The sequence below is a fragment of the Cydia fagiglandana genome, chromosome 21, assembly GCF_963556715.1.
Source record: "Cydia fagiglandana chromosome 21, ilCydFagi1.1, whole genome shotgun sequence".
Lineage (NCBI taxonomy): Eukaryota > Metazoa > Arthropoda > Insecta > Lepidoptera > Tortricidae > Cydia > Cydia fagiglandana.
Window position 1 is genome coordinate 8,815,239 of NC_085952.1, and position 117,824 is coordinate 8,933,062.

Here is a 117,824-nt window from a genome sequence, read left to right on the forward strand (position 1 = left end):
TCCGTACCCAAAGGGTAAAACGGGACCCTATTACTAAGACTTCGCTGTCCGTCCGTCCGTCCGTCCGTCCGTCCGTCCGTCCGTCCGTCCGTCCATCCGTCCGTCTGTCACCAGGCTGTATTTCACGAACCGTGATAGCTAGACAGTTGAAATTTTCGCAGATGATGTATTTCTGTAGCCGATAGCGGCTACAACAACAACAACAAATACTAAAAACAGAATAAAATAAAGATTTAAATGGGGCTCCCATACAACAAACGTGATTTTTGACCAAAGTTAAGCAACGTCGGGCGTGGTCAGTATTTGGATGGGTGACCGTTTTTTTTGCATTTTTTATCGTTTTTTTTATTATGGTACGGAACCCTTCGTGCGCGAGTTCGACTCGCACTTGCCCGGTTTTTTAAGAATCGGGAAAAGCTCGATCTCGGACTCGTTCCACAGCCGGAACCCGCGGGAGGAAATATCTCTTGAACTGCACAGTGCGCGACCATTTAGCTACTAGTCTAGGGTGTGAGGATGAACACCCTGCCGACGGCGAGCGGTGCGGTGATAGAAGCTGGCCGTTGGCATCATGTCAAACTATTATTCAGAGCATAGATCATCGTACAAGCGGTAGAACACATACAAGGAGGTAAAGTCTCTTCTTAGACTTAATACCGAGGCTCAATACCGCTTCTGAGTTTGGGACTGTTAATTTTGTATTGGGAAGGGGGCGCTTTGGCACTGAAAGTGTTAAACACAACTTCTGGTATGCTGTCTGGCCCGCTCGACTTATAAACGTTGAAAGATAGCAGCTCCCGCCGAATATCTCTCTGCGTGATAGAGATTTCTAGCATAGAGTCTGAACAGGGAGTCGTGACACAAGCTATTTTTTTTTAATTCTTTATATGGCAACTTTTTTTCCTATCACATAAGCTGTCAGTTTCAAACTGTCATTTATTTTCATAGTAATTTTATTGCCAGGTGCAGTTCTTATTGAAATTCCCACGTTTTTTTTGTACACGACTCGCTGGTCAGACTCTATGAGTACCGCGGGATGGTGGGCGGTACGGAGCTACCGTTGTCATTCGAGGCAGAATTCGAGGCAAAAAGAGTACCAAAGATCGGTTTTCTCTTTTACACTGTGAGCCAGAGCACCGTCAGCTTTTCGCAGTGGTGGTAAAGAAGACTGACAAAAATTCCTTCGGCAGCTTTGGCAAGTGCTTAGAACGCGCGACTCCCCACTGGGTAGCCCGCTAGATTTTCAGTAATCCTGCCAAAGAAATCGTATTTGGCTCTGATAATGGCTTTTTTATTGGACCTCGAGGCAGCATTTAATTTGCGTTTCACATCGGAGACGTTCGGATCCTTATTAGCTACGGCCTTTGTTCAAGCCCTGTAAGCGGCTTGCTTGCAAACTGTAGCTTCTTTACAGGGCTGGTTAAACCAAGGACGTCTCTTTGCTCCCGCTCCTATTACCGAATTGGGAATGAAACAATCCATTTTTGTATTGCTGTTGATGCCCCAAAAAACCACCAGTATCGTCTCGGGGATATTGGCTGCGCAGGATATTCTGATGTGAATCAGAGCTGCCTACACGGGTACGACGCGTAGAATTCACGCAGTCCGTTCCAAACTGCTGATTTATACTGCCGTACGCGTCGTGAGCTAGTTGGCCGTGGTGGATCGCATGGTGCAAGTGTCCGGACTAGACAGTGATTGGATGAACATTTTATAAAAAAAAAACCAGAGGCAGTAATCGGATGAACCGAGAAGCGCATTCACTGAGACGGAATATCCGTCTGGACGTGTGGTCTGCAGAAGGTCTAGTAGAGAGCTTGTATGGTATTGGTTTTCTCGTGGGGGAAATTACCAGTGGCGAGAGTTCATAGGCCAGAGACAATTCGTAAGCAGACCTTCCTGCGTGGTCGGCGGACCAGGACCCAAGCCAATAAATGTAGTAGGCGTTGAAATCCCCCAAAATCACCGTAAGACCTGTACAGGCACGCGTAGACGTGAGTGTGGCCACTGTAGTCTACGCACACGCACACCCACAGAACTGACAGGTCAATAGCTGTCTACATAGGCATCAAGGTGGTGACAGCAGACATCCTGCCGGACATACACTACATATCCCGGCGTATCTCATGAACTTGTGTTCAAGTGTATAGCCGGGATATATTTAATAAGTATGCAATGTCTGCCGGGCAGGATATCTGCGTCTCCATAAGAATCACGATGGTCAGCTGCACAGATTCTAGGTGGTGATGGACTAGGATGGACATAATTATTATAAGGCCTTGTCAAGTAAGTAGGTAATGGTTATAAAGTCTGACAAAAAGAGTAAAAAATAAAAAGTGGCAACACTGTAGTAAGGTCAGGTTTTTCTTAGATTGATTTGAAAAGGACGACACTGCAGGCCGCGTAGCCAAGATGCCGATCGCTTACGCTCCGTAGCGATCGAAACGCAACTATCACTGTCGCACTAATATGGAAGTGTGATAGAGAGACACAATGGTTTTCGCTGTCGAAGCGATAGCGATTGTAACCTTGGCTAGGCCGGCAGTATTGCCACTTTTTAATTTCTACTCTTTTTTGCTTATAAGTGTTTGATTATGCAAAATATTCTTGTTGAAATCAAAAATAAATACAGATTCGCAACTCAATTTCTATATAAATGAGTAGGAAGCATTCACATACACCAGAGTAAACACACGAAACTGTCATTTTCGTAACTTTACCTCGGTCCAAATGTTTTAAATGGATTTATAATTTGCGAAAGTGGTACTTTCGTGAGTTCACTATGGTGAAAAATCTTATCTACTTTTTGCTATCTATGGAGATGCAAAATTGCGAATGTGCTGTAATTCCCAATTCCAATAAAATAATGCATATCTGACAAATTGATCATGTAATACATGCATTTTGAAAACACTGTGTGTATACTATATCAATACAACTGCAACGACTACTTCAAAAAAAAACAAAATTGAATTTTTAGGAGCTTCAAATCGCTCTCCTCAAAAATGTGTTTTTTACAGTTATGTTAGTTTAGCATGGGGGCGACGATATAAACAGAAACTGAAATGAATACCTTTGAGTTACTCGCGTGGTTCTTTCTCTATTGTGGTATATTTGCATCATTACGCCTTTTGCACTATCATATCACCTTATCATATCACCTCCGTGACATACGGACATTATGGTTACCTAACCAGTGGCGTAGCTAGCATGGGTGGAACCCGGTGCGGAAATTATGGGTGTCACCCCAAAATTCAATCAAAATTGTAAAATATATTTAAAAAGAGGAATTGTAATTTATGTTAAATAGCTCAGGATTTACTGCATCGCTTTAATTTTACATGATTTTACGAATTTTTATAGGTGGCACTACTGATGTTCACGGTCGGGTGTCACCCCTAAATGGGCTAAGCTACGCCACTGTACCTAACTATAGGGTATCTTAAGCTCTTTTTTATCAAGTGTCCAAATAAAGAATAGAGTCATCATTGTCATCAACAACGTCCTAGAGCCGGACCAAAAAATTCTGCAGCGGATTTGATAGCCCACGTAGTGCAAGTGTTATTTATACGTCATAATTTCATAGAAGTTTGGTAATAAAATTCTCTCTGAAGGTAATGCCAATTAACCGCCTCAGAACGGGGCATGGGCGCTGTAATTATTTCTTAAACAAGTGGGGATGGAAAGATTCCGCCTTGTGTGAATGCGGCGAGGATATCCAAACAATTGAACACATCATCGAACGCTGCCCTCTGCACTCATACACTGGAGCTAGAGAAGACCTGCTGCAACTCACACCCGATGCAACAGCGTGGCTCAACTGTTTAAATGTTGACTTATAAACTTTTAGAATTGTGTTCCTCTGGACCCGTTTTATTATTTCGCGATAAAACTGTAAAATTGTATATTGCCTATTTTGTAAAAACATATAAGTATGCCGTACGATTAAATAAAATTAACCACATCAATATTAGTTCAAGAGTTGCAGAGTTTGCTCCAACTACGCAAAATGAGCAAATCTTGTTAAGTTCTGTGTTCTTTCAGCTCGTAATGTTATTATTCGAAAAATCCCCAACAACCTTGTTAGTGGCAATAGTAGCGATTCAACTAAGAATATAACACCCGCTGAACGTGTGGGTGGCGCGTTATTTAATATAGAAACAAATAACGCAAATAGGTATGTAAAGAGGTACACACGTATAGTGATTCTCTTTGAGGTACACGTTCAAATCATGTTTTTTGGTATAAATGGGTACGTAGGTATCTACAGCAAATTGGACTCAATCAGCAGCGCACAAATGTGACGTCCCACGGGTAAAGGTACCTTATGGCGGTTGGCGCTTATGCTATTATTAACGCCGCTCCAATATTATTGCAGCGCTATGCGACGTAAGCGTCAGCCGTCATAAGGTACCTTTTTCTGTGGAACGTCACAAATGCCCTTAAGCTCGAAAGCTTTGCGAATGACCTTAAGCTCGAAATTTAAAATCTTCCGTCTATTTAATTGTAGGATTTAAGGTAATTTCCCTCCAGGGCCCGACTTATCTTTCCACCCTGTATATTGGGCCAACGCAGACCAGTCCAAGGGACGCAGCCATGCGATAGAATGAGTTAGCAATATCACTCCCCAGACTGGCCCACGCTCGCCCGATGTGTACAGTATGTGTACAGTTAACGTAAACTTTACCAATGTTTGACACATATATTTTTTTATTTATATAGAGAACCGCAATCAAATCTGTCTAACTGTTTTGGAAAGAAATGGAAACATTCGTTGGTATGCTCGAACACAAACAGACAATAAACTTTTCACCCTAAGGCTACTTAATATCGGCCCCGTTCCTTCGAGAGCACAAATACTCAAAAGCCCCTTCCACACTCGTGCGCGAATCGCGGCGCGAAGCCGCGAACGCAAGTGTGGCGTCGATGTTCGCAGACAGCGAAATCGACTCCACACTTGCGTTCGCGGCTTCGCCCGCGATTCACGCGCATAGTCTGGAGCGGGCTAAACACTTTTGTTCTAAAATTAGTTCTCATTCTCATTAATTGAATTATTTTACGGTAAATTGAATATTGACAATTTCTCAGCATCATATTGAATTTTTATACCTTATCTTGCCGGGCCGCGGTTACCATTATCACGCAAACGTACCTATTGTATTTTCCCGCTTTTTTCGAGGCTCAAGCATAAAGCCAGTTTTACACATGTGATAATTTACTTTTATTTTGAACGCGTCCATATCGATTCTGTTTGAGACACTGTTAAAAATGCCACAGAGTGAGTTTGTGTTGCTAGCTCTAAAATAAACTGCATTGTGAATGAATGAAACAAAAATGTCTTCTCATTTTATTTCATTGACTCATTCACTCAGTTTAGTCTGCATGAGTGAGCGTGAACGCGAATCGTGGAAACATGTCCGCCGTTTATGTTGTTTGACGTAAATATTGGCGAAAATTAATAGTTTTGCATCCGTGTAGTGATTTTTGGTGCTAATAATGTGTGTGTTCGTGTTGTGATTTGTGCTTATGCGGCTGTTGTACAAAACTGGTCCAATGGAGTCTCTCAGAAAATGGTTCTACAAACCAAAGGTATGTCAAAACAATTTTCTATCCTAATTCCTGCAGTGTTTCTCAACGGCCTTAAAGACAATGCTGCTCGATTCGTTTTGCTTAACTAAACGTACTTTTATCTTTGTTTCTGCTAGCATTACAAACGCTGATAAATAAATCGCATATAAATGTTTATTCTTTGTTGTCACAGATGGGTATGATTCAGTCGTTGTTTCTCTTTAATTCCATCCGTATGGACCATTGTTATGATTGTTAGTAAATTTGAGGGTTGTTTCACTTCCTTTTGGGTCACATAGATAGTATTTAAATGTTCGTAAGGCGTTGTAAAACTGCATTTTGCAAACCTTACGTCATGGCACTTGACTGGCACAATTTTCCGTCTGCACCGCCTATTTCTCGATCTTAGGCAGGTATTACGCGTTCAACTAGCATAAATTAACAATCTTGTTTACTCTCGCACCTCTGATAAGTCCGTATTTGTTGTTGTTTTATATGCAAAACTTTCCTATTTCGTACTTTAGGTAGTAGCTATTTGGTCAGGCTGTTAAAATATTCAAGTTGGGGGCATGGTATATACAATTAAGATAAGATTGTTTATTTTAATGTTTCTGTCAATTAGAAAGGGCATGTTTGTATTCTTTGTTTACAATTAAATGTTAGATAGTGACTATGAATAGTATCAATAAACTATTGAAATATTAGTCTAACTCGAAATTACTCTTGAAAATTTAATCTTATTTTGAGTTATTACGTGTTTTGTCGTCTTTTTAACTGACAAAAATTAATGTGTATTCATTATTTTTAAATGTAAATAGGTGATTGAGTGGTGAGCGGTGATGGCCGAGTGGATATGACATCCTACTTTCAATCCAGAGGTTGCAGGTTCAAATCCGGGCTTGTACCAATTAGTTTATCGGAACTTATCTACGAAATATCATTTGATAGTTACAAGTAGCTTTTCGGTGAAGGAAAAGATCTTGAGGAAACCTGCATACATCTGCAAAGAAAGCCAAAGGTGTATGTGAAGTCTGCATTGCGCTAGCGTGGGGACTATAGCCCAAGCCCTCTCACGCATGAGCCCTCTGTGCCTAGCAGTGGGACGTATATAGGCTGAATTATTATTATATTAGGTCTTAAATAAAAATATTAAGTCCCACAACCAAGCCTTGTTTCTCGTATGATCAACCATCTATTTCAGTTTTAAGAAACATGAATTATTGATGAAAGGAATGGTTTTTTCATGATTAATATGTTTACTTGCTTAAGATGGATTTCTGAAGTGCTCCTTTTAGAATCTTAAGCAGGTTTTATTATACTAGGTTGGACTTCCCTTTAGTGTGTGTTATGTGACTTATTTTTTTTACCATTACTGATAAAGTGCAGAACCCAATAGTTATTGGCATGAAAAAATTTCATAACTTAGCTTTAAATTCAACAGTATATAAAACAGATTTCTGCAGGTTATTAAGGTAGTTGCCATATGCTTCATATTTTCAAAAAAGTAGACCTTTTTGTAGGATGTTGCATTAAGTAGGTAACAAGTGTCACACATACAAGTGAATAACCACAAACTGTGCTCTAGTTTGCTTAACCACATTGTGGCAATGTCAATATGAAATTTAGACAGGCTGTTATGACCTACTTAGGGGTAAAAACAATGATCATGTGACTTGTTCAGTTTTCTGTGAATTTGTTTTTCATTGTTCCTTGACCATATGTTTGACGATTATAATTGAGACCAAGCTGTTATAAAAATTTAATGTTGTATGGAGAAATCAAATTTACCAGACTTTTGAATACCGTTTTTTAACATTTTACTATCTGTCACACGAGCATAGGCAGAGAGAATCATACTGTTTCTATCTTTTGTTGGCAATATTAGAACAAAAGTATATTACTTCTGTACATGTGCTAAAGTAAATGTAAGCAGCAGTTTGGTGATGGGTAGTTTATTATTATCTGATGTGACTAACATTGGCATTCTACTCATGTGCACCTAGGGTTGCCATATGGAAGAATTAAATGTCCTGATAAAAATCCGGACATCACCCTGAAAACCCGGACATTTCTTGTAGCAGAGATTTGGCGTAGCTTGAACGACGCCCCGGCGGCGCGCTGCTCTCTGCGGTGTACTGTATCCCGTAGCTCACTCCTCAGGCGCGCATTTTATTTTTATGAGGTCATTCCTAAAAATGCGGACACATGCCAAGTCTGGCTGCAATCCGGATTAAGGGTCAATAATCCGGACATGTCTGGACAAATCCGGACGTATGGCAACCCTATGTGCACCACAAAAATGTTTTTAGATTAGGGTGATAACATAATGTATGTTAAATATAACATTATACCTTCCTATTTTAATTAATAAAAGCTGAGATGACATACCTATGTGCGAAATTGACCTAATGGTATTGTGTTAGTAGAATGTGGAGAAGTTTATTTCTATCAAAGTTACTAAAAAACGGTAAATGCCAAGTATATCGTTTTTTAAATAGACCCGGCAACCTTCAAATCAAGAGTGAACAGGCACCTTCTGGGCGAGCTCGCTCCATCGTAGGCCACGTCTACGCCTCGGCTAGTCTGTGGCCATGAGTAAGCCCATTCATAATTAAAAAAAAAAATTGTTACAAATTTCAAAGAGTACTATTATGTATTGATTATGTAAATAGTTTTAATTGACATCAATTTCTTCGCAATCTACAAAAGATGCTACTATTGGGTCAGTATGTTATATTTTGCTCGTTTTGATGAATCTGTCCTATTAGTAAAGTCCATTCCAATAGAACTTGCTAACTTTGTAAACAAAGGACGAAACTTTGTTTTGTCACTGTTTCTCCTTGAATTTTCACATCATCTCATCAAACACCATTGAAACACATACACTGTACACTATTAAAGCGGTCGTTACCGTAAAATACAACAATATATAACTGTATCTTGGATATTTCATTAAAAGTTTAAAATGGTTTCATAAGTTAGGTTATTAGGCCCTGATGTAATGACGTTTTTGTTTCTTTTACATTCTACAATTGTCTATGATGGGTAGTGTTGTGACTTAAGTTGGTGATATACTCGTAAAGCCGCTACACACTACGCGACTCACGGTCTGTACCTGCCAACGCGGTTATATACACTACGCGGTAGTTTGACAATTTTAAATTTCAATAAATATGTAAACTCAGATTAATCGTTTTAATTCCTTTTTTTTAAATAACCTTTTCCATTCTTTCGCACCATTTTTAAACATTATTTTTAAACTACGGAAAATTATAACTGGTCGTTTTGGACTGTTCATAAATTAAAATCTACCCTACATTTGACAAAATAATGACTGTTGAATGATTGACGGTTTCAATATTGTTTTACTCGTTCACTGTTTTTCTTGGCATCTACGCGTATCTTACTTCTTTGTTATTGAATTTAAGAGATATCTGTTTCTCGTTCTCACTTATGGATGCGACGCACCAAGTTCGTGATGCAGTGCGATAGTGTGTTACGGCCTTAAGTAAAGGACTAAGTAAGACTCTTGCCCATCACTAGCAAATTCATCATTCAGAGACAATTTCAATATGGCGGTTTGTTTACACAGTTTGTAAGTTCTATTGGAATGGACTTTAGAGCAAAATGTGTTCAAAGTGGAAGCCTGTTTATGCTCAAATTAAAATCAGCTGATGTACATCAACTGAGTTCAATCACTGTTTATATCAAATCTGTGTCACAGTAATAAATAATAATATTATATCAAATTGAATGAATAATGAGAGGCTTAATACGTAACAACGGTATAGCAAAGCCAAATAATAAGCTTATTCATAAACGCGCTACAACCCTCAATTAGCTAACAATCGTTTGTCTTTATCTGTCATTTTGACTTATGTATTTGTAAGAAAGGGATAAAACATAATTTAACTAAATCATTAAAGTTTTATGAATAAGGGGGTTACAAGGTTTCACGGCAATCCCGCAATCGTTAAAGATTCTGAGGGCCTACCGCGAACCACGTTCGACGTGTTGCCTCTCTGTCGCACTTGTTAACTCGTACGTTAAGGTGGGTCCACACGGTGCAGACTTTAGTCTGCGCAGCGTGTCTGTACAGACTTAAGTCGGTGCAAATGGGACGTGTGGACGTGAAGTCTCAAGTCTGTAACGACATCTGTGCATTTTTGTATCTGGCATCAAAATGTCGGCGCAGACATGCGTGTTTGCGCCGACTACTGCACTGTGTGGACGCATGTTCAGACTTGTTTGGGTCAACTTACGACAACTTTGGTTAATTAATTCACAGTTTGCTTTGTTTTTATAATAACAATGAACGATTTAATAAAAAAGAAAATATTCGAGAGAAGTTTTAGTTGATTTTATAGATCTATATAAGTACCTTCCAGCTGTATGGAAAATTAAGTCCAAAGAGTACAGTAATAGGGATATGCAAACGTCCACAACAACTAACATGTCTGTATCGTGTGGACGATGTGAGTCGCACATACTTTTGTCCGTGCAACAGTCTGCGTAAGTAGCACAAGTCTGCACCGTGTGGACCCACCTTTAGTGTGATAGAGTGGCAACACGTCGAACGTGGTTCGTGGTAGGCCCTCTGTAATCAATGAATCACACATTGCGCGAAGTAGGTACATTTCCATTACCGTCCATTCAACACTAATGTATCTAAATATTTGATGCAAGTTATAAGCGAAAGCGGAGTTTAAAAGCTTTACGTTTAGTTCCATAATCCCGCTTCACGTTGCACTTAAGTCTTAGGCTCTCTCCGTCACACAGGCGCGTTTTCCAGGCGGGGCTTGAGCGTTTTATATGTAAAAGCGGCGCGCTCCGCTCACGCGCCCCCGCAACACGCGCCTGATGTGTGACAGAGCCTTAAGACAAATGAGAATAGGGAAAGGCACAGTCGCCTCTAATTATGTATATGTTACCTATCGAAGGCTACAAAAATATCTGACACGTTTTTGTTTGTAACCCAATAAGAGCGTGTCACACACTCGTACTACAACCATGTTAAATGCAACTTGTATTAACTTAGCATCTATTGGTGTACAGAACCTTGAATGCGCCTTAAATGACACTTGACACTTTTTCCGCACTTATCGCTGCCGCTTATCGCTACCGCTTCCGCGTCTCCCCTTATCTTGTACCAGCAATTGTTTACATACCAACTAATCACTTTGTTGGACTCGTTATAATTAGTTTTGTATAATATTTCGACTAGTCCCGATTTCTGTTGTTTATGTTATGTATTGTTTGTGGTTATGTAATTTACAATTATTATGAGATTGTATTATGTTATGATAATGATTATTTAACAGGATATAAGTAGGTAATACTTGACTTGAGTGTTGGTATAAGCATATTTTATAATGTCAATGTTAGTTTTGTTGAATTGGATGATATAAATATCTTGACAACTTAAGAAGGTCTGAGCTAACACCTTCCTGACATTGAGCGACTTGCGACGGTGGCAGCGATAAACATAGGTTGGAGCGAGACAGCGTTCGGACCTTTCGTTTCCACCTATGGTTGTCGCTGCCGCCGTCGCCAGTCCCGTAATGTCGTGTCGTGTACTGTCGTGCCGTAACGCTAGTTTTGTTGATGAGTGTACCCTTGTTACCAGATTATTGAAGATGAGTAGGCATGACATGTAAATTTTGTAATTTTATGAATAAAGGAATATAACATCGTGAGGAAACCGGACTAATCCCAATAAGGCCTAGTTTACCCTCTGGGTTGGAAGGTCCGATGGCAGTAGCTTTCGTAAAAACTAGTGCCTACGTCAAATCATGGGATTAGTTGTCAAGCGGACCCCAGGTTCTGAGAATGAGCCGTGGCGAAATGCCGGGATAACGCGAGGAAGAAGATGAATAAAGGAATACGAGTAGGAAAGGAATATTATTGAGTGTATGCCTTTTTAGGGTTCCGTAAATCCGTACCTCAAAAGGAAAAGGAAATTTCCCCTTTCCCAATTAGGGCATACTGAAAATTCCTGGAACTGGCCACTTAGAAAAATAAGTTGTCTCATATATCAGAACCCAGAAACATTTAGTATGGCTCACGTATTAGTTAATTATGATTCATTCGATTTAATATCCTCGACAGCCAAAATTCCATTTTGGACGCAACCATCCCGCTCTGACGCGTCACCGGTAAAGGCTTGGCCACACACAGAGCGCGACGCAGCGCCGCGTCCGCGCCGCGTGATGCCGACGCGAAGCCTGGTCAAACAGGGCGCGCGCCGATCGCGCCGGCCTCACGCTCTCAACACGCCCTCAAGGCGCGCGTGAACGCGGCGCGGCCGCGCGGGAACGCGGCGCACCGCTCGCTGCCTAACGTCCGATCCTACTGATGTGACCTTGCGCGACGCGGCGGGCCGCCGCGTTCGCTCGGCGCAGCGCTGCGCACGCGCCGCGCGGACGCAAGGGGCCGCGCGGCGCGGGGCGCGACAGAAGCGGGGCGTGATACCGGCGGGACGCAGTCTGTTTGACGTCGGTAACCTGTTAGCATGTGCCGCGGTCGCGCGGCGTGGACGCGGCGCGGACGCGGCGCTGCGTCGCGCTCTGTATGTGGCCAAGCCTTAACATCTCGCCATCTCTCTCGCAGCTTTCACTTTTTTTGTCGCTTTCCCAATAGCGAAACTCGGCCGTCATGCCAAATGTTTTGCGAATGTTGCCAGTACGGCTACCATCAGTTTGGCATTGACATAAACGCTATCGTGAACGTAATGTACTTTCTATATATCTCTTTTGCACTAATATGTCAGTACGAGCGAGATGCATAGAAAGTAATAAAGTAAATTACGTTCACAATAGCGTTTATGTAAATGCCAAACTGATGGTAGAAGTCTAGGGCATGCTAATTCCATTGCTTACAAAGTATTTGCCTCAAGCTTGATAGTATAAGGGGGCTATCACACCGTCCCCTTATCCATATGCGTCAGTGTGATGACCGCCTAACGGCTCCTCTATACGATGGGCCAACGCCGGCCACTCTAAGGGACGCATTTATGCGTTAGAGGGAGCAAGTGATATTGCTATCTTATTCTAACGCAAGGCTGCGTCCCTGTCTATTTGTTATCTCTTCGCGTTTAATCCGCTAAACCGATTGAGATGGAATTTGGTACGGAGTTTTATTAATGATAATCATCATCATCATTGCTTCACGCAAACGAAGTTGTAGAGTCTACAACATAGACAAAGGTTAGACTGTTTATGTGTAGACAAGTTCTAACATATATGGTATTTAATTTACTTTATTGGTAATGACATCATGGCTGAAACGTATCAGGTATAAAAATTCTTTATGTTGAGGTATTTAATTTAGGTACCTAACGGTTTATACTGTTAGGTTTCTGTGGACACTTGCAATGTCACTGACATTCGGACCTTATCACCTAATAACCAAAATGTCTTATCAGTTATCGCCTCACGTCCATTTCATTTCTCATTGATAAATGATAACATTGTAATTTTACCTTTACGGCTGTCGCACGTCAAGAGATTAGATAAAAACCTTTGTTAATAGGTACGTATAGATAAATTGCCCTTAGATTTTTGAGATAGCTTTGTACCTACAGCTTGGCAAAAAAGAGTAGAAATTAAAAAGTGGCAACACTGTAGTGTCGTCCCTTTCAAACCAATATATAAGAAAACGGGACGACACTACAGTGTTGCCACTTTTTAATTTGTACTCTTGCCAAGCTCTATGTGCGTTCTTTAGCCCGGAAAGAGCACATCAACGGGAGGCGTGGAGATCAAGGGGAGAGGCCTTTGCACAAGTGCGAGTCGGACTCGCCCACCGAGGGTTCCGTACTCTTTAGTATTCGTTGTTATAGCGGCAACAGAAATACATCTGTGAATCTTTCAGCTAGCTAGCTATCAAGGTTCATGAGATATAGCCTGGTGACAGACAGACAGACGGACGGACATTTTTGTTATCTTACGTGAGAACTATCAAAACCCTCCCTCCCCCTTGTAAGAAAAACCCCCTACTCCCCTAAATCGTCTTATTACGTAATAAATGAATGACGCCTAAGCGCCTAACTTGAGTGTTGGTGTTCTTGCTACGGTAATTTGAAACATCAAATGTCCTACCGCAATAAGGTCAATAAGTGTCATGTTCCGCAGCTATTTTTTTAATAAACGACTTTCACACGACCAGGGGTGCGAAGCTCCTGACTTCGGTCAAACTCGGCTCCGCTCGGCTCAGCATTGCTCCGAGCAATTATTAGGGTTGGCACCACTTGACTTCCTTTTGCGTGCACAACCACAGATAAGATAATCACTTGATTTTTGACAACCCTAGATAGCCGAAAGGGATAGTGCCATATATTAGAAAGGGACAGCATGATTCGACCCTGAACCGCTGTCAAACTTCGGTTTTGTAGGAAGTTTCCTTTCTGTACGGTAGTACTATTAATTATTCTGTGACACGACTAAATCTTCTCAACATTATGTCACAATGGCGTGTGAGAAAATGAATGGCCAAAGTTTTTTCTGTATTTAGTATAGTATACTACAGCTAGACAGGGTTGTTTTCACACAGGGGGTTGTTAAACACGCAAGGTGTTTTCGGCTTTTCTATTTTCGTTAAATAAACTCGCTATTTTGAAGTGCAGATTGAAGATTTATGTTTAACGAAACCTAGAAAAAGTATCTACTCATGTGGTAGGTTTTTTTTTCTTAGTTTCTTTCACTGTAGAAAAATACACGGGAGGTTTCCTTATACCCCCCTCCCCCAACGTGATTTATCGTGATTTTTTCGTGACCGCCTCTCCTCCTGTCGAACCTCGCGTGATTTGTGCACAACGCCTAATCTGTGGGCCCCACAACTCGTTCAATGGCCTCACTCGATGTACACTTGTTTGTACTCAAATTACTGCAATTCGCTCGTCCAAGATTCTCTAAAAACGTGAAATGTGCAACATCATGAAACTTGGCTAGCTACAAAGACAACTAGGTACACTGGCGTTCAAAAGTGCATGATGGAAATGTTTCAACCGTAGTATTAAGGCATTACGGTCGACATCTACCCATGCACTTTTGAACGCCGCTGTACCTATACTTCCCTAGTATAACAAATCGTTTTGACTCTAGAGAAATATCCACTTCCCTTTGAGATTCAATAGCCATTGTCTAGTATTCTATAGGGGAAAACATGTATTATAAACACAACGATGAGTGATTTTTATTGTTATTATATACCTATCTACGAGACTGATACCGTCAATGATTTAACCGATAAATTTCTTGCTGGCGTAATTATGATGTACTCATTTCTATTGTCAGTTTGATTGATCCAATGGGCGTATACGGGTTAAGCGACTGTTAAAATTGTTATCAAACAAAACCACGTGACTCGGCCGTTCGGCCAATGACATTTTTAACCGGCTGATATTTTTTGTGACTATATTAGGCATCATTGCCATCATTCATTAGATTATATAGATTGAATTCAATAAAAAATACCTATTAGAAATAAAACGGGAATGTACCTATTATCACCTGCAATTGACTTTTAATAAATAAGAACCGGATTATCGCTTTTAGGGGAGCCCCTCGAAAACAATAGTACTCACCCATGCACACTGTTAACTTACAATGACTTATGAGTCACACAAACAACCTAGACGTCGTCATACAATCGAAAACCTTAATACTCGCTCTATTTTCTTTGTATAAAAGTTTTATGAATAACCTCCACCTATGTTCAGTGAATCAACTTTTTCTTGTCACTAGTTGCCATGGTTACGGTCTCCTGGGTCACTCTTAAAATACTAGTTTTTTCGTATTTTAATGAATCAAACTTAATTTTTTGATAGTTATGGGACTTTCTATAATCGGACACCTACTAAGCACGTTTGTAGAACATGGTACAGCAGTTCTTCTAACAAATTTTGATACTTTTGTCTCCTGGCTGATGGGACAGACGGAATAACAACTTTGGACAGAATAACAACCGAAATTAGATTTTTTTGCCGAAACGGAAATTTCGGTCTGACACTATAGTTCGTTTTTCTAGCATTAGAAAGAACTTGAAAGAAGGTAAGCGATGTTGGCATGTCTTTTAATTCAAAAATGCTTTTTAAAAATCTTTAACTATTACTTATGAAAGCAGAAGAATATAAATGATCGTATTAGATTCATAATTGTTACACACATATTTGCCGTAACTTAGTTTTAAAATGTGTTTTTCAATTAAAAGACACATAAAGATTGTTTGCCTAATTTCTACTGCTAAAAAAACGAAGTATAATGTTCAGTTATGAGTGATGCTGTAAGTACTATGCCTATGCATTATTATGCATGCCATTAACTGTAAGCTACGTAACTATTACGCAGTACGTTGACTTCCTGGACACGCCTTTATCTGCGTTTAGGATTTTACTAAACATATACTTAAACTCAGGTATAAACATGCATATTGACAGTAACACACTGATCATTGGTGGACCTTACGGCGTTCCAATAAGGTTTACGAATTGTCAGTTAACATTAACATGGTGTTGCTGTTGACTAGACTCAACAAAGTATGTGAGTGTGCGTGGGTGAATCAACTTTTTTTTCTTGTTGCTTTAATGGTCGCCTGGGTCACTTTTTTTTTTTTTATTTATTATGAATGGGCTTACTCATGGCCACAGACTAGCCGAGGCGTAGACGTGGCCTACGATGGAGCGAGCTCGCCCAGAAGGTGCCTGTTCACTCTTGATTTGAAGGTTGCCGGGTTATAAGAACACGGAAATATAGACGCCGGCAAGGAATTCCATTCCTTGGCAGTGCGCATAAGGAAAGTAGAAGCAAAGCGCTTCGTGCGAATTGGTGGAATATTAGTGAGGATGTTAAGTGCAAACACCTTTTTTTTCTTGATTAAAGCATGAAACTTGGCACAGTTGTTCCTTATATCAAATAAAGCCGATTTCGATCGGTAGCCCGAAGGAGCCCCCCCTCTGGGGCCCGAGAGGGGGGGTCAAAGTACCGCTCCGCCCGGCTTCATTCTTAAAATTCTAACAGGCCCCGTTAAGCTAATAGGTCATATTTGGTATCAATTTCGGATAAATCAATAACGTAGAATTCATTTCTGATATAAAAAAATTGCAATTTGTAGAAAAAAATTTAAAAAAAATTTAAAAATCTAATTTTTCAAGTGTAATATTTATTTTTTATTTAGTATCAAAATTAAACTGCCTGGTTTTTCTACATATAAAAAATATGACAATAAAGCCTATTTAATGCAGATTTTAAAAACGTAACTTGTCCTTACCTTTATTAAAAGAAAATTGCATAAAAAAAATCTTATATCGTCTCGCGCGGTGAATATCTTTTTACCGACATCGGCATCGTTATGGACAACATCCGAAGTACACACTCTGGAGACCGATTAAATGTATTGTTTGTTGTTGTAGATCCTTTATAGATCCTATTATAAAGATAGAAAAGTGTACAAATACTATTTTTTATGTGTCGTTCAGTAAAAAAAGGGACCTAGGAATAAATTATCATAGAGCCTCGCGTTTGTATAGAAGCATACTCGTATTTAATTAGTGTAAACCACTCCATGGACTCCATGGTCGCTATTCTCAATGAATAAGAACTGTAAGTATTATTAAATATTTTTATTACACTATACCACACTTTAATTTTGCGACTTGTGTATTAAAAAAACAATTCCTTCCCCCGGCACATGAATGCGTACATTTCATCATTCACGTATATAATATATGTCAGTTTCAACCATATTCTGGCCACAGCAGGGTTGTCAGAACAGTTTGGAAACAGTCATCTGCTCCTTGCTTCCATTCCCAAGAAGACAGACTGAGCAAGTTTAAAGAGGAACTAACGTCTGCCCCCAAGCCCCAAACATATAATTCTATCCTGATAAGGCTGCTTCTGTTTCAATAGTCTATTCAAGTAAAGAATTATTTCAGGCATTTTTTTTATTATTTAGCAACGGCTTTATCAGTAAGGTATTCACTTTACAAGGCTATTTCACATATCATCATATGAAGTTATAATAAACTTTTGGCGAATGTTATTTATTAGATTTACTGATATTGCTCTATCCTGTAGGAGCTTGAATCCTTGTATCGGCCAAGCTAAAAAGGGTCTATGCTTAGATCTCACTTTTATACACCATATATTAAATGGGGAACCCGGTTCAAATCCTAGAAGGCATATATTTGTGTTTATCGTGAAAGCTTGTTCCTGAATTACCTATGGATGTTTTGAGTGTATTTATCAAATACATATTATCATATATATATATATCATCTAGTCTTATTATCACAAGTCTTATTGAGCTTACAGTATTACAAGGTCGATCGAGAGAATGCTTGGAATACGAGTAAGACTCCTGGTGTTTCAGAGCCCGATAGATATAAGAGTTAAATTTACCATGATGATAAGCTTCACTTATAACCACTGATATTTTAGTGAAACTCATTTCTTTAGCACTAGGTAAATCATTTTGAGACACTGTGTTGACAAAACTTCGAAGAGTTATAAGTCCTTATTTATGCCATCGCGAAATTGTGTAGAGAAACATGTTATAAGTAATGTTCCTCGTGAGATTCCGAATACTCCAAGAACCATGAAGAGTCCGATTCATTTCATATGATGGCCCTAGTTGCAGATGCTGTAAAACAGTCATTGCAAGGTATTGATAAGCACAGTAGACATAGACGATGTAGTTATAGCAGCTAGACTAGATTCATGCGTACGAATATTTCCCCAACTACAGGATTTGTGGGCTCACGTTGACACAGTGGAAAACTCAATTATATCACGTCACTCCATTGCATCCACAATAGGCCAGGGAATTCTATTTTTAAGCCAATAAAATTATCTATTCTGTAAGCTACTTAAATAAACTCTTTTATTTACCCTAAAAGAGTTAAAGTCTTACCCCTGTTTCGAGCATTCAGCTGAAAGGGTAGAAAAAGTGAGTTCGAAACATGGAACCTGTTCAGAGTTCAGCCATGCTACTACAAGGATCCAAGCTCTTACAAGATGGAGCAATAGCGGTGGCTAAAAGCATTCCCCTAAAATACTAAAATGAGATATTATATGTTCGGTAATAAGTGCAATATTGAAGAAGACAAGTTACACCGGGATATTGAAATGAAGAGTTGTATAATGTTATACCTGTTCAAAAGGGAGCCGTATAAATGCATTACGCGCAGTGTACCGTGTGGTTGATGTTTGGGATCAGACATTAGTTCGTCGTCAAACTTGCTCAGTCCGTCTTCTTGGGAATGGAAGCAAGGAGCAGATGACTGTTTCCAAACTGTTCTGACAACCCTGCTGTGGCCAGAATATGGTTGAAACTGACATATATACTTGAATTATGAAATGTATCCATTCATGTGTCGGGGGAAGGAATTGCATTAATACACAAGACGCAACATTAAAGTGTGGTATAATGTAATAAGTAAGCAGATTAAATAATACTTATAGTTTACTTCTTATTAATAGGGAATATTACGCAAAACTCTGCGTAGGTAGCGCCACTACCACTATCTGTCAATCACTATAGTGATTGTTATAACAATCTGGGGGTCTGCCGCGAAACAAGAAAATCGAAGTTTCGTTGTCTAATCCCTCTATCACTCTTGCATATTCGATAAAGAGGCAGATAACTTAATTTCGATTTTCGCTTTTACCGATAGGCCCTGGTTAACAAACCGCCTTGATGCATCAATGTCATATTTTATTGTCTGTGAAAACTTGTCAAAAAACAGTTTAAGGTACAGTATGTATAAGTTAGTTTATGAATTTACTAGAGTCGGTAGTGCTGCACTTTGGCGGCAGAACATTGCAGTAATATCCCCTATTGAGAACAGCGACCATGGAGTCCATGGAGTGGTTGGCACTAACTAAATACCTACGAGTATGCTTCTATACAAACGCGAGGCTCTGTGATAATTTTTTCCAAGGTCCCTTTTTTCACTGAACTACACATAAGAAAATATTTGTACGCTTTTCTATCTTTATCTATCTACAACAATAAACAATACTTTTAATCGGTCTCCAGAGTGTGTACTTCGGATGTTGTCTATATCGATTCCGATGTCGGTAAAAAGATATTCACCGGCGCGAGACGATATAAGTTTTTTTTTATGCAATTTCCTCTTAATGAAGATATGTAAAAGTTATGTTTTTAAAATCTGCATTAAATAGGCTTTATCATCATATTTTTTCAATGTAGAAAAACCAGGCAGTTTAATTCTGACAATAAATAAGAAACAAAAATTAAACTTGAAAAATTAGATATTTTGAGTTTTTTTTTATTTTTTTCTACAAATTGCTATTTTTTTATACCAGAAATGAATTCTACGTTATTGATTTATCCGAAATTGATACCAAATATGACCTATTAGCTAAACGGGGCCTGTTAGAATTTTAAGAATGAAGCCGGGCGAGCGGTACTTTGACCCCCCCCCTCTCCGGCCCCAGAGGGGGGGCTCCTTCGGGCTACCGATCGAAATCGGCTTGGTTTGATATAAGGAACAACTGTGCCAAGTTTCATGCTTTAATCAAGAAAAAAAAGGTTCGACCTTTTTTTGTCACTTAGAACCCTAGCTATATCTACCAAGTAAGGATGGAAACCGGCCGTGCGTCTAAAAGTCCGATGGTAGAATGGTGGTCACTCTTTAAATGCTAGTTTTTTGGCCAAACATGTATTGTTGTGGTACCTAAACTGCAAAACGTAATACAAGACCAAAAAAAGTAAGAAATGTTGCCACTTTTTCACTAGCGCGTCTTGTATTTATGTAAAAATAAGTAAATAAAAGTACTTTTTTAAATCGTAGGAGTAATATTACTAATAAATAAATTATCATAGCATGATTATTTATCAATAGGAATTTACTATTTTACAAACAAATTATTGCAGTAGCAACATTGTCTTACTTTTTTTGGTCTTGAATTACGTATTGCAGTATAGTTGTAAGCCCATTCCGTCATTTGCGTTTAGTTAGTGATTAAAATTGAAAAAAGAAAGAAAAGAAAACATTAAAAACATTTAACGGGCACATTCATTTAGGTAAAGGGTCATTCCAATAATGCGATTTTTAACGAATAAAGTATTATAAGCGTTTAAATAAGTGAAAACATTCTCACGCTTGCAGACGGATAGTGTACGTCGCGTTAATACAAGTGAAAGTTATTTAGCAGCGATTAGATAATGCACAATGTTTTAAATGACCCATTCATAGCTGAACCCAGTTATCAAACGGACTGAATCGATCGGACATTGTGACTGTCGACTCCCTTCCTGTTACTACGAAAATAAGCCATTGCCATCCTGTCTGACTCAACAAGTTTTGTTTCTGAAGTATTTGCTAAGCAATGAATCAGTTGGCACAATTATTTCTAAGTTCTAACACGTTCTAAGAACTGAGACCTCTCAGTTCTTCATGAGAGCTGAGAGTTGTTATTAAAATTCTCAGAAGAGATTCGAATATACCTGTGTGCAAAGACTATGACGATGAACCACCGAAAATTGTTGTAATTGTTTTAGTCAACAGTAGAAGTAACTAGGTAAGCAGATGAGCGAGTGAAAATTATCTACACACGCTCTGACTTCCTAATCCTACTAAAGTTGTACCCAGATTATTTTGAACACCTCGCCTGCTTAGATACTTCTGTTGCTGACTGTAGGTATACTTTATTTGGCACGCATTACAGTAAAATGTCATGATGATGGTTATTACAATAAGAATCTGATCGGTAGGGATTCTCTTTCAATTTATTTTAACTCTACCTATTGTATTTAATTTATGTGACAATATCTAGGAGACCGAGCTTTGCTAAGAAAATATAAAAACTAAAAAATGCGCGTTTTTCCAGAGATAAGACCTAGCTAGATCGGTCTCTCGCCCCCGAAAACTCCCATATAGCAAATTTCATCGAAATCGTTAGAGCCATTTCCGAGATCCCCGAAATATTATAAGTAAATTCATGTACATACCTATATACAAGAATTGCTCGTATAAAGTTATAAGATATAACTCAAATCACGTGTTCTACAACATATGTATCCATAAATGCCGCGGAAACGCTAAAATAAACATACAGAAAAGTGAATAAAGGTTGCCTTGTTCACTTTTATAAGGTACTATAAGCCTATAAGGAAAACTCAACGCCCTACGTTACGTTCACAGGGATTCCCGCATTTAGCTCATTTTTGTATGCAAAGTTTACCTTATTCTGCTCTTGAGGCAAAAATCCCACTCAGCTTAAGATGTAGCCAAGAACAAGGCACTTAAGCTACACGCTGATGGTATGCTAAAATGTAGACTTGAACACACAAATACAGCAAATTTTAGCAAATTTTCTATGGTTAGTCATCATCATCATCATCATCTCAGCCTATATACGTCCCACTGCTGGGCACAGGCCTCCTCTCGAGCGCGAGAGGGCTTGGGCTATAGTCCCCACGCTAGCCCAATGCGGATTGGGGACTTCACATACACCTTTGAATTTCTTCGCAGATGTATGCAGGTTTCCTCACGATGTTTTCCTTCACCGAAAAGCGACTGGTAAATATCAAATGATATTTCGTACATAAGTTCCGAAAAACTCATTGGTACGAGCCGGGGTTTGAACCCGCGACCTCCGGATTGCAAGTCGCACGCTCTTACCGCTAGGCCACCAGCGCTTCAATAAATGCTTTATGGTTAGAGTATTAGGTTGATAACCAAAATACTCATAATCGTTATTGCATATCAGCAATAACATTGTATCTAATGATAGCTTACATATTTTTATTTTGGTTATCACACTGCCCCGATATAGACAGCACCAAAACATGTCCAAAGTTACGTGTATATTAGTGAGTCACCGAAGGCGTCTAGTGAATGGCGATCAAGGTCTCCACACTCGACTGGTTTCATGCCTTTACCATTAGAACCTTTAGATCCTTTCCACCTCATATTCGGTAGGAAAATTTGGGAGTTAATTATTACTTTTACAGTAGGACCTTGGGGTTTTTGTAAACGATTTATTTCAATAGCTTTTGTCAAGTCTTGGTAAAAAGGAATTATATTGTGTTATTCCGCTCCTCACCACAGCTTCAACAGACGACTGTGCAAGATAAAAGGATTGAACTTTGGCTGCTTAATAGAGAAAAATCTGTGCATTTACTGCTATCCTCCTAAAATAAAACGGTTCCTTACATTGCTAGGGCTGATTTAGACGGCGCGCGAATTTGCATGTGATTTTAGTTACATTACGGACTGTTGGTTGCGACCAATTCAACTGACCGATCAAAACCCGCAATGGTATGAAACTCGCATGTGAGTTGTCGCATCGTCTAAATCAGCCCTTTAGTCACTAGATTTATAGAGTTCAGTGAGTTATATGCTGTACCTTATATTATATGCTGTACCTATCTTGTAATCCTGCAAGTAGTGTAGACTAAACATACTTATGTATACCCTGAACATACTCGTATATGCTACCTTCTGAGATAGTCGGACGGTCTCTGAAAATAATGATCCCAATTCTTTCATTCTAATATTAACGGCATGAACCGTGATATATTATCTATAACTAGCGACCCGCCCCGGATTCGCACGGGTTGAAAAAATCACTATTAATAGGCGAAATCCGCATATAAATCCGTTCAGTACTTTTTAAGATTATCGCGAACATATAAACAACAGACAGACGCGGCGGGGGTCTTTGTTTTATAAGGTGTAGTGATGTTCTTGATCTAACAAAGCATCGTTTTCCAGAGGGACGACCGGTCGCTGCTCGCACAGTTCTTCTTCGCCGACGATGCCCTCAACATGGTCGCCGCGGAGCTGGACTCGTTCGACGGCCGGAAGGATCCGGAGAGGTGCTCCACACTCGTCAACCAACTGAGGCATGCTCAGGTAAGATTGACTCCTTACCCTTAAAGTACAGGGTCCGATGTCCACGAAAAGGAAGCGAGAGAGCTAAAGGTACTACAATCCATGCAAAAAGTAAGCAGTAGAGCCAAAGGTTTGACCGTGGCCCTCTAGTAGAAAATGTTGGGGACTTGTTCCTGCGCCTCTTCATCTAGTGAAGATTGTCAACTTCGCAAGTTTCTGCCGGTTTTTGGCGAGGTTTGAAAGCTCAGCGTCTCTTGAGAGTTCAGACCAATTTCATGTGCCGTCTGTCTTGGGTCGACGTTCTTTTAATCATTCTACATGCATCTTCACACCCAATTTTGTTCGCTTTACGTACTTTGCGTTGTACAGCGGGTGCCCTAACATAAGTATCAACTTTTCTTTACGACTAATATGGTGACTTGGGTACTTAAGCTGGAACACTTTCTGTACGTAACATTTATCTAAGCATTCATAAGTATAACCGTAAAATCATTATAACTTTGCTGCTATTTCACTTGGCTGGCACTACAACTGACGCTAGTTTTTATCACGTCCCTTTCCAATGTCGGAAGCCAGATTATCCTAAGTGGAAACGAATGAAGGCTTGAACCTTGCAACAGCGTTGTGCGTATCATGCAAATGCGCAAGAGGAAATGTTTGTTCCTCTTGCACTCGTTTAACCTTGCTTTAACAAAGGTTATGAAGAATATGAAGAATCCTATAAGTCGGCCTGTTTAAGTGTTAACCAGCAGGCGTATTATGTCCACGTGATAAAATAGTCGTCACTGTTTAACACCACGGGTTTGAAAGTGACGGACACCGTTTTATCATGCTGTCACATAGACAAGAACGGCCATCATATCCGTACAGAGATGGATAATAGTTTAACGGTTAGAGCTATCAAAACTAAACAGAAACTAGAGTTTAACGCTTAATCCGATATGCCCATTAGGTCGTTTCGTTATCGACCTATCACTTGTGAAATCTTGCTCCTACTCATTAAAGAGGTTAGACCAAAAACTAATTAAATAAGGGATAAAATAACCTTAATAACCTGCCAAAAACGTGCATATTTTAACGTCCTGACACCAAATGCGTTTTTCACCGTGGTCTTGGATATAACTTTGTGTGTATAAGATTCCTTGAAGCATAAAGACTATAAAGAGTGCAAAATGCTATGATTACAGCTATTATGCTATTGAATGAGTAATTTACGTTTTATGAGTCATAATACCGAGTTGCGTTATAAAGGATGCCTATATTAATTGTTTTGCTGCTGACTAAGTATTATGGGTAATTTCTGTTGATCAATATGCGAAATAAAACATAGTAAACTCTTCGTTTTGATACCATAAGTTCGCTTTTGTACTAATGATGTGTGTTCTTTCATGTTTTATGTTTCTTTTTGTACATTAAAGTGTTTTACTACTACTACTACCATCACCGTGCTTGATTTTATTTCATTTACATCCCGTGTGAATGAAAGCTAGTACCTATGCCTACTACCTACATTAATGATTGATCTTGATGTCTACCGTTTAACTGAGACGGTTGATAAGAAGTTGTAATAGTCAGCTCTGGACTGGTTGAATTCTTGACTGCATGAAACTGCATCGGGCAGACACTCCTAACTTCGGGCAAACCCGGCTTCGTTCGGCTCAGCATTGCTCCTAGCAATTATTAGGGCTGGCACGATTTGACGTCCCTTTGCGTGCACGATCACAGGATGATTACTTGAATTTTGACAACCCTAAATAATCGAAAGGGATACTGCCATAAGTTACAAAGGGATATCATGATTCGACCCTGAATCGCTGTCAAACTTCGCTTTTGTAGGAAGTGTCCTTTCTGTAGAGTAGTACAATTAGTTATTCTGTGGCTGCATGGCAACTTGTAGATTATTGTTTAAAAAAAATTGGATGTCAAACAAAGAATAATGTAAATAACTTCAACAGAACTACGTAAATACAATGTTTACAATAGAGATTACCTTGCATGATGGCTTATCAGGCTATGACGTGAGCGGAAAAGTATTATTTTGCTACCAAGATTTGTAATGAAGGAATATCTGTTTGGAACTGTTTCAAGTGCAGTCTAGATTTATTAGATACATATGATTTTACAAGCTTTTATTTTAACTTGCAATGTTTGTATGTTTGCAATCTTGCATGCTAAATTAGACTCACGTCCTAATATTTGATTGAGCTGAAACTTCACATATGTAAGTTGGGTGACAATGCTATATTGTGGTACCATCGAGCTGATCTGTCGATGGACACAGGAGGTGGCCATAGGAACTCTGTGATAAAACGCTACCAAGGGCCCATTTCTCGAATGATATTAGACTAATATTATTAGTCCACGAACTGTCAAATCGTATGGGTTGCCATGACAACACACTAATAATATTAGACTAATATCATTTGAGAAATGGGTGTTGTGAAGGTTTGTTAGAATTGTATCGATGAGTATTAGTTGCCTTTTGAAAGAAAAGTACAGTCAACGATATAATGATAAAAGTTTGTATCAAGAATTATTTTTAGGGTTCCGTACCCAAAGGGTAAAACGGGACCCTATTAGCCTATTACTAAGACTTCGCTGTCCGTCCGTCCGTCCGTCTGTCCGTCTGTCCGTCTGTCTGTCACCAGGCTGTATCTCACGAACCGTGATAGCTAGACAGTTGAAATTTTCACAGATGATGTATTTCTGTTGCCGCTATAACATCAAATACTAAAAACAGAATAAAATGAAGATTTAAGTGGGGCTCCCGTACAGAAAACGTGATTTTTGACCAAAGTTAAGCAACGTCGGGCGTGGTCAGTACTTGGATGGGTGACCGTTTTCTTTTTGCATTTTATCCGTTTTTTTTTGCTTTATGGTACGGAACCCTTCGTGCGCGAGTCCGACTCGCACTTGCCCGGTTTTTTTTGGCAAAAAATTACTGGTCGGTAGGGAATTTGTATTGCATCTCTGTACAGTTGCAATGTCATGTTTACATGATTACCAACAGGAATGTCATCTATTTTTATGAGCATTTATTTTATTATCTTCAGCTACAGAAAAAAAAACTCTAGCTATTTCTCGTTGTCAAAGTCAAAAATATCGACCCAGGCAAAGGGACAACAATATGAGAGACGAAATTTTTTGTCAAGAGCGTTCTTCGTTGTATGTTTGTTCCTTTGTCAATGTACATATATTTATAACTGTGACTGTTTATACAAATGTACACATATGGTAAGTCATTTAAAAACAGTTTATTGAAATTTGTTGAAAAACAGCTCATTCTTGTTTTTCATACCCATGTTTTTTCCTTAATTAATCTATGAATGAACCAGCATATGACTGTTCACAATACAATGTGTTTATGTGTCATTAAATAAATGCTTTTTCATCACTGGGTCACGTATTACTTACACAAAGGAAAGTAATTGTAAAGTAATTGTATTCTTGAAACTCCATCAACTGAGAACTTACATTTCTGTCAATCAATAGAATGTTAACTAATTAACGGATACATAATATTGGTTTAAATAGTAATTTTAATTTATTTGACGTAACGATTTTATTGTAATTTTAATCCTAATCATATTTTTTAAAGTATTTCCAATGATGAACGATATAAATGTATTGATGATGACATGTTATATTTTAAGAATATTATCAATAAATGAGTATGATTATGATGCATACAGAGTTACCTACTGCGTTTTAACTTTGAGGAGCTGTGTGAGATACGAGTTTTTTCAAAGTAGTACTAGCATCTACCCGTGATTTCGTCAAATCATTGGATCTTGCATAAATTAATAATTTTCAGCAATGAAACCTATCCAATATCCTTGCCCGGGACTGAAATGAATCTATCTCCCGAATTGCATCTTAGGCCCAGTTGCACCAACCACATTCAACAGACTGATTAATGTCAAACACAAATGAAGTATTTAATTTCCCATACAATAAAATGTACCGAACGCTTGTAACGGTGACAGACGGTTTGGTGCAACCGACCCTTAATTGCGGTTCAGCAGTTTTAAGAGGTAACATACAGATAAAATACGTATAAATATATATAATATACAGGGTGGGAAGATAAGTTGGGCCCTGGAGGGAAACTACCTTAAATCCTTAAGCTGGCTCATTTTACTTAAAGGAAATATTCCTTTATTTTTAAAAAGAAACAAAACTGCATTTAAAGATTTTCTAAAACTCGCTTGCCTCGCCCGGGACTCGAACCGACTAAAAATTCCGAAAAATAAAAACTCGCAATTTTATTTTATTAGTCGATCCAGTTGATGTTAATGATAACATTTCTCCAAGAAACATTAGGTCTTACACTCGTCTGTCGTACAAAATATCCATCAAATCTAATATTTAGTACTTAAGATTTTTTTAGACAAGCCAAATTGAAGAAAAAAAGAAAAATACTTAGAATGCAGATTTGTTCCTTTTTAAAAATAAAGGAATGTCTCCTTTAAGTAAAATGAGCTAGCTTAAGGATTTAAGGTGGTTTCCCTCCAGGGCCGACTTATCTTTCCACCCTGTATATAACTTTATATGGAAGTGTCTAAGCCAAGTGACCTGTTTTTAATACATAATACATAATACATTTTTGTATAGGTATTAGGATTAGTTTTACTTTTTCAGACAGAGCCCTAAAAAGTTTCATACGTTGATTAGGCAGAAGGACGGGCAAGGTTGAATTAAAGTAACTACATATCGATTTTGGAATACGCGTGAAGTAAATAGGCTCTTGGTCAGGTCGTATGAAATTATAAAATTGTTGACTTATTGATTGAACAAAATGGTTTCAAAGGTTACTTGGTGTGGTTCTATTTCTGTTAAGTCATTACATTTGTTAAGTCGTCAAAAATACTAAAATAGCTATAATAGTTATTGGACAAACACAAATAATATCATAAAGTTTGTGTGGGTTTAAAAAAAGCCTTTTTAAATATAGCTACTTGAACTTTAACTAACTATAAACCTCTAGTCTAGTCCATATTTTACGAGATTTTTTCATCATCATCATCAGTCCGTTGCAGTCCACTGCTGGACATAGGCCTCTCCCTAGGTACGCCACAGAGCCCAGTCTGCCGCTTTATGCATCCAGTCGCTGCCGGCCCTCCTGTGCACATTTGCACAAGTCATCCCGCCATCTGGCCAGAGGGCGTCCCACGCTACGTTTGCCCAGACGAGAATTTTTTTTTGGGCCTAATTACTTACTTACTCCTCTGGCGCAGCGACCCAAAGTGTGTCTTGGCCTCCAACACCACTGCTCGCCACTGATCCCGGTCCTGTGCCGTGTCTCTCCAGTTCTCAACCCGGAGCTCGCGCAGTTCAGCGTCCACCACATCCGCCCATCGATACCTAGGTCGACCGACCGGGCGGCGTCCTATCGGTTTTCCCTCAAACGCTCTTTTCACCGCCCGATCACCTTCCATTCGCTCAAGATGGCCGAGCCACCGAAGCCTTTGCCTTTGCTTTGGGCCTAATTGGTATTTCCAATTCCCACGTGGAAACCTGGTAAAACCTAACGTTCGTGCTTGCAAAATGTAAATTGTGTAACAGGGTTAATTAATTGCTATGCCCGGACGTGACCTTGTTTGCTCCCAGTTTTTAAGTAATTACTGGTTTGTCCCAAGTAAAAAAATGTTTCTTTATGGTAAGTAAATTACAACTTACTTCACTACTCAACTTACCTTACTGGATCTTATCCTTACGATAGTTAAGAGCCAACAGGAGTGGTCATTTCCCCATACAAACGTAGTCGACTTTTTCCTCCGTGGGTTTTGATGCTAAAGTAATGATTTTTTCAACACAGATTAATATTGTGAATATCTGTGTCGGGACTGTTTTGCTTTTTTTGATATATTTGTTTTTTAAGGCGCTAGAGCCCTTCAAAAATGGCCAAAATGGCCTCATTGACTATGCCGTAATGAAAGGCGTAGTATTCAAAACTGATATCAATTAGCCAAAAAAGCAAAACGGTCCGACACAGATAATTTCATAATCATTTAGATTTCCAAATTTGGTTACGAAGTTTTAGAGGAGGAAACAGTCGAGTACGAAACCTCGATTTTTGAGATTTTTACGCAGGATTTTTCACCTCGTCCTTATCGCACTAGTTTTAGGAGCCTCTTCCGTTAGCGAGACGGGTATATTTACCTAAAATATTTAAAACTCAGCTCCTGTTTCGTCTTAACCAATAAAGCATGTTAACTGATTCTATTCATTCTCCTTATTCGTAGGACCCAGTAATCTTTGAATATTGTGTACGTGCGCAAAATATTCACACTTGTACTATGATTTATATTTTTGGAGTACAGAAGTTCTTCAAACTAGTCTCAATGTGAACCTTGTGAGTTAAGGACTGACACATTCGTAACCTATAATGTCTTTTTTGTTATATATTTTGCTGCATAAACGGTGCGCTAATGCCGTTCCTTTATTTATACCATTTAAACCTTAATCAATCGTCTCTCGCACAAGTAGCCCTAGTCATCATCATTGGCCACAGCATCTTTGCAGGTGATAGTTGCAGCGACTAAAGAGGTATTTTGAGGAGGTAGTCTACAGCCTACGTCGACTGCGATAACTGTATAGACCAATGGTCGATCGGCATATCTTGCCGCATCGATTACAGATGTCTTGAATCCTGGGGTGGTCCTTTGGTCCAGCCAGAGCTCGTCGTGTTTTGCCATGCCTTCCCGCAGGTTACGACGCTATTCCGATCTCACTGTGCCAAAATAGTGTAACGCCATCGACGTTTCAATAACCTCTTGGGTATTGCGTGTTCGAAATACTAAAGATATAATAGGAGTGGCGACATTAATGTCCGAATGATAAACAACGTCTGTCTGGCACATAATTAAACATTTAACTTACTTTGCATTTTTAAATCGTCAAATACAATATGTTCCGTTCCACATTATTTATAAAAGGAAGAGAATTATGGTCATACATCGGAGACTTGTGGCAATTAAGTGGCACTAGTGATGAGATTTAAGGTGATACGGAGTCGTTCCGCTACCAAAAAGTTAAAATGCGGGCCTTTGGGCAACTGAGCAGTAGAAGAAGAATTAAACAAGATGAACATATTCATAACATAACTTAGTTCCATACCACGTTTCATTCGAATGGTGTTAACGTGTCATCACCAAGCGTTCGACCTCCGATGTAAATAAACAATTGATGCAAGCGATATCTCGTAATCCTTGAGCATAAGCGGTTCGCGTATTTTCGTTTTAAACGTTTATGGAGGTCGGTGTGACGTCATGATACAGATATTGTATTTTTTATGCGACTGTGGACTGTGTTGGTGTTTTTCAAGTGTGTCGAAGTAAATTACCCTACCAAATTAAATTTACTTAGGTACCTCTCGTACGTAGCCTGAATGTCGTCTCAGGGACAATTTTCTTCCCACTTATTCCTTTGAACAAATTTTCGATGAAGTGTTTCAACGTTTTGAATGATACCTAAGTACCCTGAATGTCATTTCATGGTCAATATTTTCTTCCCACTAATTTCTTTGAAATCATTTTTGTCGGAGTGTTAATATTTTTGGTTGCCTGATGGTAGAACTCTTTGACTAGGTACTTAACTAGAAATTGTGAGGGGGCAGGTAGAGGAGCCTCACGGGGATGATGGGAATGAAAGTCAGGATCCAGAGCGATGAGGGGTATTTAATATTTAAATAAAAAGGCACCTGTAACAATACAGGTTACGTGTTAACAGATAGGTATGTATAAAAACACTTTCGTAATTCAGAAGGTTAGAAATCAAATAACTTACAATATGTGCCTTGGTGATGATGTAGATATATATCTGGAAGGTGTGCAGGGCCACAAAACGAGCACTATACTGAACTGCACGCACTTATGAATTATTACGTTTACTAATAAAAATCACACTTAAACGGTCGTGTTTAGAAACTTGGGAAGTACAGTCCGTTAGATAAAATGATGTTTATCGATCAAAGTATGTGATCGAACTGAAAATAAAAATCATTGAATGGAATTTGGAATAGGATTTGAATTTCAAAAGGGAATTTAGAATTTGTATGGTGCCAGAAATAGTATGAAGGTCGATAGTGTAACGCTTCGTTACACGCACCGTTACACTACCGGGGTCGCCCTGGAAGGGAAAATCCTGGGGCTTATGGCCAAAGGATTTTTCCGTAATGTAAATATAATGTAATGAATATGGGTATGAGTGATAAATTTAGAAGGTGGGGATGTTATATACAATGTTTATCATACAAGAGAGGCGATTTAAACATGCATACCAAAGGTCATTCATACATCATCTTATAAAATTTTGGTTAATTGTTTAACCAAAATAAGTTTCAATAGAGTACTCCTTTAAGTAGAGGACGTACTCATTAAATCGCTCTCCATTAGTATTAAGGCTTATTAATCAGTAACCACCCGCTGAATATTAATGAATCTAAATATAATATCTACAATAATGTGTACCTACAAAGAGTACGATTGTTGAAATTTATTCAACAAAATAATGCCGTATGGAATGTAGGATTACTACAAAATATCATAAGATAATTCCTTAATGGAATTAATAAATGTACTGTACGGTACGTATGTACCTAAGTACGTAAATATGAACGTTATGGAAAGGGAAGGAATATATAAATAAGTATTGTTCTAACTCTGGTAGAGTTAGCTTTGAATAACGTTATATGAACGTAATATAACGTTATATAAATTAAATAGTATAAATGAACGTATAAATTCGTACTAAGTAGGTATGTACGAAATGTAATGAGTCCGAAATGTATAATGGGGATGAGATATAATTATAAATGTATAACATTATATACAATATTTTACAAGTTAGGAGCTTAGGAGAAAAGTAGCTAAGTTTGAGCCAAATAAGAATCTAATTAAGGAAAAACAGTATATTATTTATTTTAGAATTTTGGGGAGAGGTTTAAGGTCTCTAATGTGCCATCGTCCGAGCATTTTGCCGGACATGTCTTGTAGGACATATACTAAGGGTGATATTTTTTTTAGGATAGAACATTTAATAAACTTGGGTGCAAGTTTAGCAGAATAGTGTTTAGGAGAATTACTAATTGCGTAATTTCGTTTCCAGACGATGTCATTTTCGTTGAATTCGAAATGTTGGTGATGTTTATTATACGATGAAGAATTGGTTTGGTGCGCTCTCCAAAGACGGGCTTGTACTTCGGAGAAGACAGGCTGGAGAAGACCAAGATTATCAGCGTATTCGTCTCTGGGCGCGAATATAATATCATCTGTGAGATCAGATTTATCGTATGCTGATCCACATGTGACTAATTCGCGACCAAATACAAGGAAAGAAGGAGTATAATTTGTTGTTTCATTTACGGAAGTATTAATAGCAAATTGTATCTTATGTAGGTTGATATCCCAATTCCTGTGGTCATCCTGTATGAATGAGGATATTGCTGTGGTAACAACTTTATTATATCTCTCCACGGGATTTGGTTGGGCGCATTTAATTGCGCAATAGTGTATTTTTGGGATCTGATAGGAGTGGAATAAATCCGTTGTCTCTTGACTAACGAATTGAGGACCATGGTCAAGAATTATGGTCTGTGGGATTCCGTACACTACACTGAAAAAATGCCTTGGTTGATTTTACGAAATTTTTATTGGTTGATTTCAGTTTTGTAAAATTTAGTAGAATTATAGTTAATATCACAAAACCTGCAAGATTGAAGTTACGAAACATACTTGGGTTGCCGTCTTAAACAAGTACTTTTGTAAATTTCAGCTACACGATATCTAAAACTTACCAAACTATAGGAGTACACTTTACAAAACTTCTAGTTTAGTAAATAATACAAAATCTGTTTGTACATTTTGCACACAAAATACGTAATACTTACCGAACTAATTACGTAATATTTACAAAACTGTAAGTTTAGTAAATAATACTAAATTTCTTTGTAGATATTAGCAAACACAAATGTTAAACTTACCAAACTGTATAAGTAAAACTTACAAACTATTACTTTAGTAAATAATACTAAATCTCTTTGAGAATTTTAGCTAACCAGTTTGGTAAAACTTACCAAACTGTATAAGTAAAACTTACAAAACTATTATTTTAGTAAAAAATACCAAATCTCCTTGAGAATTTTAGCAAACCAGTTTGGTAAACTTACCAAACTGTATAAGTGAAACTTACAAAACTATTACTTTAGTAAAAAATACCAAATCTCCTTGAGAATTTTAGCAAACCAGTTTGGTAAACTTACCAAACTGTATAAGTGAAAATTACAAAACTATTACCTTAGTAAAAAATACCAAATCTCTTTGAGAATTTTAGGAAAACAGTTTGGTAAACTTACCAAACTGTATAAGTAAACCTTACAAAACTATTACTTTAGTAAATAATACTAAATCTCCTTGAGAATTTTAGCAAACCAGTTTGGTAAACTTACCAAACTGTATAAGTAAAACTTACAAAACTATTACTTTAGTAAAAAATACCAAATCTCTTTGAGAATTTTAGCAAAACAGTTTGGTAAACTTACCAAACTGTATAAGTAAACCTTACAAAACTATTACTTTAGTAAATAATACTAAATCTCCTTGAGAATTTTAGCAAATCAGTTAGGTAAACTTACCAAACTGTATAAGTAAAACTTACAAAACTATTACTTTAGTAAATAATACTAAATCCCCTTGGCAATTTTAGCAAACCAGTTTGGTAAACTTACCAAACTGTATAAGTAAAACTTACAAAACTATTACTTTAGTAAATAATACTAAATCCCCTTGACAATTTTAGCAAACCAGTTTGGTAAACTTACCAAACTGTATAAGTAAAACTTACTAAACTATTACTTTAGTAAATAACCAGATTTATAATTAACTTTCCCGCGTTAATATCTCTTTAAATATTGTTCCTAGCGAAAAATTTAACGGAATCTTTCTTGTAGGCAATTTTATGCAGATTACTTATCTAATAGAACATTTTTGGCTATGAGCCACCGTTTACGAAAAACTAAAAACAGGGACCTTTAAAGTCAAATATCTCACTTCCGGTCAAGAATTCGATCAAACAACTGGCAAATTCGGATTCAGCGGGGTCTAATTAGGTTAAAAAAAACAACGGGTTGCACTCCGGGAGTGCCGACAGAAGTGAAAACTCAATAACTAGTCCAAAATGTTTGCAGCACTACCTATGTATAATTGACCCATCCTCCTTTCTATTGAAAAACTTTAGTTCCGAAATTGCTGGCCAGTGAACTTAAATTTGTAGCGTTAATTGTTTAAAATTCGAATAGAAATTGTAAAGTTACCTTGCAGACCTCGCATCTAAATATATTTGGTCATGATATTTTGAGTTTTATTCACCAGTACTAGAGTTCCCTTTTATTAGCGATTTCATCAAGATGAGACTTTATTGAATTATTGAATTATATTGGAGTGATATAAAGTTGAATGTAACTGTGAGATTTTCGTATTTCAGCCCGTACAAGATTAGAAAATTGAGCTTTATTGCTTAATATAAAAGTCCAGTTTTAAATAATTGACCTGATTATGATACGTTATGACTAAAGTTCTTTGGTGAATAACATTGTCCGTCACACATGACATAAGTCACGCAAGCGCCCTGCGCCGCCTAGATGAAACAGCAGGCTCAGGCATACATTTTCGCCGTGCGGTAGAAAGAGACTAGACGCCTTACGCGTTACGCGTTACGCTGTCCCGAGTTTATCATTTTTTCCCCACCTCAAAAAGTGCTTAGCGCCGCTAAAGAAGTTTTCACTTCAAAAACCCGGTTGCCAAAAAGTAACCACTCCACCGTCCGGCCCGCGAGACTGTTTTCCTGTCAACCGTCCGGGTTTTTTTAGCGACGCACGCCCCGCGCAGCGCATTCACAACTTTCTACAAAAATTATGACTACACTGCCATCTACATTTTTTTAGAGCTAACTACTTTATTAGGCTACGTTGTCCCATCAAGAGAATTAGGAAATAATGCCGAAATATTCCGTTAGATGGCTCTGAAATCAATTCTTTCTTCCACAGTAAGGTTCCCGCGGACGGTTAAGAGCATATTTTTAGGGTTCCGTACCCAAAGGGTAAAACGGGACCCTATTACTAAGACTTCGCTGTCCGTCCGTCTGTCACCAGGCTGTATCTCACAAACCGTGATAGCTAGACAGTTGAAATTTTCACAGATGATGTATTTCTGTTGCCGCTATAACAACAAATACTAAAAACAGAATAAAATAAAGATTTAAATGGGGCTCCCATACAACAAACGTGATTTTTGACCAAAGTTAAGCAACGTCGGGAGTGGTCAGTACTTGGATGGGTGACCGTTTTTTATTGCTTTTTTTTTTGTTTTTTTTTTATATGGTACGGAACCCTTCGTGCGCGAGTCCGACTCGCACTTGCCCGATTTTTTTTCGGATACTATGCTATCGTCGGACGGTCAAGTTGATTAGCCAGTCGAAGTCGAATTTTACAAAAATAAGACCAGTCTATATGGGAGCCCCACTGAAATCTTTATTTTATTCTGTTTTTAGTATTTGTTGTTATAGCGGCAACAGAAATACATCATCTGTGAAAATTTCAACTGTCTAGCTATCACGGTTCGTGAGATACAGCCTGGTGACAGACGGACGGACGGACGGACAGCGGAGTCTTAGTAATAGGGTCCCGTTTTACCCTTTGGGAACGGAACCCTAAAAACGATGACAAAGAGGGGGCGACATACGATAACATAGTCGCGCATAACGGACGCAACTATCGCAAAGCAAAACGCAGCTCTAAAACTGTTTTATTCGTTTTCCAATGAGCAGGGACAGATATAGGTTATCGGCTAACGAAAGAGCGAGATAGAGATAAAAACGAAACGAAACGGATTGAGCTTTGTTCAGGTAAACGCTAGCGCGCGCTTTTTACCAGGCATATTCAAAAACTTCAATGTTCGTTAGACAAATAAGTGCTTTATTTTATAAGCATTAGAGTTTAAATTAAGGAATCTTTTAATGCGTAAAATTAAAGGAAGTAGCGTCAGTTGAATAACGTTAAAAATGATTCACGACGCTTAACGAACACTCGCTAGCATCACGAATTGAGGGCCATTTTATGTGTGACCTATCGATTTATCTTTATAAAGTACTGAAGTTAGGGGTCAAGTTATATTAGACATTTGTGAGACGATGCAGATTAGGTTTTTATGAAATGTGAATTGCGTGTTGTACGTTTTATTTGTTAGTTCAATGCGATTTCGTTTCGTTTCGTTCGACACACACAGGGAATCCAGTTATTTTAGAAACTGTTTTTGAAAACCCATCAGTTTGTCACTGACATAAACGCCGTCGAGAACGTAATTTACTTTCTAATCTTTCTATACATCTCACTCGCACTCGCATATTTGTGCAAACGGGATGTATAGAAAGTAAATTACGTTCTCGACGGCGTTTATGTCAGTGACAAACTGATGGTAACCCTACAGTTACGTGATTAAAAAAACGGTTACGTTTCGTTTCACGGAAAAACTCGAAACGACCCAGCTCTAAAGCATACATAGGGACAGACAGACAGAGGGAAGCGACTTCGTTTTATACTATGTAGTGATAAACCATAGACTTGTAAATTTGTCTATACCTTAACCCTTTTCTTGGCAACGTAACACCCGTGATACGTGAGGTAAAAAAATCTAACAACTTCATTTTACTACTTAATAAGTTATTCCATATGTTAATCTACCCTCCTATATTTAAACAAAAAATAATGCACACTAATGTCAGTGTCAATTATGTAATTAGGAATCGTCAACATGGCGCCACCGAAACAATACATGTCGTTACGTCCCGTATGTGTACCACTTATTTCTTAGATTTCATTTCAATATATTTTCGCATATTTTGCGTTTAATGTCATTTATTATCTATCATTGTGTAAAGATTTAAAAGTTAATTTTAAAACTTTGAACACATAAAAATGTCACGTCCAACGTTGTCGTCAAAATAGATTTACATAAATAAGTTTTTGGCAAAAATTTCATTTTTGGTACAAGCTTTTATCGCTGACTATACTTTTTTTACGACAGACAACTAATACTCATCGAGACAATTCTAAAAACCCCTAACACAATTAGGTTGCGTTGTTTCATCACAGAGTTCCTATGGCCACCTCCTGTCTCCATCATCAGATCAGCTCGATGGTACCATAATATTGCATTGTCATCCGATTTATACATGCATGCAAAATTTCAGCTCAATCGGAAACCGGAAAGTGGATCAAATTTAACTTGCAAGATTTGATTACAGACCGACAGACAGACAGACAACGGTCAGGTGAAACTAAATAAAAGCTTTTAATTATTTTTATTTTTGATTGTTTTTACATTTTAAAGGTTTGGCGAAAACGTGTAGTAATAAAATATTTAACCTTTATATTTTTATTAGTTATTTCGATCTTTGAAGCTATTTAAGTATTGTTTTATCATTATATGCCTATCAGGCCTACGCTGCTAATACGCCGCAGACCGTTCCGCGGAAAAAAATGTTTATGGCGAAATATGCCCTTCTACAATCGTTTTGTCTTTCAAAATATTTATTAGTTTAGCTTTACATTTGCACGTAAGGACTTTTTGTTATGTTTGTTGGAGTTTCACGATGTGAAAATTTTAATGCCTGGTGATTAGGCAATAGACGATTTTCGTGTATTTTGAAGATTTAATGGCCACCTAGTACCTTAAATTGCCTTATACTCGTAGTAGTGATAAACGATGATTTCTGTTAACTAAGATGTAGTATTATTTATATCGAAAACCACATTTGTTTTCTACAAAATACATAACTACTTCATCGAGGACATTGCATTGTATCAAATATGATACATACGTTTTTAAGAAACTGAAAAGCTATGGATTTTTTTCCGTATTTTTTAGTTGCTGAGTAAGCCTAAAAGGTGACAAAAAACTAAGAAAAAAACAGCATTGAAGATATTTTGTCCTTGCCAAGAAAAGGGTTAAGTAATATAGTTGAAAATGGCCAAAACCGACACAGTGGCCACAACCGGGGCATCCTGCCCTACCCTCTTTCCTTGGTAGCTCTAATATTAAGCGCTTAAATTTGTAACGGGCCCTCTTATTAAATTTCCATTAGTTGTACGAAATTTTGGCATGAAGGTGAAGATAAATTGTTACCGAATTACGGCCGAGTCTTTATTATTAATATTAGAAAGCTTGAATGATGGTCTAGACTAGACAAAAAGCTTAAAATAGAATAAGCATACCTACCCAGCTGGCCGTGTAAATTGCTTTTCGGTGAAGAAAAACATCGTAAGGAAACCGGACCTAATACCGATAAGGCCTAGTTTCCCCTGTGAGTTGGAAGGTCAGATAGCAGTCGCTTTCGTAATAAGTATTTATTTATTTATACCTAATATATACCTAATAGACAAACTCGAAGAACCTATTAAAAGAGCATTTGGAATATTTGGATTCTATATATGTGTAGGTATTTACTGGAAATTGTAACTGTATAATGTGTATTGCGCAATTAGGTACCTACTTACCAAAGTAGACTATTAAAATTAACCCAAAATGTTTTGTAAATTATACAAATTTGACTTTGGTAATGCGTTGGCCGCGAGTGAATGAGTGAGATGGCGAGATATGTTAACAAGCGTGCGCACACGGGACAATACTCACGCTCATTCCCGATTCCCGCCCCGCCCAGCAGTGTTGCCAGTGCTAGGTATCTACACCGCTTATTATTATCCCGCAATACTGCAGATAAAGTAGTGTAAAGTGAAAATATTAACTACTACTAGAGTCAGGCCACAGAAAGTCGGTAGCGCTAGATGAAAAGTAGTTTTTAGAAATCAGTATGTGACAAACTGGTGACAAACCACAACCACAGAAAATGGATTAAATAGTCTTGATATTTGTGAAATTTATTTACCGTCTATGAAAAATGTAAGCTGTGCATTATGGTTAAATAAATTTAATTCCAACAATAAATGTCACTAATAATATGTATACTTACATCTACTAATGTTGATAAATAATATTGGGAGAATGTGACATTTGGCATGTGACATGTGACTCGCCAAATGTGTACAATCGCTTGCTCGATAGTATTAGAAAAGCAGCTACCACCGCGGGCTTTAAGAATAAATTAAAAATGTTATATATTATAGTATATTATAGTTAGGAAGAGTTCTTTAACCTACCTATTCTAAGTCAAAGTGATGCGAACATGTATTTAATAAATTTATGTATAAATTATGTATAATACCAAAAATGGTAAATAGGTACAGAGGGCCTACCGCAAACGCCGAAGTTGGCAAATTGCGGGCATCTTTCTCTTTTAATCCCATTAAGGCGTAATTATATTGATAGAGAAATTGCCCGCAATTTGCGAACTTCGATTTTCGGAAAAACGAAATAAACCATTAAAACAATAAACATACATTCAAAATAAATTTAAGCTTTAACTAGTAGGTACCCATGCCGTAAGCATACGCATGGAGATTATGGGTTCGAGCTCGAAACACAGCTCGTACCAATGAGTTTCTCGAAATGTTAGAGGAAGTTCATAAGATAAGTATGCCTACACCTATTAGGTGTGTTCAATTTGCTGTGAAACCTTAATCTAACTAAACCAATATTATATTATCTACATATGGTGCAAGTATTAAGATGTTTCATTCCACTTACCCGTCATCAACTACAAATTTTGTAAACATTGTCGTTTTTGAGCTTGAATCGCTGCGTGCTGATTTTTTACTAGTGTAAAATTATTCGTCATGCGGGAAAATAACTCCTGCACGCCGGTTTTGTAAGGTTTCACCATGTTTTTCCCGTGCATCACAAAACACAACGAATATTTAAACGATTTTGCAAAGCTCATTTGGTCTGACCCTAAAGTGATTTTTTTCGGGTGAAGTCGTGCAATTTGGGGCTACCCTGGCAACATTGGCGGCGCTGGCGCAGACGCGCAGACGCCAGTCAGCGACAAGTCGACAACGGCCATTTTGCATGCGCGTTGCGTACGATCGAGTTCTGTCGTATTACTGTCCGTATTTTGTCTGTAATAATCTTTTAAAGTAAAAGAGGAGTGTTTTACTGTGCGTGAAAATGGCATCTGAAGAAGATGAAGACAGCCTAAGTTTAGGACTCCAGTATTTGGAAGAATGGGGTTTATCGAAAAGCACCATCAATAATTTTGCTGGTAAGTCTTGCCTATATTGCATCATTATACCGTATTTACCTAATTATTTATTAAGAGTGATCAATGTATTGTAGGTACCTATTTCAATTTTTTTTTTATAATGCAGGGTCCTTTTTTGAGTTTAATTTTACTTGATTTTACTTAGTCTCAAATGTACAAATTCTGGATTAAACTTGTCATGCCCGAGATGTCATGACTTCATGACGATCATGTTTCTTCACTGCATAAAGCTTATTTTCCTATAGTATTATAATTTTGTATAGCGGAATCATAAGAGTTTTGTTCACAAGAATTTGCCATGCAAAAAGTGATTTGTCACACCAACCGCCAACCGCTAGTCTATTTGGCCGCCATTTTGTGCGTCTTTTGGGGTTTACAAAACAGGAAATTTAATTCTACGAAACTCAACTTAAGAAAGTCCTACACTATTTATCTAAGTAAGTACCTAACTAAAATGGCTTCGCTTGTTTTATCTTTCAGATAATGGCATAAGTTTTAAACTTATGGAAAAAATTCAGGATCCCGAGCTGAAAGAGTTGATTCCAAATGTAAAGGAGAGAATATTATTCAAGACTGGGCTCGAGAAACTACATCAAATAATCCATGTAAGTAAAGTAAACCTACTCGAGTGTTATTTTGCAGTGTTGAAATGATTTGCATAGAGGCATTCTATAAAGAGGCCTGTGTGTTATAAAAAAACCTGCTAAGAACGAGTCCGACTCGCGCATTGGGGGTTCCCTGTTGCCAAGTCAATGAAATATACTTGTATTATCAGGTTCATATGTATAAGTACGATCCCAAAGGTTCAAAAACCTCTGAGCAACCTTATGCAACTACTTTATTAAGGCGTGTTGACATATTTTTGGGCACTTTGTCCGTGCATGTATTTCTAACGACTGTACTGTATGTATGTCAGGCCGCATAGTTACAGATAAGGCACCATGTGAGAAGCTGTGTTTGCATATATCTGACACTGACACCTGGCACACTGTGTCACTTTGTATGGATGGAAACACAGGTTCGCATATCTCTGGTGGATGCTCACCCTTACTCGGATTTTTGATCTTATAAGTTTAACAGTCATGTATTTTTGTGTATCTCGCTGTGGCATCATAGCACCCAAGCGAGTGAACAGATTTGTCTGATTTTTTAAATTGAATGTACCTACCGGAGACGGTTGTCAGCTATGTTTAGTGGAAGTAAGAGCAGTCATCTCCATGATATTCAGCGTTCATTGAAACTAGTGACAGGATTTTAGTCAGTATTGAAGCTAAGAATTTCAAATTTTGGTTTCTATTCGTTTTAGTATCATCAAAGAGAATAGATAGTATAGAGGGGTCCTGTCATAGTAAATTTTGTAGTCACAGTAAATTTACTGCCATCTATCAACACCCGACTAAAACTCAAAATGAAAATGTATAAAATTATCAAAAAGATTTATATTTATGTATATGGAGAAATGATTTTATTATTTTTATATCATTTTGACCCATGTTCATTCACTGATATCTATGTGTTAAAATTGTTAAATATGGAACGGTGTCGTCACGCCATCTAGCCGAGCATAGGCTAAAGGTGTGTGCGCCATCTATCCGAGAAGGACTTTTTCTTGATTTCCGAGGCACGTTTTTTTCTTAGACTTTATTCATCTTATACGAAGTTACATATGTCGTTGGTATCATTTTCTCACCACAGAATAAATAATAGTACTAAGTACAGAAGAATCACTCTCTAACATAACGCGTCTGTTATGATCAGCACAGATATGGCCGCTAGGTAGCGACAGCGCCACGCGCGGCTTATGGCAAACCCCAAAATTGGGGCCGAACGGATGTACTTTTAGCTACCTGTAGCAAAGCGACGAAATCGCGGAGTGAGACACGCCTGACACCACTCACTACTTAAATGAGGGTCTCATGATGACCAGCTACTTGTGTTGAGGATGGGAATGGTCATAGAGAAGCTGAAAACGTACACTCGTCTATTCTTAGGGTTCCGTACCAAAAAGGTACAAAAAGAACTCTTATGCCTCAGAGTGTAGTACCTGGCGCAGTATATTATTAGGTCTAACTCGTACTTGCCCATTTGTTTTTGCAGGACACTGCATCTGAAGATACAGATTCAATTAATGGTGATTTGATGGTGCCAAGCTTGTCATCAAGTTCAAGTACCTCTGAAGTAAGCGACCGTTGCGTAGAGAAATCTCCTGTAAGTTTTTATGCTTTTTAATTTAAGTCTACTATATGTTTATCTCTTCTTCCTTTTTAATCTTTTTTTTTATTTCAATATTAGGTACAAATTGATTTGAAACAAATCCTAACAACAACTAATTGTGGTGAACTGTGTCTTGCATCTGCATCTGCAAACAAGCCCCTAGATAATGCATTAAGGAACCAACTAGTTCGAACCGTAGTAGAATATTACATCAAACGTTACAATAAAATGACCAGTCAAGACTTTGATGTATTGTCCGATCAAATAGTAATGCTGTTTCCCTCGGAATGCAAGGTTTTTACTTTTTTTTGTTGGTAGAAGTACAGTAGATTATTATTATTAGTAGTACGTAGCAAAGTAAAAGTAAAATTTTGTGACACACTCTGGGAATGGAGAGGGCGCTTAACCACGTCCGGTCGACCACAATCAACCGGCTATGGAGGATTTGATGCTATAGGTATACTGTAGACTTTGAAACTCTTTGCTATAATGTTTATATTTAGGGCAAATTCTTTAGGTGAAAGGCCAATTATTATTAGGGTGTCCCTTATATTGCGATTTTGAGAAATTAATAACGCATACCCCCAAAATGTATTTTTATTTATTTAATCGTATGGCATGCTTTTACATAATAGACATTGATTTTATTTTATGGTACAAAGTAGGTAAGTCAAGTCAAATATTAACATTTAGACAGTTAGACAGTAGACTAAGCATATATTTTTTTACCCAAAATTCTCAACAAAAATATCAGGCCATTCGTGTAACTCTAACAGTTAGAGTTAGTTTTTAGGTTTGCAACGAGATTTTTTTTTCATAATAGTGGGTAGTGACCCTGCCTATGAAGCCGATGCATGGCCCCAGGTTCAAATCCTGGTAAGGGCATTTATTCGTGTGATGAGCACAGATATTTGTTCCTGAGTCATGGGTGTTTTCTGTGTATTAAAGTATTTATAAATATTTATACAGGGTGACCTTAGCCATTGGACAAACCCTGAAATCCCACGTAGGGTTACTTCTCAGAAATGCTCTAACGGTAATATTTTTTTAATTAGAACAAAAGATAAAAAAATAAATTATCAAACAAAAGTTATTAAAAGTTGTTATAAGCCAGAATCTTATTGATGTCATAAATAAAAAAGATAATCAAAACGGTCGAAGAAGGTTTCATACTATTTATTACAACCAGGGTTGGGCAGTATTTCAATTACATGTATTTGAAATACGTATTTGAAATACATTTTAGTATTTTGTATTTGTATTTCAAATACTACCTGGAAAAGTATTTTGTATTTGGTATTTCAAATACTGCACTCACATGTATTTTGTATTTTGTATTTCAAATACTTCAAGCTTCAAAATACATTTCTATAAAATACATTTTATTAAATTCTATGATCCTAAAATGGGACTTTTTTTTTAAATATAATGTACGACTTGTACGAGGGCAAATAGGTACAATGGGGGGAGGGGGGTCAAAAATGTCCAAAAATTGCGTTACGTAATACTTGAACGCTCGCATTTGCAAATAATATATTTCATTTTTAATTTACTATTTGCAGCAATGTAGGTTTATATTCAAATTTCGTCAAGTGGATGAAAACTAGAGCTTTTTTTTTTTTTTTATTATGAATGGGCTTACTCATGGCCACAGACTAGCCGAGGCGTAGACGTGGCCTACGATGGAGCGAGCTCGCCCAGAAGGTGCCTGTTCACTCTTGATTTGAAGGTTGCCGGGTTATAAGAACACGGAAATATAGACGCCGGCAAGGAATTCCATTCCTTGGCAGTGCGCATAAGGAAAGTAGAAGCAAAGCGCTTCGTGCGAATTGGTGGAATATCTACCAAGTAAGGATGGAAACCGGCCGTGCGTCTAAAAGTCCGATGGTAGAATGGGGACGGTGGAATAAGCTCGTGTAGCTCTTGGGCACACTCCCCGAAGTGCAACCTGTAGAATACCGACAGGCTGGCGACTTTCCGCCGATGGGCCAAAGACTGAAGCTTAGCCGTTAGCTTCTTGTCGCCAATCATCCTCCTGGCTCTGCGCTCCACTGAGTCCAAAGCGGCGAGTTGGTATTTAGCTGAGCCATCCCACAGGTGGCTGCAATACTCCATACACGACCGGACTTGAGCTTTGTAAAGTGTTAGAAGCTGTCCAGGTGTGAAGTATCGCTTCACCTTATTTAGGACGCCCAGCTTTCTGGCCGCAGTTTGTGCTTTAGACTCAATGAAGCTGCCGAAGCTGAGGACTGAACTCAGCTCCATGCCGAGGAGTTCCAGGCTGTCGGCAATAGGTACAGATGCACCCCGGAAAGAAGGAGTCAGGTCGAATGGACTCCGTTTTGCGGAAAATAGACACGTCTGCGTTTTGGAGGCATTGAACGTGACCAGATTGTCATCACCCCACTGGGAAACGAGACTAAGGGTCAAGTTCATTCGCTCAACCATGGCCTCTCTCTGTGAACGTATATCCTCCCTGCTGTCCCCTGCACTAGCCAAATATCTCTCAACAACCGTACTGTCATCTGCATAACCTACAATGCTGGGTTGCAGCATGTCGTTAATGTGGAGCAGGAAAAGGGTTGCGGAGAGAACAGACCCCTGAGGAACACCGGCGTCAATGGCCATGAGGTCTGAAGAGCAGCCATCAATAACTACTCTGATCGACCGTTCACTCAAGAAATCAGATAGCCAGCTACAAAAGTCAGCAGGGATGCCGTATGCAGGAAGCTTGCTAAGGAGACTTGCGTGCCAAACCCTGTCAAAGGCCTTCGAGATGTCCAGTGAAACAGCAAGCGCTTCACCGTTCCTCTCGATGGCCTCGCCGCAGCAGTGCGTGACATACGCTAAAAGATCCCCAGTAGACCGACCTCGGCGAAAGCCATATTGACGGTCACTGAGCAGATCATTTGCTTCGAGGTATGCCAGCAGCTTGCCGTTAAGTACCCTTTCCATGACTTTACAGAGCATGGAGGTAATGGCGATTGGTCGGTAATTGCAGGGATCAGCACGACTACCCTTCTTGGGTACTGGCTGCACGTTTGCAAGCTTCCAGGATTTCGGCACCGTTCTTGTTTGGAGAGAGAGGCGGTACAGGCGTGTCAGTACAGAAGACAACTCAGGCGCACACTGCTTTAGTACACGTGCAGGTATACCGTCTGGTCCACTGGCCTTATTCACGTCAAGATTCTGCAGAGCTCGGCGTACCTCTTTTTGATGAATAGCAATTCTCTGCATAGAGGAACTGCATTGAGGTAGCGTAGGTGGAAGTTTTGAGCCTGCGTCTAGACGTGAATTGCTCGCAAACAGAGAAGCAAACAAGTTTGCTTTCTCTGTCGCGGAGTGGGCCAGTGTCCCATCAGGTTTCTGCAGAGGTGGCAATGTGGGTCGGCAGAAGTTGGATTCGACCGCTTTCGACAGGGACCAGAACCGCTTGCTACCAGGAGGGTAGGAGGCGAGTTTGGCCCCTATTCGACTGACGTGGTCGAATCGAGCCTTTCGAAGCACCCGTTTGCAGGACTTGGCAGCTGAGTTAAAGGCTTTTTTCCTCGCGCGAACCCTCTGTGCTCCAGCTTTGGTATCGCGGGCTAGTACCCAAGCCTGGTATGCAGACTGCTTAAGGGCCTCGGCTCGAGCACAGTCCGAATTGTACCATGCTCGGGTCTTGTGATCGAGCGATAGGTCGGAGAACGGAATGAAATATTCCATTCCCTGCCGAATCACATCCGCAACAGCCTCAGCAGAACACGAGGGGTCACCCGAAGAAAAACAGACCTGCCGCCAGGGGAAAGACGCAAAGAAATGCCGCATCTCATCCCAGTCCGCTGACTCGTATCGCCATACTCTCCTCGTGCCCCTAGGGCAGAGATCAGGAGGAGAGTGGATCGACACGGATTTCACTAGACAGTGATCGGACGATCCTAGCGGAGCTGAGACCGAAACCGAGTGCCTGTCTGGATCAGTTGTCAGCAGAAGGTCAAGGCAATTGGGTGTATGGTCAGTAACATCCGGTATCCGCGTCGCAACATTTACCAGCTGGGTAAGGTTTAGGGATACAGCAAATTTGCGCGCTTCCCTCCCAGCGTGGCAAGTATTCTTGAACGGGAACAGCCACTCCTCGTGGTGGGCGTTAAAGTCCCCAAGGAATACGAGTTGAGCCGCAGGGTACCGCTGAGGGTAGAGCTGGACGAAAACAAGCGCTTTATTAAGCGATATTTGTTAAAGAAACTAAATGATTAAACAAAAAAAATGAAAAGTATTTTGTATTTTGTATTTGAAATACATTATTTTAAACACTGTAATTTGTATTTTGTATTTCAAATACCAGTCACCAAAGTAGTTTGTATTTGGTATTTCAAATACTTTTAAAAATGTATTTTGTAATTTGTATTTGAAATACGTGGAAGCCAGTATTTTGCCCAACCCTGATTACAACACATACAGGTTGCTCCAAAGTAACAAAATCGTAATTTGTTAATTTTTTCGTTACCGCTACACCGATTGTTATGATACTTTGTATACTGGTTCTAAATACCCTAATGCAGTGGTTCCTAACCTGGGGGTATTTACCCCCCTGGGGGTAAACCTGGTATTTTGCGGGGGTAATAAGCTAACCTAATATAACAATACAACGAACGTACACGATTTATTTTATATTACCATTGGGAGGAGGGGTAAAATCAGGTTCCCTAGTTAGTCATAGGGGTGACCGGACTGAAAAGGTTAGGAACCACTGCCCTAATGCATATGTACATTTCGGCTTTGTCCAATGGCTAGGGACACCCTGTATATTATATACAGTGTGGAAAGATAAGTCGGGCCCTGGAGGGAAACTACCTTAAATTCTTAAGCTGGCTCATTTTACTTAAAGGAGACATTCCTTTATTATTATAAAGAAACAAAACTGCATTCAAAGATTTTTCTTGTTTTCTTCAATTTTGCTTGTCTAAAAAAATCTTGAGTACTAAATATTAGATTTTATGGATATTTTGTATGACAGACGAGTGTAAGACCTAATATATCTTAGAGAAATGTTATCATTAACATTAACTGTATCGATTAGTAGAATAAAATTGCGAGTATTTATTTTTTGGATATTTTAGTCGGTTCGAGTCCCGGGCGAGGCAAGCGAGTTTTAGAAAATCTTTGAATGAAGTAGTAGTAGTAGAAGTCGTCGTTGTCGTATTAGGAGTAGTAGTAGTTGTAGTCGTAATAGTAGTAATCATTTTTTTTAGTACTACGGTGGCAAATAGGGTTGCCAACTTTTTTTTGGTGGAATATAGTATTTTCCAGAATAAGGCATCAAAAATATAGTACATTTAAAAAAATATAGTACTTTTAGATAAAATACTAAACATGAGTGTAATATACGTTTAATCGGAAATATAGTATTTTAGCGTATTATATATTTTTCCAAAAGTATATAGTACAGAGAGCCAAAATATAGTACAATACTATATAATATAGTACGGTTGGCAACCCTAGTGGCAAAGAAAAGCATACGGCCTGCCTTATGGTTAGCAGAAACCGTAGCCTTTGGACTCTTGCGACTCCAGAAGAATCACGAGCGCTCTGCCTGCTTTTATTGATTTGAGGATTCTGTGTTGAGAGCTAGAGACAAATACAGGTCCCTCACTCTTAACACAACGCATTCTCTGGACCTCTGGCGACCGTACTCACCACCAGGAACACAGCACCACATACCTGCAGAGCAAGCTTTATTTGTTGCACCAAAAACTACCTAGGTAACAACAGGCGGTCTTATCTCTAAAAAGTGAATCTCTTATCAGTGTTGCTAACCCGCGACTTTTCAAATTTGCCGCCGTTTGCTACTGACAAGATTTGCTTGGCCCAGTATATATACTTATTTAATTTAGACATTGTAACAATCGACGTAACGTAAACTGTTAAAATTACAGGAGACATATTACATCCCCAGTCGGAAAGTTGGAGAAAAAACTTATATTCCCGCACAAGCGAAACTACCTACTCGCTACCGTAATCAGCTAAGAGTATTAAGGAAAAGTGGAGTAGTAACACGAGTACCCACCAGTGGCACCAGTTCGGATAATAACGAAGATACCATTCCAGGTAGGCGTGACGTGTGTATTCATAGAGGTTCGATGTCATGGGCATACGAGTCGACGTTAAAGATATGTTTACACTTTTGCACCTTATTACAAAGGATTAAGGAGGAGGTAAACTGTATCTTTGACGTCTACTGTACATAACTAAAATTACATTCTTCTATCACCTTATTTGTTGTGTATTGTATTATTTGTTGATCATGTGGGTAATGTGTATATTTGTTTATAATCAGGATCCAGTACTGATATTTCATCAGAAGAGGCCGAAGAACACAAGTTATGGTTGAAATTTAACAAAGAACCATGGGTAGACATTTTGGATAAATGGAACCAGACCAGAAAATACAGAGCGGCATTTATCGCTGAAGAAAAAAATACAATACAGGATATTCTTACAGAATGGCCTAGCCTTAAGGCGAGTCTAGGATATAAATTGGTATGCTTTTTGTATTATATTTGGATTCATCGGTATTCAGAATATGACCATTTCAGTTTTTTTTTAAGTATATACCAGGTGTGGCCTGTAACATGAGTAAAAAATTAAACTGTAGGCTGTACTCCTCATACTGACCAACATTTGTTTAGCAACTTTTAAAAATAACTTGTAGTTTGATTTTTAATACACTTTAAGGTTTATTCTAAGACGCAATGTGATGCGAATTTTGTTATGTTTAAGGTGTGACAAGCAACGTCAATCACAATGATATGGCGTGGCGATGGCGTCCATTGAAGATAATATTTATTTTGTATGAAAAATTGGGAGTCTAAATACTTCATAATTTTTAAAAGTTGTTGAACAAAATGTCACCGTTTGAGGAGTACAATCTAGGTTTTAATTATTTGCTCGTGTTACAGGCCACACCCGGTACCTATTACCTCCTATTTATAAACAAACCCTAAGTTACTATAATAATATCTATAAAACAGATGATCACCGACTCTATTTGGCTTTACATGCGTATAATGTGACTTTCAGATTGAAGCAGATTTTGACGCTATGCATCCGCATTGCGAACTTAATTTGTTTAAAAAATGGCCATCATTTATGGAAAAAGCAAGACCAATACTGAAAAATCTTAAATCACCGGACATAAATTTACTGGATGAAAACCTTCAGGAAGGTAGGTTATGTATGTTGTGTCTCTAAGTTGGGCTATTTCTTGACTTGGCGGGCGGAATCGGTATGCAATATTTTGTACTTCGACGTGACCTTACTGATGTGCCCAGATATCAGTATTACATTTGCGCAGTAGTAATATTATGCATAGAAGCGTGGCGGTACGGAATGCAGTACGTACCGCCACGCTCCTGCAGATCCCGCGCCAGTCAGGCAGTACTCGTTTAAAGGCTCCGTCAGACTGCCGCATTTTGTTAGCTGGGCGGAAGCGGAGCGCGATCCGCTCGTAGACGCAGCGCCGCGCCCGGGCAGAAAGAGACAACCATAATATATAACTGCCCCTTGAGAGAGCGATGCCGCGAGCCTGAGCGGCTACCGCGAAAACCGAAATTCGCAAATTGCGGGGATCTTTCTCTTTTATTTACTCCAATGAAGGCGTAATAAGAGTGACAGAGAAAAATGCCCGCAATTTGCGAACTTCGATTTTCGCGGTTATAGCCCTGACGCGGGCGCGACGCGCGCTGCGCTCATCGCGCTCCGCTTGCGCCCCGCTAACAAAACGCGGTAGTCTGACGAAGCCTTTAATGTGATCATCATCATTATCATCATTATGACGGTTTGGTTAATCGTTGATCCCATCCAAAACATAAATGTAAATGAATGCCAATGATTATACTTTGCTTCTTTTAGATGCCACGAACTACATTTTCTTCAAATTAATGTCGTGCAAGATGTCGCCTACCGTTAAAGTGCCAATCAAAGAAAATGGAAAAAAAAGATTTTACAAACCCAGCATTGTGGAGTCGCAGAATTCATTTATTTTACACGTTACGGTGAGTACATGTATTAAGTCAAGTTATCCAGTATACTAGGATATATTAGTCCAGGACCTGAGTATAATTCTGTGGGCATGGCAAAATGCGAAAGTAGCTTTGTCCGTTTGTATCTGTTACTTTTTCACGTTTGAACTACTGAACTGTTTTTGATGAAATCTGGTATGTACGAAGCGTAAGCTTTTGAGATAGACAGAGTATCTACTTTATTATACGAGATTTGAGTTTTGTTTGAATTTTTTAAAGTTTGTAGTCCATAAAGTAAAAATTAACGAGATATGTGCTTTTAAAAAAAGTATATAGGTACCGAAGTAAGGAACTTCATATTGTGTTTTCCAATACCAGTCGCCTGCCGCCCGCCACCCGTTACCCGCCGCGCTACACACGTCGCACGCGCTTTATGTCCATTGATTTTAAATTTGTACTCCCTTGCGGGTTATGTTTCGGCGCGAATTTTAAACTACCGGCGGCGTCTAGTCTTTATTATTTATTTTTAGTCTTTATTATTGCTTAATTAGTCGAATAACCCGCACCGTGTCACTCCTGGTGCAAAGGTGTCCCTAACGCTTGCTACATTACCGTCGGTGCTACCATTTACAGTTTTTTTTAATTCATTATTAAAAGAAACTTTAAAAAAAAAACTTGGCCCAAGAACTTTCATGCGGGAGGTAGCAAATGTCGACCACACCTATCCGCTATTATAGCAAACGGTGCACCAAACACCCCGTATAATACGAGTATTTGTGTTTGTTACAGAACCAGAGTGAAATCAAAAATAAACTGGAGCAATACCAGAAAATGCATCTATCCAGAGGAACCACCTTCCAACCGCTGGTGATTGCCGTCGGACCAACGAGCAAGGACTTGAAGGATTTTTACGTAGCGGTTGAGTCAGTTCTCTACAAGGTAGATCAACTGCTAAAAGCTGTCGACGTGTGTTTCAAAGTAATTCACGTAACCAACGTTCAATACCCGCTAGAATGTTTAAGTATATGGTCATTTATCCAAAAATATTTTTATAACTTGCACAACAAAAATGACAAGAAAATTTCTTCCGTCTATTGCTTTATATCAGATCTGACTGACTAATTGAGCATCTTTCAAGGACTTAAGAATTTTTGTGACTATAGGGATAATAGTCTAGTAACAATGTTTATTTGCTTCATGTGTTCGATCGAAAAAGCAAACCATCAAGATCTTATTCATCATTACAAAACTAGTCACAATCTCGGTCATAACTCGATATATCGATGTGCACAATCGAATTGTTTCAGAGCATTTCAAAGTTTGCGTTCCTTTCGTCGTCATATAGTTAGTCATAATGTCTCGGACCGGAATATATATTCAGAATTAGCCCCGTCGCTTAATTTTAACACTGATAACATGATCGAAAATTACAATAATTTAGACATAACAGATAATACTCAGGATCCATGTAATGTTAATGCATGCTGCAGTAATCTGCAACCCACATCTGAAAGTTTCAGTAAGAAAAATGAAAATGTACGGAAGTCTACTGCAGCATTTGCATTATCGTTGTATAGCAATCCTTATTTAAATCGTAAATGCGCTATGAAAATAATTGACGATGTTTCAGAACTAGTAACTGGTGTTATTGGAACTATGTTGTCTGAACTCTCACCTAATGACGATACACCGAATAAAAACATAGTTGAAGCAATTTCCAATTCTTTCGACGGTTTGGATACTGAAAGTAAAGTAATTAAATATTTTTCTGACCGTAATATTTACACACCCCCAAAAAAATTTACAATTAATGAAAATGTGACTGTAAATACAGGAAATTCTACGGTAATGCTAAGACCTATGTTGGAAACTGGAGCGATAGTACCTTTGAGAGCAGTTTTAAAACAAATATTTGAACTACCCAACTTTTTAAAATGTAGCACTAGTATTCCTGATGTTCAATCTATATCAAATTTTACCCAAGGTAATATCTGGAAGCAAAAATTGGTCGGAAAAATGGATGAAAATAGCTTATACATTCCATATTTTCTGTATTTTGATGATTTCGAATGCAATAACCCCCTGGGTAGTCATGCTGGAATCCATTCTATCGCTGCTACCTATTACACATTTCCAACGTTGTCAGCGGATCATGCTTCACTATTAGAAAATATATTTGTTGCAATGTTGCATAAATCATCTAGCAAAAGTCATGGCAATGCTTCAATTTATTACGAACTCATAAAGGAGTTGAAGAGTTTAGAACAAAATGGCATAGATTTAGAAATTAGTGAAGGTGTTTCTAAAGTATATTTTATACTAGGGATGATCATTGGTGACAATTTGGGACTAAACACCGTTCTTGGATTTGCTAAATCGTTTTCTAGTAACTATTATTGTAGAATATGTAAGGCTCATAAAAATATAATGGGGAAACAGTGCAAGCAAGATGACGGTTTAATGCGCAATCGACACAATTATAACACTGATGTCGAAATTAACAATGTAACAACGACAGGAATAAGTGAACGATGTGTATTTAATGATATTAGCACTTTTCATGTTGTTGATAATTTTTGTGTTGACATTATGCATGATATATTTGAAGGTGTTTGCCATTATGATCTGACTCATATTATTGTGTATTTTACAGAAAGCATCACATTGTTCACTTTAAATAACTTGAATAATAGGTTACAATTATTTGACTACGGATCTGGTGAGCTAAATGATAGATGTGGAATAATAAAACATGAACATTTAATGAAAAGCAAATTTAACATGTCTGCATCTGAAATGATGTTATTTGTACACATATTTCCTTTATTGGTGGGAGACTTAATACCTGAAGATGACGAAGTATGGCAGTTTTTTCTTACACTGCTAGAAATTATTGATATTTTACTTTGTAGGGATATCGATAATAGCACACTGTTGTATTTAGAAGCCTTAATAAGCGAACATCACGAAAGTTATGTCAAACTGTTTCACGACACCTTAAAACCGAAGCACCATTTTATGGTGCATTATCCGCATGTCATAAAGCAAGTAGGACCTTTGAGACTAATATGGTGTATGCGATTCGAAGCCAAACACAAACAATTGAAAAGAACGGCATCTCTTATAACGTCTAGGAAAAACTTGCCATTGACTTTATTAATAAAAGAACAATTGACTCTTGCTCACAGACTTTACACTGGAAAAGGATGTGAAACAAGAATAGAGTTAGGTACTAGGATATCTGAACCACTGAATATTCATGATTATCTTAAAGATGTTATTATTTCTGACGATGTAAATTTAGCAAATAGTCTTAATTGGGTTTATTATAACGGTATAAAATACGTACCAGGAATGATTCTAGTAATTTCTAATCGGACATGTTACAATTTTTTTAAGATAAAATTTATTTGTGTTTCGTCATCAAGTAATAACATCTATTTTCTAACAGAACAAATTGATTGTATAGGATTCAATTACCACTTGCAAGCACACCAGCTGCATCAAAGAGAAACTGGTTTATATAGACTAATTATGCCACAAGATCTTATTTACGCACCAACTTTTTGTCATATTATCTCTAATGGAGACTCTTACTGCAGAATCAAATATATTTAGATACATGATGTCACAGTCTGAACATTGTTTAATAATTGGAGATTTTTAAGCTTAGAATAAATTTAAAAGTGGAAAAATTACTGTCTTGGGTGAGACTTGAACTCACGGCCTCTGGATCGATACTCCAGCGCTCTGCCACCTGAGCCACCAAGACCTCATCCATAGCCAGCAAATCTTTTCACCATATTACGGGTCAAGGGGACCCTTGCGACATCTCTACCTTAAGAGTGTTACACTTCTTAGGGCTACTTGCACCATTCACTAACCCGGGGCTAACCGGTTAAACCTGGAGTTACGATGGTTACCAGTGCAATTTGCCAGTGGGTTAACAGTTTAACCAATTAACCCCGGGCTAGTGGAATGGTGCAAGTGGGCGTTAAACGGCTACCGGAGTTCCAAGTTACGTATCTGCTTGTTAAAAATGAAAATTAGTATGGGTAGCTCATCGTAACTGGTGAATTTCCAATGTAACTTGGAGCTCGTAGCCGTTTAAGAAGTGTAACACTCTTAAGGTAGATGTCGCTAGGGTCCCCTTGACCCGTAATATGGTGGAAAGATTTGCTGGCTATGGATGAGGTCTTGGTGGCTCAGATGGCAGATCGCTGGAGTATCGATCCAGAGGCCGTGAGTTCAAGTCTCACACAAGACAGTAATTTTAAATCCATCCTGTATATTCATCTTTCATAATATACGCAAAGAATACTTACCAAAGACATGCCTTGTGTCTTAAGCCCCCAATAAAAGGTCGTGTTTAGCGTCTTGTGTTCGAAGCGGTATTAACATTATACCAGGTTCATTTTGTTTTAATTTAGAAGGTTGTAAATTGTAAACTTATTGTAAACTCACTTTTAAACTTAGATTTTTGTAATGTAAATTCACCCACAACCTTTTTAGATACTTCTGCGTCAAGGGCACTTGCACCCACAGTAGGTTAAGTTTTTAAATGCATGAGAAGATATAACATATACTTTTAATCTATTTTTTTTATCTATTACTTGTACTAGAAGATAGGTTATAGGTTCGCTTACGAGTAGACTACAGCGTGTGAATTTTCGTTAGTGTAACTTGTTATTTATGGAAAAAGCTCGCTAGGGTCCCCTTGACCCGTAATATGGTGGAAAGATTTGCTGGCTATGGATGAGGCCTTGGTGGCTCAGATGGCAGCGCGCTGGAGTATCGATCCAGAGGCCGTGAGTTCAAGTCTCACACAAGAGAATAATTTTTCCACTTATCAAAAAAAAGTTTGTCAAACTGACCTTTTTATTTATTAAGAGTGATCAATGTATTGTGGGTACCTATTTGATTTCTGGTTTTTATAATGCAGGGTCCTTTTTTGAGTTTTAATTTTACTCGATTTTTCTTAGTTTGAGAATCATGTACAAATTCTGGATTAAACTTGTCATGCTTAACTTGTGCGTGAAAATGGTATCTGAAGAAGATGAAGAAGACTTTAATATAAACACTCACTACGCTCAGGATTCATATTTATTTACACTTCACTATATTAATTTTGTACTAAGCAGAAACATCTGCAAGCGAAATTTCAATTTTATAATTGAAAGAAAAAATGGAAATGTTCACCGCGTTGAGATTATTTGATGTAATTTCTCGAGCCCAGTCTTGAATAATATTCTCTCCTTGATATTTGGGATCAGCTCTTTCAGCTCGGGATCCTGAATTTTTTCCATAAGTTTTAAAGTTATGTCATTATCTGAAAGTTAGTTACTTACTTAGATAAATATGGTAGGACTTCCTTAAGTTGAGTTTCGTAGAATTACATTTCTTGTTTTGTAAACCCCAAAAGACACACATAATTTTATTTATATGAGCCTAGAGTGTCCCACTGCTGGGCAAAGGCCTCCCTCCTCCCTTTCCACGTATCCCGGGTACCGTCCTCGATATGACGTTAAACTGTCGTGCACTTTTAAGTGTATTCTACCAAATCAGGGCGCATTTAATATTAGTGCGGCCTAGTTTGGTCTACTGGTGCTAAGACAGGGTATCAGTTTAGGGTGGCAGCGGATGAACATCTAGTATGTCAACGGTGGCGCCCACGAGCCGAGTTAGCAGGCTTACGGTCTACTCACCAACACGCACTGGACGAGCGTGGTGAGTTAAACGTCCAAACCCCTCCAACATGAAACGAATGTAACACATAATCATTTTTACTATTCTCTATCTCGGGCATGACAAGTTTAATCCAAAATTTGTACATTCTCAAACTAAGTAAAATCAAGTAAAATTAAAATTCAACATACATAACCTACCTTCCTGAAGGTTTTCATCCAGTAAATTTATGTCCGGTGATTTAAGATTTTTCAGTATTGGTCTTGCTTTTTCCATAAATGATGGCCATTTTTTAAACAAATTAAGTTCGCAATGCGGATGCATAGCGTCAAAATCTGTTTCAATCTGAAAGTCACATTATACGCATGTAAAGCCAAATAGAGTCGGTGATCATCTGTTTTATAGATATTATTATAGTAACTTAGGGTTTGTTTATAAATAGGAGGTAATAGGTACCGGGTGTGGCCTGTAACACGAGCAAATAATTAAAACCTAGATTGTACTCCTCAAACGGTGACATTTTGTTCAACAACTTTTAAAAATTATGAAGTATTTAGACTCCCTATATTTCATACAAAATAAATATTATCTTCAATGGACGCCATCGCCACGCCATATCATTGTGATTGACGTTGCTTGTCACACCTTAAACATAACAAAATTCGCATTACATTGCGTCTTAGAATAAACTTTAAAGTGTATTAAAAATCAAACTACAAGTTATTTTTAAAAGTTGCTGAACAAATGTTGGTCAGTATGAGGAGTACAGCCTACAGTTTAATTTTTTACTCATGTTACAGGCCACACCTGGTATATACTTAAAAAAAAACGGAAATGGTCATATTCTGAATACCGATGAATCCAAATATAATACAAAAAGCATACCAATTTATATCCTAGACTCGCCTTAAGGCTAGGCCATTCTGTAAGAATATCCTGTATTGTATTTTTTTCTTCAGCGATAAATGCCGCTCTGTATTTTCTGGTCTGGTTCCATTTATCCAAAATGTCTACCCATGGTTCTTTGTTAAATTTCAACCATAACTTGTGTTCTTCGGCCTCTTCTGATGAAATATCAGTACTGGATCCTGATTATAAACAAATATACACATTACCCACATGATCAACAAATAATACAATACACAACAAATAAGGTGATAGAAGAATGTAATTTTAGTTATGTACAGTCGACGTCAAAGATACAGTTTACCTCCTCCTTAATCCTTTGTAATAAGGTGCAAAAGTGTAAACATATCTTTAACGTCGACTCGTATGCCCATGACATCGAACCTCTATGAATACACACGTCACGCCTACCTGGAATGGTATCTTCGTTATTATCGGAACTGGTGCCACTGGTGGGTACTCGTGTTACTACTCCACTTTTCCTTAATACTGAAGCTGATTACGGTAGCGAGTAGGTAGTTTCGCTTGTGCGGGAATATAAGTTTTTTCTCCAACTTTCCGACTGGGGATGTAATATGTCTCCTGTAATTTTAACAGTTTACGTTACGTCGATTGTCACGTCGAATGAAACACATAATCATTTTTACTATTCTCTATCTCGGGCATGACAAGTTTAATCCAAAATTTGTACATTCTCAAACTAAGTAAAATCAAAAATTAAAACTCAAAAAAAAGACCCTGCATTATAAAAGAGAATTCAAATAGGTACCTACAATACATTGATCACTCTTAATAAATAATTAGGTAAATACGGGATAATGATGCAATATTATAGGCAAGACTTACCAGCAAAATTATTGATGGTGCTTTTGGATGGAGCGATCCGTGTTGGTACTGTTGCTACGAGTACTGTCGTATTACTGTCCGTATTTTGTCTGTAATAATCTTTTAAAGTAAAAGAGGAGTGTTTTACTGTGCGTGAAAATGGCATCTGAAGAAGATGAAGACAGCCTAAGTTTAGGACTCTAGTATTTAGAAGAATGGGGTTTATCGAAAAGCACCATTTGCTGGCTATGGATGAGGTCTTGGTGGCTCAGATAGCAGAGCGCTGGAGTATCGATACAGAGGCCGTGAGTTCAAGTCTCAACCAAGACAGTAATTTTACCACTTTTAAAAATCCGAAGCTTAGTAGCATCGTTAGCAGACGTTTCTGCTTGTTAAAAATGAAAATTGGAGAATTTTTAAAAGTTATGTCATTATCTGAAAGATAAAACAAGCGAAGCCATTTTAGTTACTTACTTAGATAAATATGGTATGACTTCCTTAAGTTGAGTTTCGTAGAATTACATTTCTTGTTTCGTAAACCCCAAAAGACACACATAATTATTTTGACTATAAATATGATTCTTCGTATACTCACATCTCGGGCATGACAAGTTTAATCCAGAATTTATACATCCTCAAACTAAGTCAAATCAAGTAAAATTAAAACTCAAAACAGGACCCTGCATTATAAAAAATACAATAGGAACCTATATAATATAATCAAATAGGAACCTACAATACATTGATCACTCTAAATAAATAAAAAGGTAATTTTTGACAAACTTTTTTTGATAAGTAGCAAAATTACTGTGTGTGTCTTTTGGGGTTTACAAAACAAGAAATGTGATTCTACGAAACTCAACTTAAGGAAGTCCTACCATATTTATCTAAGTAAGTAACTAACTTTCAGATAATGACATAACTTTCAAACTTATGGAAAAAATTCAGGATCCCGAGCTGAAAGAGCTGATCCCAAATATCAAGGAGAGAATATTATTCAAGACTGGGCTCGAGAAACTACATCAAATAATCTCAACGCGGTGAACATTTCCATTCTTTCTTTCAATTATAAAATTTGTAATTTCGCTTGCAGACGTTTCTGCTTAGTACAAAATTAATGCCATCTGAGCCATCAAGACCTCATCCATAGCCAGCAAATCTTTCCATCATATAACGGGTCAAGGGGACCCTAGCGACATCTACCTTAAGAGTGTTACACTTTTTAGGGCTACTTGTACCATTCACTAACCCGGGGTTAACCGGTTAAACCTGGAGTTACTATGGTTACCAGTGCAATTTGACAGTGGGTTTACAGTTTAACCCACTGTGAAGTACAAAATATTGCATACCGATTCCGCTCCGCCAAGTCAAGAAATAGCCCAACTTAGAGACAACATACATAACCTACCTTCCTGAAGGTTTTCATCCAGTAAATTTATGTCCGCTGATTTAAGATTTTTCAGTATTGGTCTTGCTTTTTCCATAAATAATGGCCATTTTTTAAACAAATTAAGTTCGCAATGCGGATGCATAGCGTCAAAATCTGGTTCAATCTGAAAGTCACATTACGCATGTAAAGCCAAATGATCATCTGTTTTATAGATGTTATTATAGTCACTAGGGTTTGTTTATGAATAGGAGGTAATATATACTTAAAAAAAAACTGAAATGGTCATATTCTGAATACCGATGAATCCAAGTATAATACAAAAAGCATACCAATTTATATCGTAGACTCGCCTTAAGGCTAGGCCATTCTGTAAGAATATCCTGTATTGTATTTTTTTCTTCAGCGATAAATGCCGCTCTGTATTTTCAGGCCCCAATTTCACATCGGTGACAGGTGCGACAGTTGTAAAACATCACTGTTGCTGACGTCACAGGCATCCATGGGCTACGGTTACCGCTTACCATCGGGCGGGCCGTATTCCTGTTTGCCACCATCATTGTATCATGAAAAAAAACTTTATTATATCGGAAAAAAAAACAGATATTTCTCTTGCTAAGTTTATGACAATTGTCACAAGAAACACGACATTGTCACGAAATTCCGACATACTCGTATAACTCATTTCCTGTCAAGAATTACCGACAATTCTAAATCTCTGACGATTGTCAGAAACTTCGCAAGAGAAATATCTGTTTTTTTTTCGATATAATAAAGTTTTTTTAAATAATACAATGATGGTGGCAAACAGGAATACGGCCCGCCCGATGGTAAGCGGTAACCGTAGCCCATGTAATTGTATGCCTGTGACGTCAGCAACAGTGATGTTTTACAATTGTCGCACCTGTCACCGGTGTGAAATTGGGGCCTGGTCTGGTTCCAATTATCCAAAATGTCTACCCATGGTTCTTTGTTAAATTTCAACCACAACTTATGTTCTTCGGCCTCTTGGATCCTGATTATAAACAAATATACACATTACCCACATGATCAACAAATAATACAATACACAACAAATAAGGTGATAGAAGAATGTAATTTTATTCATGTACGTCAAAGATTAGCTCCTCCTTAATCCTTTGTAATAAGGTGCAAAAGTGTAAACATATCTTCAACGTCAACTCGTACACCCATGACATCGAATTTTTTTTGATAAGTGGAAAAATTATTGTCTTGTGTGAGACTTGAATCACGGCGTCTGGATCGATACTCCAGCGCTCTGCCATCTGAGCCACCAAGACCTCATCCATAGCCAGCAAATCTTTCCACTATATTACGGGTCAAGGGGACCCTAGCGACATCTACCTTAAGAGTGTTACACTTCTTAGGGCTACTTGCACCATTCACTAACCGGGGGTTAACCGGTTAAACCTGGAGTTACTATGGTTACGAATGCAATTTGACAGTGGGTTAACAGTTTAACCGATTAACCCCGGGCTAGTGGAATGGTGCAAGTGGGCGTTAAACGGCTACCGGAGTTCCAAGTTAGGTTTCTGCTTGTTAAAAATGAAAATTAGTATGGGTAGCACATCGTAACTGGTGAATTTCCAATGTAACTTGGAGCTCGGGTAGCCGTTTAAGAAGTGTAACACTCTTAAGGTAGATGTCGCTAGGGTCCCCTTGACCCGTAATATGGTGGAAAGATTTGCTGGCTATGGATGAGGTCTTGGTGGCTCAGATGGCAGATCGCTGGAGTATCGATCCAGAGGCCGTGAGTTCAAGTCTCACACAAGACAGTAATTTTAAATCCACCCTGTATATTCATCTTTCATAATATACGCAAAGAATACTTACCAAAGAGATGCCTTGTGGCTTAAGCCCCCAATAAAAGGTCGTGTTTAGCGTCTTGTGTTCGAAGCGGTATTAACATTATACTAGGTTAATTTTGTTTTAATTTAGAAGGTTGTAAATTGTAAACTTATTGTAAACTCACTTTTAAACTTAGATTTTTGTAATGTAAATTCACCCACAACCTTTTTAGATACTTCTGCGTCAAGGGCACTTGCACCCACAGTAGGTTAAGTTTTTAAATGCATGAGAAGATACCTAGCATCTCATTAATATAACATATACTTTTAATCTATTTTTTTTATCTATTACTTGTACTAGACGATAGGTTCTAGGTTCGCTTACGAGTAGACTACAGCATGTGAATTTTCGTTAGTGTAACTTGTTATTTATGGAAAAAACAAGATCAATATATAAAAATCCTCAGTACCAGTCCGCAGTAGGCTCAACTGAACCCGGTTCCCCATACAAACATAGTTTGGTTCTCTTTTTAAACGGTCTAGGTCGGAATATACTTCTAGCTAGAAATTATAAGAGAAAAAATAGAACGAGCATAAAGTTTTTCATAAAAGACCTTAAACTCAAAAAATTGCTCTGTTTTTTTTAATTATAATTTCAAGCAACAGAAGCTAATTTACGACCTAGATGTGGCAGATCCCATTGTGTTTACAAAGTTGCCGTTTTCAAATGAGGACCAAACTACGTTTGTATGGGGAACCTGGTTCAGTCGAGCATACACTCTAGTACCAGTACTAGGCTCACGCGCTGTAGTCTCCCTGTATACAAACCCATTATTGATATGAATAGCCCAATTTTTTGTTCTTGAGTGTTATGTTACGTACATTGTACATATGTTTGTAGTGTTTCGTCTTAATTAGAAGAGATTAATAATTGAGGCCAAATTATTATTATCATGATTATGCGTATATACATACATGTAATACGTTTAAATATCAAACCCAAATTTTTGTAATGCCACGAGAGTAAAATACATATTTTTTTAAATTCTCATTATTTTGTTGTTTATTTTCTCCTTCACCCTGTTATTTCAGATGTGATAGACCTTGTCATATGTCGTTGTGTAGGTATATGCAACTGTGCATAATTTTATGAAACGAGCCGAAGGCCGAATGCCTATTTTAATGTAATATTGTTATTGTGTGCCAATTTACTCTGTATACTTTTATAAATCTAACTGAGTGGCTTTTGTTATTTTTTTGGTATATTGTACATTGTGGTGAATTGGATTAAGTAGCTTTTTTATTCGCTTTATACCATTTTAAGTTTTTACATTTTAATGATAAGTTTTGTTTCTATTTATGCAATTGCTTCATAATTATTGGTTTTAAAACGATTGTGATCATAATTATTTTATGCCAATATTAATTTAGTAAGAAATATTAAATTATATTAGTATTATATACAAATTAAAATGCATTACAGATCCAATAACCGTCCCATTACATGACCCCATGCCATAAAACCACTATATATTATAATTTATATATTATGGCATGGAGTCATGTAACGGTTATTGGATCTGTAATGCATTCTAATTTGTATATTGTACTAATATAATTTAGTATTTCTTACTAAATTAATATTGGCATAATATACGAAATATAGTAGTTTGATGTAACAAAATCATGTTTCGTAATTTGTACGCAAGTAAACTATTAAAATCCACAAAAGCCGTTTAGTAGAATTTATTAGAGATATTTTGTAAATTGCACCTAAGTAAAGTAGTAAAAATTACAAAGTTAGTTTAGTAAATCGTACAAAATCAGTTGCAGTAAACTATGCGAAAGCGCTTTAGTAGAATTTACTCAGATAAACCAGGTAAAATATACAAAGGTAAGTAGTATATTTTACTAAAGTTGTTTAGTAGAATTAACCTAAGTAAGTTTCGTAAACTATGCATTCCTTAATTTAGTGATATATACGAAACTTCAGTGCGTCATACATACGAAAGAAACTTAGTTATTATTACAAAAGTATATTACTTGATTCCACTAAAGAAGTTTAGTGATATCTACGAAACTTCAGTGCGTCATACATACGAAAGAAACTTAGTAATTATTACAAAAGTATATTACTTGATTCCACTAAAGAAGTTTAGTGATATCTACGAAACTTCAGTGCGTCATACATACGAAAGAAACTTAGTAATTATTACAAAAGTATATTACTTGATTCCACGAAAGAAGTTTAGTGATATCTACGAAACTTCAGTGCGTCATACATACGAAAGAAACTTAGTAATTATTACAAAAGTATATTACTTGATTCCACTAAAGAAGTTTAGTGATATCTACGAAACTTCAGTGCGTCATACATACGAAAGAAACTTAGTAATTATTACAAAAGTATATTACTTGATTCCACTAAAGAAGTTTAGTGATATCTACGAAACTTCAGTGCGTCATACATACGAAAGAAACTTAGTAATTATTACAATAGTATATTACTTGATTCCACTAAAGAAGTTTAGTGATATCTACGAAAGTTCAGTGCGTCATACATAATAAAGAAATTTAGTAACTATTACATAAGTGTATTACTTAATTCCACTAAAGCAGTTTAGTGATATCTATCAAAGTTTAGTGGTCATACATACTACAGAAATTAGTAATAATTACGAAAGCAAATTAATTGATTCCACGCAAGAAGTTTAGTGGTATCTATCAAAGTTATGTACGTCATACATATTAAAGAAATGTATTAATTATTACGAAAGTAAATTCGTACACGCTACGAAAGTAATTTAGTGAAGCGTACAAAAACTTTTGGAGAATTACGAAATCAATTTCGTTAAAAGTACAATACTAAGTCCGTAAAATTTACGAAATATATTTTGTCAAACGTACTAAATTACTAAACTAGTTTTGTAAAAAGTTCTTTACTAAAGTAGTTTTGTAAAAAGTTCTTTACTAAAGTAGTTTTGTTAATTCAATTTACTAAAGTAGTTTTGTAAAAAGTCAACCAAAGTATGTTTGGTAAATTCAACAATATTTGTGTGTAGGTCCCAATTCAACCCATAAATTTCGTAAAAATTTCGTAAAATCAACGAAACTATTTTTTCAGTGTAGGAAAACTAGGTTTTCTAGAATATGAACGATTACTGATGACGTAGCACGTTTAATCGCAAAGAGGAGGCAGTATTTTGAAAAACAGCAAGTAACGACAAAGATGAATCTGTTGTGTTTTAGTGTAGTAGGCAAGGGGCCGATCAAATCTATTGAAATGCATTGAAAGGGTCGAGAGCATTGCTTAGGTTTACCCATTAGGCCAAGTTTTAGTTGGGTTTGGTGTTTGCAAGCTAAGCAAGTCTCGCATTTGGCAATAAAATTTGAGATATCTTTGTACATTCCTGGCCAAAAATATTTCAATTTAACTTTATTGTATGTTTTAAATGTTCCGAAATGAGCGCAAGTTGGGGTGGAATGATTTTCTGTGATAATGGGTATTCTGTACTCTAGTGGGATAACTTCTTTCCAATTATACTCAGATTGGAGTAACGAAGGGGTTTTTGAGTATCGGTATAATTTATTATTATGTATTATGTAATCTGGAGTGGTGTTGGGGTTAGTACTGCATTTAGCGTAGATATTATTATACCAGTCGTCATTGGTATTAGAACTATTGTAGTTAATAACGTCTACTGAAGGTAAGCGTGATAAAGCGTCAGGGATTAGATGATCTTTACCACGTTTATGTTTAATTTCGAAGTTAAATGTAGATAGACGAATACTCCAGCGGGCTAGACGTCCGGTTGGATTATCTAGATGGAGAAACCATTGTAATGCGGAATGGTTTGTGTAGATTGTGAACTTTAAGCCGTTGTCAAGATAGCAACGCCAATGTTCTAGGGCTAGTAAGACACTTAAGAGTTCTCTTTCTGTAATTGAGTAATTTCTTTGGGGGCCAGTTAGGGATTTGCTCATATAAGCAATGGGTTTCTCAACGCCATCAAATTCTTGGGTCAGCATGGCACCGATGCCGAAGCTGGATGCATCACAGTGGACTGCGAAGGGTTTTGAGAAGTCTGGGCAAGCAAGAACAGGGGTAGAGACTAGAGCTTCTTTAATGGATTTAAAGGCATTGTCTTCTAGTGATGTCCATCTAAATGGTGGTGCTTTTTTGGAAGTGGAGGTAAGTTTAGTTAGTGGTGCAACCTTTGTGCTGAAATCGGGGATAAAGCGTCTATACCAACTTGCTGTACCTAGGAACTTTTTAACTTCTCGAGGAGTTGTGGGAGGTGGGATGTTAAGTATTGCCTTAACCTTGTCAGGATCTGTTTGAAAGCCGTGTTCATTAACTATGTAACCAAGATATTTAAGTTCTTTTTTGAAAAATGAACACTTGGGGAAGTTTATAGTAATGTTGGCTTGTACTAGCCTTTGGTAAACTTTATTAAGTAAAGTGATGTGTTCATCGAAAGTATTACTTATGATGATAATATCATCTAAGTAGGTAAATACTGAGTTATCAAGGTTGTCAGAAGGGAATAACGCATCCATAAAGCGTTGTTGTGTAGCAGGGGCATTAGTCAATCCAAAAGGCATTACGCGAAACATGTACATGCCTTTTGAGGGTACATGGAAACTAGTTTTAGGTCTATCGGAAGGGCGTAGGGGTATTTCCCAAAATGCTTTTGCTATGTCTATCGATGATAGATATTTAGCATTTTTTAGATTATCTAGAATGTCAGAAATGAGTGGGAGTTTGTAGGCATCTTTGCGCGTAATCGAATTTAGTTTACGGCTGTCGATGCAAAAACGCCACGTTCCATCTTTTTTAGGAGTTATTATGACAGGGTTTAGCCATGGGCTTTCACAGGGTTCGATAACATTAAGCTTTAGCATTTCATCAACTTCTTTGCATAAAGCTTTTTGTTTCTCTGGAGAAAGCCTATAGCATCGCTGTTTGATTGGTGGATGGTCACCGGTATCTATGTGATGTTCAATGAGGTGGGTTCGTCCTAAGGGTTTGGTTTCTGTTGAAATATTTTTAAATTTTTCAATAATAGTATCTGAAATTAACTGTTGAGTTTCAGAAAGGTTGTCATAATTAGTGATGTGTTGGTCGCAGGTGGAAATAACTAGGGTATCTATATGTTTATCAGAATATGACGTTATGTCAGGTAATATGTGGGGAGCTATATTGAATTTTCTCCAAAAATTTGTGCCTAGAATCAAGGGTTGCTTTACAGTAGGGATAACATGAGCGGTAATAATAGCCACAATATTTTTGTACGAAATTGGTAGTTGAATTGTACCAATAGAGTATATAGGGTAGCCGTCGGCTACAGAGCCTACGACTTTATGGTCGTAATTTATGGTAAAATTGTGGGATAAGAGAATTTTATGGGAATTATTTCCGAAAATAGTTAAAGCACTGCCACTGTCTAAGAGGCCACATAAAGTTAAATTATTTGTCTGGATGTTGACATAAGGTCGTTCATCGTATGGATCTTGAGTGAAAAGTGCTGATGTAGTATTGTATGATGACATAAATAATTTAATGGTATCTAACCATTGGTTCCATTCTGTAGCAGTAGTTTTATTTAAGTTACTTTTCTCCTTTATGCGTTTTTTGGAAATTTATGGCAAACTGTACATTTTGCAAAAGTGACATTTTGTTTGCCACAGCGGAAGCATACTATATTTTTACTTGTACAAATATCTAAAGAATGATCGTTTGTTCTGCAACGCGGACAGGAGTAACGTAACGTAGAAGGTGGTGCTGTTACAGTATGGACCGGTTTATTAAATGGGAATGGTGGTATGTACGGTTGGGAAGGGGGGGTATGGTTAGAATCTTGTTGAATGTTGGTATAGTTGCTAGAGCTATAAGTAGAGGTTATAGTATTACAGCTTTCGTACCATTTGCACGATTGGAATAATGTGTCTATAGACGTAACATCTGTAGGAACTAATCTGGAACTGTAATAAGGGCTCATGTTTCTACGGAGGATATCTATTTTTTGTTTTTCAGAAAGGGGTTCATGTAATTTGGAAAAGAGGGCTTCCATGGCTGAAAAATACATTATTATTCGTTCATGTTGTTTTTGTTTACGGGAATGTATATTTTGTAGTAAGTTGTGGTCATGGTCATGCAATTCGAAATCTTTTAAGAAGTGGGTTTTAAATGATTTCCAATCTGTAAGGGTTGTTTTCTTTGACCTATACCAATCTAAAGGAGTGCCTGATAAAAAATCGTATATATATTTGTGTAAGCGTTTGTCGTCAATGTTACGCGCAATTGCAAACTCTTCGATGTTTCGAATAAAATCATAAGGGCAACTATCGCCTTTATAGTTGAATTTTTTAAAATCGCTTGGTTTTGCTTCAGAGAGGTTGGTTAATTTTCGAGCAAGTAGGTCTAAATTTGTGGAATCATCTATCAAAGAGGTCGCTGACGCGTAAGTTGACGTTGTTGTTGACGGTTGTGACATGTTAAATTTTGTTTGACATTTTGACAATAATTCGCATATTTTCGAATAGTTGTCAATAATTTCTGGAGATAATTCAGTGGTAATATGGAGACGTTCTATTCTGTTACATAAATGAAATAAGAAAACCGCTATTCTATCGTGCTTCGCTTGGTTGGTGGTCGCAAGCTGTAGCTGAGAAGAAACTATTGTGAGGCATCTGCTAATTTCGGTGATATCCTGTTCAAGATCATATGGGCTGGAGAGATTCGAACACGGGTCCGCGAATAAATTTGGAGTGAGGAGCTGTCTTAAATCATCAGCCTGCGCGGTGGCTGGGAACTGAATGTTCCTGAGTTTGAGCTCATAGATGAGTTCAGGTTTATTTAATAGTGCTGGATTCATTGTTTATTAAAGTGGATACCTATCACGAAGAGAATAATTGATGTTATCAATATAAATAAAATATGTAGTTATTAAATTTTATTTTTTATTGAATCGAAAGGAGAAGTTTATTGATATTAGGCTTAGTTGTGTATATTTATTTAATCGGGTGAAGGATAAGCTATCGGATTATCTCCAACAGTACTGCCGTAAGTCAGGATTGGTTCGCACTTCAGTGACTCCAAGGAGTTTTAAAAACACTTAGGATTGAAACCAATTTGTGAGATTTCAGTGGAAATCTTGGATTGTGTAATTGTATGTGATAGATGTTTTGTGTAATCACTATGTTAAGAGTTTTGTTACGTGGCGCGACAAAAAACGTAGGACGCTGGCATAATAGGGATTAGAAAATAGATATAGATAAATTGGTATAAGATGATGAATGATGATAGATGTATATGTAATTGGTTATTTAAGGGGGAAATTTTGGTTAAACGGTTGAGGATTAGATAAAAGGTTGGTTGTAAAATAGAAAATTAAATAAAATGATGTTAGGCCGAGAGATATTGCGAAAATTTGGGTTGGGTCGACTATAACCTTTTAGAATTTTGAAAAGATCTTATGCTAACTATTACAAGATATATAAAATTGATAAAAAAAAAAAATGTCGTCAAAAGTAGTAGGCGTCGGCGTGGTGTAGGAGCACGAGCGTAGCGGAGGAGGCACGAAGAGAAGGGCTGCTCTGCGTCGTAGGGTGGGTGGGTAGGTTCGTCGTAGGGGTGTTCAGGATTCGATCACGTTGGTACCGCCAGTGTGAGGGGGCAGGTAGAGGAGCCTCACGGGGATGATGGGAATGAAAGTCAGGATCCAGAGCGATGAGGGGTATTTAATATTTAAATAAAAAGGCACCTGTAACAATACAGGTTACGTGTTAACAGATAGGTATGTATAAAAACACTTTCGTAATTCAGAAGGTTAGAAATCAAATAACTTACAATATGTGCCTTGGTGATGATGTAGATATATATCTGGAAGGTGTGCAGGGCCACAAAACGAGCACTATACTGAACTGCACGCACTTATGAATTATTACGTTTACTAATAAAAATCACACTTAAACGGTCGTGTTTAGAAACTTGGGAAGTACAGTCCGTTAGATAAAATGATGTTTATCGATCAAAGTATGTGATCGAACTGAAAATAAAAATCATTGAATGGAATTTGGAATAGGATTTGAATTTCAAAAGGGAATTTAGAATTTGTATGGTGCCAGAAATAGTATGAAGGTCGATAGTGTAACGCTTCGTTACACGCACCGTTACAGAAATATCATCAAATTGTAAAGACCTTTCCTCAAAAATATGTCCAAAGAATTACGTGTTCTAAACGCCCGTGACCCACCTCAAGCCCTCAGCATTTGGCCCTAACTTCACATACATTTGTGAATCTCTTTGCAGATGTATGCAAGTTTCCTCACGATGTTTTCCTACACTGAAAAGCAACTTATCAAATATTAAGTGATGCTATACAGAATAAGTTCCGGGAAACTGATCGGTACGCGCCGGAAGTATCTGTCAGCCGAAAGGTGACCAAACAATAACCCACTCTTATTGATTGAGAAGCTCTTTAGTATTGTTTCAAATATAAATAATAAATGGCCGCGACTTGAAACAAATATTACTGTAAATATGAATGTTGGTACGTACTTAACATCTGGCGAAATATTTATACGTAAGACGTCAGAATACGTAAATTTCCTCTCTAATTCTAAGTAATTCTTAATTGTAATTATTAAGTGGATCCGGTAGTCCTTGAGCGGCGTGAGCTATAAGCGGTTTTGCGTATTTTCGCTTCATTTATGGAAATTTGTGCGGGCGAGCGCTGGTGACATCACCCTTTTAACGTATGAAATGCAAAAGAGAGTCTGTTTTGTTTTGCTTTTCTATCTAATAATAGTAATAATGTATTATAATAGTTTATGCCTTATGGGATTTTCCATTTGGCAACTTGTTTTGACAAGTTTGTTTATATGCTTTTTAAAATACCCTCGTGTTTTTACCTACTGTCCACATTAGTTATAGAATAAGCAATCAATAGTATATTTTACCGAAGATACGCTCCACCTAGGGTTACCAGATGACAGGAATTTTCCTGACATGTCAGGAATTTTGGCCTTTTGTCAGGAATGGGGACGGAACACGAAAATGTCAGGAATTTTGGATTGATAGATTTTTTTATAAAGTACCTTTTTATTTACTTAAATCAATCCAAAAACATTGTAAAAAAATAATAAATGTGATCCACTCAACTTATCAATAACTTCGTAATTATTAATTAACAAATCTTTACTCAAGCATACATACATACATAGATGTTTTAGAAATCGAAATCATGTCTAATATTCGCATTTGCAAAGATATCAGTATAATAAGACGTTGACGCGACTATCGGCTCAATCAGGTAGCCATCGCTAACGGCTAGACCCCCCGTCGTCGTCAAAAATATATTGAATGTCAGGAAAAATATTCGGAAATCAGGAATTTTGTCAGGAAATTCTAAATTTGTATCTGGTAACCCTAGCTCCACCCCGCCCCGAATGGAATTACCTCACCATACCCCGGCGGCTGATTGTCTACAGATTGACAGAATCTCAGTTCGATTACTTGGATTAGCAACGCGATGACGGAAAGTTCGAAATGACGGTGCAATGTGCATAGTTTTTCATGTACCACGTTGCCATGGTTACTAAAATATATTTTCAACTGCTGTTCTAAGACTTCTATGGAACACAATGATGCATAGATGTGCGATTCTCTAACGATGGCGTGTCCGTCCGGCCTCTGACAAAAGTGTGCAGCGTTCAAATTGCATTCAGCGTTAAGGGGCCCACTGATTAACAGTCCGCCGGACGGTATCGGCCTGTTAATTGTTCGGAACTGTCAAAATTTTGCCGCCGTCCGGCGGACTGTTAATCAGTGTGCCCCTTTAGAGCGCGGTGTTAAGATATTTTGACCAATCTGCTAGTTACATATATTTTAAATAGTTAAATGAAACCTTGCATTCCATGATGTACAGTTGTGGAATGCAAGGTTTCCAAAAAGATTCCCATATTAACATAAAGATGGCACTCGTTGCAGTTGCAACAGTCCCCGTTATCCTTGGTCCGCTGAATGGCTCGTGAATTGATGTTACTAAACGGCTGCTGCGGAGGTCAGTGTCTGTGACGTCATGCTGAAGTTACGACGGGTTTCATTCATTTAATTGAGACTTAGGTATTCTTCGTTGCAAAAGTACGTAATGTAAAGGCTGATTTAGACGGTGCGCGAACTTGCATGCGATTTTTCGTTGGTTACGTCCAATTCAACTACCCCTACCACAACCCTGCACGTGTCCCCTGGGTGGTGCTAAATGAGTAACGCCTTCCAAAGGCAACCCAGCAATCAGAGAGATACAGTATGGCGATCACGAATGTCAACGATTCTACAGATACAAGCTCACTCAAAAAGTGTACTCCTAGGAGTCTTAGAACAAGGGATGTCGGCCCCTCGGTACGCATCCTGCAACTGAACATAGAAGGAATAAGTTTAGCTAAGAGTGACTATCTGACGAAGGTATTAAGGGACTATAGAGTTGATATTGTTAATGTTCAGGAAACTCACACGAGGGATGAAGCGGACTTTGAGAAGAGGGTAAGACTACCGGGCTACACTCTAGTTAAAGCCATCCACCATCCTAAACACGGCATAGCCACTCTTGCCAGGTCAGACATCTCAAACATTCGTGTGGCCACCTTCAGCGCCAAAGATTCTTTATATTACATCGTCGTGCAAGTTGAGGACATCTCTGTGACCAATGTCTACAAGCCCCCAAGTATCCCATGGCCTTCCGAACTGCTCCCTGTCCAGCCGCACCCGAGTGTGTACGTCGGGGATTACAATAGTCACCATACGAACTGGAGATACTCAGAGGTGGACGCAAACGGTGAGCTGCTTGCTCAATGGGTGGATATGAACAACTTACACTTGGTATTCGATGCTAAAGACAAGGGAACCTTCCATTCTGCCAGATGGAGAAAGGACTATAACCCTGACCTGGTATTTGTATCCAAAGACCCCTTGGATCATCCACTTCCTTGTAGCCGTTCGGTACTGTCCAATTTTCCGAACAGTCAACACAGACCCGTATTTTTGGAAATTGGCCTTAAAATTCCCCTTCATAATTCTATGCCCCTACCGCGATGGAACTTTGCCCGAGCGGACTGGGTGAGCTACGAGGAGCAGTTGGATCTAAATGTGTCTTCAGCTAACTTGGACCCTGTAGCCTCCAACTATGGAAACTTTTGTAAGCTGATAATCAAGGCTGCAAAGGCATCTATACCAAGGGGTTACAGAAAGGAGTACATACCTGGATGGAGTCTGAAAAGCGAGGATCTATATAAACAATACCAAGAAACGGGAAACCCTCATACTGGCGCCGAACTCCTCGCTTCCCTCGACGAGAGCCGAAGAGCAAAGTGGGAAACCGCAGTTGGGCAAATGGACTTCAAACGGTCCAGTAGAAAAGCTTGGAGGAGCATCAACAGCCTAACTGGAAAAAACAGCCAAAACAGAGATTGCCCAAGCGTTAACCCAGATGCCATAGCCATTAGACTGGTTGAACTAACTAGAGCCAAAAGTGACAAAACCTTCACAAAGAAAATTAAAAAAGAACTGACAGCTCTCAAGGAAAACTCCCCAAGAAACCACGAGCTTGCCAGACCATTCAGTGTGGAGGAAGTTGTCACCGCTATTAAACAGCTCAAAAACAATAAAGCCGCTGGCCCGGATAACATCTTTAATGAGTTCATCAAGCATATGGGGCCCATCGCAGTCAGCTGGCTAACAACCTTGTTCTCTAACATCCTGTCAAACAATAACTTACCGAAAGAGTTTAAGTTAGCAAAAGTAATAGCTGTGCCCAAACCAGGAAAGCCTGAAAACCTTGTCGAAAGCTTTAGGCCTATTGCTCTCCTCAGCTGTTCTCACAAGCTGCTAGAACGTCTCCTTCTAGGCCGCATTGAACCTTATATAGAAGCGGTCACACCGCCCGAGCAAGCCGGTTTCAGGAAGGGCAGGAACTGTGTCGATCAGGTGTTAGCTCTCACTAACTTTGTAGAAGCCGGATTTCAAAAACGCCTTAAATCGACCGCGGTTTTTATCGACCTCACAGCGGCCTACGACACAGTCTGGAGGCACGGCCTGGTTTATAAGTTAATGTCAGCAATCCCAAGCAGAGAATTAGTAGACCTCATCTCCAACATGCTGTCTGAAAGGACCTTCGAAGTTTTCTTGGGAAACAAGAAGAGCAGGAAACGCAAGTTGAACAATGGCCTTCCTCAAGGTTCGGTGTTAGCGCCAATGTTGTTCAACTTGTATATCTCAGATCTTCCGCATACAGAAGCTACAAAGTTTATATATGCCGATGACATCGCACTTATCTCACAGAGCAAAGATTTTGAATCTGGTGCCCAAACACTGTCATCGGACTTAGAAGCTCTGACAGCATACTTTAGCGCGTGGCGACTTATACCCAGCCAAAGTAAGACTGAAGCCTCCTGTTTTCATCTATACAACCAGATGGCCAGCTATCATCCAACTGTTTACCTGAATAAAGAAGCACTCAAGTACAATCCCTGCCCAACTTATCTCGGTGTTACGCTGGATAGGTCCCTTACCTATAAGCAACATCTAACCAAGCTCTCGCAAAAGGTAGCAACGAGAAATAATCTCCTCCATAAACTCTGTGGCACCAGCTGGGGAGCTTCGGCGGATTGCTTACGCACTTCGGGTATCGCGCTTGTGTACTCTGCGGCCGAGTACTGCGCACCTGTATGGCTAGGTAGTGCACATATCAACAAAGTGGACGTCAAGCTGAACGAGACCATGCGATGCATCTCTGGTACTATTAAATCTACTCCGGCCCACTGGCTGCCAGTACTAAGTCACGTAGCGCCGCCTCATCTCCGTCGCGCTCATGCTTTGAAGAGAGAAGTGGAGAAGATTTTGAAAAACCCAACGCTACCAGTGCATCAAGAGTTCTGCCACCCTCCTCCACAACGGTTGGTCTCTCGAAACCCACCCTGTGCTATGGCGCCAGGCCTAAGCAATTTCAACATCTCGGATAGGTGGAAGGCTGACTGGTCTACTGCTACGGCTGGAAAAGACACACCCTATCTTTCAGACCCGACGATAAAACCAAAAGGGTTTCACCTACCTCGTAAGATCTGGTGCCGTCTAAATAGGTTGAGAACAGGTCACGGCCGCTGTAATTATTTCCAACATAAGTGGGGCTGGAAGGAATCTCCCCTCTGCGAGTGTGGCGAAGAAGAACAAACCACTGAGCACATATTACGGCGCTGCCCTCTTCACTCCTATCCTGGCCCAGCTGAGGATCTGGATGCCCTGACACCCGACGTAGTTGCCTGGCTTAACAACCTCAAAGCTGTTCTCTGATTGCCTAATCATGCATGCCATACGATTAAATAAAATAATTCAACTGACCGATCAAAAACCGCAATGTAATGAAACTCACATGTGACTTCTCGCTTCGTCTAAATGAGCGCTCGTATTGTAGGAGAGATTACGACTAGCCGTCCGCCATTTTCCCGTTTAACCTAAGACCCACCATAGAACATTTTCCAATTTTGAACCTTGTTGTACAAGTAAATAAGAACGAATTTAAAAAGCAGTGAAACAAAAGAAATGCTACTTTATTCTGTTAATGAAAGGTTCAGATTAGTACCTATGCAATGCAGTATAAAGTATGTATGCAGCGAATGAAGGTTTATGAATGAACTATCCCAGCAGCTGATCTTACAAGACCCCGTGTGACGAAAATAGGCAAAAATTAGTTTCTCACAACATAAGCCTTATTGAGCTTACTGTGGGACTAGGTAGATTTGTGTAACATGTCCATTATAGAATTCGTCGGAAATTTCTTCATATTTTAACAAATCGTTTCGTATGCCAAAAAAATTGCACAAGGTTTAAAAATAATGTATTTTTCTAAATACGTCATCTCATATCCCCGCTGCGTTTTATGTTTATGCACTACGAAATTATTGAGACATTTTCCTTATAGACCGAGCCACGAACAGATTTCCATGACCATTCGCCTCCCGGGCGATAACTCGTATAGTGGTTAACGGCTACGTATTATGAGTGCTGGACGTCAGCTGGCGCTCCGTTGGTGGGTTGAGGAATGGAAATAAATTTATATTTTGTCAGATGATAGTTTAGATGCAATTGTGAATACAAAAATCGTCAGCCGGTTGTATCGCGGTGGAATAAACGTCAGCTAGTCACATGAACATGTATTTTTTTTCATCTATTTGCATCTAACCTATTATCTGACGAAGTATCAACCGAGACGCGATGACTGATATATGCTCCTGGCCCGCGGTCTATTAGCAAATCAAGTTTATTGACGCATCGCATATTTCATTCTTCGTTAGAAATACGTCCTTACTTGTAGAAGTATAAATCTGATTTGCTTACGACACCTTTAATGTGTTAGTGTTGTATGAATCTGTTCTCGACAAATATTATGTTAGCACAGTGGCTTTTAAGAAGTAGAGTCAGCCGGAGTAGAAATCACCAGATTTAGAAATGTCAAAGAGCCAAAAACGATGTTGTCCCTGTTATTTTTCTTTTAATTCCAATCACTACACTGCCAACAGTAATATCATTTCTATAAACTGACGTCACGTCATGTCATTTTATGACGTCGAGATCGTGTGTGTCACATAGGCCAGGTCTAGTTTACGAAAGTATTTGGAATATATTGCTTGAATTTTTTTCAGCCTTTGACCTTGACCATCTACCTTTCAAATATTACTGAGACGATCCTAAATAATGTTCCGAGGTCGGGATTAAATTTACACTACTATGAGAAATACTAAAAAGTTAATCAAATACAAACGTTAAATTCTATTGAATAGGTTTCATTTTACTTTGTCTTGGCTTTTGCAACTAGTATGTATGCAAAATGTATTAGCAATATTGGAATCTTTGTGTGAAAGCGGAATAACTTAACTTTCTTATCATATAATAGGAAACTTACAATGTTGTAGACTTATCTTAGTCACGTTTGTCGCTAGACAGAGATAAAATTATACATCCGTCTCTTCCTGTAAAACCGTAGAAAATCTTTAGCTGTAGGGTAAGCAATAACGCCTTATGGTACAGTCATCTGCCCATATTTTTATAGGGAAGTTACCTTTAAATAAGGCTGAACGGGCCAATCTTTGGGCAACAGTAGCATGGTTTACCTTATGCGTTTAAACCATCCGGCCCTTTACGTTACCAAATTTGGATCAACCTTCGCCTGCTTTCGACCATAACGCCATATATTTGGGTTTTCGGTAAAGCGACCAAGACCAACAGCAATCACAAGGCTTTCGATCCTATCTCAACATAGTACGAACATATACTTACTGTCTGATGTCTGAGTCATAGTTTTACTTTAATTCGAAGCACAGACGTTACCATAAACACAGTTTTGTATATCTAAAGTAAACTTGTTCAACATCATGCTATTAAACATTGTTGCTGAAAAAACAGTCTCTAATAAATATCTGTCTTTAAAGAATTTCTAATAATGGTAGAAAGGCGATCATTATTAAGAATTAGATTAAAACATTTCAATCCCACCAAAACATGTAAAATGTTGCCAAGACGAAGCCATAAGGCTCGCACTATCAATAAGTTATCAGATCTCTTGTAGAGCCAACCTTCTTACTCTACAAGCCCTAACTTCACAAACTAAACCTTAGTCAAAATACACGGTGTAACATGAGTAAACCGAATAATTTTAACAGCGTATTCCTGATCATATTTAGATACAAAAATGTCCTATAAACTTTTTTGAAACTCGCCTAGTTTCAGAGATATTATTAATTTAAAAAAAAAACAAGTTTTTATTGGTACATAGTGTAAAAGGCCTTTTTGATGGTGATGTTGGTGCTATGGGACGTAGTCTAAATATCTTTATTGATAGATGTCAAAAAGTGACAAGTAACACTTTGCAAAAAGTAGGTTCTACGAAAAAAAAATTAAAAATCAATTTTAAGTGACAAGTTTACCAATAACATTTATTTTTTATGTACAAATACATTCAAAAAATTGAAAAAATAAAACAAAAAATTTTTTTTGACCTAAACTTATATATTTATTTTAATTTCTTTTGACCTCAGAAATGCGTGGTTAAAATTATTCGGTTTCCTCATGTTACACCGTGTATATGGCTTAGCCGTTTAGTTCTCGGCTCGCTTTGCTCGTCTTGGCGGATGTTTACCAAACAGCTAATAATGGTGACCATTATAAGGACTGTTTGACTAAGAAGTCCAATCAGCTTCTTTTTTCAAACTGTCAAATCGATTAGCCAATCCATACTAGTTAACATGACACACAGACATGTGATGTCACGGTCAAATCAACCTACCCTTTATAGTTTGTTCCGATTTTATATGTTTATTAAATATAAATCGTGTCTAAAAATAACCGTGGCCTACGTCGTTCTAATAATGGTGTGAATGGTGTGATATAATTTATTTCAAATACAGTCAACAACAGCTGTTTGGTGGAGACACTATTTTTTTCAAGCTGCACAATGTTTGGCAATGTTATGCATGTTTACGGTACTCTGTCACAGTGGTCCGACGGCCTTTGACGTGTACCGAGCTACTAACGCTACGTCTTACGTAGGCGAACAACGCGCGAACGCGGCGCGGCGCGGCGCGGCGAAAGCGGCCGCCGCCGCGCCGCGCCGCGCCGCGCCGCCTGACATTCGCGTGCAAATCGCGCCGCACCGCGTTCGCAACGAGATCGCTTACGTAGGACACTTCTATGGGCATCAAAGGATTGATTTCGCCGCGCCGCGCCGCGCCGCGTTCGCGCGTTGTTCGCCTACGTAAGACGTAGCGTAACAATGCGATGACAGCGATGTATGCAACTCGGATGCGCTTGACCCGTCCCCGTCGCCCTCGTAGAACGACTGTATAGACATTCGACCCGAATCGAACTGTAAGATACGTCAGTTAATACATCTATAGTTCGTTTTTTTAGCATTAGAAATTAGGTAAACAATCTTGATGTGTCTTTTAATGATGTGTATTTTTATTTTATTTCTAGTTTTAACTTTAAATAGTTTTAATATTGTATCCAGTATTAGCTGTATTGTTAAAATAAAGTAGACTATTAGCAATACGAAATCAGTTCAGATTGTAAACGTAAAACACGCACTGGTATTTCCACTTACAAAACATTATTGTATTTTAATTGAAAAACACATTTTAAAAATAAGTTATATGTAACAATTATGAATCTAATACGATCATTTATATTCTTCTGCTTTCATAAGTAATAGTTATTGATTTTTAAAAAGCGGTTTTGAATTAAAAGACATGCCAATATCGCATATCTTCTTTCAAGTTCTTTCTAATGCTAAAAAAACAAACTATAGAAACGATATGGATTAGATATGTCAGTGTCAAATATGACGTTTCTTCAAACAAAAACGTCACTTTTGACACTGACACATGTAATCCATATCGTTTCTAGGTCTTTTAATTGACGTATCTTAAAGTTCGAATGGGGCAGTGTGGTAGTACCTATATAGACGCTTGTTTTATACAATGTAGTGCCTATTTGAAGATAAATGGAACATTGAATTAATACAAAACGCACCTGTTCTGCAGCTTTCCAATTACTCGAACGTTGGACACAAACGGTAGAAAGTTTGCACTGACTTATCGATATATAATCTAGACACGCGGCAGCGTGTCAAGCCAAGTTCAAGCAAAGGAACTGGCTAGCCAGCGCCGAGTGTAATATTACACGAACCACTTGGTGCCACTTTTGACCCTTCTATAACTCAAAACATCTTTGACGTAAACACATAAAACTACGTGTGTTTAATTATATCCATAAGGATATCTAGAAGCCCAAATTTCATGAAGCTAGCTCAAACGGTTATAAAGGTATGAAAGTCAAAAAATCGTAAATTTTAAGACTGACTTATGACTTATAGTACCTAAACCTAACCTACTTCCAGATGACCTAGAAGGATGAAATTTGGAATCCAGCTTGGTTATTGTGTGTAACCGTAGGAAAAAATCTAAAAATAAAATAAAGTTAAAAAATAGGGGGGTTCCCCATACAAAAAAAACACTTTTTATTGGGACTGACATATAAGTACCTAAACCTAACCTACTTCCAGATGACCTAGAAGGATGAAATTTGGAATCCAGCTCGGTTATTGTGTGTAACCGTAGGAAAAAATCTAAAAATAAAATAAAGTTTAAAAATAGGGGGGGTCCCCATACAAAAAAACCATTTTTTATTGGGACTGACATATAAGTACCTAAACCTAACCTACTTCCAGATGACCTAGAAGGATGAAATTTGGAATCCAGCTCGGTTATTGTGTGTAAGCGTAGGAAAAAATCTAAAAATAAAAAAAAGTTAAAAAATAGGGGGGGGTCCCCATACAAAAAAATATTTTTTTATTGTAGCGTTGGAACCGTTACAAGCAGATATTTGAAAGTACCCCAATGTATGTATTATTATATTTGCTATGTTAAAATAAAGTTTAGTCAAAAAATAAGTGGTGTCCCCATACAAAAAACTTGTAATACGCTCTAAACAACCGGCCAACGGTGTGTCGTCGGCGGCGCGCGGCACCACATAATTATACAAAGAACAGAAGTAAAAACCATACAGCGGAAACACGAGAAAAAACATTAAATCTCAATACCTGCCTAGTTTTCTTTACAAAAAGTATTGATATCCCACCAAAAACATAAATGTAAAAAAGGAGAGCCAAGTTCAATACAAAAATTATGCTTGGCTGTGGGGCTCGCCGCAAAAAGAATGGAGATCTAAATGAGTGCCACTGCCATGTCTGCCAAGTTCTATGCAAAATCCAAATATGTATTTATAGGAACAAAATAACATTATAAACAAGTATTAAACTCTATTTCTTTGCTTTATTGGATACCTATAACAATTGCTGTTATTTAAAAAAATGTGAGATCTTAAAGTAGGTTAGATTTGGCTTGGCCAGGTTTTATCAGAATTACAATATATATAAAATGATTGATATAATGAAAACTGGCCAAGTCAAATCTAACCTACTTTAAGATCTCACATTTTTTAAATAACAGCAATTGTTATAGGTATCCAATAAAGCAAAGAAATAGAGTTTAATACTTGTTTATAATGTTATTTTGTTCCTATAAATACATATTTGGATTTTGCATAGAACTTGGCAGACATGGCAGTGGCACTCATTTAGATCTCCATTCTTTTTGCGGCGAGCCCCACAGCCAAGCATAATTTTTGTATTGAACTTGGCTCTCCTTTTTTACATTTATGTTTTTGGTGGGATACCTAGTTACTATAAAATTCCAGCTTTAAAAATATGTTTCAATCATCGAATTTAAACTGTTGTGAGACATAATAACATTGAATAATTTTACGGTTTACCAGTGGCGGCGCGTCAAACATATCCATAGGCAAGCCGGGGGCTAATTTGGCTTACGTATTTCCTTTACAACTCTGCTCAAACGTCCAAAAACAGGCAAGCCGGTGGGAATCGGCTTTTATGGACGCGCCGCCACTGCGGTTTACTGTCAGTGCTTGAGAAAGGAGACCTAGTCTCTCCGAAACATGTCGCGCGAGTGACTAAAAACAAGTGAGTCTAACCGTAAAATTATTCAATATATGTTTCAATGTTTTTAGTTTTACATGATATTGGAAAATGACTTTTTCCGTCCGAAATAAAAGTCAGTTTCCGATTTGTTTCAAAACATTGAAAAATACAGTCACTTTGTGATAAACTGCCTCCTTCATGCCACTTTTTCTTCGCATGACCAGTGCCCTATCCCACAAAACTTTACAAGTGTACAATTCGACAAAATTGTTAAATTGTAAACAAAAAAATGTACCACAATAATTACAAATATGTATTCATTACAAGTCTGCAGTATACAAATATGTCATTTTTGCTAAAGCGTATCACAAAGAATAAAGATATGTCACGACAGCTACATAATTGTAGAATTGTTGATTTGTAAATATACAAGCGAAAAATTGTAATGTTACAACTACAAATATGTAACAATTTATTTTGCTTCTTTAATGTTGAAGGTAGTTTCCCTTTATAAGCAATACGCAAGAATTACATCAATTATATTTATATAGTGATCTTGATCTATCTACGAGCATTTACATACCAACTGACATTACAATGGATTTGCAAGCTAAACTGACCATTATATTATAAACCTCATAAATGAAAACAAAAACTTTAGTAAATTTAGTGATAAATTGACGCACACTTTGTAAAACAAATGGAAGGAAAAAGCGCAAAATTTAAATGATTTAGGAATAATGGAGAAAGATTGGAAATACTTAAGGGACACTATGTGGCAAAATTGGAAAAGGCGTACGAAGATAAGCTCAATTTGAGTATATGTATTTTTTTGTCCAGTATAAATATATGAGTATTTCGTAAATTAAATTAAAGCTAAGTAAAATTGGGATTATATATGTAGGTATATATGAAATTCATGACACCTAGGATCACTATCACTGCTACTTGAACTAAATATTTCGTGGTAGGTATATATACAAAGGGTTGGAATCGCTAAATATGATAAAGATACTACTGCAATTACTAGTATTCGTATAGTAGCAATTGTAGCAAGAGGGTGCGACACACGTTTAGAGAATTGTTAACTTGTAGGTACAATTCTACATATATGTATAATTATTACTACAATTTAATGTAGCACAAAACAATTGTCAGCTACAAATTTGTACATTTTCCGGAAAAGATATGTAGCGTATGTAAAGTTTTGTGATACAACAAATTGTAGACTTGTGATACAATTTACATACTTGTAAGAATTTTCCACTACAAATTTGTTACTTGTGGTACGCACACTTGTATTATTACAAACTTGTAACTTGACACTTGTAAAATTGTAATTGTAAGTTTTGTGGGATAGGCCACAGGTGGTCAAGTGATCAGACCACTGTTTCACCGGTGTGACAATTGTCACCAGACGTTGAAAATTAGCCGTACATTGCTGGTCCAATGGAGGTGGCCACAGGACCTCTGTGATAAAACAACGCAACCTGTTCGAGTTTCTTGAGTATTATTTGCTTTATGCTTAAGTACAGTCAGCGATTAAAGCTTTTATCAAAAATCTTATTAGGTTGTGTCTCTTGATAATAAGGTCTACACATCATTTTACATACTTAGTTTGAATATGTTATGGCCACAAGTAGGTATTGTGGGTTTAACACCAACAGTAACTTGCGATAGCAAAAACTTTAGACCACTTAATTAAAATATTTTTAGATGATTAATCCACTTTTAATTAATATTAACTACAGTATTTACAAACAAAAGAAAAACACCTGATTTCAACCAATTAAGTGGCTAAGCATTTGCCATACCTAGGTACTTATGTTTATTTATGATATGATTACCATGATACCAATTAAAAGTAGGTGGCGTGTGTCGTACTTGACATTCAACATTTTATAATTAATTTATGTACCACTTATCTCTTGTATAAGAAACTCTATTTATACACTTAAATATAAACGACTTTATTATAAATACATTACGGTTGACATTGCTTTGAAAGAATGAATTAATTTCATTACAATTGTAATGTTATTGTTTCGAAGCTTATGTTTTATTGTGTCATTCTATCTAAAAAGTGACTTTACAGAAAACAGGCGCCAACGTCGATAAGCGTTGCGTTTGTATTAAATAATTATTAATAATGGCAACAACTACAAGCGCCCTTTTTCTAAGAACGACACATTTGTTTGATATCTATAATAATTATAATAAACAATAGACTAATTTACTAGACCTCGTCACGTTTTAACCATTCGATATTGAACTTTAGCTTCTCGGAACAAAGTTGAAAATGCTACATTTCAAGTAGAAGATACGAGGTTACGATTGCGTCCCATATGATTGATATACACCTCCGCGCAAAAAGGGCTTATGTGACGGGTTTTACTTACTTAAAGATACCTTTTTTGACTGACATACAGACTGACATTGTGATACTACACGTGCTAGTACTGAACGTGGCTGATAATAGCAACTCTTTAACTAACCATAGGCCTTATATCTTTGGAATAAGAATTACGAATTATCAGTATGTCGTTGGTATGGTGACTCATTGTCAATAGAGGCAACTATGTGTTGTATCTTAGTTCAGAGAATTGAGTACAATAAAATATGAATACATTTGTTTCTATGTTGTTTTACAATGTATTTCATTGCTTTCAAGCGTTGTTTTATTATTATTTACTTATTTTACATCCTTCACATTAAAATAATTGTTACTGCAAACATACAACATCCGTACTACCAAATATTACGAGGGTGATATGCGGCTACACCCTTGAAGCGAACGCTTCAGTCCTGGGGTTAGACTTAGGCACAGAATAAATAATAGTACTAGGTACAGAAGACTCACTCTCTAACAAAACGCGTCTGTTACGATCAGCACAGATATGGCCGCTAGGTGGCCGTACGGATGGACTTTTAGCTACCTGTAGCAAAGCGACGAAATCGCGGAGTGAGACACGCCTGACTTAGGCTAATAGATTCTTAGTGTTTAGAAGTTGGTGGAAGTAGGTAAATGATATAACTTAAAAAACCGGCCAAGTGCGAGTTGGACTCAAAAAAATGGGCCAAAAAATACCCCATATGAAATTCCATTGTTATTTTATCAGACATGTCACCTAGGGCGGTTCAAAAAAATTTTTTTTTTATTTTCCGACGGGCCATGCCCTTATTTTGTTACACTTATTATGCTGATAAAATACACCAAGTTTCGTAATTTTATCTCAACTACAAGGGGGTGCTCAACCACTTTGAAAATTTTGTATGTTGTATGAAAACCAAAAAACAGAAGTATTTATTATTCAGATTTTTATTTAAGTATCTGTTTTCACATTATTTGCACATGTGATTTATAAGTTTTTAAGTAGAAAAACAGTTTTATTTCTATTTTTTATAATTTTTCGAAAAGTAAGATTTTTAGAATTTCACCTAAAAAATCATAAAAATAGAAATAAAAATGGTTTTTCATCAAATAACTTTTAAATCACACTTTAAAATAATGTGAAAACTACTACTTACATAAAACTGAAAAAAATAATAACTTGTTTCTTTTGGATTTCATACAACTTTGAAAAATTTCAAAGTGTTTCCCCTTCCCCTCCCATCCCCTTGTAGTTGAGATAAGATTACAAAACTTGGCATATTTAGTCAACAGAACACGTGTAATAAAATGAGAGGGTGCCGCTTTTTCTAGCTGGAGTTTGAATTTTTCCCATACAAACGTGAACCACCCTAATGTCACCCCTAAAGGTTGTGCGTGCCGTGGCATTTGGCCAACCACCCCGCGTCCGTTAACGAGGTCGCGCCTCGAGCCGTTTAGTAACAAATGCACACTTAACCCTGTCACGGCAAAGACAATAAGGAAGGGTTGTGATTTTAATAGTCTACGTATGTGTTTCCAAATCGTAGTGTTCTGACGATACTATGAGACGATGTTGACGAATGTGGTGTCAATCTATTGCCTTTGTAGCTTAAGTTACATACACATACATCCATATAATCACGCCTATTTCCCGGAGGGGTAGGCAGAGACCACGGATTTCCATTTGCTACGATCCTGACATACCACTTTCGCTTCCTTCATTTTCATAACATTCCTCATACAGGCTCGCCGGTTTAGGGTGCTCTTGACCTAGCCTTTCTTCAGGATTACCCCGATCTGATCAGAGAAAGTCCGTCAAGGTCTAGCCCTTCCAACTCCCTTTTACACTCTCTTTGTTAGCCTTCTTTCACTCATTCTTTCCACATGTCCAAACCATCTCAACATAATACCTACAAACTATGCAAACGATGTATTAATTCTTTAACGTCTGTTCCAGGATCGAGTACTGAATATCATCAGCCAGATCATGGACCAGCTCCTCGGCGACGAGCGCGTGGCGAGAGGCTTCCGCGTCAAGTTTCCAGAGGATGTACTCCAGGACAACTTGGCTGGCCAGCTGTGGTTCGGTGCTGAGGTTAGTACATATTTTCTTAGTCATGATCATAGATCATGAATCAGCTTCTCAGCGAGAGAGGCTTCCGCGTCAAGTTTCCAGAAGACGTGCTTTAGGATAACTTGGCTAGACAGTTGTGGTTCGGAGGTTAGTACAGAACAGTTGTTGTATGTACTAACCTATGCAGTTAGTACAGACATTATGGATCATTCATAGCTGTGACTGCATCTCTATAAATCCTCCTATATCCCATTTACTTGAGGTCGACGCAACAGTTTTGCTTTTCTGTTCATCTTTGTTTCAGGTACTTTGTTTGTTTGTTCAGCTACTTCATGCTATCTCGCACATAATACATTTGCTTCTGTCTGAGTTTGACGTTCCTCATACAATCTGTCCGCATTAACACCTAAAACCCTTACCACTACTTCTTCTCTTACCCTTCTTCTTCATACCCTCATCTCTCCAGACCCTCCAGACCTGTCGAAGTGTCACTACAATTTTTAACCGTCAATTTATCTACTTCCAGTGTCTTGCTGCCGGTTCATCCATAATGAATCGAGAGGAGGAATCAGCCGCCATGCGCCCCCTGGCCAAAGCTCTCACCAGGAGCCTGGAGACCGTCCGGTCGTTGCTCAGAGAGCAATGCTTGCGACCCAGAGGCCTGGCTCTGTCGCAGCAAGACGACATGCTTCATGAGAGTCTTAGGATATTTGACAAGTGAGTGTTACTTATAATCGAGAGGGAGAGGAGGTATCAGCCGCCATGCGCCCCCTGGCCAAAGAGCCTGGAGGCCGTCCGGTCGTTGCTTCGAAAGCAATGCCTGCGACCCAGAGGCCTGGCTCTGTCGCAGCAGGACTAGAGTCATGTCATGTTGCATGAGAGTCTTAGGTTATTTGACAAGTAAGTTTGTATGTCAAAACGAAACACCACAAGTGCCTGTTGGCTTGGACGTCTGAAAAGGATGGGAGAGAGTCAGTAGAATAGCATTGGAGCTTAGTAGCCTTCAACGATCGCTGACGATGTCTGAGGGTCGTGACCACCATAAGTTGCTCTTATCTGATCGCTCTTAGTAATCTTAGTATATCAAACTGGCGTAAAGTGTAATGTCATTTCACTCATGAGAGGTGAAAGTTATAAGAAACTTTTCTAATCGTTCTAGCGAAAATCAGATCAGATGTGTGAAGTTATTTGCCTTTTTTCAGGTTGTTCGCAGAATTCGAGCTTTGCTACGTCAGCGCCATGGTTAACGTGAAGACCCCCCACGAGTTCGAAGCGCAGCAGCTCATCTGTGTGCTGTTCTCCGAGAGTCTACGGAGGGCCTTGAAACAATCGCTGCTCACACAGGAACAGGTTAGATCCTACTTTTGAGCAGAGATTGAGCTTTACAGTGAACGTGAAGAACCCCCCCACGAGTTCGAAGCGCAGCAGCTCATCTGTGTGCTGTTCTCCGAGAGTCTACAGAGGGCCTTGAAGCAGTCGCTGCTGACCCAGGAACAGGTTAGTTCTTGCTCTTGAAGCTGGCCGCTCTGTTACGAGCCTAAGTGAGCTATGAGCGTGAAAACCCCTCATGACTTCTAAACGAACAACTCATATGTGTGCTGTTCTCTACGAAGAACTTTGAAGGAGTTACTGCTTAGGCTTACCCAGGAAGTTCATAGCAGGAACAGGGTCGTCTTACTTTTAAAGCGAAGTATTTTTTATATGATTAGGCTTTATTGGTAGAGAAGACTAGCGACCGAACAGCCATGGCGAGTCAATTGTTTGGTTAGAAAGTTCGTCCTAGAATTTTCTTTGGTTTTGTTTTGAAAGCTAGTGAATAACGATTATCCTGCTCTGATGATGAGAGAATAATGAAATAATTCTTGCTATGACGGTTGAAAATAACCCAATATGTGATTTCAGGTGGACTCATACGACCCAGCACTGATGTTCGCCGTGCCGCGGCTCGCCATCGTCAGCGGGCTATTAATATACTCCAGCGGGCCTTTGAGCATAGACAAGTCACCAGGTAAGTTTAAATAGTCAATTATTGATTGCCATGAAGTTGAAATACACTCAGCGTCACGGAAATCGCACACCTTCGGGCGCAAGCGATTCGTTCAAAGGCCGACAGTCTAAACAAAATATAAAACACGTGAACATAAGAGACATCAGATTAGAGGTTGTTAAATGAGCTTTTTAATGAGGTCAAATGGAATAAGGCAAAACTAATTCAATAAGAGCTAGAATCGCTCACAATCGCTACCACCATATAAAAATGTGCGATTTCCGTGACGCAGAGTGTATAATGCCCAAGTTATCCATCACATAATCTGACATGGATAAAGACTACAAAGGTCTCAACATCATCATCTCAGCCATAAGACGTCCACTGCTGAACATAGGCCTCCCCCTTTTTTGGGGGGTGAATGCCATAATCGCCACGCTTGGCAGGCGGGTTGGCGATCGCAGTTGAGTACACCGAATTTGAGGGACGCTGCTGCCCGTTCACCGGTGGTCTTGGACGTGGTTTAAGGACATACCCGGGTCCTGGACGTAGTTAAAGACATACCCGGGTCCCCGGGTCCCGGGTCCCGGGTCCCGGGTACAAAGGTCTAATTTTGAATAAATTCCCAAGTTAAAGTCAGTTAAAGTTAATGAACTTTCTTAAATGTAGTCGAGTTATAATAAACTTAGAATGTCAAGATCTACTTCTGATGTGTAAAGAAAACAATATTTCTATCATGTGCAGATTCGGCGTAAGTAACTTAAGTAAGCGTGATATCATATTTTCGGAACATAATGTTCAAATATTAATTGCTTGGTGTTCATTAGAATCTCTGTGTTCTGGTCTCCGTAGCCGTAATATTTTGATTTAACGAAAATCTTTTCTGTGTATTTCAGAGGAGATGTCAGACATGTTCCGTCCATTCCGCACCCTCCTTCACAAGATCCGCTCTCTCCTGTGGACGCTAGACCGGCGGGAGCTTATAGCCCTCGAGCGGTTGCTCTGTACCAACGAAGACGTCGCCAGTTTAGCTGGCCTGGAGATACCTCATGGTAAGTTAATGCTATTTATTTCCTATTTATCTCACTGTAGAATAAATATACCCTTTCTCCCGTAAAAGGACAAACAGATATAGATGAGACAATAAATCTTCATTGGCTGATCTGCCCTAATGACTCCGATGATCACAAGATGTGATGAAGGCAATTTACAAGATTTACAAGATACCAAAGATGTCTCTAGTTTAGCTGGCATGGAGATATATATACTCATGGTAAGTTGAATTTCCACCTCATCTTAGGGTTTGCCCAGTTAAAAGACCTCACAGTCCGTTTAGGCAGGCAGTAGGCACCCAACCCTTTGGATCCCAAAATTTGGCGCTGGCAAAGGGTTAATAAAGTGGCTTTTAACCTCTGAACGATACGGGAAACTAGGCTTTTACTATTACTATAGCCGGTCAAACAAGTTTACCAGTATACCAGTAGCAAAAGGCGCGAAATTAAAATTTTCTATGGGACGGTTACCCTTCGCGCCTACATTTTTAAATTTGCCGCTCTTTTCTACTGACGGAAATGGCTTGTCATTGATAGACCTTATATGTCTGGTTTATTCGGGGTTTTTCTTATACTTACAGGTGCAGAGCCTTCGGAGGACCCGTCGTGTCAGTACCCTGACATCGGCGAGTTCGTGTCCCGCTTCTACGCTGACCACGCCCCTTGCCGCGACCTCTATACACAGAGGTATGTGCTAGCACCATTCCACCAGTGTCGCTTGGCAACGTCAGGGGTGCGAAGCTCCTGACTTCGGCCAAACTCGGCTCCGCTCGGCTCAGCATTGCTCCGAGCAATTATTAGGGTTGGCACCACTTGACTTCCTTTTGCGTGCACGACCACAGATAAGATAATCACTTGAATTTTGACAACCCTAATTGGCCGAAAGGGATAGTGCCATGTATTAGAAAGGGATAGCATGATTCGACCCTGAACCGCTGTCAAACTTCGGTTTTGTAGGAAGCTTCCTTTCTGTACGGTGGTACTATTATTTATTCTGTGGCAACGTTATGGCTCCTCTACACGATGGACCAACGCCGGCCACTCCAAGGGATGCATTTATGCGTTAGAGGGAGCCAGTGATATTGCTATCTCATTCTACCGCATGGCTACGTTCCTTCGAGTGGCCGGCGTTGGCCCATCGTGTAGAGGAGCCATGACTCTTAATTTACTTAGAGCCTGTAATGTCCCATTGTTGGACAAAGGCCCAATTTCTCCACTGATCTACTAGTCCAGTACCGTACCTGGCCACTTCCAAAGGAGTCCAGTACCTTCTGCCATCGCCGACGGGATTTGCCACATCCCAGATTTGAAGTTTTGGCCCACAACACATTCGACATCTGAGATATACACGGGAGTAACATGAGGAAACCGAATAATTTAAACAGCGTATTCCTGATCATATTTAGAGACAAAAATGTCATATAAACTTTTTTGAAATTCGCCTATTTTCAGAGATAATATTAATTAAAAAAAAAACAAGTTTTTATTGTTACATAGTGTAAAAGGCCTTTTTGTTGGTGATGTTGCTGCTATGGGACGTAGTCTAAATATAATATTGATAGATGTCAAAAAGTGACAAGTAACACTTTGCAAAAAAGTAGGTTTTCCGAAAAAAAATTGTAAAAAACAATTTTAAGTGACAAGTTTACCAATAACATTTACTTTTTATGTACAAATACATTCAAAAAATTGAAAAAACAAAACAAAAAAGAAATATTTTTGGCGGAATTGACCTAAACTTATATTACATTTTTTCCTTCTTTTGACCTCAGAAATGCGTGGTTAAAATTATTCGGTTTCCTCATGTTACTCCGTGTATAGACGATGTAGGTCTTTTTGATATCGTAGAGTTACCAAGTTTTCAAGAGTCACAGCAACCTGAGAACTTTCCATGAGAACTTTATCTTATCAGTTATCACTATTGATATTATACTTCTCGTTTGAATTCACCTACATTTTCACACACTCATCCGATGAATTTATAATCAAAAAGTCTTGGTTGAAATTTGAACCCATTTGTAACTTTTTTTTCCACAGTTCCACCGAACCAACCATCACTGAGAGCGACTACCTGCCGGACTACATAGAAGTGATGACGCCCATTATCGACGGTCTTCGTCGCCTCGACACCGACAGTGACTCCACTCCCCAAGAACACCCCTCCGACCCTCCCCCGTCCGACACCGCCAGCATCGACACATTCCAAAACGACCTCCTAGACGCTAAGACACGCAAAACCAGCAGAACGGAAAGCAGCGACTTATCCTCCTTAAGAAACCTATCCACCAACGGTCTCATGATGTTCGACCCTTTAGTCATCAACGCGGGAAACTCGGGCGAGCCCTCCAACAGACAGTTACCTGACCACGACCTGGTGACCTCCCTTAACGAGCAGGTCACTGAAATAGCCGATAGATTATCCTCAATAGTTAGCGACGTAGACATACTAGATCATAACCAAATACATTCGTTCTCCACGAATGATGTACCTACTCTAATATCCAACGAACCGACTGAGCCTTATTTCAGCGGGCCTAAGAACGAACAACTGAGCTGCATGCCTTCCACTAGTCACGGATATTTAATACCGAACGCGATAAGCCACGAACCCGTAGTATTAGCTTCTCTCTCACACAATAACTCTGCAGTCTTCACTCAAGAAGAAGAAAGTGCAATAGCGACGGATCTCCCTTTAATTATACCGGACAATATTGACGCTGATATTGTAAATACTAACATATGTATAGCTAACGCTAATCTAAGCTCATTATTACTAACTAACGAAGAATTCAGACAGAATTTCATTGATAACAATGAAGTTGCAAATGATAATAATAGTTTCACATCAGCGAAGACGCATATAGAAAACGATGATGATAAAGTGAAGTTCATGCTTGGTTATGAGAGCGAACACGAATCGCCTGTGGATTCGGGCGTCAGTACTGAAAATACTAGCTTAGATAGATCCCCAGACACAGAAAACAAAGAAATCAAAGAGAACCACTTCATGCAACAGAACAGGGTATTAAAAACTGAGGAAGACAAAGCCAGTAACACATTAGAAAGTTCCTTTTCCAGTGTAAATAACGGTGATGTTAGCGTTAACATTAATTATGAAGAGCAAGATACTCAAAAGAACGAAGCGTCATCGTCGATCAATGTAAATACGGATAGGTTAAGTGACGAAGAAGCTGTAAATACGAAATCTGAAGAGTTAAGAATGGCGGAAGAGGTTATAAACGAGTTGGCAAGAAACATAGTGGCAGATTTAAGTACTCAAGACAATAATACCATGACTAACTCCTCGCCTAGTAGTTCGCGGCAGAAGAAAGAAGAGAGGAGACTAAGAAAGTCGAGTAAAAGCAAGAAGAAGAAGAAGATGTGGTCGCCGGGGACGGTGATCTTGGACAACCGGTCAGCGCAGGCACAGAGCCCGCTGAGATTGAATTTGGATCACTTTGTTGACGAGAGGTTAGTTTAAGTTGTAATTATTTAAATCTGTCTGTAGAATAAAAGTAAATCTTGGTAGGAAGGGTTGCTACCGACTAGGCTAGGGATCGTTAAAATGGTTTATTATGACGAAATATAAAACAATCTGGATATGAATGGATTGTTTTTTTTTGTTGGATTGTCAAGTCGAACCTAGTTACCGCATAACGTACGGATTTGTATAACGCCATGTACTAGCTGTAAAAGTTGTGTATCTAATGTAACTCTGTGTGTCTGTCTGTTACCTCTTCGCCCTTACCCGATTTGGATGAAATTTGGTAGGTAGATAGTTTGAGTCATGGGAAAAAACATAGAAGGTTTTACACGTGTAGACGCATTCAGAATTCTACGCAGACGAAGTCACGGGCATACACTAGTTATTTTATTAATTTGATGATGATATAATTCCAGTACGGCGGACGATGAGCAGATCGCGTTGGCGCTACAAGCGCAAGAGCTGGCCGCGAGACAACAGGCGAGGGGCAAGTTCAAGTACGTAGTTAAGATTATCATACGCTTGAAGACACAAATAAATAACGCCATCTATATATGTAAGTTCACACAACCACAGAATAAGTAATAGTACTAGGTACAGAAGATTCACTCTAACAAAACGCGTCTGTTACGATTAGGACAGATATGACCGCTAGATGGCGACAGCGCCACGCGCGGCCTATGGCTAATCATAGCTTGCCCTGTCAATCCCTAGAATTGTGTCAAATTTTTAGCCCGCGTGAAGCTCTGACTTTGTAGATGTGCCTCCCGCGAGGCCCGAGACATCATGCGCGGCAAATTCCTCACGAGGCGAATGGTTCTTTTATAAGTCCGCCTAACACTACGAGTAAGCACAAGACATTATAACGAAATTAAAAGTCACAAAACATTCCTTTTACTTTCCAGATCAAGCGAAGACCTAATCCACCGCCTGTTCGTCTGCATCGCCGGCGTCGCGGACCAACTCCAAACGAACTTCGCGGCGGACCTACGGAACATACTCAAGTCCGTGTTCCTCATGAACCAGACGCCGGACGCGCCGGACCCGGATCCGGAACCCGAAGCGGAGCCGGACAAGTGCGATATAGAATACGCGGCCACGGAGGACCAGGTTATTCAGAACGGTGAGTGGCAACTCTTAAAGTCCGTGTTCCTCATGAACCAGATGCCGGACGCGCCGGACCCGGATCCGCAACCCGAAGCGGAGCCGGACAAGTGCGATATAGAATACGCGGCCACGGAGGACCAGGTTATTCAGAACGGTGAGTGGCAACTATTAAAGTCCGTGTTCCGACGCGCTGGATCCGGATCCGGAATGGATCCGGACAAGTGCGACATCGAGTACGCGGCCACGGAGGACCAGGTTATTCAGAACGGTGAGTGGCAACTTTTAAAGTCCGTGTTCCTCATGAACCAGACGCCGGACGCGCCGGACCCGGATCCGGAACCCGAAGCGGAGCCGGACAAGTGCGATATAGAATACGCGGCTACGGAGGACCAGGTTATTCAGAACGGTGAGTGGCAACTGTTAAAGTCCGTGTTGGTCATGAACCAGACGACGGACGCGCCGGATCCGGATCCGGAACCCGAAGCGGGGCCGGACAAGTGCGATATAGAATACGCGGCCACGGAGGACCAGGTTATTCAGAACGGTGAGTGGCAACTGTTAAAGTCCGTGTTGCTCATGAACCAGACGCCGGACGCGCCGGAACCGGACCCGGAACCCGACGCGGAGCCGGACAAGTGCGACATCGAATACGCGGCCAGGACGCCGGACGTGCCGGAACCTATATATGCTAGTTTGTAAGGGTCGTATTCCACCTGTCAAATTTCTTTGTCCAGTGTGTATTTTCTCACATTTTGCTTAATGAGAGAGTGAGATGCAAAGACATATTAAATATCTTAAGAACGGGTCACTCACGTATTTTAAGTCGAAAAAGGCTCCTAAGATATTTAATATGTCTGTGTCTCACGGAAGTAGAGATGCAAAGACATTGGACAGATAGAATACCACCCATAATTATGTATCTGTGGGCATTAGTTGCCTGAAATCAATTATATTTCGGCACTACTTTGAGAAAAATCTCGTATCTCAAACTACACTCAAAGTTGAAAGGTAGTAACTGTATGCATCCCATACCATCCCATAGATACCACATTGTTCTTTTAATTGACAGAACAAGATATTAACTTTTCTTTTTCAAAGTAGTATTTTATTTGATTTGAAATTTAAGTAGAAATATTTATTTCATTTCAGGAAGCTCATTCGACAGCGTATACTCTGCCGAAGAAGTATACGCGGACAGCACATCGGACACGCCCTCCGAGGGTTCAGACAGACGGACACGCAGCACGGCGGACAGACAGACGGATAAGCCGCCCGAGCGGCCCTCCCTGCACCCCTCCGTGTCCACGGGGGATCTCACCATCAGGTTCGATTATATTTACTGTGAGGACAGCACATCGGACACGCCCTCCGAGGGTAACCCCCCGCGCGTCGATTCTATTTTGCTGCGTTGTGGGATTAGCTATCCAAGTGTGTTCCCACAGTAATCCCCCCCTTTTTAAAAAGTAGAAGTAAGACGGCAGAGCTAATCGGGTACAGTACAGCTTCCCTACTAATATAGAAGAAATATTCAGTAATCGAATGAATTCAATTGGACGTGCAATGGTTTCTCTAACATTTCTAACGCGTAAGGGTGCTACAGTGAATAGTGAATAGCGATTGGGCGACTAATCCACTGTTTGCGTTGAGCCACTTTTCCCGCTTTGACCCTACTGTAGGGGGCAGAATCTGCTTATTGGCATAAAGTGGCTTAACCAAGTTTTCTTTTTTAGGTAGACCCTTCATAGCGTTGAATGGTATATAATGTATTATGTATTTACAGGGAGCGAGCAGAAACGCCGGCTAGCGACCGTGTGGAGCGTGCACCTGAATGGGTTCCCGACATCGCGGCGCCATCTTGCATGCGCTGCGACTCGCACTTCACCGCCTTCCGTCGCCGCCACCATTGTAGAAACTGCGGTATTTCTATTTCACTACTTTATTCTCGTAATTTTATCGACATACCAGATGTGGCCTGTAATACGAGCAAAAAACGAAACTGTAGGCTGTACTCCTCATACTGACCAACATTTGTTCAGCGACTTTTAAAAATAACTTGTGGTTTGATTTTTAATACACTTTAGAGTTTATTCTAAGACGCAATGTATTGCGAATTTTGTTATGTTTAAGGCGTGACAAGCAATGACAATCACAATGATATGGCGTGGCGATGGCGTCCATTGAAGATAATATTTATTTTTTATGAAAAATGGGGAGTCTAAATACTTCATAATTTTTAAAAGTTGTTGAACAATAGTGTCACCGTTTGAGGAGTACAATCTATGTTTTAATTATTTGCTCGTGTTACAGGCCACACCCGGTAGATGCTTAACTGCTGCCCCCACTCACTCATAAGTAAATAGTACTTACTTGAGGGTGGTATTCCATCTGGCCAGTATCTTCTCTCATATGAGAGAGTGAGACGCGATGACATTGGACAAAGAAATTGGTGGAATACCACCCTTACACAGACGACCTACGCTCCACCCCGCCCCGAATGGAGCTACCTGACCCCGCGGCAGCAGATTGCATTCAAAAAGCCGAACGCCGAAAGTTCCTGAACCACGTTGCCATGGTAACGCCAAAATATTTCCATGGCATGTCTACTTATTTTCAATTCCCTCAAACTTGGCCGCTTTGGCAAAAAGGAATCTCCACACTAACGAAATCTGTTTCCATAGGCAAAGTATTCTGCGCATCATGCAGCTCTAATTCCATCCCGCTCCCCCGCTTCGGGCAGCTGAAGCCGGTGCGCGTGTGCGAGGAGTGCTTCCGATCCATCGCCCGAGGCTGCCGGCGCGCGCACTACCGGTGATTGAACCAACGGGCGGAATAAATAGCTCGTCTCGAGGTGAAGTGTACCTTATGTCCATAACGTTAGGTCGAAAACTAAAAATCAAAACAATTCATATGAAACAGTTGTAAAGTACGCTGAATTTTGTACTTTGACCCGTATGTTCCTATCTCTATTGCACGCGCGTAATTATATTGCTGACCCGCCCATGATGCTCGCGGTCAATGGCACTGTGCGAGCGGAACAGCTATTATGCTAGTGCGATAGACATAGGAACAGCCGGCCTAGCCAAGGTTACAATCGCCATCGCTTCGACAACGAAATGCATTATGTCTCTCTATCACTCTTCCATATTAGTGCCACAGTGACAGTTTCGTTTCGATCGCTACGGAGCGTAAGCGATTGGCATCCTGGCTACGCGGCCAGGCGAGTTGGTGCACGAAATTCTTCGTTCTTAGCGTCCATACTTTAGTCCGAGTGCGTCTTACATGGCCAAAGAAATTTAGACCTTATGTTTCAGGCGTTATAGTATACTATACTGTACTGTATAACTCCTTAAACATAGGTCTAACTTCCTTTGACCTTGTAAAACGCGCATCGAATCCAACGGTTTTTTAATAATTTGCCAATTTATTCTGCGCCTAGTGGTATTCCATCTGTCTTTGTCCAATGTGCATTGCATCTCACTCTCTTATTAAGCAAAATGTGAGACGAAAATACAAATTGGACCATGATATTGGATTGGAAAGCATAAGTTTAGTTTTTTTTTTTTTATAAGTTGCTACATGAGTATGTTGTGTTTGGCCAGAAACTATTTCGTCCTAAAACAAGATTGATTGAAATGGCATTGGTATAATAAAGAACTGCCATTTCAAAAGATAAACAAGCTAACATGGATCATTACTATGTTATAACTGAATGGTGTTTAGCAAAAATGTGTCAACCCACATTCATTTTGCAATATGGCGTCATTTTTTTGAGTTGACATCTCATTGCGTAATTAATCTGGGTTGACACATTATCGCTAAACACCATAATATACCGGGTGTGGCCTGTAACACGAGCAAATAATTAAAACATAGATTGTACTCCTCAAACGGTGACACTTTTGTTCTACAACTTTTAAAAATTATGAAGTATTTGATTTGACTCTCTATTTTTCATACAAAATAAATATTATCTTCAATGGACGCCATCGCCACGCCATATCATTGTGATTGACGTTGCTCGTCACGCCTAAACATAACAAAATTCGCAGTACATTGCGTCTTAGAATAAACTTTATTATTGTGAGTGTATTAAAAATCATACCACAAGTTATTTTTAAAAGTCGCTGAACAAATGTTAAAAAAATTACAAACAAATTAAACTGTAGGCTGTACTCCTCATACTCCTGTACAGCCTACAGTAAAATTTTTTGCTCATATTACATGCCACACCCGGTATAATACAGAACAGTTTATCCTTTAATGAGCCTTAGACTGAGTTTCCACCAGAGATGTGCGAGGATGCATAGCGAGGGATGTGTTTGTTAACGTTGAGCCAGGAAAACAAATTAAGTAAGTGATTCTCTTGGTTCTGATATACACAACCCACACATCGTTCAAAATGGCGGCCGATTTTCGAAATGGTCCTAGCGCGCTGAGATTTGGCATGGCGAGGAAAAGAGGACTGATACCTATGAAGAATTTTTTTTTTAATAAAATGACGTGTAAAAGCGAAAAATATAGCCACTTTTATTTTATAATATTTTAAACTTTCTCGTTTTGAACACATATTAACTCTCATTATAGACGGGTCTAACGTGAATTTTATTCAATTACCTTGATTTACCGACGTTTCGACACAGGTTTCACTGGTCGTGGTCGCGGCTGACTGATGTCCCAGCAAAATGTCAAAACAGAGATTTGTGCGTCTACCCGACGAAAAGTCACTTTAATTTTGTATGGCAACTTTTAAACGGTGCGAGATAGATGGGGGGTGCTCGACCAAATGTCATAGAGGGCCTGCGCATCCTCGCACATATCTAGTGGAAACGTAGCCTAATAGACGAACATATATGTGTGACGAATAAACTATTATCTATCTATAATATATCTTCGCTGACGTGTCTTGTGATGAGCGGGCGTATAATGGATGCGATTATGATAGGCTAAAGTATCCGTCTATTCGTAAACACTTCGACAACCATGTCCATCATAGTCCGCGGGGAACTACCTGACAACCTCAAAATGTATGGCGAAACACGATAGTGAAATAGGGCCTTGGAGCCTACTCAACTCGTCAAAGGGACAGGTCATAAGTTGCCGCCATATGTCAGAGTCGAATAGACTCCCTGGTCTAAAGGTTCCGTCACACAGGCGCGTTTTCCAGGCGGGCCGTGAGCGCGGCGCTCGCAAAACGCGCCTGTGTGACGGAGCCTTAAAAGGTTGCATCTAGTGACATGTCCCAAAAGTGTTTAACTCGTGACATAATGATGCTATTTACCGATATTACGAACACTATTACCTATATCACATTCAAAGTTTATTCCAAAACTATGTTTTTAATAAATATTTTAGTATCACCTAGATTGTTGGATATATGTAATATAGTTATGTTGGTTTTAATTAAATATAAATAGGTATAATTCTTCAATATTGACTGATATATAAACAAAAATATTTAATGATTCTATAAAAGTTTTCCATTGTAATAGATAGCTCTCTAATAAATGAATATTTAAAGATGTTATCAATGCATAATTATACCTATTTCATACTATCAAATATATATTGATTGAGCATGATGTGTAAAATCTAAGACAATGTCTTGCGTCGAATTTGACAGATAAACGAGATGGCGCTGTACAGCTCCATAGATTTTGCGGTATAGTGTGTAGCTTTCAGATAGAGCTCGACGGCTAATCCTATTGTCTATTGTTAAGTAAAACCGCACGTGCTACTTACCTGCAAAAAAGGGTCTTCATTATTCTATTTGGCACCTGAGCGCGGGCTAGTCCAACGCTCAAAAAACCAGTGTAGGTGCGCTCTCCGATAACGCGCCTTTGTTACGCATCTCGATGACACATTTTAGACTGGTTCTGTTGTGTTCGACTCGCCGGCACTCAGTAACTGAAGTACGTATTTTTTATGCAGGTGGTTGTGGCACGTGGCACGAGCGGTTTTACTGAACAATAGACAATAGGATTAGCCGTCGAGCTCTATTTGAAAGCTACACACTATAACTATGCTTGTCAAAAGTTGACGTTTGACAATTCAGTGACCGCAAAACGTATGGCGCAGTACAGCGCCATCTGTTTTGGATGTGAAACTAAGGGGCACGTTTTTTTTTTAGACTCCTATTACAATCAATTCTCTTTGATACTATATTAGGCAGTATTATTTGCAGTCACTTGCTCACATTATTAGTTATCGTTTTACGTACGTTATACATATACTGTAATTGTTCATTATACTAAGTTCATATTTACACAAGTGCGACGTTAAATTTTCTTGCCAATCTTGTTTATAGTATTTTTCACCACACCAGCTCGGAAAGGCTTTTTTACTTTGCGCTTCAAAAACTGATAGCAAAGTTGCATTTTATTCACATGTGAGGCAAAGTAATCAAATGCAAATTTTGAGTTGTTATCTTATGTTTCCTGGTTGAATTGACTTTTAAATGATGATTTGGGTTGATAAATATTTCATAACATTCATTTGGATTTGATTTGGTTTGATTGTGTTTGATATTTTACATTTAATATCTGCTTCGGGTTGGTGTGGTGAAAAATTTTGTGTTTCACTCGGGGGCAAATTTTGTTTAACCCTCGTGCTTTGAAACCCTCGCAACGCTCAAGATTCCATTTCTCGAACCACTCGCTACGCTCGTGGTTCAATTATGGAATCTTTCGCCTGCTCGGGTATCAATATCAATATTAGCGCGAGCGGTTAAACAACAACTTTGCCCCCTTGTAAAACAAATAACTATATCTCATAGGTAGCTTTAGTCCGGTGACAGCTGGCATCTCAATGAAATTTTTGCTTTTTAGGGTTCCGTACCCAAAGGGTAAAACGGGACCCTATTACTTAGACTTTGCTGTCCGTCCGTCCGTCCGTCCGTCCGTCTGTCACCATGCAGGCTGTATCTCACGAACCGTGATAGCTAGACAGTTGAAATTTTCACAGATGATGTATTTCTGTTGCCGCTATAACAACAAATACTAAAAACGGAATAAAATAAAGATTTAAATGGGGCGTCCATACAACAAACGTGATTTTTGACCAAAGTTAAGCAACGTCGGGAGGGGTCAGTACTTGGATGGGTGACCGTTTTCTTTTTGCTTTTTTTTGTTTTTTTTTTTGCATTATGGTACGGAACCCTTCGTGCGCGAGTCCGACTCGCACTTGCCCGGTTTTTAAGGTAACATTTCATTTCTGAGCGCAGCTGCACTACTGCTCCGACACGTCGATGTTGTTGTCAATTTCCAAGGTAAAATGTATGACAAGACAATGAATGACAGTAACGTCGCAACAGTAGTGCAGCTGTCGTTGGAAATGGACTGTCACATTTAAGGTTATAAATTGTATGGAGATGACAGCAGACGCCGTACCCGAGCTGTGTCAAAAATATTAATTATATCCTCTAGCCGCCCAGAGACCTATAAAAAGGTCTCCTGTTCCATTCTAATTTGAACTTTGTGTTGACAAAATTAAAATTTCATTTTGCTTGGCAAGGTTTGACTTATGGGTGGCTAGAGGATATAAAGCCGATCGAAATAATGCCAAAATATTACGTGAAAATTCAACTCGTCTAAAGTTTTTTTTTAACTTAAATGTCTATCTATTCTTTCAGTTTGAGCAGTTAGGTCACTCTTCCATTCTTATTATATTTCGATGGTCAAGCAAATGTTTTATTTATGTAACTATGTCTTCAATACTTGACAGCCCCACTTTTAACGTGGGTAACAGCCGGCCATTAGTTTTAGTCTTTCATATGTGACTGCAAATAAATGTGTCGTGCTGTATAAAAAGGTTACCTGGCTGAATAAAAGACCCATTATCAACGGAATATAAATGCGAGTGTTCTTTTGTACAGATTGACACATAATATATGCCTGCCCCAAACAAATTCAATAATTAAATACTTAGGCTAAGTAGCGATGTTAGAAAAAAATACTATTTTAATATAATTAAAGCGTTTATATTTTTAACATAACTCTTTAAACCCCCTTTATTCCACTTTTGTAACCAATGGTGTTAGGTTAAGTGTAAGTAATGTTACGTGTATGTAAATTTTGTAAAAGTTATTAGTATACCCTCAGGTACCTACTGTCTAGCGTTTGTATTATAAGATTTGGATGACAGGATCCTGTGACCACAAAACGAGTAAGTGATAATCCGTTACATATTTTAATCGTGTATAATAAATGTCAGATTATTAGCTAAAGTGAGGTTTTTATTTACCTTTTTATATAGGTAGTCATCACTCATCACCTCATCAGATACAGTATGTAACTGAACGAAAAGGTGACAGTCCATTTCCAACGACAGCTTCATTACTGTTCATTTTACTATGGAAATTGGCAATGACAGAGACGCGTTCAGTACCGGCAGTGCAGCTGCGGTTAGAAATGGAATGTTACCATTACTCAAACCTGTTAATGTTTAGGTCACTAAGCAACTATTACTATGGGAACAACCAACTAATTAAGAGATATAGACACGATATGGATTAGATGTGTCAGTGAATTAGACATTCACTAGATACGAAATAGTAAAGATATGTGACGTTCCACGGCAAAAGGTCCCTCATGGCGGCCGCAATAATATTGGAGCGGCGTTAATAACAGCGTAAGCGCCAACCGCCATAAGGTACCTTTTGTCGTGGAAGGTCACATATCTTTACTCTTTCATATCTAGTGAATCTCTAATGGAGCATTTCATGAAATTGTCTACCGTTGTCCCGTACAATCGCGAGTTTTCTGAAGATTTACAGGTACTTATAGGAGTTTCTATTTCTGTAACAATTGGTCAAAAATAAGACTAGAAAAATAATTGTCGGCTTTAAATGCCGAAAAAAAAGTTCTAATATACGAAATAAAATTCGTTTGTACGGGACAGCTCGTGGAATGCTCCTAATTCATTTCCCGAATCGAGCCGAGTGTCAAAAGTGACGTTTTTGTTTGAAGTACCGTCACATTTGACAGTGACATCGTTTCTAGATCTATTAACTGAGGTATCTTAAAGTTCGAATCGGGCCGACGGTCAATTGCATTTTTTTACTAATTTTCTTACCATGACCCAGTCTTCAAAAGCCTTTTATTATTGCATTTTGCGTAAACCATACTATATAATATTATAAAGGCGAAAGTGTGTCTGTCTGTCTGTTACCTCTTCACGCTTAAGCCGCTGAACCGATTTGGTTGAAATTTGGTATAGAGATAGTTTGAGTCCCGGGGAAGGACATAGGATGGTTTTGCCTTTGTCGGAAATCATCCCTGAAGAGAGTGCAAAAGTAGGTATAGTAGGTATAGAGTATGGATAATGCTAATAGCAATCATGCAATTCGCGTATTGCTTACTTCAATTTATTAGACAATTCATTAACCCTTTCAATTCCACATACTTAGTGATCCAAAACACTCGAGCCCCGTTAGCTCTTTTTTTAGGGCTCGCCGGATCTCTTGACGCCTAAGGCCCACTTGCACCATTCCAGTAACCCGGTATTAAGCGGTTAAAACGTTAACCTAATGTCAAATTGTACTGGTAACCATGGTAACTCTAGGTTTAACCGGTTAACCCCGGGTTAGTGGAATGGTCCAAGTGGGCCTAAAAGGCTAAAAGCCTTTTCTATGTAATTAGTAAAATAGGCTTTTAGCCTTTTAGGCGTCAAGAGATGAGGCGAGCCCTAAAAACCGGGCAATTGCGAGTCGGACTCGCGCGCGAAGGGTTCCGTACCATAATGCAAAAAAAAAACGGTCACCCATCCAAGTACTGACCACTCCCGACGTTGCTTAATTTTGGTCAAAAATCCCTTTTGTTGTATGGGAGCCCCATTTAAATCTTTACTTTATTCTGTTTTTAGTATTTGTTGTTATAGCGGCAACAGAAATACATCATCTGTGAAAATTTCAACTGTCTAGCTATCACGGTTCGTGACATACAGCCTGGTGACAGACGGACGGACGGACAGCGAAGTCTTAGTAATATAGGGTCCCGTTTTACCCTTTGGGTACGGAACCCTAAAAAAGAGCTAACAGGGCTCGAGTCTTTTGGATCACTAAGTATGTGCAATTGAAAGGGTTAATGAATTGTCTAATAAATTGAAGTAAGCAATACGCGAATTGCATGATTGCTATTAGCATTATCCATACTCTATACCTACTTTAGCTGCTGTTACTAATCCCACGCAGCCGAAGTCGCGGGCAAGAGCAGGCGTGGCTCACTCCGCGATTTCGTCGCTTTGCTACATCAGGTAGCTAAAAGTACATCCGTTCGACCCCAATTTTGGGGTTTGCCATAGGCCGCGCGTGGCGCTGTCGCCACCTAGCGGCCATATCTGTGCTGATCGTGACAGACGCGTTTTGTTAGAGAGTTGAGTCTTCTGTACCTAGTACTATTATTTATTCTGTGCCAAGAGCTAGTACCTATGTAAAAATAATAATGGAAGTACCTCGCAGATGCTTCTGTTTACATCCAATTTAGTCCAGTGACATATTTTCTAAAGACGCCCTACTTTCGTCATTCCATCACAAATAGCCCTCCCCAAAATAAGCGGATGCATCGCCCACACATTCACCTTTCAGCCTAATTATAAATAACCACGGTTGGGGCCAAACACAGACAAAACATCCTCCAGACTGAGCATAGTTGCGCTACCCCCTCTGCCACGCATACGGTAGTTTTACTCCATGTTCGAGTCGAAAGTGTCTGTGTGACATCCGTGTCTTTGAACGGACCAATCACGGCACGGGACTTCGCTCACCTCGTCCCGCGCACCCCCGCATTTTTGGCATATAGGTATGTCATCGCCATCATCGGTTGCATGAAATAATTGCTCTAATAAACTCCTATAGTATTTTCCAGAATAAGGCATCAAAAATATAGTACATATCAAAAAAATATAGTACTTCTACATAAAATACTAAACATGAGTGTAATATACGTTTAATCGGAAATATTGTATTTTAGCGTACTATATATTTTTCCAAAATTATATAGTACAGAGAGCCAAAATATACTACAATACTCTATATAATATAGTACGGTTGGCAACCCTAATCATCGGTTGCATGAAATAGTTAATTGCTCTAAACTCGGTCTAGAGTATTCCTAGTCTATGGGGCCAAAGGTTCTACGATACGATACCAGGGGTGCGAAACTCCTGACTTCGGCCAAACTCGGCTCCGCTCGGCTCACCATTGCTCCGAGCAATTTTTAGGGTTGGCACCACTTGACTTCCTTTTGCGTGGACGACCACAGATAAGATAATCACTTGAATTTTGACAACCCTAAATAGCCGAAAGGGATAGTGCTATATGTTAGAAAGGGATAGCATGATTCGACCCTGAACCGCTGTCAAACTTCGGTTTTGTAGGAAGTTTCCTTTCTGTACGGTAGTACTATTATTTATTCTGTGACGATACATACTAGTTAGTATTGATAGCCATTCGAAGTCAGAGGGTTCGGGGTTGCTTAATTTAGAAAAATGGCTGTGTATAAATCGAAATTAACTGCGTTTTATTTTCTCATGAAAGAAAGCCCTGTAGGATAACTTTCTACCATACTATCAAATATGAGTCTACATTTATAATTTAGTTGGTTTTTTTAGCATTAGAAAGAACTTGAAAGAAGGTAAGCGATCTTGACATGTCTTTTAATTGAAAAACATTTTTTTAAATCAATAGCTAATACTTATGAAAGCAGAAGAATATAAATCATCGTATTCGTACCTATTCATAATTGTTACATATTTGCCGTAACTTATTATTAAAATGTGTTTTTCGATTAAAAGAAACGTCAAGATTGTTTGCCTTATTTCTAATGCTAAAAAAAAACGAACTATAGGTTCCTAGAGAAAACTGGCCGGAAACCGAGTCATCTCACCTAACCTAACTCAATATATTACGAAATGCCGCAACGTACCTACTGCAAATCGCATGCGATTATTGGTGACATTTGCAGAGTCGAATACACATTGATTCGTATATATACAGTCAATACACGTATATATACAGACACACAGATATTCAGATTTCCATATTATGGCGTGTAGGTATATAAATATAGATGGTCAAGCAAATCTTGTCAGTAGAAAAAGGCGCGAAATTCAAATTTTCTATGGGACGATATCCCTTCGCGCCTACAATTTTCAAATTTGCCGCCTTTTTGTACTGACAAGATCTGCTTGACCAACTATACCTATACGCCAATTAAGCCCCATTTAGACGGTTCAAGAACTTGCATGCAATTTTAGTTACATTGCGGTATTTGGTCGATCGACTGAATTCATTGTTCTCTGTAGTTAGCAATGTACTTATCGAATATTGCATGCAAGTTCTTGAACCGTCTAAATGGGGCTTTAGTGCCAATGGTCCTGTTGAAGCAAGTGCCTAATGTATTGGCGCCATTCGCCTTTTAGCCGCTTGATATTCAAAAAGAAACAAAAATACGTTCGAATTTCTAAAGAATTCCGAACTATGCTGGACCGGGCCGATAAGGAGCACAAAGGCACGGCTTTCGCATTCGGGAAAATTCAAACCATTAAGTATTTCAAATTCGATGGGTTTTGCCGCGCGGCGCTAAAATGTGTTATAATTATTTTCTTTTAAAAGCCATTGTAATATGAGTTTTTAATTAGGTTGATTAAAAGACGTGTAGGTAAAGCTTTTGGATTATTGTATCCCATCAAAAACATTACACATATAAAGATGCAAGTCTCGCAATGCAATTCTTCTACTACAAAAAAGTTTTGTGATGTAATGTGAAACCAAGTCGGTTATTTTAGTCAGTGCCAGGGGATGTTAAACCGTATCAATAAGATACTCGTATCTTTAATTTTTAATACATATATATAATGACTATTGATCAAATTGTGAAACCTTACCTTATAGCTAATGATACCTATTTAATACAAATAACATAATTTCAACTAAAATGGTAGCATTTTATTGAATAATTTATTGAATAATAAAGTTTAACCTCTACCTCGGAGTGGAATTTGCGGTCTTACATTCGTCTTCGCTATTTGTTGTCTTATTTTTACATTTGACTTCGCTGTGTTTCCTCTCATATTGTGAGTATTTATTTCATTGTAGGCAGGTCTGTAATAAGAGGAAAACTAAAATCATTTCCAACAACATATGTATAGGTACTTAGTAATACCGCTCCATGAGCAAAGATATCCAAGATGCTTACGGAATTTCCACGTTATTATCAAGCAGAAACGTCACTTTTGTCACTGACATCATGTCCATAACATCTCCAAATCAAATTCATAACATGTTATTATAATCAGAATATTATACGCCTCAGGGGATACTCCCATTCTGCCGGAGTCCATGCTATACACCGTGGTATACCTAAGCAGGCGTGGCTCACTCCGCGATTTCGTCGCTTTGCTACAGGTAGCTAAAAGTACATCCGTTCCACCCCAATTTTGGAGAAAGCCATAAGCCGCGCGTGGCGCTGTCGCCACATAGCGGCCATATCGTGCTGATCGTAACAGACGCGTTTTGCTAGAGAGTGAGTCTTCTGTACCCAGTGCCATCTAGTACTATTATTTATTCTGTGACCTAAGCTGATTATAGCGATACTCTCAGGGCCGAATAGAATCTTTCCAAGCTTCAAAAGCAAACGTACCCATCCGGATGTCCGATCCATGAGATGGTTCGTCTGATGATGTTGTAACCACTCTGTTTTGCCAGTGCGTCACATCTGCGCGTAGCTTCTTGGTCCATATTTCCATCTTGAGCCGTGGCCCTGGCGGAAATCCATACTATATATTACTACTATATACTATATTATGCCCGCGACATCGTCTGCGTGGAATAACTCTGCGTCTCACGTAAGCGAACAACTATCGAACGGGACGCGGCGCGGCGCGGCGGGCCCAAGGCGTTCGCGTTCGCAACGAGATCGCCCACGTAGGACACTTCTATAGGTATCAAAGGATTGATTCACCCCGCGGCGCATCCCTCGCGTTCGCGTGTTGTTCGCCTACGTACTACCAGTCACCTGCAATAATATGTTACTCTTCGAAGGCCGCAAAATTTTGTGATACGCTCTTATGGCTCTACAAATAAGATCGTGTCAGATATTTTTGCGGCCTTCGTTGTGTAGCATATTATTGCAGGTGACTGTACCTACGCTGTGTTAGTGACAGCAGCTAAAGCAGGTATAGCGCCTGGATAATGCTCAATCATTTAACGTCGACGTATTAATTCCACGCAAACGAAGATGCAGGCAAAAGCTAGTTAAATAATATTTGCTTAAGACCGTTTAAAATTATGTTTTTAGATGTTGTTATAGTTGTCTCTGTAAAATGTAGGTTCGGGTTAAAGCATTTTTATTTTCTCATTAGAAATTTTACATTTCACTTAACGAGAACTTAGAATTAGTACCTACACATAGTGGTTTTCACCAGTAAGCATAATTATATATCTTAATGATGCTTACATGAGACAGTGGATGAATTCTCCATTGCAATGCGTGCTGGTGTATAGGAATGGACCTATGCAGTTCTGCGTGCCGTCTTCAACTCTGAATACGGATGAAATGCCTATGAGAACTTCTTTTGGACCCCTCCAAGTGATTATTGGACCTCCGTGATCGTTCTAGAGTAAATCAATGTTATTTTATTATTCATATCATGTAGGTAATTACTAATTAAAATTAGAATAGAGTCAGACCAAGAACAGTCTGCAGTGGATCTGTTAGCCCCCGCAGTGCAAGTGTTATTTTAAACATCAAACTTCTATGAAATTATGACGCATAAATAACACTTGCACCGCGTGAGTTATCAAAATCGCTGCAGACTTTTCTTGGTCTAACTCTAGTTTCTTTTCTTACCTGGCAGATGCCCCTTCTCCTTGTCCTTAACATTAATTGTCTTAAAGGGACACACTGCAAAGGACACATATATTGTGGCATTAGTTTTAAGTATACCTTTTCATCCTTACGTGTCTTATCATGTATACCATAGAGAAAAAAATACATAAATTTCTCACTCCATACATCAGTCTTGGTACCAAAAAGACTATTAGGTATTTTCATAGTCGACATCTAGCATCGAGTAGCGGAATTATCAATACTGCTACTTGACAATTAAATAGATGTAGCACCGACTGTAAAGTCTTATGTTGTTGAGCATTACTGCCGTATTCGAACATCAAGATATTCACAAGAGACGACACGTACTAGATCCATTCTAGATACGTTATAGTTTAGATATCAACTGGTTCTCTTTTGCGGCGCAATTTGGGCAACCAATGTCACTTTTACGTTGGATAGAGTAAGATATCTATTAAATGTGAGTTGGATCTCTAAGTCATATAGGTACTGTGGAAATCGTTCAAGAGTATCTCCATAATCGCGCAAATGTCAAATTTGACAGGTTAGATCTTAAACATAATTATCGTTATCGTAACTTGGTGATGTCTAAAAAATGTCTAATAGATGTCTATTTCATAATTATTTTTTTTAGAACGCAATTTTTTTTTTCATAATCCGAATCGGGCCCCTAGACTTTTCGGTCAGTGCTACATCTATTGACAAGTACCTACTGATAATTCCGCTACTCGATGCTAGATGTTGACTATGTAAATAATCAGTGGCGTAACTAGGGGGGGTTGGAGGGGGCACGTGCCCCGGGCGCCGTCCAAGGGGGGGGGGCGCCAAAATGGGCAAAAGACTACCTCTCCGGCTTGCCAAAGGCACAGCAGGGATACTTTCGTCAGTCGTATTTACCACCACTGTGAAGTGTGAAATGCGGATGGTAATCTGGCCCTCCGGCAAATTTGGTGCCTGCCCCGGGCGCCATATCCTCTAGCTACGCCACTGTAAATAATAGTCTTTTTGGTATATGCTATATTTCTCTATGACGTAAAGAAACAAACGTCAAATCCATAGAGTTAAACCAAGAAAAGTCTGCAGAGATGTTATCAGCACACGCAGTGCAGGTGTGATTTTGAACGTCAAACTTCTATGAAATGATGACGTAATAATAACACTAGCACTGCGTGTGCTATCAGAATCTCTGCAGACTTTTTTTGGTCTAACTCTAGAAAATCTAGACATCGTAATGTCAGATGTTTTTGAGGTGATCCTTACGTTAACTGCGATTATTGATGAAAATATTATTCGAGCAGATTGTTTTATAAGGGGGCAAAGTTGTTGTTTAACCGCTCGTGTTAATATTGATACCCGAGCAAGCGAAAGATTCCAAGATTGATCCACGAGTGAAACACAACATTTAACACCACACCGACCCGAAGAAAATATTAAATATCAAACAAAATCAAATCCAATCCGAATGGATATTATTTAATATTTATCATTCTAAATCATCATTTAAAAATCAATTCTACTAGTAAACATAAGAAAAAAAACTCAAAATATGCATTTGATTACTTTGCCACACATGTGAATAATATGCAACTTTGCTATCAGTCAAGAACAATCAAGAGAGCCTGTAGCAGCTGGTACGGTGGAAAATTAGAAGCATAGTAATCGAATGCAAATATTGAGTTGTTTCCTTATGTTGGCTGGTAGAATTGACTTTCAAATGATAATTTGAATGATAAATATTTAAAAACACTCATTTTCAATTGATTTTGTTTGATTTTTACAGTTAGTATTTTCCCTATGTTAATGTGGTGAAAAATTTTGTATCACTATTTAGGTGGCAAAATTTGTTTGAAACTCATGCCTTGAAACCCTACCAACGCTCAAGATTCAATTTTCCAAACCACTCGCTACGCCCGTGGTTCAATTTTGGAAACTTTCGCTTGCTCAAGAATCATTGCCCCCTTGTAAAATAAGTAGGTACCGTCAACTTCTGCAACTTTACCAACACGTTCCAACAATGCCTGTTTAGATAAAATTTAAATTTCTACTAAACCGTTATCTTATTTTCACTTCTAATAATAGGAGAAACGACTCGATTTATCTGGCAACCCATTTTTTTCTTTTTTTTTTGTGGCGACACTACTAGTTTTGGAAGCAGTCGCTGTCAAAGTTTGCAAAGTCTCCCACGTGTTTTTGCGGTGTCTTCAAAACTTTGACAGCGACTGCTTCCAAAACTAGTAAGTAGAAATTTAAATCTTATCTAAACAGGCATTGTTGGAACGTGTTGGTAAAGTTGCAGCAGTTGACGGTACCTCTAATTACACTCTCCTACCTTCCTTCCCATCCTCAACGCCCCCGGCCCGCAATCTCTTTTATAATAATCCGCAGGCTCATCTTCTATTCCAATAATTTCTCCCGCGTCGTCGAGATTACCCCTATCTATGCTGCATATCATGTACTTTTCTATTATATCCTTCAACATCTGGTTGTCGAACTGGTTCATACAGTCCTGTTTGTCGGCGAGTTTGACTGATCCGTATTGCAGATTACCCTGGTTGTAGTCTCCTGTGTCATTCGTCTGAAGTTTGAAAAACACTGCTCAATGGGACGGTCGAAGTAATTTACAGATGGCACCAGCATAGGTTTTCCTGACAATCTCTAGAATTTTGCCAATTCTTAGTAGAGTAAAATGGGTAAATATTAAGTATTTCTTGAGATATCTTTCACAAAAGTTTCAACGTATAAAGATCGTTATTTACGGATTCAGAAGTTAAATCACGGAATAGAAATTGTGTGACAGTGGAAGTCCATTTTGAATCAAATTTCGTTAAAAAGTTAAAAAAGAATACTTTGAAAGTAATACTTCGAAGTTTCTCCCAACACAGGCATTTATTTGCTCACCGGGTGGTTCCATCCCCTGCATCTACTATATGTAAAAATAAATAATTTTGAAATAATCTTGAATACATCTCTTGAAGTACTAGAAACTAAAACTTTCAACCCGCTTCACATACTTACAATGAGCCACATTCACAGCAGGGAAAAAGAAAATTACATATTTACGATAACAATAACATACGTAACAATCTCACTTCTATTATAGAAGTACTAAGAACAAATTGAATTATTTTCAGAAAATATCTTAATTTGTTTTTATTTCAAGTAGAAACAATACTACTTATACACATTATAATCTGAAATAAATGTCATATACTAAGAAAAAATGACCAAGGCCTCCAGTGCCTCAGGCTGGAATCGAACCAGCGTCCTCTGCTATCGCGGCAGGTGCCTGTGCCATTCGGCCACCGAACCACAGCGGCATAGGTCGAATTTTTTCAAGTATATGCAATTCTTACTGAAGCCTTGTGGCGTCCCCTGGCCATCCCTAAGGTACAACAGTATGGTTCGGACCTTCTAACTGGATCATCTCAGATCAGATTTTTCTTATAGTTCGTTTTTTTAGTATTAGAAATAAGTTAAACAATCTTGATGTGTCTGTTAATTGAAAAACACATTTTAAAAATATGTTACGGCAAATATGTAACAATTATGAATCTAATACGATCATTTATATTCTTCTGCTTTCATAAATGATAGTTACTGATTTTTAATAAGCGTTTTTGAATTAAAAGACATGGCAAAATCGTTTACCTTCTTCCAAGTTCTTTCTAATGCTAAAAAAACGAACTATACAGTATATGACATTTATTTCAGTTAACTAAAGTATATAAACTCACTTCTCTCCATTTTTGGTCATGTCCCCACCCAAACACAATAGCATTAGTGCCCGCGACTTGCAGATTTATATCATAGTTGATATCAATCTGGTTGGGTATGTACGTGCACTGATGGTTGATGTATGAGTTGTCGTTGAAGTCGTAAGGTTTTTCCACTTTCACAAGCGCGAGATCGATATTCGCCCACCGTTCTACCCTTGGATAGTCAAATCTGTAATCTGAAATGTATGTTAAATAAGTATATAGCTAGTTCTCGAGATATTTAACGATGTGACGGACGGACAGAGTCGCACCATAAGGATTCCTTTTCTACCTTTTTGGTACGGAACCCTAAAAATTAAAGAGCACTGGTAGCTGATGGTAGTTAGGGCAAGAGTGTGCGATTTTTAATTCGGTGGTTGTGGCTTCAAACCTTGGCTCGTACCAATGAGTTTGCGGATCGTAGGTATGTACATTCAGCAGCGGAAGTTACTAAGTGGGCGAGGTGTTCAAAATTACCTCGACGCGCTCTTATTCTTTTAATAATAAAGTTGCGTCAAGATCATTTTGACAGACTGCATATCATTTGATATTAACCAGTTGTTTTTCGGGGAAGGAAAACATCGAGAGGAAACTAGACTAATAAATATGGCATAAGTTTCCCCTCTGGCTTTGAAGGTCAGATGGCAGTCCTTGGGGATGGGCTGTGATCCTTCTCTTAGTATAATGCATATATGTCTTCGTTGAGGAACGCTGGTGGCCTAGCGGTAAGAGCGTGCGAATTCAATCGGGAGGTCGCGCGTTCGAACCCCGGCTCGTACCAACGAGTTTTTCGGAACTTATGTACGAAATATCATTTGATACTTACCAGTCGCTTTTCGGTGAAGGAAAACATCGTGAGGAAACCGGACTAATCTCTATATAAGGCCTAGTTTACCCTCTGGGTTGGAAGGTCAGATGCCAATTCTTGGGATTAATTGCCAAGCGGACCCCAGGCTCCCATGAGCCGTGGCAAAATGCCGGGACAACGCGAGGAAGATGATATGTCTACGTTGAGTAGATCACAATGCACATAGGTATATCTTATTTCTATCTCTGTCCGTATATCTGTCTATATACCTCACCCATAGGTAAGCACTTGAACACGATCCTCCTCCTAGTATGACTAGTGCATGGGTCTGTGTGGAGGTCATCATAACGCACATATTGCGAATAGCCCGCGATGGCGTACATGAATTTAACATCCTCCACGCAGGCGGCCGAGGTAATGATGTACCAGGGGCTGACTATGGCCCCGCCGCAGAGCCAGGTGTCGTATTGTATGGAGGAGTTTGCTTTAATGAAGTACACCTATGTAAAAAAAGAAACGATCGTTGAAGATAACATAACAAAAGCTGGATTGCAGTATTTGCCTGCAATCTTAAAGCAAAAAATATCACGAACTCATTCAAAACAATCGGTCATCATTCCGCGTGTTTTTGTTTTGAAGAGAAGTTAAACTTTGGAAACAAAAAAGCCATTAACTAAAACTAGAGGGCGCCTTGTAGCAGCTTGAGTCTTTTCCTTAAAAATAAAGATAAACTTCTTGTACTGTGTGTACCTACCCCTAGTGTAAATTATATTCGATAGCGTAACAATGTTCGCGTTTGCGGTAAGTGTCATTTTGTATGGGATTTTGATTCCAAAACATCCCGCTTGGCGCGCTGTTTAAAATACCTTACTTAAAAATAGACATAACGCAAACGCGAACGCTCGGCACACTATCGAATGATACAGGGTCTTAGTCGTCGTCGCTCGGCTCGGCTTGCATCGGCTTTTTCTCTCTTCTCTTATTGCGCGGACATAAAGCTTTTTTCACCACACCAGCAATTGTTAAAGGCTCTCTTTATTGTTCAAAAACCGATAGCAAAATTGCATTTTATTCACATGTGAGGCAAAGTAATCAAATGCAAATTTTGAGTGTTTTCTTATGTTTGCTGGTAGAATTGACTTTTCAATTATGTTTTTGATGATAAATATTTAATAACATTCATTTGGATTTGATTTGATTTGTTTTTGTTTGATAACTTCCATTTAATATTTTGTTCGGGTTGGTGTGGTGAACAATTTTGTGTTTCACTCGGGGGCAACTTTTGTTTAACCCTCGTGCTTTGAAACCCTCGCATCGCAACGCTCAAGACTCGCCACGCTCGTGGTTCAATTTTGGAAACATTCGCTTGCTCGGGTATCAACATTAGCACGAGTGGTTAAACAACAACTTTGCCCCCTTGTAAAACAAATAACTATTTCCTATCGGCTTTTGCCGAATGCGTGTCGATATATTATATCTGGGGAAGCCCTTATGCCTTGGGTTCTGATGTTGAACACAATATTGTTTAATGCATTGTGCATTTAGACTGACTGTATCACCAATAACTTACCACATAATTCCTTTCGTATGTGGGCTGCTTTCCTTCTAGGATCCTACGTTCTGCTTTGCTTACTGCAACAATAAATAGTTTACTAACAATAGTTTAATAGTTAAACGAGGGTAGTTTTTCGCTCCTGCCGCCACCGGCCACCGTATACGCAAACTCCTGATGACACTCCTCGGTACGGAGTTAAACATGACGAGCGTTTTGCGACTTAAAATACGTGAGTGACGCGTTCTTAATATAATATATTTAATATAACAATAAATAGTTTAGTTATAATTGCTATTTTCCTGAACTTATTTACAATCTAACACCATTTGACAAGTACATAAGTAAGATTTTATACCAGTAGAAGAAAAAACCTCTAACATTAAGTTGAACGATGTTAATAATGAGTTTTAGGTAGGTAATTGTAGACACACATATACTTACATTTTAGAATAATTGTTATCAATATGAAAATGTATTGGAAACTTGACGTGTGCTTGTATAAAAACTTCATTATGACTGAACATGTTATCTCAATTCATCTCACGGTAGAATGACGTTTCAATAATGCATGATTGCAATTGTAATTACATTTGTAAGTTATTATCCTTTATTTAACTTGGCTCTTAAGTTAGGGTTTTACAATGTGGGTATAAAAGTACAATTACTTGTGAAAAAGTAAGGGCAAATCGCCTAGCGTGGTACGGGCATGTGATGCGGAGGGATGAAAGTCATGTGACGGGAAAGGTATTACGTATGAATGTGGAGAGAAGTGCGAGAAGAGGAAAATCGAGGAATAGATGGACTGTGTGAGAGATGATATGAAACGAACGCAAGTGAATGATGAAATGACGGGCTACAGACAGGTGTGGAAGAGAAAGACTTTCTGCGCCGACCCCAAGTGAATGGGACAAGGGCAAGAGAATGATGATATAACTCATTTTTTTAGTTTTTCAACTAAGATAAAATTGTCCTACAATATTTATATCTTAGTATAAGTTTAGGTATATATTTATAATACTTATATGTAATATGTTTTTTACTGGAGAGAATTTTAATTCACAAATAATTAAGTAAATATAAAACATTAAATTAGCTTAGCTTCTTAGTTTAGGTTGGGTAAGACGAACATAATTTATTTTGCTCAGGGCAACACATACAGTATGAGGATTCCATACAAGCGTTTGTCTTACCCTACCTTACCTTACCTATCTTAGAACGTACATAAGCTTTCGTTTAAAAAGGAAACCGTAGTAAATTTGAAAGGGATCACATCTCCAATCCCCATTTTACATTGCACAAGCAACGTCATGTAAAATTCAAGAGCTATCGAGCTGAAGTAGTTGCATCAATACTTTTGATTGCATCTACTGCGCTGCACTGTAAGTTTAAAAGTATTTTAACTTATACGCGCTCGAAAATTTCAGCGCTCAAAGTATTTTAACTTATTTGTGAGTTTGTAAGCGGTCGATTTAGGAAAGCACTCAGGAAAGTTTAATCATAGTGCATAAAAACTATAAAAGTTTCGAACTAACATACATTGTTAAGTGAACTATTTAGCTGAGACCAAAATATGGTATTATGATCTCTGTCGAAGTTTAAATTCAGTTGGGTTGCGAGATGAAATTTTGTATCTACATAATTAATACAAATGGACTCGGAGTAATTAACAACGGAGACGCCATGTTTAAAATTTTCGGTACAAAATAGTCTGCCGTTTTTTGCGGGGGAGGGGCACATCAAATGTATAGGTACGTCATGTCAGATAAACGTCAGTCCATACATATGGTTGACATGTGGTTGACCATTGGCCGCCTTTTTTCGACAGAGGGGAACGCCTGTTAATGGCGGATCCATTGTTAATTACTCCGAGCAAATGGATGATGTCCTTGCAAGTGGAAATTGGTATATCGGGCTGTGACAGGAGGGCCATTAATAAAGGTGTATAGCTGTAAACCCGGTATTTCCGGTTTTTTTTTCGATTTCGGTGAAACCGGTGCCTAAGCACAGCTACGAGTATAATTGGATTGAAAACGAGTAAAATGAGGAAATTTAACGTCTTAGTCCCAGGACATAATTTGCAACAATGTAGAACGTTTTATATAATTTTCGCCCATATTTTAACTGTCCCAATTCAATCAAAACACTTTATACAAATTATAAAAATTTCTTTGTTTCCCTCACACACCCTTTTAAACCATAAGAGAGACAAGGGCAGCTAATTGTGCCTAAAACATTTAGCTTGAGTCGGGCGAGACACAATTAATTTACCTTCGACATACACATTCATACTTACCGCACAATACACTCAAATAAACCAGTGTTAATGTGAACCCCGTTTTTTAGGGTTCCGTACCCAAAGGGTAAAACGGGACCCCATTACTAAGACTCCGCTGTCCGTCCGTCCTGTCACGGCTGTATCTCACGAACCGTGATAGACAGACAGTTAAAATTTTCACAGATGATGTATTTCTGTTGCCGCTATAACAACGAATACTAAAAAGTACGGAACCCTCGGTGGGCGAGTCCGACTCACACTTGTCCGGTTTTTTTTTTTTTACTTTTATAATATAAGATGCAAATGGGGCAAATTTGAGGGCGGGTTAAGTTTCTTTTATTTTTCATCCAATAGATTTGACATAAATTTCTGATCCATTCAAAATTCCAATAAAACTCTCTTATAAATTCCAAGGTTTAGCGAAATTAAAGTCTTAGGGCGACTTGCACCATTCACTAACCCGGAGTTAACAGGTTAAACCTGGAGTGTCACCATTGTTACCAGTACAATTTGACACTAGCTTAACGGTTTAACCAGTTAACCCCGGGTTAGTGAGATGGTGCAAGTGGGCCTTAGAAAATTTTTCCGTCAACCGGGGTGAATAGGGACAAATTTTAAAATGTAGTTTTGACATTTTCTTAAAATAAATTTTGTAAAAAATAATAATAAATTTTGTATGATACTAATTTGTGTGGGGGTATTTTTGATAAAATTGTCAGGTAAATCACATTTTATGTTTTATCCCTATTCACCCCAGGAGTGAAACACAAAATTTTTCACCACACCAACTCGAAGCAACTATTAAATGTAAAATATCAAACAAAATCAAACCAAATTCATGTTATTAAATATTTATCATCCAAAATCATAATTTAAAAGTCAATTCTACCAGCAAACATGAGAAAACAACTGAAAATTTTGCATTTGATTACTTTGTCTCACATGTGAATAAAATGCAACTTTGCTATCAGTTTTTCAAGTGCAAAGTAAGCCTTTCCGAGGTGGTGTGGTGAAAAATTATTTTTTAGCCCAAATCTCGGTATGTGTCCGGAATTGTCCTGTTGGGTCCCGTATTTAGGACCGGAGTGACAAATGGTTTAATTACACAATCACGGCGATGTTTAATTAAACTTTTTTCTTTTATACTGTTTTAAAGCCTTAATATAATGTAGGGCAAATAAAGGACAAGAATTATACAATCCCTACTAATTTTGTAAAGTTTGTGTGTGTTTGCGTTTTAGTCAATAAAGTGATTTAATGTATAACTTGAGCCAAATACAGAAATTGTAAAATGAAAAGCAAAAAAGGGAGTTGTGGGTAGGTTGTGATTATTGTTAATATGTGTGATGAATCAAAGTCCTGGGTACAATTATTTACATTTATTCTGCTCCAAGTTCTTACTTCAACACTTTCGACACTCTTAACTTAACACGCAGTAAGGCTTCCTACTCAATGTTACCGGTTCAAGCGCCAAAGCGAGAATGCCCCTTCCATCCCAT

General features: G+C 38.6%; 3 protein-coding genes, 1 long non-coding RNA gene and 1 other non-coding gene across 5 annotated transcripts; 3 read left to right on the forward strand and 2 right to left on the reverse strand.

Annotated features, from left to right (window-relative positions):
- Positions 1-5,359: 5,359 nt before the first annotated feature.
- On the forward strand, positions 5,360-96,071 carry LOC134675255 (lateral signaling target protein 2 homolog). The gene is made up of 14 exons (XM_063533474.1): positions 5,360-5,589; positions 23,309-23,449; positions 85,343-85,480; positions 85,986-86,176; positions 86,662-86,809; positions 87,362-87,467; positions 88,343-88,498; positions 89,080-89,185; positions 90,536-91,969; positions 92,399-92,479; positions 92,888-93,105; positions 94,239-94,413; positions 94,870-95,006; positions 95,768-96,071. Exons 1-14 carry the CDS (start codon positions 5,527-5,529, stop codon positions 95,899-95,901), a joined length of 3,228 nt encoding a protein of 1,075 aa, XP_063389544.1. The 5' UTR covers positions 5,360-5,526; the 3' UTR covers positions 95,902-96,071.
- On the forward strand, positions 49,704-54,904 carry LOC134675033 (uncharacterized). The gene is made up of 3 exons (XM_063533179.1): positions 49,704-50,060; positions 50,747-50,889; positions 51,646-54,904. Exon 3 carries the CDS (start codon positions 52,039-52,041, stop codon positions 54,472-54,474), a length of 2,436 nt encoding a protein of 811 aa, XP_063389249.1. The 5' UTR covers positions 49,704-50,060; positions 50,747-50,889; positions 51,646-52,038; the 3' UTR covers positions 54,475-54,904.
- Trnad-auc (transfer RNA aspartic acid (anticodon AUC)) lies at positions 54,556-54,628 on the reverse strand. Its single transcript has one exon. It is a non-coding gene; the product is annotated as a tRNA-Asp (tRNA).
- A 190-nt stretch (positions 96,072-96,261) lies between the features above and the next one.
- On the forward strand, positions 96,262-101,310 carry LOC134675288 (uncharacterized). The gene is made up of 2 exons (XR_010099717.1): positions 96,262-99,914; positions 100,285-101,310. It is a non-coding gene; the product is annotated as an uncharacterized LOC134675288 (long non-coding RNA).
- A 4,748-nt stretch (positions 101,311-106,058) lies between these two features.
- LOC134675383 (uncharacterized) lies at positions 106,059-114,614 on the reverse strand. The gene is made up of 9 exons (XM_063533594.1): positions 114,492-114,614; positions 114,066-114,127; positions 112,770-112,995; positions 111,667-111,884; positions 110,262-110,507; positions 107,933-107,986; positions 107,540-107,697; positions 106,724-106,843; positions 106,059-106,185 (listed from the first exon to the last, which is right to left on the reverse strand). Exons 1-9 carry the CDS (start codon positions 114,559-114,561, stop codon positions 106,059-106,061), a joined length of 1,281 nt encoding a protein of 426 aa, XP_063389664.1. The 5' UTR covers positions 114,562-114,614.
- Between the last annotated feature and the right edge of the window lie 3,210 nt (positions 114,615-117,824).

What these genes read in the sequence shown, in the direction of transcription:
- LOC134675255 (XM_063533474.1), top strand. Translation starts at nt 5,527, where the DNA reads ATGCGGCTGTTGTACAAAACTGGTCCAATGGAGTCTCTCAGAAAATGG. An exon ending in ACCAACTGAGGCATGCTCAG is followed by an intron (nt 23,450 to 85,342) that starts GTAAGATTGACT and finishes CGTCTGTTCCAG; the next exon opens with GATCGAGTACTGAATATCAT. An exon ending in ACGGGGGATCTCACCATCAG is followed by an intron (nt 94,414 to 94,869) that starts GTTCGATTATAT and finishes ATGTATTTACAG; the next exon opens with GGAGCGAGCAGAAACGCCGG.
- LOC134675033 (XM_063533179.1), top strand. Translation starts at nt 52,039, where the DNA reads ATGTTTATTTGCTTCATGTGTTCGATCGAAAAAGCAAACCATCAAGAT.
- LOC134675383 (XM_063533594.1), bottom strand. Translation starts at nt 114,561, where the DNA reads ATGAAGTTTTTATACAAGCACACGTCAAGTTTCCAATACATTTTCATA. An exon ending in GTTCAAGTGCTTACCTATGG is followed by an intron (nt 111,885 to 112,769) that starts GTGAGGTATATA and finishes CATACATTTCAG; the next exon opens with ATTACAGATTTGACTATCCA. An exon ending in GGAGAAGGGGCATCTGCCAG is followed by an intron (nt 107,698 to 107,932) that starts GTAAGAAAAGAA and finishes GATTTACTCTAG; the next exon opens with AACGATCACGGAGGTCCAAT.